Here is a 144,179-nt window from a genome sequence, read left to right as displayed (position 1 = left end):
CGGCGGAGGGCGCGGTTGGCGTTTTCAATCCGGAGGGAGTTGCAGACTCGGAGCTCCAGATACGGACAAGTCTTTAGGGACCCAGACTCAAACAGGAGAAGCGGAACTGTCTGGCTTCGGTCAGAGCGAGTGCAGCTTTCTCTCCGAGCTTTGCAGCGGGTGCTGGGACTCAGAGAGACAGAGCCCCTGGGGACAGGACTGAGAGCCGCCATAACTGCTCGCTCAGCCCGCCCTGTTGATCCTGTTCGACCCGCCCCGACCAAGCCCTGCACAGAGCCATTTGCCAGATAGCCTCAGGCAAAGGCTAGATTAGCACCTCCCTAGAGGACAGAAGTTCTCTCATTGCTGACACAGCTGATTCTCATAGCCACTTGGCCTGGAGGTCAAACCCTCCCTGGTATTAGCTACAACAATCAAGGTTTAACTATAAGACTGCGAACAAAGACCACTAGGGGGTGCACCAAGGAAGCATAACAAAATGCGGAGACAAAGAAACAGGACAAAATTGTCAATGGAAGATATAGAGTTCAGAACCACACTTTTAAGGTCTCTCAAGAACTGTTTAGAAGCCGCCGATAAACTTAATGAGATCTACAAGAAAACTAATGAGACCCTCAATGTTATATTGGGGAACCAACTAGAAATTAAGCATACACGGAATGAAATAACGAATATTATACAGACTCCCGACAGCAGACCAGAGGAGCGCAAGAATCAAGTCAATGATTTGAAATGCGAGGAAGCAAAAAACACCCAACCGGAAAAGCAAAATGAAAAAAGAATCCAAAAATGCGAGGATAGTGTAAGGAGCCTCTGGGACAGCTTCAAGCGTACCACCATCAGAGTTATAGGGGTGCCAGAAGATGAGAGAGACCAAGATATTGAAAACCTATTTGAAGAAATAATGACAGAAAACTTCCCCCACCTGGTGAAAGAAATGGACTTACAGGTCCAAGAAGCGCGGAGAACCCCAAACAAAAGGAATCCAAAGAGGACCACACCAAGACACATCATAATTAAAATGCCAAGAGCAAAAGATAAAGAGAGAATCTTAAAAACAGCAAGAGAAAGAAACTCAGTTACCTACAAGGGAATACCCATACGACTGTCAGCGGATTTCTCAACAGAAACTTTGCAGGCCAGAAGGGAGTGGCAAGAAATATTCAAAGTGATGAATGCAAAGAACCTACAACCAAGATTACTTTATCCAGCAAAGCTATCATTCAGAATTGAAGGTCAGATAAAGAGCTTCACAGATAAGGAAAAGCTAAGAGTTCATCACCACCAAACCAGGATTATATGAAATGCTGAAAGGTATCCTTTAAGAAGACGAAGAGGAAGAAAAAGGTAAAGATACAAATTATGAACAACAAATATGCATCTATCAACAAGTGAATCTAAGAATCAAGTGAATAAATAATCTGATGAACAGAATGAACTGGTGATTATAATAGAATCAGAGACATAGAAAGGGAATGGACTGACTATTCTTGGGGGGGAAAGGGGTGTGGGAGATGCAGGAAGAGACTGGACAAAAATCGTGCACCTATGGATGAGGACAGTGGGTGGGGAGTGAGGGCGGAGGGTGGGGCGGGAACTGGGAGGAGGGGAGTTATGGAGGGGAAAAAAGAGGAACAAATGTAATAATCTGAACAATAAAGATTTAGTTAAAAAAAATAATAATTAAAAAAAAATAATAATTTATTAAACTAAATTAAATAATGCAATGATGAAGATGATTTTGTTCTTTTAGGAAACAATGAAACTCAAACTGATCACAAAACATAAAGTAATTGTTAAAGTACCATTTAAATATTACTACATATGAAATAAATAGCATATAAATAAAAAATATTTGCTGTATGCATTTGCCATTTATAGCTCATGAATTTTAATTACTAAAGGAGATAATCTATCTCTAAAAGCTTGGTATATAAGTAATAGCCCAATATTCTCAGGGCAAACTTTTCCAGCTATATTATTAATAGGATTTCACTTTGCTTTGGATTCAGATTGCCCTTGGCCAATGTCATTATTCAGTCTTTCATCTTGAATTCTCTATACAAAAGAATTTTCTTTGGAATCAAAACTCTTAGCAATAATGGAAACTTCCATGGCAGGTGAAATAGTAAGTTCTAAGAAGGGATCTCCCAGGAGGACTCCACTTTTGATGAGCTCCTTGGCTCTGTATTGATCTGTCGTAATTAGTTCTAAAAGCCACATTTTCAGGATAAAATTTCTAAGAGTAAAGAAAACTAAATAAGAAAGTGTCTTCATAGGAACTGAGTCATCTGAGAAAAGGATGGAGAAATTGGTGGTCTATAGCCTGGTGATAAGATTTAGGAGAAATATTTGCAAATATTTCTGCATTTGGCTACTTGTATGGTGTCTGTAGAATACATAGAATTACCTATCCTGTGCTGTCTTCCTAGAAATTGGCCCTCTTCCTCCCCTTTTTCCACATGGTTGCAGCAGGAATGGCAATATCCCTACATGACGCAACCAGCAAACAGATATTTGTTCAGGGATGGGACTTGATCCAACTAGAGCAGTCACTGTACTCTCCAGGAATTATGGAGCAGAGAAAGAGAGAAGCACAGGTTAGAGCACATGTGAGAGACATGGAGCATGATGTTCTTGAGTCTCTTGCTCCAGATCATTGCTGAAGCCTGAAGCATTTGTGCATTTCTGTCCGTGGGTCCCCTAGGAAAACTCTGCATCCTTCTTATTACATTGTTTTCTTAGGCTAGTTAAGTTGTGGTTGGGGTTATTTACAAATAAAAAATCCACAGTAATACATGGAAAAGAAATTGGACATTCTCCCTGTTTCCATAGGGAGATAAAACAAGGACCAATGTGTTGAGGTTATAAAAAAAAAAAAAAGAAAGAAAGAAAAACACACACACACAAAAAACAGATATCAGTAAGAATACCTGGGAGAACTTGATCATAGTTAGAGGAACCCATAAGTGTGTTGTTGAATGACTTTCTGTCTCTGCAAACATTAAAAAGGAGGCTGGATCTTGATCTGATACAGATGTAGTAGAGAAGATTTCTGACTCCCTGGAAACTGGATGAGATGACCTGTTAGGCTCTTTCCAACTGGTGATATCCCATGAGATCTTATGAGGATACATCATCAGTCATCTTCAGGACTCCTAGTACCCATCTCCAATATGAAACTATGTTCTGTCACCTGCTACTTTCCCAATGTCCCCACACCTATCTCCACTAGTGAGCTCTATCCTGTCACCACTCTAAAAAACTGGCGCTTGGTGGATTGGGATGTAGCAATTATAAATGTCAAGGTGATTGTGGGAACTAGAAAGGAATTGTTAACCTGATACTAGACAACAAGTCTTACAGGGAACAGTACAGAAGTAAGACAAGAAAGGGGTGAGTACATGAAAGAAAAGGATAGAGGAAGCACAAACTGGAGATGGCTGCAAGAATCTTCCAGCTCCATGTCAGCACACCCAATATACCCAGCACTTAGGCAATGCCTGCTTCAAAACAGGAGCTCAATAAAGTCACTAAGTAACTAGAGGGATGGATGGATGGATGGATGGATGGATGATGGATGGATGGATGGATGGATGGATGATGGATGGATGATGGATGATGGATGGATGATGGATGGATGGGTGGATGGATGATGGATGGATGGATGGATGGATGGATGATGGATGGATGGATGATGGATGGGTTGATGGATAATGGATGGATGGATGGATGATGGATGGATGGATGATGAATGGATGGATGGATGATGGATGGATGATGGATGGATGGATGGATGGATGATGGATGGATGGATGGATAGATGATGGGTGGATGGATGGATGGATGGATGGATGATGGATGGATGGATGGATGGATGGATGATGGATGGATGGATAGATGATGGGTGGATGGATGGATGGATGGATGGATGATGGATGGATGGATGGATGGATGGATGGATGGATGATGGATGGATGGATGGATGATGGATGGATGATGGATGGATGGATGGATGGATGGATGGATGAGTAGATGATGGATGGATGGATGATGGATGGATGGATGGATGGATGGATGGATGGGTGATGGATGGATGGATGATGGATAGATGGATGATGAATGGATGGATGGATGATGGATGGATGGATGGATGGATGGATGGATGGATGGATGGATGATGAATGGATGGATGGATGATGGATGATGGATGGATGGATGGATGATGGATGGATGGATGGATGGATGGATGGATGATGGATTGATGGATGGATGGATGATGGATGATGGATGGATGGATGGATGATGGATTGATGGATGGATGGATGATGGATGATGGATGGATGGATGGATGATGGATGGATGGATGGATGGATGGATGATGGATGGATGGATGGATGGATGATGGATGGAAGGATGGATGGATGGATGATGGATGGATGGATGATGGATGGATGGATGGATGGATGATGGATGGAAGGATGGATGGATGGATGATGGATGGATGGATGATGGATGGATGGATGGATGGATGGATGATGGATGGATGGATGGATGGATGATGGATGGATGATGGATGATGGATGGATGATGGATGGATGGATGGATGGATGATGGATGGATGGATGGATGGATGATGGATGGATGGATGGATGGATGATGGGTGGATGGATGGATGATGGATGGATGGATGGATGGATGGATGGATGATGGATGGATGGATGGATGATGGATGGATGGATGATGGATGGATGATGGATGGATGGATGGATGGATGGATGGATGGATGAATGGATGGATGGATGATGGATGGATGGATGGATGGATGGATGATGGATGGATGGGTGGATGGATGGATGATGGGCGGATGGATGAGTGAGTGAATAAAGAGATGAAGCAGTCAAGAAATGTAGGCCAAAAAAATATGAGAGAAACCTGAGTAGCGTTAACTTACAGACCTCAGCAGAATCAGCTGAAAAAATCACCCCCATTAAAGCTGAACTGTGTGCATGGAGTCTAATTTGCAAGTACAAGGCTCCATTTACTGGGTTTCAGAAGTAATTGCTGAGTTTGACCACAAACTTTTGTTTGAGCCCTCTCTGCCTTTCCAAATTCCAGACATATAAACCGAAGTATTCCCATCACAGCCGCAAACAGATGCTTCATAACCACATCACAGACTCACTCCCTCAGAGCATCAGACTCAAGTCAACCCATGTTACTTCTCTGTCCTTCAGTCTGAAGCAAATTTGAAGTGGGGGAGTAATCTCTGAACAAAACAAGAGGTTTGAAAACAATTTTGATGGTTGGAAATAAATTAAGGTGCTTAAAATGCCCATTAAAGTCAGTGAAGAGCTTGAGTCATGCTGGCAACAATATAGAAATCAGGCTCTTTGGAATCTGAAAACTCTCAAGTTACATAAGTGACCTGAGAGTGCTGGAGAGAGAAGCCTCCAAGTGCCTGTTCAGACCCCCAGCCAGTGCTCAGCCTCTCTGGAGGTGGAAAGCGACAAGCTGCTCTTTTCCCCAGCACCCCTTGTCCTCTTCACATGTTCAAGCTCTGCTGAAGGGATTCGATTTCTTCTCTCTTTCTACTTTCAAACCCTTGTCTGCCCCATTTCTCGCCAGGAAATGCTGGTGTTCTGCCTTGCATTTTACCACGCGCACCAAGCCCTGAAGGCCAAGGAGACGTGGCCTTAATACTAATTGCTTTAGCCATGGACAGCAGCATGTTAATCAAAGGCTCCCAGAGGCCAAGATGCTAATTTAGCTTCTTCTTTATTTCTTCCTTGATACTTTTTCTGATAATCCATTCATATGGTTTTAAAATATTATGCCTGGTATTGGGCTAATCAGGCAAAATATTAGCTCCACGGCTGTAAAGATGTTGTGGGGGAAGGGGAGAGGAACTTGCTTTTGTTTTGTTGGACCTAGTTCACAAGAGAAATTAAATCGAGAATCATTTTAAAAAGGGCTGATATCTTTCACTTTTGCCCTTGATGTTAGTAGAAGACTGACTCACCCTCCAGGAGGAGGAATGGCCCCTTAGAGCGTTAGCTGCGTAACACACACTTATCCCACCAACACGAACCAGCGTGACTCACGGAAGGACCAATCTCTTTTAAAGCTCCTAATGTGGCTTATGTAAGTGTCTCTGTCCTAGTCCTCAATTAATCCTGGTTCTGATGATTTCCATCTGATATTACATCATTTTTCTTCCATCCACGTTACCATGTGGTGATTGATTTATTCATTCATAACCAGCTTTGTCTCAAAATTAAAGTAAGAACTTTCTCATACACGGGTTTCCAGATTATACCATGTTTCCAGGACCTTACACATGAGGTCCTGTGTGTGTGGTATTAATTCGAACTGCGATGAATTGTCATAAGGTGACACTCACTAGTCACTGAACATATTAACTCAGAAATCTCAGTTGTTTCACACAGTCAAATTTCTTTCTTTTTTCTTTTTTTTTTCATTCAGAGAAAAAGGGAGAGGGAGAGAGAGCTAGATACATCAATAATGAGAAAGAATCATTGATCAGTTGCCTCCTGCAGGCCCCACAATGGGGATCGAGCCCACAACCCGGCATGTATCCTGACTGGGAATCAAACCGTGACCTCCTGGTTCATGGGTCAATGCCGGGAGCCGGTCCATGCTTGCTGTTTCAAGGGACCTGGCATATATGGCATACTGTTCTTAATATGTTTGCTCACCTTCTTGGCACTATGTGTTTTAACCAAGGTCTCTGAGAAAGGTTGTTTCCCCAGGTAGGGATTTTCCCCTGAAGTTAGGGAGGGAATAAAACCTCTTAACTAGTGCCAGGTGGGTAATTAATCACTTTAACTACGAACAATCATGCTTAAGCTACATAATCTTTACTCCCTGGAATGGAGATAAGAAACGCCCTAACCTTTGTAATAGAGATTGATAGGATTGAATCAACTGGTATAAATACAGTTGTAACAAGACAGCAAGACTCAGAACTTAGAACACAGACAGAACTTGGAACACAGAACTTAGAACACAGAACTTAGAATACGGAACCAAGAGAGACGGAACCTAGGCACAGAACCTACACAGAACGTTCTCTAGAGACAGAAGAACTTCGCTGGAGAGAACATGGCAAAAGATACTGGACAGAAACTGGCCTCAGAACCTAGAGACAGAACCTAGCGAGAGAACATGGCAAAAGATCCTGGACTGAACCTGACTACAGAAATTGGCAAGAGAACCTGACTAGAACCTGGTGACAGAACCTGGCTGGAGAACCTAGCGAGACAACATGGACACAGAACCTGGCTGGAGATCCTAAGCAGAACTTCGCTGGAGATCCAGACCAGAACTTGGCTGGAGATCCTGGCTGGAGATCCTGGCTAGGCTGCTGATCAACTGAACACTGTCTCTGTGTCCTTCCTTCTTCGCCGACGCCGTCCACACCTTTGGGGACCCCTGGACCCGCTGGGGCTGGACCCTGGCAGGTCAACGCTCAACCACCGAGCCACGATGCCCGGGCCAGTCAAATTTACTTCTAACTTAGGTCCTGCTGGTGGAAGAGGGAGAAAGGAAGGGATGCTTATCCCCAGGCAGTCATCAGGAACTCAGGCTCCTTCCCACATGCTGCTCCACTCCCCCTTGATGCTTGGGGGCTCACTGCAGTGTCTTGGCATCTAGCAGATAAAGGCAGATGGAGGGAGAGAGAGAACATGCAGGTGGCACATGAGGCATTCTTGGGCCAGATCTGGAAGGAGTGTACTTGCTTCTGCCCACAAGCCACTTCCTATAGCCCAGTAAGGGGCCTCACCTAACACAATGGGGGCTGGAACATGCAGTAGCTGGGTGCCCAGGAGGAAAGTCTCTAGCACACCTGGTTGCTGAGGAGTAATAATAATCGAAACTTTATTCAGCATTTATTGATTACGCTAGGGGCTGGTGCATGAAATTCGTGCACTGGGGGGGGGGGTGATCCCTCAGCCCAGCCTGCACCCTCTTGCAATCCAGGAACCCTCAGGAAGTGGGCCTAAGCCATCAGTCGTACATCCTTAGCACTACCGTGGACACGGGAGAGGGTTCCCACCACTGCCAATGCACTCACTAGCCATGAGCCCAGCTTCTGGCGGAGCACACTGACCACCAGGGGGCAGCTCCTGCGTTGAACATCTGCCCCCTGGTGGTCAGTGCACGTCATAGTAGCGATGGTTCGTTCTGCCATTTGGTCAATTTGCATATTGGCCTTTTATTATATAGGATACTCTACCAGACACTGTGCCAAGTACTAATCCTTGGTAAAAGCCTAAGAGCTGTCTTATTATTATTACTACTACTATCTAATAAATGAGGATTCTGAGGCTGAGGAGTTAAGTAATCAAAGTCACCCCTTTATCCGCAGCATGGAATTGGGATTAGAGCCCAGACTGTTTCCTGGATAATGTTATGCATCCACAGTCAGGACAGCCAGCTCTCCGGCCACCTGCCCTTGGACCTGCTCCCAGAGTCCCATACTTCAGCCCGTGGCTAGTGTCAGTGACTTCCTAGGCCACCTCCCTCGATCTGCTCTTGCTCCTGGTGACTAATTTAGCTGAACTGTTTTACATACAAAGACAATAACAGGGGTCAGTGTGAGTAGCCCCTCTCTAAACCCACTCAGAGTAGAGCTAAGCTCATGTGGTCCTGCTCTGCTTCACAGGGCAGGCATAGATAAATGGCTGTGATTTCATTTGGGGGGAAACGTACTTTCAGAGCAGGTAGGAAACCAGACATCATCCTTCCACGATGCATCCTGTTTAATACCTCCTGAACCCCCTTCTGCAGAGAATGCACACATCCTCTCCACGTCTGGCTGTCAGAGATCAAAGTCCTTCCTGCTCTGTTCTCCATATTCTCTCTCCCTCTCTCCTCCTCCCACCCCAACACACACACACACACACACACACACACACACACACACACAAGCAAATAAAACAAATTACATCTGGGACTGGAAAGCCGGTCTATAGTATTTTTTCACCCCCAAATTTCCACGGCCCAAACCACATACATATGGATTACATAGGTACAAGCATGAAAAATAACAGAAAAGGTGATAGAGTGATATTAATTCTACCTGCGATGACCTGGGTCCTCTGGAATGGTTCTTAAATTATTGCCAGTGGTGTGGAACCAACGCTGAACAACAGAAATTAGAGAGGAGAGGGGGAAAGTGGTTGCAGCTTTTGAACGAATTCCCCCGACTCCCATCCTCCTCCAAATAAAGACGGTAGAGCCTGAGGCCATGCGATTTCAAATCAGTTAAGTGAGCCTGGAGCGTCCTCCTAGGAGCACTGAAATTCACGGTGGGCTCAAGAGAGAGCTTTAATGAATTCAGTTCTGGACTCAAATGCAAAAGGTGAACTCTATAGGCTTCCTTAAACCTGAAGCTGTTAACCAAGGGAGAACAAAAGCTCACCAAAAGTCTCTTTCCAACTGCTTTCAGCTGCAAAACATTTTCCCCCCAGACAAACCCGCTTTTGGAGTAAATAGCTAAGGTTTCTCTGTGTAAACTCAAGGCATGATTTTTAGAAGATGTGTGTTGTGAAAAATCACTAGTCTCCTACGGATTTTTTGTCGTATTTAAAGGGAGAGGCACTGGGTTGCTAAAGCAGAACTTCTGCTGGCTGGATTTCAGGAGGAAGCCATCATAACTGCTGTAAGTAGGCAACACCCTAGTGAGGGCATCAGAGTTCACTAGTCACTGAAGGGAAGAAAGAGAAAAAGAAAGCACATTTGGGGCAGACTAGTTCGTTAGTAGAGATACACAGCCTGTGAGCCTAAAGAACTGCCTGGAAAGACTGAAGGGGTTTTTTCATAAGAAAGGTGGAAATGGAAGGTAATCCATCCCTACCAGACCTCTGATGTAGATAGACCTCAGAGGGTCTACAGCTGCTGGTTGACTTCTGCTATCCGCAAACCAAAGCAACCTTATCATTAGACTCCCAGGGGACAGGATGCGCAGTGGTTAGGGACTCTGGCGGGAATCCACAGACCTGAGTTGGAATTTCACCAGCCAAATGGCCTCTGGCAGTTCTCCTTACCTTGTCCCCATTTGCAAAAAGAGGATAATACTAGTACCTTAATCCCAGTCCGGTTTAGCAAGAGGTGTGTGTCTTGTGTGTGCTCCACTCCTCCACAAGTGGAATTCAGCAGCCGAAACGATGGAGAGCGGCATGGAACAGCACTGGCCGGGCTACAACACACACTGCCCTGGAGCCGGCCCGGGGCCCTGGGGAGCAGAGGGAGGGAAGAGAGATTGTGGGGACTTGTAGTCGCCCAGAGAACTGCAATTTGGTGAGGACTGAGAAGCAACTGTGCCAGTGGGCAATTTGGGTCTTTATCTGCATTCCCAGTGTCTAGAACAATGGTGGCGAACCTTTTGAGCTCGGCGTGTCAGCATTTTGAAAAACCCTCACTTAACTCTGGTGCCGTGTCACATATAGGAATTTTTTGATATTTGCAACCAGAGTAAAACAAAGACTTATATTTTTGATATTTATTTTATATATTTAAATGCCATTTAACAAAGAAAAATCAACCCAAAAAATGAGTTCACATGTCACCTCTGACACGCATGTCATAGGTTCGCCATCACTGGTCTAGAATATGGTAGGGATAGCCAGTAAGCGCATGGAGAATGCGTGCGTAAACATCATTGTCTCATAAATGTTTCACCAAGTTTTGCTTGCCTTGCAGTGAGCCTCTCTCCGGCCAGTCTGCTCATGGCCAAGACATGAATGTCCATCTGCTGTGGTTACGCAGAGCCTGTGGGAATGGCATCTTGGATCTGTTTCATAAATTCTCCAGAAAACCAAAACATGTCTGACTATCTGAGGAAAATGTATTGCCTGGGAAGCATGCAGTAATATTTATATGAGCAAATGAGGATAAGCACACCTGATCTAATTAGTGCCTGTGTGCCTAGCCTTCTCCACGCCCCCCCCCCCCAACCCCATCTCTCTGCCCCCCAGCTGAGGACGCTTTCCTCATTATATTCTGGAGCTCCGGGAGCTGCTGAGTTGAACTGAAAACAGGCTACCTTTGCGCGCTCCTCCTCCTCCTCCTTCTTCCTCCTCCTCCTCTGCCTGCCACAGGCCAGCAGAGTGTCTGCAAAACCCGGATTGCTGCAATGCGGCATTTTCCTCTGGAACGCTGAAGCCGCCTTAAAGAGTTGAGACATACGATGAAAGTACATTTGTTTTCAATGCTCAAATGCAATTTAAATGGTAGCTGTTAAAGGAGGCAGATGAATTATTGCCAGCTCAGCAGCCCTTTTTGAGCCGGCAGATCATAATGGTATTTTGCTGAACTAAATTATTTCAGGTCCTCTTGGAAATTCTGTAGCTCTTCCCCAGAAAGAGTGTGCTGCTAATAACTGTAACCGTTTAGTACCACTGCGGGGAGGAGAGATGTCCGCCCAAAAACCACCATCCCTGAACCCAGACCCACGAAAACAACTGATCAAGGGCCAGCAGGGAACTCATAGCAAAACAATGGGAAATTGCAAGCAACCTCTCTTTTTAAAGGCCATTTTTCTTACTCCTACCGATGCTAATTTGGGTTTGGATTTCTCACCGGAGGATTGTGTTATTCTGTCCCATCTTGCTCCTGGACCCCTTGCTCCTGCACATTGTGCATTCCAGGGAAGCCTCTACTGTCTTAGACTCCAGACTCCGGCACATTCTTCCTGCTCTTTCTGGCCTGCACTCTCCCAGGCTTGCTGCTGAAGTCTCTGGTCTCAATAGAAATGACGATCTGTCAACACCAACTAGTGGAATATGCCTCAGTCCCAGTCCAAAGTCCAATTTAGTGCTTAGAAATCAGAAGAGAGTTCAGGCTAAGGGGAGGAACCGCAGGATCAGACCTGCATGTCATGGGTGAAGTGTGAGTGCCAGAGAAAGAAAATGCAGTGTGTTTTGCCCAGTCTTCACTGAGCAGTTTTTCGTGGTCTGATGTGGAAAATGGAGTTTGGTTCTGCACTTTGGAAGGTGAATGCTCAGGACCAATGTAAGAATGCATTAACTCCCCTAGCCCCTTGGTTCATAAACAGCCAGCAATATGAACTTGGCTTTGTAGATATGGAAATGGAACACTATCAGGTTCAGAGACAGGGCCAAAACTACTTGCAAAATTAACGCAGGAAACCACGCCATGTGTGCATGTGCGTGCATGCCTGTGTGTGAATGAGTGTGTGTGTGAGTGAGTGTGTGTGTGTGTGTGTGTGTGTGGTGGTTGGATTTAGACCTACTGTTATTTTTCTTTGGTCTTTGATCATATTTTCTCTTTTTTCCCTCTTTCCCTCTTCCTACCCTTTAAAATTATTTGAACATGTGTTTTTAGTTATATTTCTTTGTATCATACATGTTTACATGTATATTTATATAAACTTTTCATAAGACCTTCGACTCTCACCAGCATTTGCCCATTCCAGAAATTCACATCATTTTATAGGAGAGTCAGAATGAGTTAAAATGTCTTCCATTTGTTTTCTTCCTTTCCAACTAACTTTATTTCCCCTCTTCTGTCATCTCATAGCTGGTAAAACTCTAAGGTAGCTCATCATCAAATCATGAAACCCAGTCTATGAAACTGCCCCTGGTTAGCTAACATTATCCTGCACTCAGGGGTGACAATGTTGAATATTTAATTACCCTGTGCCTTTTCTGCAAGCGACTAGACTCTTTCATTCCTGAATGTTAGATTCTAACTCCTCTTCCCATAACTAATATCTAAAGAGAGGATTTCCGCAAAAACCAGAGAGCTCCCTAAATAAGCTCTCTGTCCTCTTTCAGTGAAATTGCTTCTGCCGTGGAATACTTTGTCTTTCTCACACCTGAATTCAGTCATCCATGCTCTCTGTGAGAGCAGCCGTGCAAGGGCATGAAAGAGAGGACATAGAGCCCTTCACCCCAGGCACCCCTGAAATACAGCAATGGTTTCAACTACTAGCCTGCAATAATATTGGCAAGTTTATAGGGTTCTTTTATGAGCTTGATAATGACCATCTGAGGTCACCTTGACTTCTCCCCTGCCCCTCAATTCTTTAAGATTATATTATGAAGCAAAAGACATGAAATATCTTCTTCAAGAGGCATCTAATCATTTGTACAGAGTTCTGACTGGATCAGCATCGGCCGAGTCTGCTAGCCACACGGGTGACAGGCCTGTGCCCTTTGCTCTGCCGTGCACCTGTTACTTTACCCGCCACCTGACCTTGGCGAGGCCACTCTTCCCTTGCCCTTGGGTAAGCCCTGACACTGCAGGGTCGCACATAAGATTGCTCCACACACCAGATTTCTGGCCCCGCAGGTTCTTTTTCCACTGCAGCTTCTGTCTTTCTCACAAAGAATGAGAACCACACCAATGCATCTTCCGATTTTCCATCAGAAGCCAGGTTTAACTCCCTGTGCTGCTTGCTGTCAGCAGTACCGCATGCTTGTTAAAAGGTGTGTTCTGGCATTTGGGTAGCGGAAGCAATGTCGTGACTACCTCCTTTACTATGTATGGTGCCAGGTGGACACTGGAAATGTCAGAGGGAACACTTTGTAAAGTATATGATTGTCTAACCACTATACTGTACATCTCAAAGTAATACAAAATAATGTTAAATGTAAATTGTAATTGAAAACATTTTAAAAATTAAAAATATAATAAATAATAAATACATTTTGAAATGGCGTGGGGGTTGGAATGTGGTGATTTGAAGACCAGTAAAAGCCATCAGGACCACAATGGTCTGTAGTGAATGGCAGGCCAGACAGCAGGCCTGGCAGTCAGAAAGGTTCGTTAGGAAAGTGAAGAGCCTGCTCCCCCTCACCTCCCTTTACTGACACAAGATCATTAAGCCCCACCCATCTTATAAACCCAGAGACCATCTCACCAAGGAACAGAGGAAGGGGCATAAAACATAAAAATTTAGCATCTACCCTAAGATATGCCATCCAGAATAGACCATTTAAACCAAAGGGACTGGGTCATCCTTAATCAGAAAGCTGACGTTTCTCTACTGTAGAGAGAGATTAATGTGTTTCTTGGGAAGGGTGGGAATTAGAAGGCTGAATTGTGAATAAATTTATTCAACTAATTAATAGGGGGGGGAAATTTAAGACCCAGACATTCTATTGTTGTATATAAACCTTAAAGAAAATTTTACTCCTGAGTATAAGGAGATACGTACAAAAATATTCATAGAAAGTGAGAATGACTCAAATGTCCTTCAACAGAAGAAGAGATCAATTGGGATAAAATCACATCATGATATACCATAAAAGAAAGTTATGTATACCAACATAGATGAATATTAGGTCACAAACATAATATTAAGCGGATAATGAAAGTTGTAAAAAGATACATATACATATGACACAGTATATCATTTATGTAAAGTTTAAAAACATGGAAGATCATTGTTTTAAGATCATAATAATCATAAAACTTTAATATGGAGCTTCCTATGCACCAGGTATTGTTCTAAGATTTTACATATACTAAATGAGTTATTCTTCACAGCCTTAAGAGATGGGTACTATTACTACCCCATTTTATAGCTAGGAAAGCTGAGGTGTATATATAATCAAGTTAAGTAACTTTACAGGCTGCTTAGCTAGTAAATGTGGGCCCCAGGATTCAAACCCAAGCAGTTAGATTTCTAGAGTCTATGCTGTTAACTCCTATGCTTGACAGCCTCTCACATTCTACGTATATGAATTAAAAGCATTGTGAATTACATGGAATGATAAAGTGAAAGTAAGTGTTTACCTATGAGGGCAGTGAGAGCAATGCAATGGGGCCAAGTACATGGGCCAGGGAGCTTTAATTTCTTAGGTTTGCTAATGTCTATCATATTATCAATTGATACCTTTATTCCAATATATCTGCAATATTTTGCTAAAAATTGTTAGGTAGCTATATTTTCTTAGCACATGTAAGTATAATGTGAGTTAACTTAATATGCTATTATACCCTTATGTAAACTATGAACTCTGAGTGATAATGATGTATCAATGTAGGTTCATCAATTTGTACTAAATGTACCACTCTGGTGGGGGAACACTGATAATGGGAGAATCTATGCTTGTGTGGGGCTAGGAAACATATGGGAAATCTCTATAACTTCCACTCAATTTTGCTGTGAACCTAGAAATACTCTAAAAATGAAGTCTATTTTTTAAAATATTACATGTAGCGACATCATCTGGTACTCGGAGATAGAAGTCAAACTGTCCTTCAGGGTGGCAAGGTTAGAGACTTCAATTAAACCAGATTCAAATATTGGGAAACCTACAGATCAGAGCAGATGTCACAGTAGGGTAAAAATACCTAGGACTCTTCTGTGACGTGTGCCAGGTTACTACCTAAGAGGGATTCAAAGAACTGAACAAGCCGAAACCGGTTTGGCTCAGTGGATGGAGCGTCGGCCTGCGGACTGAAGGGTCCCAGGTTCGATTCCGGTCAAGGGCATGTACCTGGGTTGCGGGCACATCCCCAGTGGGGGGTGTGCAGGAGGCGGCTGATCGATGTTTCTCTCTCATCGATGTTTCTAACTCTCTATCTCTCTCCCTTCCTCTCTGTAAAAAATCAATAAAATATATTTTTAAAAAAAAAGAACTGAACAAAAAGCAAGAACTATGGAAGATGAGCTATGAAGCATCTCACCCCAAGGCCGACCACTGAAAATGGCTGGACATTTGCCAGATTAGAGAGTACAGCCTGGCTCAGAACCAAAGCCCTTTTCACGCAGCCTGGAGAACTGATCCCATCCCCAGGGCATGCTCTTGGGGAAATTGGTCCTGAACCATCCGCACTTACAGCAAACAGGAGCCCCTCGGTGACTATGGAGAGGAGAGGGTAGTCAGAAGGCAGGTCTGTGTAGCCTCACCAACACCTTCCCCAGGCCTAGGCAAGGGGGTGCAGGAGTTGGAGGCCAGCACAGAAAGAGTGGCCTGGAAGAAAGCTAGAGTTGGGAAATGTCTGAGAAGATGGTCACTATATTACTCAGGGACGAAAAAAGCTCCTGACCTTTTGTGGATAAGGAAAAGGAAAATTACTGACTTTTCAGCTTGGAAACTCAGCCAGGAATTTTTCCATCCCAATTTATGAATGAATCTCAATCCTGCCCCAGCCTTCACTTTGATTGAAAATGTTTTGTGGGGTTTTTTTTTTAATGTTCTAAGAAATGATAGTAGCCAACCCTCCACTGCAAAATATTTCCACTAAGGTATGTGTGGCTCTTCCCAACCTGCTCCCTCCCTCTGGCGATAAGCCAAAGCTTCTCACTTCAAGGTTCCAGCAAACAAAGTTTGCTACAAGCTAAAGAATAGAAACAAAATAAATATGAGAGTGGGGAAAGGAAAAAGCAGACCATTGTATTGGCATTGTAATTCTTGTCATTATATATTGTACTTTACAATAAGTGAGGTTTATTTTTGTCCAATACAAACACATACAACTTCTTTCCTCCTGGGGAAAAAGGACATAACTCCTAACCTCTGCCGCCTCTGAATCAACAGAGGTGCAGTATAGCTAAGGTTCCCTTTCCTTCTCACAGATCTAGGTCTGCTGAGCCTATCATTGCTTTCTTTGGAGAAGAGACAGGAAAGGAAGACAGAAGAATAAAATGAATTGAAAAGAAAACGAAAGAGAATACAGGCAGGTAGAGGTACTAGGGAATAGGAAAATCAATAAAGCATAAGCAAGAAAGGGAGGTGGGTGAATGACATTTTCTCTGTGCTGGGTATTGACAAGAAAAGCAGGGCTTTTTGTGCCCTGGAAGTGTGGTTCTAATTTGCCCTGACAATTAAGAACTGTCCTCAAAACTAACTTAATGATAGCCTTGAACACAATTTTCTAAGAAGAGAAAGACCGATAAAATGAAGGGAAGAGAAAAGATCTGAACTCAGAGACAACTGAATCCCCAAACAGTGGAGGACAGTGTCACCCAAGGACTCTGCCGTGTGCACACAGCACCTCCGGGGCTTACAACAAACTCTCAGCAGACTCACTGCCTGTGAACCGAAAGCAGGGGTCCTCAAACTACGGCCCGCGGGCCACATGCAAATACAAATATTGTATTTGTTCCCGTTTTGTTTTTTTACTTCAAAATAAGATATGTACTGTATGCATAGGAATTTGTTCATAGTTTTTTTTTTAAACTATAGTCCAGCCCTCCAACGGTCTGAGGGACAGTGAATTGGCCCCCTGTTTAAAAGGTTTGAGGACCCCTGACCTAAAGAGTCAGCCAGTAAGTGCTGCAGCTTGAATTCTTGGCCAAGATCCTCAGGACTCAGGGAAAGGGAAGCAGCGGCACAAGCCTTCAGACAATGACAGGCAGGCATTGTCAGAGACAAAGGCAAGCAGCAGCTATGGAAAATCTAGGAGTGAAGCTAGGCCCCTTCCCAACTGCTCTAGACCCTGATTCTCAGCCAAGGTGATTAGCCCTCAGCAGGACACTTGGTGAGGCCTGGAGACATTTTTGGTTGTCCCAGTGGAAGGGGGTAGGAGAGGGGAGAGGGGAGAGGAGGAATGGTCCTACTTCTCCCAGAGAAGCACCCAGATGGTGCTTCTGGCATCTGGTGGGTAGAGACTGAGGGTGCTGCTATATGCTCTACATTACACAGGGCAGTCCCTCACAACAAAGCATGGTCTGATACAACATGTCAATAGGTCAAGATTGAGAACTCATGGTCTAGAGCAGTGATGGCGAACCTATGACACGCGAACTCATTTTTTTGGTTGATTTTTCTTTGTTAAATGGCATTTAAATATATAAAATAAATATCAAAAATATAAATCTTTGTTTTAGTATGGTTGCAAATATCAAAAAATTTCTATATGTGACATGGCACCAGAGTTAAGTTAGGGTTTTTCAAAATGCTGACACGCCGAGCTCAAAAGGTTCGCCATCACTGCTGTAGACTAAGTACATTCTGTGGACCCTGTATCATCCTGAGGGAGTAGGGAAAAGTGAACACCAAATGACTGACACTGAAGTTGATGACAACCCTGATGAGTCAGCATTAAGCCAGATTTGTTTGGGTTTTACTTTTTAAATAAAGGTGTAACGTGTTTGGAGTGCAGACGAGAAAGGGGCCACCTACGAAACCTGATAAGCTCAGGGGAAGCCTGCATGGTGGGCATTTCACACTCAGAGACCAACAGCAACCACACAGTGTGGTCTGACTATAACAACTCCTAGTGACGCAGGTCATGGTGGGTAATCGCATCTGACAAAGGTCAGTCTTTCCCTTGGAAATTGTCTCTTGTTTTTGTGCATCTAAGAGAACATACTTTTGAAATGTCAGAGTCATTTTCTTTTCCAGACGTCTTGAAGGGCAAGCCCTGGCACCAGCGCACAGACAACATGGTCACCTTCTTGCCCACATACCATCTCTATGTGCTGTAAGTATTGACTATCCTGTACCCACCAATGTAAAAGAAGGATGTGTCTCTCCATTTTATTTTTTATTCAATCTCAGAGATTTCTCCACTTTGCTTTCTCTGGCCACCCTAATCTATCACCAATGAATTTCATGTAACCCTCCAATGTCTCCTCCTTTTATTCTAATATATAAAATAAGCTGCAAAACTGCTATTCCCTAGAGCATTTTCTCAGTCAATTGAGATTTTGTTTCCTGGCAACCGTTGTCAGCTTGGCTCAAGTAAACTCTTATAAGACGTTGTCTTAGGGTGGACATTATTTCGCCGACAGGAGCAAATGCATGATATTGCACAACGGGAATCTCTTTCCAGATTGCTAAGAATCTTTCTAAGCATAATGCTCCCCAACATGTATTATAGCTTCTAAAGTTGGAGTGAAATGATTTTGAGAAAACTATCACATGCACTCTGCACCTTTGGAGAATACTCAGAACTGGCTGCTGAGTGGAAGGACTGGACCACTTGGGTTTGCTCCTTGGCTGGCCAGCAGCGTGCAGAAACCATGACCAGCCAGCATGGATTTAAATCTGTAGCTTTGCTCGGTACAGCAGGAGTGTATTTCAGACATCAGCCAGCCTCTAAGGAAGAAGGGCTCCTTTTTGCTTTGCTTGTGAAAAAAGATGGACGTCTTGGCAGACAGTTCACGGTACCTAAAGGGGTTCTAGACCAAATTTCAAAGTATAGGGAATGTGGTTTCCCCATATACTACCAAGCAATTCTCCAGGATGCTGGCTGGGTATCCTAAAATTTAACTCAATTCTGACACTTATCCACCCAGAGATAGTATCAGGTTCCACAAGTAATGGGCTCAGTCCCACAGACCACCATCCACTGTAGATGTCAATCAAGGTCCCACCTTAGGAATTGTGCTTTTGACCAAGCAGCTACAAATTGGAGGTTCCAAAGGCCCCCTCCAACTCAGGATGCCAACTGCAGGTTTAGGCTATTACCTCCACTTCTGACCTGCGTGGCTGTAAATCAGAGGTTCCCCAAAACCTCTCCTTGGATTCAATTAACTTGCTAGAGTGGATCACAGAACTCAGGAAACCCGTTTACTCCTCAGGTTACCCGTCTATTATAAAAGGATTCAACTCAGAAAGAGCAATATTGAAGGGACCCATAGGGCAAGGTCTGAAGAAAGGGCAAGGAGGATCCCCGTGCTCTCCAGGATCACCCCTCTCCCCAAACCTCCACTTGTTCCCCAGCCTGGAAACTCTCCAAGCCCATCCTTTGGGGGTTTTATAACGGTTTTATTATGTAGGCATGATTGATTGAATCATTGGCCATTGGTACGGAACTCAATGTCCAGCCCTCCACGGAGTTTGGTGGGGTGCCACTGAAGGTTCCAACCCTCTAATCACATGGTTAGTTCTCCCAGCACCCAGCCCCATCCTTAGCTGCAGTCCAAAACTCACCTTGTTAACATAACAAAAGATCTTTGATGCTCTCAGCACTTAGGAAATTCCAAGGATTTTAGGAGCTCTGTTCCAGAAATGGGAACCAAATATATATTTCTTATTATAAATCACAATATCATAGTACCCATGAAAATAATCTACCAGGGGTGATGTGAAATCTAAAGTATAGTTTAGGACAGTGGTCGGCAAACCGCGGCTTGCGAGCCACATGCGGCTCTTTGGCCCCTTGAGTGTGGCTCTTCCACAAAATACCACGTGCTGGCTCGCACGTACAGTGCGAAGTTGACTTAAAACTTTAAGTAAAGTTTATTAAGTTAATTTTAGGGAACGTTGTGGAATGAAAGATGTAGTGTCGAGGATTGAGAAAGGTATGTTGAGATGGTTTGGACATATAGAGAGGATGAAGGAAAGGAAATAGATGAAACAAGTGTACAAGACGAGTGTGGATGGGAGAGTTGGAAGGGGTCGACCTCAGCGAACGTACCTCAATCAGATTGAGGATGTTTTTAGCAAAGGCCAGCTTAGGAGTACCCTAATTAAGTTAATAACAATGTACCTACCTATACAGTTTAAGTTTAAAAAATTTGGCTCTCAAAAGAAATTTCAATCGTTGTACTGTTGATATTTGGCTCTGTTGACTAATGAGTTTGCCGACCACTGATTTAGGGATCTTGAAAATACAATAAGACTCTGGAAAGGGGGCCTTCCTGATCCAACAAAAAGAGGTTTCCTGCTACCCATCTCCACTGTTATCGCTGACAGCCAGGATTCCCAGGTGTAGGAAACAAGCCTAACTGCCCATGTGGTGATGGACAGCAGGTCATGGTGGAACTGGCCATTGACCTAAAAGCCATGGCTCTGCCTTGCATCCTAATAATCCACTGCAGGTAGCCAGGAAAGTATTAAAGTGGGACTCTCAGATTGAAGCTGAGATTTGCCTCTTCTAATATGGGGAATGCAGAGGCTGGGGAGAAGAACATAATTCTTAGGGTTAAAAACATCATAATAAATGGAGCCTGAACCTAATTTTATTTGAAAATAAAAAAATTAAATAAGTGAAGCTTTTTTTAAAAAAAATGTTTAAAATGCTATGGAGCAAATTTATTTCATATATATGAAAATATAGGCATACAAATACATGCAATATACATATAGAAAACAACATAAATTCTCTGATCTGGCAAAATAAAGGACTACTCATGTATGAACAAAATGAATATTCAATATTCAATTGAATTAAACACTACCTGATTTTAAAAGACAATCCTTTCATTTCTCTGTGATTTAATTTTCACTTCCCTTGGGGAAAAATAATAGTTGTTATTAAAAGAAAGCAGAATTATGAAAAGTTTATGTTTATATGGCTCTTTTACTCAGAAAGCATTACATAAAAATTTTCTTTCATGTAAGTTCTCTAAAATACCCACAACACTATTACACCAGGAAACTGGGCAGAAAAAGTAAACTGTAATTTTAAAACCAAACAAAGTCTGCTGAAAGAGCCATCCACTACTTAAAAACAAGCATCCACTTATACAATATATATTATCTGAATGATTTAAATTCAAATTTATGTGGTACCATTAATCAAGTTTTAATTCTTCTTCTCTACTAACATGTCAAGTATCTGACATAAAAAAAGAACAATAGCTCAGTAAGAAATAGAAAAAGTATATCTAAATATTAAAGGTAATAATTCTTAAAGGATGCAAGTTAATTGATTCTTACATTTTATTCTCCATTCAGATTTTAGTCCATCTTTATTCTTTTATGTTTTTATAACTATAGATCATGAATTAATCTATTTAAATAGGATAGTATTTCACAGAAAATGGACATCCTCCTGAATCCCAGAACTCCTTCCCGAGATGAAGGACCGTGTTAATAAAACAGTATTAAATTACTCTGCAATAGTAATTGCTCTGCTTCCTTCCACCATAGTGAATGGTAATAAAGGAAGATTTCCCCATACAAATGTCCACTGCTATTTCAAAAAATGAGACCGTTGGCTTGATTTAAAATTTGGCTGTAGGGTCTACCAGTTCTAATTAACATGACTAAATCTTGATTTAGGAAAGAGAGAAAAAGAGGTTAAAAAAATACAGCATGTCCTAATCAAATAAGAAGATAATTCAAAGGTCGTTATTTTGCCCATGGAAATGACTGCCAGTTGTGATACATAAAAGAAAATTTAATCAGGTTGATATAATCTAATATATAAGAACTGACTTGAGCTGCATAATATAAAAAAAGATGTTTTCTGTGATTCAAGAATTGAATACAATGAATAGGTCAACAGAATCAACATCAGTAACTCTAGTCTTGAATTTTTTTACTGTAGCTATTCATTCTATTCAAATAAAAAATAAATTGTAAATTATCAGCATGACAATGACTACTTTTTTAGAAGCCAGAGACTTACAAAATGTAACTACAGAAGAGGTAGATATATAGATAGCCAAGGATACTTGGCAGTGTATGGATATACACCTTAAATAACTGATTGAGAAAATTTATTTCAATTTAGATGTGTGCAGGAGGCAATTAATCAATGATTCTCTCTCACATTGATGTTTCTATCTCTCTCTCCCTCTCCTTTCCTCTCTGAAATCAATTAAAAAATATATTTTTAAACTAATATAAAAAGATATGGAAAAGAGCTAACCAAAAAACTAAAATGAAATACTAAAAATAAGTGATTACCACAAAAGAAAACAGAAAAGAGATAACGGAGAATAAAATAAAAGTAAGACCAATATAAAACAAATAGTAAAAATGACAGACATAAAGCCACCAAATCAATAATTATATTAAATGTAAATAGACCAGGTACTCTAATCAAAAGGCAGAGATTGCCACTCTCATCAGTGTTTCTCAGTGGGCCCCATGCACAGAAGGGTCACAGGTTTGAGTCCCGGTCAAAGCATGTACCAGTTGCAAGTTTGATCCCAGGCACCAGTGAGTGTAAATTAATGAAATGGAATACATTAAAAACAATAAACATAATGAAGCCAAAACTGGTTCTTTTCAAAGATCAATAAACTTGATAAATGTCTAGCTGAACTAATCAATAAAAAAGAGAAGATACAAATTACCAATAAAGAGGGGAACTATCACTTCAGATCCTACAGACATTAAAAGAACAACTTTACGCCAATATATTAAAAAATAGATTAAATAGATATATTTCTTGAAAATAAATTATCAAGGCTCTCTCAAGAAAAAGTATATAACTTGAAAGTTTATATCTATTAAAGAAATTAAATTCTTTGTTCACAGATTACATAATTATCTATATTAAAAAAGTCCTAAGTAATCTACCAATAGAACTGATAAGTGCATTTAGTGATATTGGAACATTTACTATACAAGTATTAATTGTGCTCCTGCATCCTATGAAAAATTGGAAATTGAAGTAAAAATAGTATGATTTACACTGCATAAAAAATTATGGAATAATTAAAGATAAATTTAGCAAATATGTGCTATACCTATCCACTGAACATTACAAAACATTGCCGAGGAGATTAAGGAAGCCCTAAATAAATGCAGATAAATACTCTGTTCATAAATAATCTCAAGACTAAATATTGTTAAAATGTCAAATCTATCCAAATTGATCAAAACAATACCAATCAAAATTCCATGTAGCTTTTTTTGTAGAAATCGACAAGCTAAATCTAAAACTTAATATGGAAATGCAGAGGACTTAGATTACCCAAGTGATTCTTTTAAGAGGACGAACAACATGGAGGACGACCTTATTTTAAGACTTCCTATAGGACTACAGTGATCATAACAGTTGTAGTATTGGCATGAAGGCTAGTCATAGAGGTCGATGAGACACAATAGAGCCCATAATAGTCACACATATAGATAGTGAATTGATTCTGACAAAGATACCGAAATAATTTTATGGGGAAAATGATAGTTTTTTCAACAAATATTGCTACAACAATTTGATAATTATATGCAAATTTGAAAATATTTTAGAACTTCACCTAATATCATATACATAACTTAACATGAAATGGAAACATCTTACAGAACCCATAGGTGAAAAATCTTGCTGATCTTGGCTTAGCCACAATTTCTTTACTACCAGAAAGCACCAGACTTTAATAAAAATAAATTGATAATTTGGAATCCATTATAATTTAAAACTTCTGCTCTACAAAATCCATAGTGAAGGAACTGAAAATATAAGCCACAGACTGGGAGAAAATATGAGTGAGGATGTGGAGTGACTAGTATTCTCACTTACAACTCTTGAGAAAGCAAAATGATACAATCAATTTGGTATAGTTTTGCTATTTTCTATAAAATTAATTAAATACTTAACTTATGGCCCAAAATCACACTTCTAAGTAATTAGCCAAGAGAAATGAAAAAAAAAAAGTCCACACAAAGACATGTATCCACATTTTCATAACATCTTCATGCAGAATAGCCAAAAATCTGGACACAACCAAAATGTCAGTCAGCTACAGAATGGAAAAGTTTAGCATATCTGTACAATGAAATAGTAATCAGAAATAAAAAGGAAAAATACTGGTATGTTCAACAACCTTGTTGAATCTCAAAAGCGCTGTGCAAGTTGAAAGAAGCCAGACACACAACACTACCTACCTTTATGATTCCATTTATAAGAAATTCTAGAGAAGACAAAACTACAGAGAAGAAAGGAACTCAGTGGTTACTTGGGCAGCAATTTTCAACTGCATTTTCAAGCCGCAAGAATTTTTAAAACATGCAATACTGCTGGGGTCCAACCCCAGCAAGTCCAGGGGTCCCCAAAGGTGTGGACGGAGTCAGCGAAGAAGGAATGACACGGAGACAGCATTCAGTTGATCAGCAGCCTAGCCAGGATCTCCAGCCAAGTTCTGGTCAGGATCTCCAGTGAAGTTCTGGTTAGGATCTCCATCCAGGTTCTGTAGCCATCTTCCCTCGCTAGGTTCTCCAGCTAGGTTCTGTCCAGGTTCTCCAGCCAGGTTCAGTCACCAGGTTCTAGTCAGGTTCTCTTGCCATGTTCTATCCAGGTTCTGTAGCCAGGTTCTGTCTCTAGGTTCTTCAGCCATGTTCTCTCGCTAGGTTCTGTCTCTAGGTTCTGTCTCCAGTTTCTGTCCAGGATCTTTTGCCATGTTCTCTCCAGCAAAGTTCTTCTGTCTCTAGGTTCTGTGTAGGTTCTGTGTCTAGGTTCTGTGTCTAGGTTCTGTATCTAGGTTCTGTTCTCCAGGTTCTGTGTCTCCTGTTGTCTTGTTACATCTGTATTTATACCAGTTGATTCCAATCCTATCAATCTCTATTCCAAAGGTGAGGGCGTTTCTAATCTCCATTCCAGGGAGTAAAGATTATGTAGCTTAAGTGTGATTGTTTGTAGTTAAAGTGATTAACTACCCGCCTGGCACTTAGTTAAGGGGTTTTATTCCCTCCCTAACTTCAGGGGAAAATCCCTACCTGGGGAAACAACCTTTCTCAGAGAGGTGACCTTGGTTAAAACACATAGCGCCAAGAAGGTGAGCAAACATATTAAGAACAGTATGCCATATACGCCAGGTCCCTTGAAACAGCAAGGATGGACCGGCTCACGGCACAATACCTGCCTATTAAATCAGGGACACTGACCTCTTTTCCCTTCGATTGTCAAATTTTACAAAATGACAACAGCCAACACAACAATAGCTGTGCAGTGTAAATGATCAAAATTATACCTATACTAGAGGCCCGATGCACGAAATTCATGCAAGAGTAGGCCTTCCTTCCCCTGGCTGCCGGCACTGGCTTCCCTCTGGCACCCCGGACCTGGGCTTCCCTCCCAGCCCCAGCTTCATCCAGAAGGACGTCTGGCCTAATTAGCATATTATGCTTTTATTATTATAGATTTTTTTGTCAGATCAGCAAAAAATACAGTATATTTTTTTGGTATGCCGCAGAATTTTATTAGTTTACTAGTGGCCCAGTGCACGAAATTCGTGCACTGGGTGTGTGTGTGTGGGGGGGAGTGTCCCTCAGCCCAGCCTGCCCCCTCTCACATACTGGGAGCCCTCAGGCGTTGACCCCCATCACCCTCCGATCACCTGATCGGCCCCTTGCCCAGGCCTGACGCCTCCACCAGAGGTGTCAGGCTTGGACAGGGGACCCCCATCTCCCCCCGATCACTGGCTCTGGCCCCCGCCCAGGCCTGAGGCCTCTGGCCCAGGAATCATGACTGGGCAGGGGACCCCCATCTCCCTCTGATTGCTTGCTCCACCCCCCGCCCAAGCCTGACGCCTCTGACCCAGGTTTCAGGCCTGGGAAGGGGACCATCATATCCCCCCAATCCCCGGCTCCGCCCCCCACCCAGGCCTGATGCCTCGGCCAGAGGAGTTGACCCTCATCACCCTCCGATCACCAATCACCGGATCGGCCCCTTGACCAGGCCTGAGGCCTCCGGCAGAGGTGTCAGGCCTGGGCAGGGGACCCCCAGCTCCCCGCGGTTGCAGGCTCTGCCCCTGCCCAGGCCTAACACCTCTGGCCTAGGCGTCCGGCCCGGGCAGCGGGGACCTGCAGTGGCAGCGGGGGGCGCCGCGATCGTGGGCTCCGCTTTAGGCCCAGGCAAGGGACCCCTAGCTCCTGGGACTGCCAGCTTCGACCGTGCCCAGCTCCCATCGCTGGCTCCACCCCTACTTCCTGCTATCACTGGCCAGGGTGGCAAAGGCGCCTGATTCTCCGATCATGGCTGGGGGGCAGGGCAAAGGCGGCCCCAGAGCCGCCTTTGCCCTGCCCCCCAGCTCTTAGCTCCCCCCTGGGTTTTCGATCACTGTCAGTGGCAGGGGGCTTCTTCCTGCTTTCCCTTTCGCCTCCCTGCATTGTGCCTACATATGCAAATTAGCCGCCATCTTGTTGGCAGTTAACTGCCAATCCTAGTTGGCAGTTAACTGCCAATCTTAGTTGGCAGTTAATTTGCATATAGCCCTGATTAGCCAATGAAAACGGTATCGCCGTACGCCAATTACCATTTTTCTCTTTTATTAGTGTAGATGTGTGTCATGAGAAGAAAAAGGTTGAAAATCACTATGGTGGAGAAAAGGAATTGACTGCAAATGGACATAATAAACTTTTAGGGTGGTGAATGCTCTATATCATGATTCTGGTGGTTGTCACATGATTGTACACATTTGTCAAATCTCATACAATTATTCACATAACAGGACGAATTTTACTGTATGTAAATTATACCTCAATGAAAAATGAAAATGAAAATCTTAAAACCTAGGAATAATAAAGTTATATAAATATAAAACATAGAATAAATATAGTAAAATAGTCATAAGTATTAATAAACTATAAATCTGAATTATATATGAAGGATTCATTATACTCTTCTTTCTATTTCTCTGTATTTTGATATGTATATATGGAGAGAGAGAGTTCTTTACCATCGGTTATGGCCACCATTACAAATAGTGGCTCTTTGGATTGAATTTGTGACCCCAGCTAAAACTGAACTGCCATATCTCTTCCAGCTATTTCTACTGCCATTAAAAACAGGCTCTGGAACAAAGAAAAAGCCTGGTAGTGAGCTCAGTGATGCTGTTTCAACAGAGTGAATGATTTCATACCGGCTAAGAGTCCTTTACCCTTCTTTATTAATTTTCTTTCTTTTTTTCTCTCTTTCTTTCTTTCTTTCTTTCTTTCTTTCTTTCTTTCTTTCTTTCTTTTTCTTGGTGCAAAACTTGTTAAAAGGTTTGTTTTCTTGGGGTCTGTGTGTGTGTTTTATTTGTTTTGGTGGGTTTCTTTTTAGCATGAGTATTCACAGATTATTTCCCATTTTGATTCCCTTTTTACTTGATCAGTTGGTCATCTTATTTTTAGAAAATTTAAAAAAAAAAAGTTTCATTTCTCTCCCCCTCTGAAACATTTCAAGAAACTGAGTAATGCAGAGAAAATAACAAGGCTGACATTTAACAGTTATTCAGAGTCTTTGTTTAAAAAAAACTCCCTGAAACTATGATATATTTAATACTCATTAAAAATAATGAGAATGCTTTTATTCTTACCTGTAGAAAGAAATTTTAATGCATGGTGTAGATAGAAAAAAAATGTTAGTCTTGCAAGTGTTCTGTGTTAAGAAGTCTGGAGGGACCACATGAGAGAAAGTGAGAATCGGTAGAGCTGTGTGAAAAAATAAAATTGTTAAGAGTATGATGGGTAAGAAGAAAAAAAAATACCACCATTTTTCTGCTTCTGCCATTCTACCAGTCTTTCACTCATGTTCCCAAGTGAAACACTTCTGAGTGTTGTCAACAAGATCATCTCACCTGGGTCTCCATGTCCAGGGATTTCACTAGGAGTCAGTCACATAGGTATGCGGCACCTGTGTGGCTGACCTTAGCTGCTCAGTCTCCAGCCCCCTCCTCCAAGAGCTCAAGCTCATAATGTGGCTCAAAGCCTCGGGCATACAGAAACAGATGTTCCCTATAAATCATATTGCTAGCATGAACTATCTCCCAGGGCCTGAGACCTCCGGTATACACAGAAAATTATCAAGTAGGATACTCCAAAGACTCAGAGTTCATCTCTCAATGGCCAAGCCAAGGACTATGGAAGACCTTGGGAATGGCAGAATTTGAGCAACTTGGGCCTGCTGAGTTAACCCTTTCTTGAAGAGATGAATGATGTCCCCCCAACCCACCCACCCAACCCTCCTTCCCCCCCCCCTCAAAAATATATCCAGGTTCTAATCCCTGCAACCTGTGGAGGTTACCCCACGTGGCAAAAGGGATGTTGAAGATATAGTTAAGTTAATCTTGAGATGGAGAGAATATCCCTGATTATCCTAAATTATCCATGATGATCCTAAATGCAGCCACAGGGTCCTTAGAAGGCAGGGGCAGAGGCAGAGGCAGGTTTAACTATAGTGAGACAGAGGGTAATGATACCGAATTTTTTGGACTGGAACCCAAATTCTTTGTCCGCCGGAATCGAAGAATGAATCCACGGACAGAAAGTGGTATAGCAAAGATGGAGATTTATTGAAGAACAAGTACGGACAACCAAGTAGGGAGGGGGAAAGGGTACCACTGGGTTCCTTTTCCCTGGGCTGATAAAGGCTGCAGTTCCTGTGTCCTGATATCCCCTCTGATTGACCAATATTCCCCTTCGAATTGGTTACTATGAAAGGACAGAACAGGACTGATAGCTGTGTCCCTAACCCCTCTTCCAAGAAAAAGCCGCAGAATGTATCAGTTACTCAGCCTGCCCTTATCTCAGCCAATGGGAAAGTGGGGGAAACTAGCCTAAGGCCAAAAGTATGCTAGCCACCTCCCCCCCCCCCCCCCCCGCCTTTGTGTAACCAGACCCTAGCTGCACCCTGCCCTTGCGTCACTAGCCCCCCGGCCCTCACTCAACCAACCGGAATCGGCCAAATCAGTGGTCAGAGTGTGCCCCCATCCCCCCCCCACCCCCCCACCCCAAGCCCTATAAATTCTTTGTTCTCTTGGAACTCCAGGCTCTCTCTCGCACCCTATCGCTGAGTTGGTAGAGGAGGCAGAGGGACCAAGCCCCAGGCTTGAATAAAAGACTCTATGCTTTTGCATTGGACTCGGCTCCCTAGTGGTCTGTCTTGGGGGATTTTGAAATCTGGGCATAACAACTATAGTGATTCCTAAGGCCCTCCTCCCTCATAGTCCTTCCATTCCTCTGGACTTTCTTCTTTTCCATCTGCATGAAGGGCTCCTTCTCTTTATTTTGTAAATATAGACCTTTCTTGGTTACTTCCAGTTCCCTTGTCTTATGTAAATGCCACTGTTGCTGCTCCCTTGTCTTAGGGAGATGTAACTGCACCAGGCTTCCTTGTGTGATGAACCTGTACCTTCTCTCAGTCTGCAACCCCGAGTTTTCCCATGGACCCCAATTCTAAAAAAAATCCCTAAGCCTGCCTATGTTCCCCCAAAATTCCTGCTTCAGTAATATGAAGACTGAGGCCAGATGCTAAGGTGCTGGCTTTGGAGAGAAAGGAAGGGGCCACCAGCCAAGTAATGCAAAGAGGACAACTAGAAAGGGCAAGGAAAACATATCTCTAGAGCCTCCTGCAGAGGGAGCATGGCCCTGCCAACACCCTGAGTTAAGTCCCATGAAACCGATTTCAAACTTCTGACCTCCAAAAGCGTAAGCAATCAAGTTTCTGGCAATTTGCTACAGCAGCCCTAAGAAACGGATACATTTGGGACAAAACTTTGTAATGAGATCCCTTTGGCATTTCAATTACTAACTCTTCTTGGAAGTCATTCTTTCATTTCATTCAGTTCTAAAAGAGTGAAATATTATAGCAGGATGTCAGTATATACATGAACATGCATGCACACATTTAAAATGCAAATGATCATAAGTACAAAACATTTCAAGAATTTGAAAGCCTAAAGAAATAGCAGGCAAGCTACCCTCAACCAGATGGCTAACTAATGGATTCAGCAGTTGTCCTATAAGGATATTAAATTCAAATATCAAAAGCTGTAATATCCTCAGTGCTGTGACTTGAATATAAAAAATAATTGCTAACACGGGAATGAAAAAAAGCAAACTGGCATCACATGAAGGGTAAGATAGTCAAACAGCATGGGAAATATCAATGAACTTGACTCTGTTCCTCATCTGAATTTTTATATCCTATAATAAACCTTAAATCTACTCAAAATATCGTATTTCCTGTTTTTAAAGATGCCAATGTGACCATATTCTGCCCTTAGTGATTTCCCCAGTTTTAATTAACATACTTGTTTACTCCTTTGTGAATGTAGACTACATATTTTCCAGTTCTCATTCATATACACACATACTATTTTATTTGTTTATTTTTTAGACCTCTATTGTTGAAAGTATTACATATGTCCCCTAACCACCCCCACCCTTCCATTGACCCACTCTAGCCTGCCCCGCCCCCCCCAAACAGGCCTTCACCACCCTATTGTCTGTGCGAATGGGTTATGCATATATGCAAACAAGTTCTTTGTTGATCTCTTCCCACCCACCCACGCACCCCTGCCTTCAACTTTTAACCATTAAATCAAAGCAGGTGTTTTTTCCTCCAAGCACACTGTCTTTAGCAGCGGTTCTCAACCTATGGGTCGCGACCCCTTTGAGGGTCGAGCGACCCTTTCACAGGGGTCGCCTAAGACCATCGGAAAACACATATATAATTACATATTGTTTTTGTGATTAATCACTATCCTTTAATTATGTTCAATGTGTAACAATGAAATTGGGGGTCACCACAACATGAGGAACTGTATTAAAGGGTCGCGGCATTAGGAAGGTTGAGAACCACTGCTTTAGAGTCTTTTTCTCACTAGTCAGATTTAGCTATATATAATCATATTCATTTTTTATATTTCATTAATTTCTTTTTAAATCTAAAACAGTAGAACAGTAAAATAACTAGAATAATTTTTCTGAACTCTATTTTGTGGTAAGATAAAATTGTCAAATAATAATTTTTAAAATTAAATTAAAATAATAATTTTAAAGAGTTAGGAGAGATGACCATCCAATCTATCCCATTTTTAAAATATATATTGATTGATTTCAGAGACGGAGAGAGATAGAAACATCAATGATGAGAGAGAATCATTGACCAGCTGCCTCCTGTATGCTCCCTACTGGGGATCAAGCCCACAACCCAGGTATGTGCCTGACTGGGAATCGAACCATGACCTTCTTGTTCATAGGTCAACACTCAACCATTGAGCCACATCAACTGGGTCAATCTCTCCCATTTTTGTAAAAACTTTATAACCATTTCAATAGATCTCAGTCTTCATTACCACCATTTCATTAAAAGTTTGTATAACAAAATAGCAAACAAAAGCAACCAGAGATGGGTAGCTTGGCACATTCTTCCTGCAAGTTGTTAACAGAATGTAGACATGGTTACAAAATTTAATAAAAACACTTACGCATATCCCTAATTTATCATGAAATACTCGAGAACCTATTTCCCATTGCATACTCTTAAGATACACAATATTCAGGTTTTCTTTTTTCCCTAAATAAAAGAGTGAAGAATCTTTTAAAGCCTCTCAAATTCCTATTTATAAAAGGCATGCATCAACTACTATAACAGCTATATGGGTCTAAATTAAAGTATTAATAGTTGATCTAATTAACTGGAATCCAAAGATATCCAATTTAAGTAAATTAGTTTCTGCAAAAGTTTTTCAATTAATTATCATATCTGCTAGCCAAAATATCAGATTTCCTCAGTCATCTGAATGACTGTAGCTTTGGGGTTGTGGCACCCTGCAACTCTTCCCATGCTAATCACTGGCTCTGGGGATCAAGGGGCAATGCATCTCTTCTCAGAGCTTAGCTGGCAACTCTAACATAGCATCATTTCTATTGTTATTTCCATGGAAACCACTAGAAACATAGCTTAGTGAACTAAGAATCAGGTGTGAAACACCTCAGCTTACTGTACTGCAAGTTCAATCTTGGATGGACAAAATGAGGGTCATGCAGTTTCTTAAAAACCAAAATCCTACGTAGTGGCCAAGCCCCAGCTGGAGATTTTACAAAATTAAATTACTGTGAAGGTGGCCCAATGCTTCCCTTTCCCACTGAAGAATGGTTCTTTGCTTATTCCTGTCCATCCCCGAACATGGACTTTCCAACGGTTAAAGAAGTGGGTACAGTTTGTGTGTGTGTGTGTGTGTGTGTGTGTGTGTGTGTGTGTGTATGTGTGTGTTTGTGTGTGATGTATCTTGCCATTACATACTACTTTATTCCAAGGAGACCCAGTAATAGCATGGATTCATAGTTCAGTTCTGTGTGCTATTATTTGTAAAATCATTTAACATTAAAAAATAGCTCCCATTTACATTAATATTTCTCCCTTTGAGTCAACAAAGGTAGAATTCCCAGCTTGTCATAATAAAGTCTTTAAAACAGTTCTTAGTCCCTGAGTATATACAACTGGACACAGATACAAAGTGGACCAGGGAAACTCACACCTACTCATGGTCACTGGACATTTCACTTCGTCCGTAAAACATGTATTGCTCAGCACAAATAGTGATAGCTGTCATAACAAATAAATACACCCCGAAATCTCAGTTCCCACTTTACGTCACCGTGGGGAGAAGGGGTGCTCCGTCCCATGATGCTCCTGGGATCCAGGCTGTTTCCATCTTGTACTCCAGGCTACTTCCATCCAGGCTCCACCCTCCTCCAGCTCCTCCGAGTTTTTATCCATTCCGTGAGTAAAGAGAGTGGGAGGATTTGATAGACCAGGCCTGGAATTTGGGCCGTGACTTCTTTTCGCATTCCAGTGTCCAGAACTCTAGGAAACACAGCCCAGCTGTGTGCTCAAGGGTAGGAGAGGGGCCTCCACCTCTCCCCACCCACGCCAGTCCACAAAGTTCTCTCCTCTCCACCAGAACACAGGGAATGGGGGCAAAGAAGAGACGAGAACTTTCTCAGCGAGGCTGTCAGGGAGACACATGACCCACTCGCATCCCATTGGCCAGAACTCGGTTTCGTGGCCACATTTCACTGGAAGGGAGCCTGGAAGTTTTAATGTAGGTGTGAGCCCAGAAGTAGGTCGTGGGTTTGGGGGATTACTCATCCAATCCAACACAAGCTTCCTTTGAACCATTACTAAGACACCCTTATTTGTTCACATACTTTCCCTGGGCTGCCTGTATGTGATTCTTCTTTTCAGAGAGTCCTTGATATTCTTTTTTTTTTTTTATTCCAATTTTTAGTAAGAAATTAGAGAGGACTCAAAAAGGCGAAGTCTTGAATAGACCAAAGTCAGATACTAACAAAAAAAACAAAACCTTGCAACCAAACTAGGTCTCCTAATTTGTAGTTCATGTAGCTCACTTTTATTAAATACATACTATGCATGTGGTATTCTGCTAAGTATTTTGTAAATAAGAAAGAAATAAAGGCCTACTACTTCCCATCAATGAGCTTTCATTTATTCTTAAGAAACAAAATATTTACATAAAAGAAACACATATATGTCATTATTATTTAGAGAAATGTGTGCCATTGCACGTAATATCATGCCAGAGTCAGAACATACCCCAGGAAGGTTTGTAGACAAGAAAGCATTGTGCAGAGTGTAGCACTTGGGAAGAATTTTACTGAGATTAAACTTGAAAACTGAAGAGAGAAAGAAGGAGGACTTTATAGAGATGACATTTGAGGTGGGAGAAAAGCATGAGCAAAATTCTGTTCCGAACACAGTGAGGAGGCCGGTGTGACTGAGGAGGAGACTGGGCAGTGGGAATAGTGGAAGTGGGCAGACAGATCATGCGACCCCTTTGGAGGTGATTCTGGAAAGTATTGTCAGTTAGAGAACCACAGTAGGGACCTGAACAGGCCATAGCATTCCTGTCCAGTGCTTAAGCAGATTGCACTGGTGGCAATGTGTAGAGCACCTACAGAAGGTAGAGCTGAGGGACAGAGGCCAATTCAGTGGGCCTTACAGGCACGAAGGATCAAGAGGAGAAGGGACCAGACTCGGGCAATGTTAGAGAAGCCTTAGGAAGAAAGAATGACCACAGAATCTTGTATTTCTGAAACAACATATAAAACCACTTTAAATTGTTACAGAATGAACGCCAAAACCAGTAATGCAGGCTGACATCCCCTCCACGGTATCCCACTTCTCCAGAGCCCATGTATTCGTGTCCTGTTTACATTTTTGTTGTGAGGAGAAATTATACAAGCACCTAAATAACACCCTGTGCTCTCCCCTCAAAACAATAATTTTTTGGCAAAAGAGATTAAGTAAAGCCACAAGCCTACTAAGAAATGCGAGATTATACACATTATCTCTTCCAGGCAGGCAGTAATGTTTGTAATACACCAAGGAGATATCTTCTCAAGAGAAACAGATGTTCTTGGTTGACAATAGAAATGCAAGCAGAACCTTACAGAATTTTCTCCTCATTTGGCCTATTTATTTATTTCTATACCGCTTTTGTTTAAAAAATAAATTAGACACGTTTACAGAAATAAAATAAAATGATAAAATAAAGTAAAAATAGGTGATGAAATCTGAGCAAAAGAATAATAAAAGTAGAAAAAATAAGGTAGGGCCTTGAATAATGTTGGTGCACTTAAGAGAATGTGATAAAGCCCTACCCACTGGCTGGAACTGAACCCAACATCTTGTTCTGACCTTTCTGCCCAAAGCAGAATTGCTTACATGATGCACAGTGTTCATCAAACAACACATATACTCAGAAGGAAAAAAGCCATTCCTGGATCCAAGTCCCCCAAAAAATTTATCTTGAAAACTCTCAAAAAAGAGGCAATAATTATTAATATTTTTAATTGATCAGAATTCTTTCCATCACAAGTGATTGAAAGCCCAACTCAAACTGGCTAAAGCAGAAAAGGGAATTTACTGACGAGTATAACTAAAATCCAAAGGGTTAATCCATGGTTCCAGGCATTGCCAGAATCAGGTACTCAAGTAACTCTCTGAGGACTCACTTCCTAGGTCTCAGAACTACCCTCCTTGGTGTGGGTTTTATTTTCGAGAAGACTCTCCCCACTTAAAAGCAACAATGGCCACCATATTTCTATTCCACCAGATTAGCAACTCCAAGGGGAGTAGAGCTCCCTTGCCCAATTGATACCTAGGACTGATTTGTTTGTCCCCACTTTGGTCACATGCCTATCTCTGAACAAATCATGTGATCAAGGTGAGGTGCCTGTGTCTACTGGGGTTGGGATGGAATCCGTGCCATCCAAACCACAGGGACTTAGAGTCAGTGATAGGTGGCTCCTTGAAAGAATTCTGACCAGGCAAAAGCATGTTCCCCACACATCCCAACAACATCCTTCTAGAAAAACTGCTAAGTATGTATTTAATAAGGTTGTTTCTTACCAGTATACATTTCCCTTAATGGGGTTAATGTTCTCACACTAAATTCTACAATTCTATCAAGGTCAACGGAGGGTCAGCCAGGCATATCCTCCCTTTTGGTATGGCTTATTTGGGTTGTCTAAGTCAGGTTTCTGGAATACACTGGAATTCATGCAGGTGGTTTAAATAAGCAGACTTCAATTATATGTGGAATCTAAAGAACAAAATAAATGAAGAAACAAAACAGAAACAGACTCATAGATACAGAGAAAAACTGATGGTTGCCAGGGGGGATAGGTGGGGAGGGACTGGGTGAAAAGGTGAAGGGATTGAGAAGTACAAATTAGTAGCTGCAAAATAGTCATGGGGGATGTAAAGTATAGCTCAGAGAATATAGTCAATAATAGTGCCAGGTGGGTAGTAGACTTATCAGGGGAATCATTTCATAAATTATATCAATGTCTAACCATCATGCTATACACCTGAAACTAAAATAAAATAATATGGACTGTCAACTATAATTTAAAAATTACAAATTCTAATTTAAAAAAATCAGTTACTTATAAAGATATGAGCATGGGTATAGATATGTACAAGAGATGTTGAGTCACCCAGAATATAGCAGCATCAGGAAGCAATCAAAACTCCTAGATCTGAAGGGCCATGATTTTGCCAGTAGAGCTGTGGAGTTGGAGCACCACCCCCCCCAACCCCCAGCAAAAGCTATAGTTTGAGGAAAGCACCTGTTCCTAGGAAGCAGCCCTAAAAGAAGGAGAAGGTGTGTGTGTGGAGGCAGGGGGTGGGGGGCGGGGAGCAGGGAGTGGAGGGGATATCCTGATGGCTCTCTCTCCCAGCCTCCTATTTTCCTGCTTGTGCTAGAAGAGTCGGGGAAGATGAGTAGGTGATACAGCCTGTGCTGGCGGGTTCCCTGTGACACAGAGCGAGAAGGAAAGGGTGAAAAATTGATCGAGAGGAGCAGAGAGAGAATAACCAGCTCATTGGTGTCAGTGTATCAGGCACCAGGTAGGTAGTGGCCCACATTCTGCCACTGACATGCCCATCTACACACACCTCGCCTTGTTCACTGGCCATGGTGGACTGACCCAGGATAGAGATGCTTGACTCAGCACACCAAAAAAGGACCCTCCCTGAGTTTCAATCTTGAACAGAATCATAGAGTCTTCAGGGTACAGGAACTGAATCATATGTAGAAGCACCCAGAGAGAAATCCCTACAGTTTCTGCTGCTGAAGTCCCATGAGCCTCCCTGGTCCTGACCTTCCTGAAACTTGGTTTTTAAGTTGCATCTCTAATTGTATGAGTCCCCCCAATATTATTCAAATAAGTTCCGCTTTTCATTGTCAGCCGAAGTGGTTTGCTCTTGCTTGCAACTAAAAAAAAGGTTAATTAAACATTTAGGATAGACTTTTTAGTCTATACATGGAGGAGGACTAGATGGCTCATAGCCTTCAGATAGTCTCTAGAAATACTAATTTCCTCTAATGAGGTTTTGACCCTCATGGTGCTGCCATAAGTTCGAATGCAGAAATTCTGTGTTGCTGATAAATGCCCAGACCTCACTCTTTCTCAGTCACTGTAGTGACATCCTGGTGTCAAATTTGAGGAACAAAAGGAGACAAGTTCCTAAATAAAAGATCATTACTTTCAAAATGATGTCATGCAAAAAAAGGACCATAGCCAAAGGTTAAATTCATCTCAAAAGCAATTTGGGGTCAGTCCTCACAAAGGTGAATAAGAAGCCATGGGCCACAATGATTTCAAAACTATTACATTCAACCTTTCCATTCATCTGCAAACAGTTCTTAGTTTATTGCTTGTTTCCTTGTCTTGTCCTTCATGAACTGGCCCAAACTGATCATTAGCTCTTTCCCATCTACATCCTTTCTGCACCTGCCTTCTCATCCACTAGACACGATGTAGGCACTGAGCTAAATGGCAGTAGGACAAACAGCAATCCCCTGGCTTCATGGAGATTATAATCTAACATGTATTAAAGCTGACTCATAAGGGAGTATGAAAGTGCATTTTAATGGGAGGATTATCTTGTGACCCTATTAGAACACAGGGAGAGGGGGATGGGTAAGTGTGAGGGAGGGAGAGCAGAAGTCTCCAGGAATAACTGGAGATCAAATTTGATCCCCACATTGCAATCCAGGAGCTTTCCAACTCAAGAGAACTGACTTGAGACAGAGCTTCCGAAGGACACCCTCCCAGCGTTACATCCATCCACCACTAGGCATCTTTGCCTTCTATTCCCACAACCCCCAGCTACAATAATGGTTAACCAACTGAAAGAGACCCTCTGGGAACATCTGAAGGAGAATCCCTAATGGTGACCTTACTGAATCTTCTAGAGTTGACCATGGCTTTCTTCCGTGCTTTTTAAAAAAAAAAAACAGCTCTAAGCAAATTCCACCCTCTTAATTTACACTGTTATCCTCTGTATCATTTGTAATATCCACAGCCTCACACTTCAAATTAATCTTGTCAGTGCCTTAAAGTCAGACATGGACCAACAATCCTCCTATGACTCATGCCACAGGGATAAACACCTGACACACTCCTCTAGGCAGGCTGTGTACAGTGAAATCTTAACTGGAGACCAGATGGCCTTGGACACTGACTCAGCTCCCACAAAGCTCCCAGATGCCTGCAGTGGACAGCATTCCCCAGTGGACCCTGAGTGCCTATAGGTATGAACCCCACCCCTAGGACATGACCCAGCATCCTCTTTCCTTCCTGATGCTCCTCAATCCCTTTCCCTCCCAAACCAGCCAGAAAAATCTGTTCCAGTCCCAGAGCTAAAAGCTTCACTTTTGCTCATTATGAGTTATGATCTAGCTCAGAGCTATCTACTTGTAGCCATGGTAGAAATGATACATAATTCTGAGCTAGCCAGAGTGTGCAAATGAGGAACTGGCTTTTTCATTGTATTTAATTTTAATTTTAACTTTAATAGGTACATGTCTATAGACTAGGGGCTAACATTGGACAGGACAGGTTTAGCTCTCTTTTTTTTTAGTTAATCTTCATTAGAGAATATTTTTTCCATTGATGTTTAGAGAGAGTGAAAGGAAGAAAAGGAGGGGAAGAGAGAGAGAGTGAAACATCGATGTGAGAGAGACACATTGGCTGGCTGCCTCCTGCATGCATCTCCGACCAGGGCCAGGGACCAAACCTGCAAAGCAGGTAAATGCCCTTGACCAGAAATCCAATCCGAGGCCCTCTGGTGAACAGGCAGATGCTCTAAACACTGAGACACACTGGCCAGGGCAAGGACAGATTTAGCTCTTGATGCTCAAAAACTAACTGATTTCCTCTTACTTTTCCTTCTGATTCCTCCTGACTTTCTTTTGATATCCCTAAGACAACAAGCTAAGAAATGATCTAGCTTTATAGTGGGAGAAGTGGGGACATTAGTATTTCAAAAATATAATCTCATCACATTTATTCTTTTTTTAAATTTTTTTTAAAATGTATTTTAGTGATTTTTTACAGAGAGGAAGGGAGAGAGATAGAGAGTTAGAAACATCGATCAGCTGCCTCCTGCACATCTCCCACTGAGGATGTGCCCACAACCCAGGTACATGCCCTTGACCGGAATCGAACCTGGGACCTTTCAGTCCGCAGGCTGACGCTCTATTCACCGAGCCAAACCGGTTTCGGCCACATTTATTCTTTTGTATCCTGGCCAACAAAATAAAACAAAAAAGAAACAATTTACTGTAATCCAAGGCATGGAGTTCTTTGCCCCTGGCTGTCTATGGTTTAATTGAGAGGCCTCAGTGGCAACATTCTGGCCTCTCATTGTCATTTCCTCACTCTCCCAGGAAGGTCTCTCCTGGTAGAAAAGAAGGACTCAGCAGAGTCTAAGACAGTGATGGCGAACCTTTTGAGCTCGGCATGTCAGCATTTTGAAAAACCCTCACTTAACTCTGGTGCCATGTCACATATAGGAATTTTTTGATATTTGCAACCAGAGTAAAACAAAGACTTATATTTTTGATATTTATTTTATATATTTAAATGCCATTGAACAAAGAAAAATCAACCAAAAAAAATGAGTTTGCGTGTCACCTCTGATATGCGTGTCATAGGTTCACCATCACTGGTCTAAGAAGACAGAGAAAAGTGAACATAAAAACACAGGGGTGGGCAAAAGTAAGTTTACAGTTGTCAATACTCAAAACACAGAATTTATTCTTGTACTATTATTTTTTTAAATATGTTTTTATTTATTTTAGAGAGAGAGGAAGGGAGAGGGATAGAGTGATAGAAATATCAATGAGAGAGAATCGTCCGTTGGCTGCCTCCTGCATGCCCCTTACTGGGGATTGAGCCTGCAACCCAGGCATGTGCCCTGACCAGGAATCAAACCAGTGACCTCTTGGTTCCTGGGTGTATGCTCAACCACTGAGCCACACTGGCCTGGCTACTCTTATATTATTATTTATTTGTGAATTATATATTTTCCCATACAAACAAGTGTAAACTATTTTGCCAACCCCCATATATCACCATCAAAGGAGGAGGACAAAGAGACCTAAACGAATGAGATCCTTTCTGTTTTCTTTTTCATAAAATGCCCTAAAAATATTAAGTGACTATTTTGCTTTCAAAATATCAGGCAGCAATTGTCAGGCAGAACCCACCATTGCCGTTTTTTTACTGTACTATAATTCACATTGAACTGCTACGACTGCTATTTCATGTGACATTCCCAAGGATATTTTAAATGATGATAAAAAAAGACAGTTATGTCAACTTCTTGAATTTTACTATTATTAACAATAATAACAACCAGATGTGCAAAAAGAGGTAATGTGTCCTTTTCCCCCATTTATCTTATTTTAGTCCTCTATTATGATTTCTTTAGCTGCCACTGTAGCTTTCAAAAAGCTAGTTCAATTACTGAAGTACTACCCATTAAATGAGAAATGATGGCTTTGCCAAAGAAATCAGCTATTATTTCGAAATAAAAAGCCTAGGCAAAGATACTGCTAACCCTCAATGAATTTCCAGAAGTCTTAACACCTTTTCAAAGCCATTGTGAACAACAGAACTAAGTTGATGCTTTTGAAATCGAACAAATTGTTAAAGGCACGAAAGTGACAACACCTATAAACAGCTAGATTTTCTCAATTATCTAATAAAAGTGTTCATGTGCAAACAAGGTAATGTTTAAGCATCTATATGCCAATTGTTCAAGCATTGGAGTCCTGGTTATTTCCCATAGTATTCATATGAAGAGGGAAGTCGAGGCCCCCTGTTTAAGGAGGGCCATGCCTACTCCCTAAAGGCGGCCTCTTGGGGTGGCCCAAAACAGTGAGAGGTCATTCAAGGTCAAGAACATTTTCGCAAAAGTTTATTTCTGTAAATAAAAGAAATGAAGGAAAACATTTATTGGCAGGGCGCCCAGACTTCCCTTTAACAAACACATGATCTCATTTAACCCAAGCTTAAATGTCACTTTCCTCAAAGAAAACCTGCCTGGTCACCCTCTGAAGGATCTCAACACCCTTCCCCAGGGTCCTCTGCCTCACGCCCTATTTGTGTCCCTCGGAGCATTTATTTTCATTTGAATTATTCGCTTCTTCGTTTCCTTGCACGTGTGCAGCACTGAATTGTAAGCTCCATGATGATCGACTCTCCACTCCCCAGAATCAGGCTGCCTGGGTTCCCGTCCCAGATGTGTCTGTCACCAGCTGTGTGACCTGTGCAAGTTTCTTCACATCTTTGGGCCTCGCTCTTCTTGCCTTATGTAAAATGGGAGGAGTCAGTGAGCTAATGTCATTAACACTTTGATGACTATGTGTCACTAAGCAAAAACTGCTTAAATACTAGTTATCACTGAAGACCTAGCTTGAGGCTCAATAAACGCACGCTAAATGAACAAATTTAATTCTCACAATAGTTCTACCAAATAGACATCATTGTTTCTAAGTCTACAGATGAGTAGCCCAACCCTCAGAAGCCAGCCAAGATCACACACTAGTTAACTGTCCTGGACCATGTCCACGTAACTTCAAGCAATCCGTATTTCTCAGCCCAAGTGTCCTAGTTTCGTGTTACTCTTCATGTTGATTTTATTTTCATTGTTTCCCAGCCGTTAGTGAAGTGTTGCAGCCTAACTGTGTTATGGGGTATTAAAGGGAAAATCAGTAGTTGATGCTTGAGCCTTAGGCGTAAAACCTGGAGAGTGGTACGCCCTGCTGGAGGCCTGCAAGGGGCTCCCAAGGTGATCCTGGGATCCTGGGAACAGGAGTTGGATTATAGGAGAGGAATCTAGGATCCTACATCTAGGCACCTCTCCCCAGTTTAAGGCTTGGAGAGCTGGGCTTTATTTATTAAGGACTTGGCAGTTTCTTTTCCATATTTTTGCTATTTTCCACAAGAATACTGCTAACAGGGATCATCCTCTTTATGGAAGAGGTGAAGTGCCCTCCCTTCCCCATCACAAATGTGGAGCAGGACTGCGGTGGATCCGTTTGATCCAAAAGATAGCAGTTCCCTGACTGAGGCCTGGGCTCAGGTTCCTGCTGCTTGGAGGCCTGGTCCACCCACTTACCGGCTCAGGCAACCTAGTCACTATCTCTGAGTTGGGAAAAGAGAAGTAATAAGAACCACCTCATTGCGTTGTTGTATGGAACAGTCTGTACACTCCCTGGGGCCTACAGACTGAGGTCCTACTTCCTTGCTGGCTGTCAGCTGGGAACCACCCTTAGCTTCGAGAGGTGCCTCTCTGGTCCTCGCAGGTAGTCCCCCGCAACTCAGAATCAGCAAGTGTGCAGCATGTCATTCCCACTGTCCACGTCTTCTGTCTCTTTCTCTGCTGCATCTCTCCGACTGATGCTTCTACCGGCCTCTTCCACTTTTAAGGTTTCATGTGATTGCATTGGCTCCAGCACATAATCCAGAATAACTTCCCCTGCTTTAAGGCCAACTGATTAGTCGTTTTAATTCTGCAAAGTCCTTTCACAGCAGTACCTAGATTAGCGCTTGATTAATTAACCAAGGTCAGGAATCTTGGGGGCACATCTTAAGAATTCTGCCTACAACAGTATCTTCTCATTAGAAAAATATCTACTGAGATTCATGAAGCTGGTTTTTTTAGTTAGTCCCTGTGCTTGTGGATGACTATCCAGTAGACTGAGATATGTTCAACAAAAAACGATTTATTTTTTCATTTTCAAATATGCAAGTGCTGAGAAACTCTACCCATATAAATAAGTGAATGATAATGGGAGGAGTTTTGTTATAGCAATGTGAACAAATTCTTTAAACTCCTTCTAAAAAAAATAAACTCCTAAATTATTCTCCAAAAATATCATGAAGTGATATATTATTTAAAGTTTTTTTTCTTAATGATCCATCAACTGAAAAACTACTGAGCATCTCTAATTCTGTAGAAAGCAAAGAATTAAAAACCATCTGTCTTGCAATAGGCTTTTAAAAATATATATATTTTATTGATTTTTTTTACAGAGAGGAAGGGAGAGGGATAGAGAGTTAGAAACACCGATGAGAGAGAAACATCGATCAGCTGCCTCCTGCACACCCCTTACTGGGGATGTGCCCACAACCAAGGTACATGCCCTTGACCAGAATCAAACCTGGACCCATCAGTCCGAAGGCCGGTGCTCTATCTACTGAGCCAAACCGGTTAGGGCTTGCAATAAGTTTTTTACCCAGTCATCCTTATTCGCCATTTCTGGGATTTACACCAAAAAGTATTGGCAAGACTTCTTGAGTGACTCTACAATGTCTATTACTCTTTTACTTATGAAGATAACGAAAATAACTTTTTGGCACAAATAAGTTCAGGGAGAAAAAAATGTTTTATTCCCCAGCTGTGGCTTACTATGTAAACAGTATTTTTAAATGCAGGTGCCCAAGCCCTAAAGGTGCCCCCCCACCCCCCCCTCCACCCCCGCCGCAAACAACCAAAGACTTCTTTTCCTAGACATTAGCTACCAAGGAAAGATCCAGAAGTGGTTTAATCACAAAAATCTAAGTTAACCTACAGCAAGAAGTATTTTTTCTCAGATTGGCAGCAATAAGAATAATAAAAAGACTTCTTCAACACTACTCAAAACTAAAAAAATAAAATCTAGTCCCAAGAGGCTAATAAGCCATTGCAAAGACAACATAAGCTCCATAGACAACCGCCGACGGAACAGAGACAGACTGTTAGGAACTGGATGGGGTCTGGAGTAAATAGCCCAACCTCCTGAGAGTCCACACAGCTACAACCAAAGCCAGAATTGTTTCCTAAGCCCACCAGACAACTTGCCTGTCACGGTCTCAAAAACAACCCCAGTTACAAATGTATTGCCTGCCTCATCTGCAAAAATCGCTCTTCATTGCCTGCTCAGCAAAAATTGATCCTGTCGTTTTGCTTTGCCAGTAGAGGGCACTAGAGAGACATTACCGGAGGAAGGGGTTTGCTTCTCTAGTTCCCACGTGCTTTCTGGGCCGGCTCCTGGAGCTCAGGTGACTTCTCCAGGACCCCACAGTGCCTGTTCCAGCTCATGCCGCACCCACAGCTTTTCCAGGGCCCCGCACCCCGGCAGCCAGCAGCTCCCCTTGGCACCCCTTCCCAGGAGGTTTTGTAGCACAGTGCCTCCAGTGAGGTACCTCCCTGTCAACAGAGTTCCCTGGTATCCTAAAGGGAGAATGTCCAAGGTCCAGAGGGTCCGTTTCCAGCACCTTCTACCAGAGCGACACAAGGTGACTTCTCTGCCAATCACTGAACCTCAGTCCCGTCTTCTCCACCCGGGGGTCAGGGAGAGGCCTCTTCGTTGGGTACCCTACCTCTGCCCTAGAAGTAATGGCTGATCTCTACACCTGCTACTCCTGCATTCTCTGTTCTCTTACTTTTTACTAGCCAATCCTTTGTAACTCCAATTCCCTGTTCTAATTGATAATTCTTTTTTACATATATTTTTAATGATTTCAGAGAGGAAGGGAGGCGGGGAGAGAGGTAGAAACATCAATGATGAGAGAGAATCCTTGATTGGCTGCCTCCTGCACAACCTCTACTGGGGACCAAGCCCAAGACCCGGGCATTGTGCCATGACCAGGAATCAAACGGTGACCTCCTGGTTCATAGGTCGATGCTCAAACACTGAGCCACACCGGCTGGGCATAATTGATCATTCTTTACACTAAACTCCCCCTGTTCAAACTTCTGTATAGTGTCCCTCTCCTGGTTGGACCCTGAGATAGCCTACAATCAACACCTCCAAGAGAACGACCCTCCACTCAGCTTAGGTATGTCTCTTTAAGATTCACAGAGAAGGTTTTTTTTTTTTAAAAGATGTTACAGTTTCTCTATTTAACAGATCACATTGTCTGAGACAAATTAATATTATTTTTAGCAAATTCTCTTATTACACAGAATGAATAATCCCAATCCATTTAGCTTTTTGGCATAAATTCTCATTTGATTCATTCAGCACTTTTCACTGGTCTTTGGGGATTTCTTCAATATGAAGAGGGTTTCTGTGATCCGAGACAGACTTCCCGGCATGCTGCTGTGCACTTCTGTTATAATAATTACATTTTCACAAACTATGAAAAGTAAGGAACATGCTGATGCAGAGGTAAAATTCTTTAAATGGGTAGAAAAGGCGCTCTTTCTTTTTTCTTCCTTTATTAAAAATGGAAGTGTGTAAAGCAGAGGAGGAAAGAAGAGAGACCACAAAATGTTAAGCAACCTAATCAAAAATAGGAAAGAAGCTGGCAATGCTTAAACATAAAATGACAACATGGAAGTGAGAATCAGGGATCTGTACAACTTTTAGATCTACATTCGGACTTTAAAAAAAGATTTCCAGTAGCCCTTGGGATTATCTGAAGGAACTTAAAATATAGAACCATCATTTGAATCAATCCCGTGTTTGCACTGTCTTCTGAAATAAGCCCAAAGAATTCTTCAGTACTTCAAGGTCATGTTCTGTGGCAAGGGCAGTAGAATTCTGCAGCCAATGTAAGTTGATTCAGCAGCTGTAATAACATGAAGCCATCTGCAGTCCTACATGAAGTATGCAAATGAAAGAAAGCAAAGGTCTAGCATTGGATGCAAGATCTTAAATTCTATACTTCTCTTAGCTTTCTATCTGTGTACCTCTGGTGAGATCTGAGTCATTCATTCCCTTTTAAAATAGTACTTGAGTATCTGGAGATACAGACTTGAACTTGAATGATAGGAGCAACCTGCTCTGGCTACTTGACTCTTTCTTAATCCTTTGATCTACCAGTTCCTTTGGGGATTTACTCTCCTCCCTAAAAAAACAAGACTACCCAATAATTTACTCCCTCAGTTCCCACTTACAGGCTCCTAAACATTGTGACTATCTCAATGATTTGGATGGTCCTCTAGCCCCAAACCCATTCCTGTGCCACCAGCTCACAGCAAATGACTTCACCTAGTTATGTAGAAACCTGAAGCCATACAGCATTAAGCCCTTTAATTTCCTTTCCTTCCTCCTCAACATTTATTCTGACTTGTACCCCTCATTCTCTGAACCTCCTCCCTCATATCTAATCAATGACATTGATATGAATTTTTCTAGTATCTTTCAAATCAGCGCCCTGAATCCCGATCTTTATTTATGATTTGCATTGTTGAACAGTCTAAGCCCTTAGGGCTAAGGTCAGCAATCCATGGGGTGTATATAGCCTAACAGTGGTCGGCAAACTCATTAGTCAACAGAGCCAAATATCAACAGTACTTCTTCAAAATAGACTCGCCCAGGCCGAAAACCGACTTCTGCGCATGGGCCATGAAGTTTCAATCGCACTGTACGTGTGAGCCCGCACATGGTATTTTGTGTAAGAGCCACACTTAAGGGGCCAAAGAGCCACCTGTGGCTCGCGAGCCGCAGTTTTCCAACCACTGGCCTAACAGACACAATTTGTTTGGGTAAACAATATTTCTATTCATTAGTTGCCAACATTAAAAATTGGCAGTTTCATATAAGACTGTAAGTTTCCAGCTTCTCTTGAAAGTTTGGAACTTCTGCAAACTTTAGGTCCATATAATTCATGATATCAGGGAGCTGGAGTGAGTAGTGGCTGCCCCCTTTAAATGGGCCCAATTCCTGCCACTCCTTATTATCTCTTACACACACCTGCTTCGTTCTCTTACATTACTTACCTTACCCAATAAGCATTTGAGTTTTCAACCCATGCCTTAGAATGTCTGAGAGGATTTCTGAAGGAGGTAAATAGGAAAAGAAGATTCGAGAGTGAAGATGAACATGAGCAAGACTAGGACTTCTCACTCTGTCTGCGCCCCACCTAGAAAGAGGTGTCACCTACTGAGAATAGAAGAGCAGAACAATCTGCAGACCTGGGACAGCGGGAATGCACTCACCGGCATGGCCATGCTGCTAAAGAGATGCCAGGAGCCCCCAGAGAGGAATGATTGGTTATGAGAACCCAACAAAACCTCTAGCCCCACAGATGGCAGAGAAGTGCCCGCCAGCTGCTGGAGATGCTGGGCTCTGAGGAAAGGAAGACAGGTGCTTGTCAGCCACCGGTGATCATTAGGTCAGATCCCGAATGGTGAATTAACTGTAGAGGAGGAAGGGAACTCCAAGGATTGTGATTAAATTTTTCCTAGTAGCATAAAATAGGAGCATGGAGATAGAAATTGGCTTATGGGGTAGAAGAAAAAGTAAGTGACAAGACTTGTTCCTCTGAGCTTGTGAAGAGCATCTACAGAGAGCTAGGTATTCACCTTGAGGCCAGGAGGGGAAGGGCTCTGGGAACAGAGCATGGGAGCATGAGCTTTATGTATTCTGAGCAGCACAATCAGTTCATTTTGACTCTAGTCCAGAGGTCAAGATGGGACTAGATAAGAGAGGATACTAAGAGCTCAGAGGCAGCCAACAGCCTGGTCATGGAAGATATAAAATAAAATGGAGTTTTGCTTCAGGCAAGAGAAATAATTAAACAGAACCCTAAATGTTGAGGAAGTTGGAGTAGATGGAAAAAAAAATAAGTTCAATGTTAGCCATGCTGACTTTGAGATAAATCTGGGACATACAAGTGGCAATGTGGATACATTAAATTGGTTCTCAGGAGAGAAATCTGGGTTGTCAATATGTATGTGTGTGTCATCAGCCTGTAAATGGTCATCGAAGCCAGGGGTAGACGGAATCATTCAAGGAGTGTGTCAAGTGGAAGAAAGTGGGAAAGAATCTTGAAGAAAAAGCCTACACTTAAGTGATGATCAGAGAAAGATGGCCCACAGAGGAGATTGAAAAGGAGCTTTTAGGAAAGAAGAAGGAAAGACGAGAAGGCATCCTCATGGAAAACAAGGGGAAAGAAAGAGTCAAGAAGTGGCCCAACATAATCACAAGTACATGAATAGTTTAAATAGGATTCATATATATGAGGGGTGGGTGGGCAATTAGGAAGCGGAGACTGTGTATAGACACCACCAAGAAAATTTAGCGATGGATGGGGGAAAGAAATGGAGATATAGCTGGAAGGAATCTGGGAGTCAAAAAAGAGTCATATTTAAGTTGTGGGAGAACTGAGTATGTTCAAAGAAATCAAGCAGAGAAAAGTTTGAAAAGGAGATGACATTTTTCTTTGGTTTTTATTAAATGAAACATTTCCACAGCTCCTAATGTGTGCTAACACTCTTCTAATCACTTTACCACTATTAACTTATTTAATCTTTATAACAACAAAGTTAAATAAGTATTCGTATTATCCTAATTTCCAGACAGGGAAACTGAGGCATGGGAAGTTAAGAGATTCGTCCAAGGTGACACAAGTGCTAAGTGACAAAGCTGGGATCCAGTCCCAGTTCTGGGAAGGCAGGAAGGGGTGGAAGCCAGGGTGCAGGTGAGGGATAAACATGAGGGAAGAAAGAGCACCTTTGTCTCGTGTACCAAGAGGTAAAGAAACAGGTTAGAATCATGAAGAGATTTTCATGCGGTGACTTCTATCTCTTTTGCTCAGAAGTAAGAGATGGTGCTGTTGGCTGAGATGAAGGTGGAGGCGGAAGGAACATACATTTGGGAAGAGTAGAGCATGTGTAGCCATTTTGAACACTGGGGAGACAGCTGGCTAGAGAAATGTCAAGGGCTGGCTGGCTGGCTGGCTGGCTGGCTGTATTGAAAAGCAGCTGATGTTGGTAACCATGAACTTACCTGGTTGCCATCAAAGCCAGCTATGGAGCGTGCAGAGCCAAGCCCACAATGAAAACAGGGGCCCTATTCACAAAGCAGGAAGAGGATTACCAAAGATAGTGCAATGCACGACTTGTCTTTTCCCATCCTGGTGTTTTGTTTTGTTTTTAAATACATTTTATTGATTTTTTTTACAGAGAGGAAGGGAGAAGTATAGAGAGTTAGAAACATCGATCAGCTGCCTCCTGCACACCACCTACTGGGGATGTGCCCGCAACCAAGGTACATGCCCTTGACCGGAATCGAACCTGCAAGCCTTCGGTCCGCAGGCCGATGCTCTATCCACTGAGCCAAACCGGTTAGGGCTCGTGGTGTTTTTCATTTGCTCTTTCACCTTGCGCTCACTAGGGCATGGGGCACTCTGTGGAGGAGGGGAGACCCTCACAGGGCCCAAGGACCCGGCCCATGACTCAGTGTGTCGTCTGTGTGTGTGTGTGGCCTCCCACCAGCCTCTGGAGCTAGACCCCTTCCCACAATCGCATCCTGACCAATGGCAAACTGATGACCTCCAAGGGATTCAGCCTCCACACAGATGCACCTGGCACCTGGATGGAGGGTCAGGGAGAGGCTCACCCCCACCTCGTCACTTGTCAAATATGCTGCAGTGCAGCCAGCCCATAAGGACCCCATGGCGAGGCCACTGAAAACACAGCCCACACAGAACATGTGCCCAGCCTCTGGCTGCTCATCAAAGCAGCTGTCGGCTTCCAGGCTCAGACCAAACACCTCTGCTATCCCCAGCTCCAGCCACCCAGGTCCCCCAGGCTGGGCTCCCCAGAAAGAACCCCAGGCCCCACAATCAAATATGTGAATATTTAACAATACAGATAAGCCAACACTCGAACACAAGATAGTTTCAAGACTAATTTAGAAGAGTGGGGATTATGAAACTGGACAAAGAGAGGGCGTAGGCTGAGGACCGAGACAGCTGCAGCATTTCAGAGACACATATGCTTAGGGAGCATTTCAGCTCACCTCTGGCTGCTCATTCACACACCCAAATAACTCTGTGTCTTATTAATCAGGTATCGCACCTGGTCTTCATCTTGTCATGAGCAGACCAAACATCTTGCCTCCAGAAACGAAGGTGGAAAATAAGCCTGTGGATTTCCTTCCGGAAACAGATGGTAACTAATCTGGTTATGTCTCAAGTATCCACTTTGTCAAGTTCCCACCTGACTCCAGCAGTGATTACTTCAAATTTACACCATTTTAACCGTAAAATCAGCTTTGATTCTACGATAATTTTGATACACTTAATCCATTACTAGATTCAACGAAGAAGAAATTCCTTTAATGGGGCAAGTTTCCAGGACATTCCCCCTCCCCCCTCCCCCCCAAAAAGGTGGCCGTTTACAATACACTAATATCAAAGAAGTCATTGTTGAGGAAGAAATTTCTGAGCTAAAATTCTCAGAGATTCTGCCCAATTTTAAAATTTCTTTGAAACATTAGACAACAATTGAGAAGCAAAAAGATCTCTCTGGCATCCTGTCACCTCAGCTTTTCCCTATGGAATCTTTAAACAGATATGAAAAGATTGGATAATATTATCTCTCTTTGAAATTGGCAATGAAAAATTAGCAGTTATGCAATTTAAACAAAAAATAGCTTTAGAAATTATAGGCCCTTCCAAAATTGATTGAATTTGAAGAAAAATGTGTACCTTTTTATTACCTCTGAACTCAAGGAAACTGAAGTGAATGGATGCCTATATTGAACCAAGAATAGCAGTCTATTTAAATGATATAAAATAGTGCTGATTTTCATGGCTCTTAACTAAAAATTCATTTCCCTCACTCTTAAGCCTAAATCACATTCAATTCTATCACTCTATGGAATGATTGTGACTTGAAGACTTTTATAATCTAACTTTTACTGATGACCTATATGCTCTAAAAAGCTGAGCTGCCTTTTCCCAAAGAGAGATGGGAGTGGGGTTAATCCAGCTTATTTGAAGGGCTGCTAACTCCCAACTCCCATCCAACTTGGCTTAATACAGACCACTGGTAAAAGCATTATTCTTAGAATCTTTGAACTGGGTGAGACTCTAGCGATCATCTTATACAATGTTCCATTTGCTTCATGAGTTTCACACGCTTGCAAATGAGTAATTCTTTTTCCAAATGTAAAGCAAGGCACACAAAAAATAACCTTGGAGAACCAAAAGTGCTTGATTGGATATGGAAAAACAGCAGCATCCTCTACTCCTAGCATGTAGTTGGAAAAAAACACTTGTATTTTCATCAAATATATATATATATATATGCTCTCAGTCAATTATTTAACTTTAAATACTGCATTGTCACCCAAGTAAAAAAAAAAAAGTATCAGTTTTTATTATTACATAAGCACTGTTTTCCCCAAATTGTTTCAAGCTACACCATATAGTCCATCACGTTAAAGACAGAAACTAATGTAAGTTTACTCTGCTATTTCTCCCAAAGAATAATAAAGAAAAAGAGATACCATCTCATTCCCTTCTTAAAGGAAAAATGCTTGATTTTGTTGGGGAGGAAATATTTCTCCTCTGCTCTTCTAAGTTATTCTGCCTGGTTTAAGAATTAAATCAACATGATATGGACTGACAGGAAAAATCAAATTTAATTTCATACATATGGGGGCTCCATAAGAATCTGGGGGTCCACAGGTGGTCAGGCAATTGTGGCTGAAGGGAAAGGGGTGGGGGTCTGGGTCTTCAAAGGGGAGAAAGGCAATTCACATGGAGATAGAAACACAAATGCTTGGTAAACAAATGTTTGCCCACCGATGCAGAGACAATGGGACACAGAGAAGACTTTGGTCTCCAGTCCCTGCCCCATGGCGCCCACCAAACCCAGCCCCATATTTTGTGTAGATATCTCTGGTGATAGCGCTCTTCCTGGACCAGGCCCTGTATCTAAATGGTATCAATTGTGTGGGGTCTATTTTTCTCATGAAGTCTTCTCACTGTCCTTAACATGGTTCACATTTAATAACTCCCTTCTGCAATCATTACACTGAACCAGATGATTTACCAAAAACATGTGCAGTGTCGGATTTTGGTACCCAAAGTTGTTTTTTTAAAAATTATGCTGTGTTGCTGATGGAGTACAGTGTACATAATACACTCATTGTTTTTTATAAAGTTCTCCCAGGTACCTTAAGGAGCACAGTAAACACACACAGCCTTTGTCCTCCAGGAAATTACAGTTTAAAAGGGGCAACAAACTGAGAAATCAGCAAAGTGATTATTCTACTCTGACCCCTTGGAATTGACAGGTGTCATTAAAAGGAAGGGTTAGACTACAGAAGGATGTGCTGTCCGTGAATAATGGAGACCTCAATGCTGGCTCTGCCATCAGCTATGTGTTGGACCCCAGCACGCCACTTCCTTTTTCTGGATCTCAGTGTTATCTTCTGTGAAATAAACAAAATGTGGATTACCTGGTAGACCTGTCCCTTCAAGGTCTAAGTTCATGGAGGAAATGCACGCAATACATAGAAGAGAATTAGCATCCACGATGCGGACATTATGGAACGTGTCATTAAGTCCCAGGAACTAGGTGCAGCCCCACGTGCATTTCATTTGGAAAATCTGACTGAATCACTGCATGGAGAAGGGGTCAGAAGTGTCTCGGCTCTCGAGCTTCTATCAAAATAATATGATTGTGGTTCATGTTTTGGGCCCCAGTTATTTGAATGCCATGAACCTGGCCTTGGCCTTGTTTTCCAAAGGCTCTTTAGGTAAAACATCCTAATAAGCTGAATGCCTTTAGTTAAGATGTATATAAAAATGGCTTAATGGTAGGACAAGCCAACATCATTTCAAACTCTTAAAAGGAGCATTCAAAAATCTGAGAGACCACATACAACCATGGCTCCTGGTCAACGTCCCCCACAAGAAGCTGAAGTACTTTTGTGAACTTCTGAAGGTTCACCGTTAGTGTCTCCCACACAGCATGGCATGCTGAAGGCCAGGGGTCTGCATGCTCTCATCACAGGGGCCTTGGCCCCAACCCTGACCGGACAGAAAGAGGTCACTGTGCTAAGTGAAAGGAGCCTGACACCACAAGACAAATGCTATGTGACCTCACTTACATGTGGAATCTAAAAAAGTCAAACTCATAGAACCAGACGGTAGAAGGGTAGCTGCCAGGGGTTAGGAGTGAGGGAAATGGGAGATCTTGCTCAAAGGGCACAAACCTGCAGTTATGAGATGAATAAGATCCAGAGATTTCATGTATGGCATGGTGACTATAATTAATAATACTGAACTGTATACTTGAAATTTTTTAATTAAATGTTTATTGTTGAAAGTATTACATATATCCCCCTTTTCCCCCTATTAACCCCTTCTAGCCCCCCCCCCTACCCCGGGCCTTCATTACTCTACTGTCTGTGTCCATGGGTTATGCATGTACGTCTGCATACAAGTTCTTTCGTTGATTATCTCCCACTCACCCACCCTCCCCCACCTTCCCTCAGAGACTCTGCAGTCTGTTCTATGCTTCTCTGTCTCTGGATCTATTTTGTTCATCAGTTTATGTTGTTCATTAGATTCCACATATGAGTGAGATCATGTGATACTTGTCTTTCTCTGGCTGCTTTATTTCGCTTAGCATAATACTCTCCAGATGTATACTTGAAATTTGCTAAGAGTAGATCTTAAGAGTTCTCACCACACACACACACACACACACACACACACACACACACACACACGACTATGTTAGGTTATGGATGGATGTATTAATTAACTTGATGGTAATGATTTCATGCTGGATACATATAGCAAGCCATCACACTGTACACCTTAAATATATGCAATTTTTATTTATCAATTACACTTCAATAATAGCAAGATAAAAGGGGGGGCGATTATTACTGAGGAGCTAAACCTTGAGCCTGGCAAAGCCTAAGCTGACTGCAGAACTTATATAATTTATTTCCTGCGTCTTCCATAACTCTAAAAATAAAGAGAAGGGGAAAATCCAGTTTGAGTCATATTTTAAACACCTCATAACGGCAGACATTTGAATTTCTTAACTGGAGCACAAGAGAGAAGAAGAAAATGAGATGGGTAGAGATTTAAATTCAATTCTTTTCTTCTATTGTGTGAGACTACAGCATCAACAACTGGCAATTGAGAGAAGAGATACATCATTATACTTATTTATAGCATTAACTACTTTACATTCATCCACACTGTGAAACTGTAAAAAAAAAAATTATAAAGGGAGTGTGTGGTTCTTTCATTAGCTTGTCTGTAACACTGGATTGGTCCATAAATTAATGTGTATAAGAGGATGGGGGGAAAAAAGAACTCAGAGCTCTGCCATTGTAATTACAGCTCTTTAAATATCAAAAGACACAAAGAAAGATTCCTTTTGAAAAGCCTACAGACTCCCTTGGCAAGACACTATTAATTACTCGCATAAATCTGCAGTTTGTACACCCAGAGCTATGGGTGTGACATTACTGCATTATCCAGGCTCTGAACAGTCCCCATTGGTCTCCTCGTGGGTTTGTTTAAATTCTTGTTTACCAAGCGATTCCTCTGTAAACTTCGCCTTGCTGTTCAGAGGGAATGAGCAGAGCTCTGGGACAACAGGTAGCTTTGAGTCCCTCAGCACCGCCTATAACTCACACGATTCAATTAGAGAAACTGCATCAGGCGAATTATTAAATTAGGCTGGAGATTGCCACGAGCAGTAATAATATCACAATCTTATTTAAAAACAAGACATTTAGCTGCCATAAACAAACTGTTTATAAACAAACCACCTGGGCCCATGGAGAGTACAAGTGGGCCTCAGATCTAAATGAATCGTTGGAGCCCTGGAGAAAGGGCAGTAGAGCAGCAGTTATGTCTCAGGAAATATTTGCCTCTAAATTTCTAGCTTTTATATATAAACTTCATCAACATTTCTCTTCTGAGCGTCCAGGGCATAGGAAAGCTAATCGAATTGAAACCTGGCCCATGGCTCTATAGTTTTGCAATAAATACAAACTCTGGGGAACATCCTCCACACTGCTTTGGAGGAGAGGGGGGGAGTGTGTTCCTTGATAAAATGAAAACCTAAATCCAAAGAAGCAAATGTGTCCCCTGCTGTGCCCACGTGCCAATTTTCAGCTTTAACTCTGCATAAGAACCTGTTGCAAAAAAAAAAAAAAAAAAAAAAACAATTGTAAAGGGAAATGGATGTATGACCAAGCTGAATTGGACCACATCATGTATTTGGGGGAGAAAAGCAGAACAAGCAGGCAGCATGTCAGAACTCGAATTACCTGAAGGGCCTCATGCTGAGGAGAAATCATAGATGCTCTTCCCCGTGCACAGCCGTGCAAAGCCAGGGTGGCAGAGGCAGGCTTCCCTCAAGTCAGGCCCCTGTAACGACTGGGAGTGTTAAGGATTCAAGGATTGATGTTAGAGGTAACCCCACCCCCACAGCCATTAAGCCCAAGGTGACACCACTTAATAACACAAGTTGTTATATTCGTCCTAATTACCAGCAAGCCAATTCGTTATGAGGCCTGGCCAACAGCCAGTTCTATTGATACCATGAAGCTTCATCGTATAGTAGAATGGAACAGCTCCATTACATCTTCTCAATCGTGTATGCTTCTAGTGGCATAGATGGGTGCAGGAATACTTGGTAGTTTGAAGGTATGAGGAAAAGTCAAGAGTACACAGTTGCGTCGATAGATAAATTCATGTGAGGAGACTGACCCAATAGTACAGACTACAAGGTAAAAATGGGTGTCATCTTAAGCAGACATCTATGTATTTGTTAAGAACGTGCTTAGTGTATGCTAATACCTCCTGGAGAAAGGCAAACCTGCAAACGGAAAGATATGTTGTAGATGTTTAGGGTTTTTTTAGCTTATAGACGAAGAAACAGAGAGAGAGAAGGTACTTTTTTTCAAATGTTCACAAACAGTGGTAAAGTATGCATTCAAACTCAGACCTATCTCTTACTCAAGCATTCTTTTGCTAATTATGCTTGAGAGTAGAATGAGTAAATGGGTGGATGTTTATATTCTTAAATGTAACAACTGCTCTTCTCTGTGGCCGCTAATACCTAGCTAAATAAATATAACATGAAAAGAAGAAATAAAATCCAAACCTGAAAAAAAACATGTTTTTTAAATTTTTAATATATTTTTATTGATTTCAGAGAGGAAGGGAGAGGAATAGAGAGATAGAAACATCAAGGATGAGAGGGAATCATTGACTGGCTGCCTCCTGCACGCCCCCCACTGGGGACAGAGCCCACAACCTAGGCATGTGCCCTTGACTAGAATCGAACCCGGGACCCTTCAGTCCGCAGGCTGACGCTCTATCCACTAAGCCAAACCGGCTAGGGCTATTTTTATTGACTTCAGAGATGAAGGGAAAGGGAGAGAGATAGAAACATCAATGATGAGAGAGAACACTGATTGATTGGGCTTGCACCCTTGACTGGAATCAAACCTGGGTCCCTTTAGTCCACAGGTCTATGCTCTATCCACTGAGCCAAACCAGCTAGGGCTCAAACATATTTTATGAGAGATGTAAAGAATATTCATCTGAAAGAATGGAAAGTTATACATTGAATTCTGTCACTTTCCTACTTCCCACATTTCAATGACTTTTCCTTTCATGGGTCTCATGCTGAGATTCAAGCTCTACTACAGCCCGCAAGGCTCTGTCCTGGGCTCTCTCCAACCTCGCACAAGACCTTCTCCACCTCAGCCACTGCACTGCAGGGTCACCAGACCCCTTTCTGCTGGTGGTATCCTATTAGCTTGTGAGCCTCACCCTTGGCTTTCTTGTTCATTGTACCCAGCACAGAGCTAGCATGTAGTTGATGTTCAATAAATATATCTCAAATAAATGAGTGAAGTCACACATGGAAGAATGCTTGGAAGTTTTCCAGGATGCAACGCACTTTTAAAATGGTAAGTGTTTCTTCTCTTTATTTCTTAATGTATTTGGTAACTGCATCTTACACACAATTTCCAAGGGACAGATTTATGGCCTAAAGCTGTACATTGTATTGTAAAATGGCATTTGGATGAGCCAGAGTAACTCAAAACACACTAGTTTATTATCGTTTACCCAACAACTTGTACTAGCCAAACAGAACATTCTTAACTCCGCCTTTTATTTAAATTTTTTTTAAAGACTATTTCATGCCCAGTAAACACAAAAGAAAAGGCATGACCTTTCACCTCCTCTGTTCTCTGACCTCTCACTGCAGGGCAGGGTACTCTCAGGTCACACACAGTCATCCTCTGGGGACAGATGTGTATGACAACATGTATGACCCATACCTTTCTTGCAGGCACCAGTCCCATAACTTTCTTGCAGGCACCTTCCCAGTCTGTACCTGCACCCCCAACCTCTCCCACACCCACCCCAGCGATAACCATTATTCTAACTTCCATTACCATAGATTGGCTTTGCCTATTTCAAAATTTCATTGAAGCAGAATCATTTTTCTGCCACCTTAAACATGTTGCTCAAAGCTTATGCCAACACCCAGAACTCAGATATCCTTAAATATCTTTAAAGGTTCTGTTATAGGGTCAGATTTTACAGGTTTCTTAACTTTTCCTTTTCTGCACTAGTGAGAAAAGAAGCTTAGTGTCCACAATACAACTTTTACTTTCTTAAGGTGTTTACAAATTTTAAACAAACACATGGTTCTAAAATAAAAAACACTTCTGCCAATCTAAAAATTTGTTTTAAAAAATAAAGGAGGGACAATATAGTAACTATGCTTTGTTTATATTTTGTTCTCAAAAAAGACAAGTAAATTTAATTTGATTTAAATATTTTATATACTTTGTACTACTTAATTAATAATAATTCTACCAATGGTTATGCACTTTGCTTTTATTATTAGTAAATATCTCAACATTTGCACATAGAATATAGCAAAGGGGGATTTAGATATTAAGCAACAGGAAAAAAGAAAACTAGTCAGGAAGGGGCAGCAGGAGGTAAGAAAAACTTTGCTAATATTTTATGAAAAATTTAGAAAAACCACGATTTTGTAACACCAAGGAGACAACCAATAAAGATCTTGTTTCTTCTATCTGACTAATCTGGGAGCAGCAGGGAATGTCATTCATTTTAACCAGCTTGAAAAAATGATCTTATAATATTGCCATCTGTTGGCATATGACAGATACAGCATTCCAACGACACAGATAATGAAGCAAAAATACAGAAAATTAAAGGGACAGATGTGAAAAACTCACACACTCATTTGGCTTAGCATTTCACATCTGTTCTCTCAGAGCCTTCCCCGTAGCACAAACCTAATTCCTGGATTCAGTGTCTTGAAATGTTATGCCATGCAGCAAGCAACAGTCCTCTGACTTCCTGACGATCCATTCAATCCAACACAGTGTGTGTTTGCTCATCAATATTGGGAAGTCTTCTATCCAAAACTCAGTTTCTGCTATCAAGGGAGAAGCCAGGTAGGTATACATAGGTGTATATTACACTGAGTTATCTAACCATGCTTCTAAAAATTTGCCTCCCTGGCATTTGAAGTCAACTGTGACCAGAAACACACACACACACACACACACACACACACACACACACACACATACACACACAAATGTCATCTGTGTGCTTTACATACCTTGTTAAGATCATTCACATTTTTGATTGGCAGAGAGTTGAAAACCGTTAAGATTAGTAACCAATTCCTTGCATGGTATATACATGCATTCATTTAAACATCGAATCTCCTTGTTATAGTTTTAAAATTTTGGACCATATATTGTCCATTCAAAACTTTTAGTTAAAAATGTAATGGGACAAATACTTAATTATTTCACAACACTTGCCCTACACTTGCTGGAGCCAACCACCTGCTGTGCACCTTCACTGTGTGAGGCAATGTTACTAAGATCAGCGGTTCCCTAAATGGAGCCCACAAACGCCTAGGTGCCCTCAGCTGTATTCTTTCTCTCCCTTCCACCTTTACTGACATATAATTGACATATAGCATGTGTAAGTTTAGGAGGGGCCATGTGATGAGTTGATGTATGTACATATTGTGAGACGGTTACCACAATACGTTTAGTTAATTCCCCTCCCACCTCAAGGTTATCATTTACTTTGTGTGTTGAGAATATTTCAAATCTACTTCCCTAGCAACTTGCAAACACATGACATAGTATGGTTAACTATCATCACTAATTCCCGTATGTTAGGCCCCCAGTTTATTCGTCTTATAACTGGATGCTTGTGCCCTTTGCTCAACATCTCCCAACCCCTGGCCACCACCATTCTACTCTGTTCTATGAGTTTGAGGTTTTTTTATATTCCACATATAGGTGAGCGCATACAGTATTTGTCATTTGTCTAACATTATTTTTATAATAATATCTTTCTAATTTCAAAACATTTTAATTATTTTTATAATTTATATTTTATATGTAATTTACATATGATTTATAATTATAATTATAATTTGTATAGTAATTACTATTATTTCAGTTAGCATAAGTCCACCAAGTTGTATCCATGTTGTCACAAATGCCAGAATTTCACTCTTTTTCATAGCTGAATATTATTATATTATATATATCTACCATTCTGTATGTATGTATATATATATATATATATATTTCATATTCTTAATCCATTCATTCATTGACTGACACTTAGGTTAACTATTCCTTGGCTGTGTGAATACTGCCACAATCCACATATGGATGCAGCAGATACCTCTTCAAGACAGTGATTTCATATATATATATATATATATATATATATATATATATATATATCCAGAAATGAGATAATGAGATTGCTGGATAATACAGTAGTTCTACTTTTAACTTTTTGAGGAACTTCCTGTTTTCCATAGTAGCTGACCCAGTTCATATTCCCACAACAGTGCACAAGGGTTCCCTTCTCCACATCCTTGCTCAGCCATACTTTTGTTAGCATGGCGATTCCCAACAGAATATCTAAATTGTGTCTGCATTTAACTAATAATCTTTTTAAAGTAATAAAAGCATATTTTCAATCATCTGAATAGTAACCTTATTCATATCATTCTTTCCTTTTTATGAAACACTGTTTTTCTTTTAAAAGGGTCTGTCCATCATTACTAACATTTGAGAGCACTGGTAAACTGCCTGCCAGAGCATTTGTTTTTATAAATGTGTTGGCACCAAGTTGTTCTGCCTCAAAGATGAATGTAAAATCAACAGAAGTGAACTTAAGATGGAAATCCTGTCTTTCAGCCAAATGACATCAGAGCTGCAAGACAAAAGCTTGACTGCAGTTCCTATAGAAAGTGGCAGGAGAATTGAACTATCACAGGGCACAGGCAAAGAGTGATGCTGATCTCAAAAACTCTTATTCCTTTAGCAGTCAGCACCATGGTCCCATGGTCATGAGTAAAGCAACAACATCTCTCGTATATTATCAAACATACACTTAATTTTCAGCTTATGCAAATTTAGCAACATTTAACAAAAATAATACATCCAAGAATCCTCTCTCCTCACCCTACCCCCATTAAAGGGATTAGTACATCCCTTAAGCTTGAGAAAAACTTATGTCAATATTACAGTTGCAACTTTGGGACATACCAGCCTGGCTCTTACTAGCAGTTTGATGTAAACTAAGTTACTCAATGCCTCTAAACCTGTTTCTTCACTTGTAACATCGAAATAGCAGCAAACAACTTCCCAGCTTGTCAGGAGGATGACATTTGTTTATATCACATGTTTATAAAAGACACAGCACAGAGCCTGGCCCAAGCAAAATCCATTTTTTTATTACTTACTCCTCACAATAAAGCTTCAAGGTAGAAATTATCGAGCCCATTTTACAGGTGAGGAAACTGAATCTCAGGAATTTCTAGTAACAGCAAGCATGAGAGCTGCAATGTAAGGCCAGGTCTGGCAGGCTCTAACACCTGTGGTCTTTCCACTACACCACACTGTCCCTCAGGAGGTAGCTCACGGTACACCTGCCTGGCCACTGGCCACATTCCCAGCTAGAGCTGCTTCTGCTTTGTTATGAAAATCTGGGCCAGCACTTGTGACTGATACCAGGACAGAAAAGTGCCAGAGATAACCTTAGCAAGTACGTCTCCCTGGACAAGACAAAAGCTACTATTTTCTTTAAAAAAAAATTTAAAAATATATATATATATATAGCCTTTTTAACATATTTTTTTATTGATTTCAAAGAGGAAGGGAGAGGGAGAGAGAGAGAAACATCAATGATGGGAGAGAATCATTGATTGGCTGCCTCCTGCATGTCCCTCATTGAGGATGGAGCTCGCAACCCAGGGATATGCCCTGACCAGGAATCAAACAGTGACCTCCTTCCTGGCTCATAGGCTGACGCTCAACCACTGGGCCACATGGGCTGAGCAGCGGCTGTTTTCCAGTGAGATAAAAGCTCCGACCCCTCCTCAGCCTCCTTGGGCTGCAGGAAGCCATAAGCAGAAAAGTGACAGCGTGCTATCTCCTTTCAATTATACAGAAGGGGATGCAATAAACAGGCACGAGCTTTCAATATCTGTTCCCTAGTTTTCTGTTACAAATAGAGGATTTGTTGTTCCCATGACCAGAGTAAAAATAAATAGTTGTGGGTTGTTTTTGTTTCTGGAGATACTTCTTCTATACCTTGATGTGGCCTCAAAAATCAATGCGGGAAGCAAATGAAGGGAAGAATTGGATAGGTAATGAATGTGGGCTCACATTTCAGACATCGCACTGTCTTCTCCACACAACAGGGAAATAAAATTGAGACTATCAAACGTGACAAGCCTGCAGCAGCAGTCAATCGTTTTTATTTCTTGTCATTAGATGTGCTCTGCATCGGCATCATAATAATAATTGTCCATGAAATGGATGCCTTTACAGGGACTTACTTTCAGTGAAAAGGAAATGATACAGATTTGCAATGTGGAGTTATTAGTGGTGATGATGAGGAGGAGGAGGCAGTATTTTTGGAAAACTAAAGGCAGCCTATAAAAAGGCCTTGACCATCATCAGTGACAACGACTCTATAGCCATTTTAAAAAAATAAACCTTTGCAACAATTATCATTTATCTTTATCTAGTTTCCGTAGGATTCCTATTAGTGGAATCAGTCACAATATGGATTGGGAGATCTGCACCATAAACACTCATCTGTGTTGCCACTGACACATCGGGACCCTGAGGCACACCAGGGTGATAAGGCCTGTGCATGAGCCCTTACTCGGATGGTACCCTACTCTCACCCACAGCGTCAGGTTCAGCTTCCCAGAAGCTAAGTCTACGACACATTCAATCAGATTTACATGAGTCTATGTCATGCAAGGAACTTATAGTCCACGGAACTGGTAGTAGGTGTAACAGTAGGATTAAGTATGAAGCTCTGTGGGAGCCCATAAGAGGGGTTCTCGACTGAATTATAGAGGGCCAAGGGAAGACTTCCCAACAGAAGTACCATCGACACTGAGACCTGAAGGTTGGATAGGAGATGTCCAGGTGAAGAGGGGGGTCAACAGGAAGTGCATCTCTGCCAAAGGGGACATTATGTACAAGAGCACCAAGGACAGCAGGACAGCCTGGGGCACCTGACAAACAGCAGCTTCAAAAGTGGAATCTGGGATAGAGATGTCAGCGCGGGAGTCCATAGCCTGAAAGGTAACTACTTCATGAGAGTAAATAAGATCATCTGGAGAGAAGACAAAGATAAGATGGCATAAAATTAAATATCAGGGAACAGAAATACTTAATGGATGGACAGAGAAAAATGATCCAGAAAAGGAGAAAACCAGGAGTGTAGTTTCACAGAAGCAAAGAAATAAAGTACTTTGAACGGAAGTGGTCAATGGTTAAATACTGCAGAGAAATCAAGTAGGAACAGGACTGAAAACTGTCCTGTGGATTTGCCAAAATAAGGCTCTATCAGTTTCTTTTTTTAAAAAAATATGTTTTTTATTTCAGAGAGAGGAAGGGAGAGGGAGAGAGATAGAAACGTCAATGATGAGAGAGAATCATGGATCACCTGCCTGCTACACGTTCCCTACTTAGGGTTGAGCCTGCATCCTGGGCATGTGCCCTGACTGGGAATCAAATTGTGATCTTCTGGTTCGTGAACATAAAAACATAAAAACATAAGAGAGAGGATATCATTGAAGCTACAAGCACTCCACACCCTTCACAGGGGTCTATGTAAGTATTAAGGTGACTAACAGGAATAGTAAACCCAACCAAACACCCTCAGGAAGTCCCCTGAGACTTCCTAAATCCCCTTTGCAGAAGTCATGTAGACTGCCTTTAAACAAAGAATGGTGACAAGGACTTTGGGATCTGTGGTCAATTCTGAGAACTTAAGTAATCCTGCACTGCAAATCCAAGCCTCTGAAAGGAAGGATGAGGTAGGTTCCTGCTGTGTGGGTACTGTGGTGTGTGCCCCCACCCAGATGCCCTCCTCAGCCCTGAAACTCGGACAACCCGCTGCTGAGAACTTTGGGGCAGGTGGCACTCAGCTCCTTCCCACTCAGGAATTGCCCTCAGTCAGAGAGAATCATGTGGCCAAGGCCACACCCTTCCTGGGGCTGGCTGCATCCCAGGACTGGCCTGTATGATTGATTATAAAGACCAAAGGGCCATCCCTGTGCCCGGGAGCCCTCATATTAGGGGGAGCCTGGGCTCAGCACCGCATGCCCAAGTCTGCTGCCCTCACTCTCCCCAGGAACTGATCCTGCGGGTTTGTCCCCAGGAAATTTTCTGCACCCAAATCTCCATCTCAGAATCTATCTCTTAGGAAACCCCAACTAGGTTACCAATACTGAGAAGTTTATCTCGAATGAAAAGGAAATGTGGGCAAATAGAAGTTATGGATGAGTTAGCTTCTACTCTGTCCCCAAACATTTAGAAGATATAGTTTCTGGGCGGGGGCGGGGGGGGGGGGGACACTATAACTTTTGAAGGTCCTCTTTCCCTATCTCTCATTCTTCTCTCCCACAGCTTCACTCCTCAAGATTCCTCCTCTTGCCCTGGCGGGTCTGAGCATTGTCCCATGCACTGAAAGGTCGAGCTTGATTCTGGGTCAGAGAACATGCCCAGGTTGCGGGCTCAGTCCCCAGAAGTGGGTGTACAGGAGGCAGCCTATCATTTCGTGCTCTCGCTCTCACATGGATGCTTCTCTCTCTCTCTCTCTCTCTCTCTCTCTCTCTCTCTCTCTCTCTCTCTCCCCTCTCCCTTCCTATCTCTCTAAAAATCAATAAACTATTTTTTTTAAAGATTCCTCCTCTTAAGCTCAACCTGCTCCCTAATCTATTTTGCTCCTTCACCCTTTCTGTATTTCTTTCTTTCTTGCCAGTGGCTCGCTAGCCTCTCAAATATACCTACCCATAGCCTCTTGACCTTCTCCAGTCTGGGGTGTGTGTGTGTGTGTGTGTGTGTGTGTGTGTGTGTGTGTGTGTGTGTGTGTTGGGAAAGGGACACTCTACCTGTCACCGTGACACAGACTCCTTCCTCACTGAAGTGGGCAGCACCTGTGGTTTTATTCCTGTCACACTACATAGATTACATTTAAAGACTGTCCTTTATTTCAAAATCACATCCTCCCTGCCTTTTAGGTGTTAAAATACCATATCCTCTATGAAATAATGATGACAAATGGTAGATGTTTCTAATGTACTTGGCTAAATAAAATGTCTGCAACGGTGTATCAGCCCTCAAAACTTTCTTTAAATTTTACAAGTTCACTAAATCCAAAAATCTGGGAATCATATTAAGACCATATGCACATCTGAAACTAATATAATGATATATACCTCAATAATATTTTGTATATGCAGAGAAAACACAAAGCAAGAAGATGATGATTTTGGGGACTAGAGCCCTGCAAACTGTTGACTGCTGTCACTCTTGGAAAAATTTGAGGAGAGTTAAAAAGAACAGAAAGAGGGGATAAATGGTGAAGGAAGGAGACTTGACTTAGGATGGTAAACACAAGACAATATACACTCTCTGTATATTGTAGAATTGTACACCTGAAACCTACCTAATTTTACGAACCGATGTCACCCCAATAATTTCAATTAAAAAAAAAAAACAGAAAAGAGCAAGGGGTTTAGAAACATCCCAGGCACTACGTGAGGGCTCCCTGCATACATTTGCATAATTATCATAGGTAGCTATTAACACCTCCATGTTATTGATGATGAAACTACGGTTCAGAGAGCCTGGCTGCAGGTGGTGTGGAGCCCCCACAGCAGTGGAGAAAAAACAGACAATCCTGATGAGTGGCTGGTTTTTAGTGCAATTGATGGTTAGGTCCTAAGACACCGTGCATAGGACCCCCAAACAAAGAGGAAGGGGAAAGTGTACCCTATCTATGCTCTGAGGACAGACAAGGACTTTCCTTCTGAGGTAGAAATTGGTTAAACAGCCTTTGAGATGGAGCCAAACAAAAAAGGGATCATTATCCTTCCCTCACTAAGTCATCATCCATCATGTGTCAGCACACATCCATACAGAGGGTCATAGGGACATTTAAGTCCCTGTCCACCAGGTGTTTCTGTCTTCTCAACCTCAGAACTCTGCTTCCAGTTATCAGGAGCTTTTCTCTCTCTTTCTTTCTTTTTAACTGAGCTAACTCTACCACTGCATGCTGACAGTATAATTAATACTAGCCCGGGGAGAGGAATTGTTCTGCATTTAAAAAGTAAGTATTGTAGGCAGACACTTTTAGATCTCCTTGCCTGGCTGGGGGAGAATCAGCACACCCAGGAGAAGTCAGAGAAGTCAAAGAACAAAGGAAAAGGAACGTTAATGAATTTTCAGATGTGTTGGAAACCTGTTAAGTCCTGGGTTTGACATTAGATGTGGAGTTAAGTGATTTTTAATATTTTTTAAATTGTAATTTTAAATTGAATATAATGCAAGAATGCTGTCTGTCATTTTACAAAACCTCACTAATGGTTGCACATGAGGGACATACTAACGCCTATCAAAGGGATTCCCTCTGGAATCAATCATCAGAGTTTGGGACAAAGGTGACCTTCCAGGGCATGATGCATCTGTGTTCCTGCATGTATTTCAAACTGAGCTGTTTATGTTTGTCTTCGAGGTCATATTGCAAGGTCATAAGGCTTGGGGAGGTAGAAAGGAAGTTCATCTAGTAGATGCCGTGGTCGGCAAGCTGCGGCTCACGAGCCACATGCGGCTCTTTGGCCCCTTGAGTGTGGCTCTTCCTAAGCCTTGGGCGTACCCTAATTAAGTTAATAACAATGTACCTACCTATATAGTTTAAGTTTAAAAAATTTGGCTCTCAAAAGAAATTTCAATCATTGTACTGTTGATATTTGGCTCTGTTGACTAATGAGTTTGCCGGCCACTGAATTTAGAGATCAACCAAAGGACGTGTATGCATGTATATAAGCCAAACCAATGGACACGGACAACAGGGGGATGAGAGCATGAGTGGGGGGCGGGAGGGGGGGTAGGAGTTAATGGGGGGGGTGAGGACACATTTGTAATACCTTAACCAATAAATAAATTAAAGATTAAAAAAGTCCAATACTTTTGTTTAAAGGGCAAAGAAATAAGTGAGTCACGGTCCAACAGTTAGTCAAGTAACAAATCCAGGATGAAAATTCAGGCCAGGTGGATCTTGGTGTAGGACCCATTCTCTATCATCACTGGACAGTTTTTGTATTTAAGGGCCCCCTTGAGACAATTATCGAAATCTATCATCTTATAGGTTGTCCTGTCAAAAGAAGTAGTAATAAAATGCTGTCCTGCCCTAGCCGGTTTGGCTCAATGGATAGAGCGTCAACCTGTGGACTGAATGGTCCCAGGTTTGATTCTGGTCAAGGGCACATGCCTGGGTTGCAGGCTTGATCCCCAGTGGGGGGCGTGCAGGAGGCAGCCAATCAATGGTTCCCTATCATCAAAGATGTTTCTATCTCTCTCTCCCTCTCCCTTCCTCTTTGAAATCAATAAAAATATATTTTTAGAAATAAAATAAAAGCTGTCCTTCATAAATCAGAAACTTTTTAATTGAATGCAATGACATTTCACCTCAAATAATTATCTAGGAAAGTAAGAAAAAGTTAGGGAAGTATTTCCTAAACTAATATTCTACTATCTTACTGAATTTATGTATAAATCAGTCTACCAGCTGTCAGTCACAAAATGAAATAGAATATGCTGGTCAACTCTTCAAAATTCCTTTAATAGTATATGTTATTTTTATTATTATTATTACTACTACTCCTACCATCACTGTAGCTGAACTTGGTGTTGAAATATGTAATAAAATAAACACTGATTCAGACTAACGGGAGAGAACAGTCTAAAACATACACTGTATTATTAAAAGGTAGTGTTATCACCCTGGCTGAGTGGCTCAGTTGGTTGGAGCATCGTCCTGTACACCAAAAGATTGCAGGTTTGATTCCCGGTCAGGGCACATACGTAGATTGTGGGTTTGAATCCCTGTAGGGGCTCGTATGGAGGCAACTGATGGATGTTTCTCTCTCACATAGATGTTTCTCTCTCTCCCTTTCTTTCTGTCTAAAAATCAATAAAATGCCATCAGGTGAGGATCAAAATAATTTTTAAAATAAGAAAAGTAGTGTTATCATAGAGAAGTCCAAAGTCTAATTTAAACCTACAGCTAACAGAATGCAACTAAGTACGGATTTTTTTCTGTTCTACTTCAAGATAAGAAATATTTTTACGTAAAATTATATATCGATATGCTATAATTAATGTGCTAGATTCCTTACAAAGGACTTTATTCTGTTGATTATTTAACCATGTCTGTATATTAAAACCTCATTAGCTTAGGTTTCCTATAATTGGGCATTTAAGCTCATTTTCCCTATGCCAAAATGAAATAAACCTTTCTTCCCAGATAATGTAAAGGCATATTTCAATAGGACACAAGGTGAATTCATGAAATTTACGTCTCTGGAAAGAAATTTTATTTGAGAGGCTTTCAAAATCCTACATTGCTGCCATCTGGTGGCCAAGTGTGGCTCTCCAATTCTAAAATTAAAACTATAAAGATGCATAATAATATGAAACAATATGTGCATGCTGTTGCAAATTTAAATGTATTACACTAAAATAAATGCAAGTAGAGAATTATATAATAACCTGTAAAATTCACATCTATATTAGTAATTTACTTAAAGAAAATCTTTACTCAACATGTTCTATAGTAGATTATTAATTACTGTGTAAGGTAAGGTCCCTGCCTAATGACTACAACCCCAGAACAATAAGGAATAGTCTTTGCTAAGCCAATTTCGTGTCACTGTGTTAGTATAATAGAGAGATAATCAGTTCATGGGTTTGGAGGTCTTATTGCCATAACCAACGTAAGTGCTACTACTTGCTGGCTAAGTGACTTGGTAAATAACCCAACTGCTCTATGTGTTTTATACCTCATTCCTCATCTTCAAACTGGGGATAATTACACTTACCCCTTGGATTTGTTGTGGGGATTAACTATGAATATATATAAAACTAGAGGCCCGATGCATGAAATTCGTGCAAGAGTAGGCCTTCGAAGCCACAGCTAAGATCCCTCCCTCACAGCCCCGGCAGCTGCCTTGAACCCACAGCTCCAGCCCCTGCTTCATCGGGAAGGAGGTCCGATCTACTTAGCATATTACACTTTTATTATTATAGATGTCTGGTACATAGTAAGCATATAATTAATGTAGCAATTACTAATATTTCTGTCCTGAACCATAACATTGACTGACTCAAGGAGAACACACAGCTCTTGTTTGGACTCTAAGCTTGAACTTTCAGTCTCTCTGAACCTAAAGTACAAATCAATCACCCACTTTCCACCCTTCTCACATAAACACTTAGGAGGTGCTTCTTTGTAACTACTCTTCCTATAGGAGTTTTGCCTCTTGAAAGGCAAAATATTTCTTGGTATTTTCCAAAGAGCCAAGAATATAAGGGATGCACACTCAAACATGGGGACAATGGGAAACATCCACTGAGTTCAACCTACATCTTTCAACTACGAACTTAAAGGGCAAGGTTCTCGGCCCAAAGGTGTTCCTCCCAGTGACCCAGGGAAGCGAGCATTCTGATTCTGCGAATTTGCCACCTGTCTGAGCACTCCTAAGCAGAAGGGGGTGTCATCTGGACCGCCAGCTGCTACCCCTGCTGTGCCCTAACAGAGGTAATTTGCTACCCAGGAGCTAACATTGACTCATCAGAAGTTGTTTCATATACTCTGGTTTCCCCGAGGACTCGAGCCAGGTGTTGAGCCTTAACACTCTTTATCTCTGTATAAAGATGTGGCAGTCGAAGGAAAACAGCAGGAGAGGTTTTATCTTATTGATGTGGCACCAGTGACTACATCACCCCGCCCAGGACAGCCAGGCCAGACTTAACCCTCCAAACCTGCAAACCAATAATACTCACTGAGTGTCTTATTTATGCTGATGTGGAATACTATGCTAGGTGATAAGTAATGGCCAAAAATGAATAAATAAAAACATTATCCCTACTTTCAAGGAACGTAATGTCTATCTGGGAGAACTGAATAGTAGCAAGGGAAACGCTAAGAAATTGCATTAATAATGCATTGTCCTTTGCAATGTGGAGAAGGAAGAGATCAGAGTACCCTGGCATGATTCTAATCTTCGAGTATCTCTCACCCACAATCAGCATGATCACCAGCCACTCAGAATACATCTGTCTGTCATGAAGCTCATCCACAGTCTATATTTGGCCCACCCCAAAAGTTTAATAGCTACATCACTTAGGGAATATTTTATTAATCACCAATTACTATGTATGTGGAGCCTCTGAAAAAAAATCCATCAGAATATTCTTGTTCTAGGGTCATATAAACAGAAATTGGTTTATAAATTTCAGTTAATAAGGTTGAAAACAAACTAGAGAGAGATTAATGTACAATTCAGGTTTGTCATAATCAACCCCTAGATGCAAGAGTCTAGACAGGCAATAATAAAGATTAACAGTCTTATCAGGATTATGAGGCAGCAAATTATTGGAAAAGATATCTTTGATTTATTATAGTCATCAAATAAATGATTCCAGAGCTATACAAAATGATATGAGTCAACGTCCAGAAGAGACAGAGTCTATGGTTAATCACAAAAATGATGTGTATCCTGGTATCTCAAAAATTATTTGAAAACACAACAAAGAAATTTATTTTGTCTATCTGGGAAAGAAGGTGATGTAGGCAAGTTATCAGTACACATTTATAAGAGCCTGAACTACATCCGACCACACCATGTCTTCTGGCATAATTGAAGGAATACATAGGAGTTCCAAGGTAATGATAATCTATTTATATCTGAATATAGCACTCGACACTGTTTTGCTATGAAAATTCATGAAAGTCTATAGATGTGTGAATCAAGGAGCTGAAAGTGACACAGCAATTAACTAATTGGTTTCTAGAAAGGGTTAGAGAAGTAACAGTACTGGTGCTTATTGTCTTTCTTCCAGAGTTCCAAATGGCAACACAGGGATTCTTGATGCATACCACCTTTACAAACTAAAAGATGTGTCTCATAAACCAAAAAACATATATTTACTAGAGGCCCAATGCACGAAGATTCATGCAAGAATGGGCCTTCCTTCCCCTGGCTGCCGGCACCACCTTCACTCTAGCCAGAGCTGCCTTTCTGCTTTTGTTCCATCCCGGAGCCGCCTTTCCGCCTTCCCAAGCTGCCCAGAGGCCCAGGGCGGCTGGTGTAGTGCAGAATGCCTGCATCGTCGCCATGGCGATGACACAAGCATTCTGCCTCACCCCTGGCCACTCAGAGCCTGCATATGCAAATTAACCCGCCATCTTTGTTGGGTTGATTTGCATACTCACTCCTGATTGGCTGGTGTGCATAGTGAAAGTACAGTCAATTTGCATCTTTCTCTTTTATTAGTGTAGATATGCATAGCCCATGGACACGGGCAATAGGGTAGTGAGTCTGGGTGGGGGGGCAGGGTAGGTAGGGTCTGGGAGGAAGGGAGGTAAGGGGAGAGGGGAAATGGGAGTTATCTGTAATACTATCAACAATAAAAAAAATATATAGAAAAGCCCTAGCCGCTTTGGCTCAGTGGATAGAATATTGGCCTTCGGACCAAAGGGCCCAGGTTTAATTCCTGTCAAGGGCATGTACTTTGGTTGCAGGCTCCTCCCCGGCCCAGGCCCTAATTGGGTTCATGCAGGAGGCAACCAATCTATGTGTTTCTGTCACATTGATGTTTCTCTCTGTCTTTCCCTCTCTCCCTAAAAATCAATGGAAAAATATCCTTGGGTGAGGATTAAAATATATATATAAATTGACAATACTTTTTAAAAAAAATAATAAATAAATATCTGTCTCAGAGCATCTACACTCTGAAAACCTGTGATACAGAAAACAGATAGGTTTATGATTGTTGAATGAATGATAAATGTGACCAATATACTTACTGGAATAATATATCTGCTGGGTACGAGATGAATACTTCCAAATCAATAGCTTTTTTCTGTAGTAATAATAGCACTTACAAATGCAAATGGAAAATATTCCATTCTCAGAAGTGACAAAAACTATAGAGCAGTAACAAGACAGCATATATGTGAAGAATACAAATATTACTAAAAATCATAAAGCAAAATTGGGATAAATGCAAAGATACAATATTGTTGGATGGGGAGGCAATAATAAAAATGTCAAATCTCCCTAAAGTAATATGTAGATCAATGTATTTATAATTAGTATCCCACAAAAATCTTTTATCGCAATTGGATTATCTTGAATTTTACAAGAAAGAATAAATATCCAGAATATCCAGGAAAACTATTTAAAAATCTAATGACAATGGAAGATGTACAATAAAGCCACTGTAATAAAAATCAGCATGGCATTGACATGAAAATAAATTAAAATGAATAAATCAATGAAATAAAATAGACAATCCAGGTGTAGATCCCAGTGCATATGGGAGAGTGGAATACATTAATTTCATGAGCAATGAATTTGATTATTTTAAAAAGCATAATGTCATAGCCAGTGCTCCATAAGGAGAAAATAAAGTTTGGTGGGTCTCTATACTATATACAAAACCATCTCCAGGTGATTACAAGAGCTAACTGTATAAATAAATAAAATGAAATAAAATAAATAAAAATGTTAGAAGAAAATGTGAGAGGTTGCATATACTATAATCTAGATACAGAAAAAAAGTGTACTAACCAATTAAGAAAAACCAAAAGCTGAAAGAAAGAAACAAAATTAGAAAGGAAGAGAGGGAAGGAGTGAGGGAAAGAGGATAGATTTGACAATATGATTTTTTAATTAGGGTTAACGTATCATAAATGAGCACAGTGGATATCGGTTAATTTGGACAGTGGTTGACTGTATTGAGATTAATTTACATCATAAAATATTTTGCATCACTTAAAACAAAGATGGGGAACCATTTTTCTGCCAAGGACCATTTGGATATTTGTAACATCATTCGAGGGCCATACAAAATTATCAACTTAAAAATTAGCCTGCTATATTGGGTCAAACATTTAATTAACTCACTCCTAATGCTTTGGCAGGGCCAGACCAAATGATTTCTCGGGCCGTATACGGCCCTTGGGCCGGACGTTCCCCACCCCTGACTTAAAAGAATGAATTAGAATTATAGGCAAACTTGGAGATAGTTCCTTGAAGGTTTCTTCAGTGAGATAAAGAAAATGCCAAAAAGTACAAATAATATAATGCCATTTTAAGAAAAACTGCCTTTTCTTTGTACTGATGCATATATGAACGTCTGTATATAGTTTGTCTATAATTACAGAGCATGAAGCCAAACACATTCATAAAGGGTAAGTTCTCCTGACTTAGGGAGAAGGACGGGGGAGGGACAAAAGGAAGCAAACAAGAGAAATGATAGCCCTAAACAAATTACAACATTATCCTACATATATAAACTATATATATGCGCATATATGTATGATGGCATATATGTAAAGATAATTTTTATTTTTAAAATTAAAAAGTGAGAAAGAAAAGGAGGGAGAGGGGAGAAAAACAGAGGGACAGAGAAGAGAGCGAGAGGGAGAGACATGGAGATAGAGACAGAATCATTGGCAATCCTGAGGCCATTACATCACACCAGCTAACTACTTCATTTGCTAGTGACTTAAGACTTAACCTTGACAGCTTTCAACAATATCAGATCCTTGAACGAGGTTAGTCCTAAATTTAAGGATATTTTTAGTTTTTGTAATTTTTCTTTTCTTTTTACCTATCCTCCCACCTCCTCTTCCTTTAGAAACAGGAAGAACATATTGCCTGTGTTGAATGTCACCTCTGTGGCTCAGAATTTTAGCTGACTGCATGGAAATCTATTAAACTGTTATGTCTACAGACTGATTTTCTAAGCATTTCATAGCATGTATGAAGTCTCAGATAATCTATTCAGTGAGAGGCTTCTCCTAAAAGCAAACCTGTCCAAATCCAAGAAAAGTTGGCCTTTGCAAAACAACAACAAATGCATCCATGTCTTGTAAGTAGTGAAGGACTGGAGGCTATGTTTCCAACCCAGAAGCAACAATATCTGAAACACCTTAATAAATCTCAGTAATTGTTAGAACACCATGAAGTCAAGCAGAAAACAAAGAAGGATATCAATTTCTCAAAAGATCAAGGTTATAGAATTGGTTTCAGCAGCCATTCAACAATTTATAATGTGATCAAACTTGTCAGCAAATATCTTGGAAAAGTAATTACAGTGGACATACTTTGAGGCTATGTGTTAGCATAAGATGTCACCAAGGAATTAAGAATAATGACGATATTATCGATTGAGAGAACAATGGATGAGGAATACTAATACCAGGAAAGAGGTTTTAATACCCACATCAAGTCTGCAGAGTAAAATTAATATAAAACTTGACGCCAGGTTAGTGTCATTCAAATAATCTATGTCCTTTAAAATGTTATATTAACCCTCATCTAGTCATTCATGCAACCTGCCTCCCTCACCTTCTCCCTGCTTTAGCAAGAATAGCACACTGACCCCGAAGTACCTCAATTAATAATAATCTCATCTTTTGTTGTTGCTATTGTTGAGCCCCTGCTCCGTAAGAAGCACTCTTTATATCCTATCGCATTTGAGCATAATTGCAATTTTGTAGAATAGGTATTTATTTCACCATTTTAAGATGAGGAGACTGAGGCTTGGAGAATTACAATGAATATGACCAAGGTCAAACCACTGGTAAATGTTGGAGGAGGACTCAAAGGGGCTCAGAGCTGTGGCTAACTTCAAAATCTGTGCTTTTTCTGCTTCATTGCTTTGGGTCTCTTGGTAAGTCAAACCTGTCCTAGAGACAGCCTAACACAGAGAACCTGCCATGTCCACAGCCATTCTAGCTTAGTCACTGACATGGTATTTTTCATACTAGGCCACTGTGGTTGTTCATTCAATATCTGTGGGATGGATCAGAAGGCACAGCTGCCCACTCTCATCAGCTCATCTTCCTCAGACATTCATCTAGTGGGAGGCCCATCGGCCACCTGCCCCAATCAATGCGTGCCCCACTCCCACCGACCACCACCCCAGACTCCCAGGACTCTTAGGCAAGTGGCCTTAGAAAATTAGTCATGACTCAAACCCATATCTTCTTTTCTTGGGAAATATATACATTTTGTCCTTCTAAACTTAGAAAATCTCATGGGAAGAATATTAAAGGCTAATGGGTCATTAAAAATAAGGTTCCAGAATTTTATCTCTGAGACGTGGGTGGGCTGATGCACTCAGAGATTCTGTGATCGAGAGGCCTCTAGGCCAGCACTTTCCCTTTGCAGTTGGAAACTGGCCTCAAAGAGGTGACATTACCTAAGATCCTTCATCATGTGGCCCTGCCTTCCTTTCCAACCTCCTCTTGTGCCCCTCCTGCCATCGTCCTTGTCCCAGTTATAGCACACAGCCCAGAGCAGAGCAGCTAAATGCGATGGACAAATTGCTTAATGTTTCTGCAGTCATGTCCTCATTTTCAAAATAATGATAATTCAACTTTTGGTCCTTTAACACATTTGTATTGAGATTCCATGATATAAGCCACTTTCTAGCCAACCTCATAAGGTTTATGTAAAAATTAATTCATTAGAATTAGTTAATGAGGTTTAAATTCCATGTAAAACTTTTAGCCTAGTGAATGCTAAATAGTAAATTCTCTATAAGTTTATTAGCTATTATGAGTATTTTTTATTTCCTTATCTCACCTTTTCTCCTTTGTACATGCTACCCTGTCTACTTGAAATGCCTTCTCCCAGCTTATTCATCCTTCAGGACTAAAATAGCTCCTCCTCTGTAAAGCCTTCCCTTCTTTTCCTAGGAATGGCTACTGGCTTCCTTCCCCTCCTTTGGGCTCCTTTTGTACTTATAGCAGGTCCTCAATGTCTATTTTGTTCAACCTAGTTTCATTGTAACATCGATGCCATAACTGTGGTTAATTGGTTTCGTTATATGTGGTTTTGCCACAGTTCCAAGAATCTATCAATGATGTTAAGGGAGGACTCATTGCATATCAGTTGTAGAAACATCCACATGATATTATAATACTCTGTTCTATATCTGTTTTCCCCCTCCCCCTGTGCACTGAGTTCCTTGAAGGTGAACGAGGATGCTGTCTTATTCACAGAAATTCCTGCAGTGAGTACCATGGCAAGAACAATAGATTCTCCTGAAGAAGTGAAGGGCCTGCATGAGCTGTTACAGTCCATTGGTTCCCTGACTCCCTGCCCTGTGCTTTCTCTCTATCATGCTGCTTCTCTGAATCCCTGGGGGGAGAGGGTCACATTACGCTGATGTCAAGATACTACAGAGCAGCCCGTGCTTCTCAAGAGACCCAGGTCTACCTGGGTGCAATCAGGAGTCAAAATCTACACAGTGACTTAAACAGAAAAAGTATAACAGCAAGAATCACTACACAATGATTCAAGAGTAAATCTAATACATAAAAAACTCAACATGGTACCCTCAATCTAAGGCAAGACAGAAACAGAAGACTGTTCTCTCCCCGTGGCTGGGGTTCTGATCTCGATGGAGAAGGTGTAGTTGCCACTGAATGGCAGAGTTTGCTGGTCCACAGTCAGGAGGCAAGCAGGAAGCAACCCTCTGTGGTGCAGGTGAGCTGTGACCAATGTGCAGGGACACAGGTGTGCAGAGAAAGAGGGGGCACCATTGTTGGCAAGAGTTCTGGGGCACCCGATGTCTGCATTGGGAGCACTTCAGGGCATGGCCTAGGGTGGAGGACACAGGCAAGCAGTGGGAACCGGGTGCCAGTGTGGGCAGGGTGCCTAGAGTGCAGTGTCTGTGATCATCAGTCCAGACCAGGCTGCAAGGTCACCAAAGCACCATGCATTCTTGACTCCTGGCCAGTGTAAGGCACCCACATAGCTGACAGTACAGCCACCAGCCAGCAACAGCCCTAAAACTCCTTCCTCCTGCAATGTCCTTCCCACACCCTCTATAAGACAGCTGGATGCCATGCTCACTGTAAAGAAGAAATGTTAAACATTAGCCAGTCCATTATGGCAGAATAGGTATTGCAAGATGAATTTGAAGCTGACAGGCAATACATTGATTACTGGCACAAAGCACAAAATAGCAGTTTCAGGGTACAATAACTGTTTATGCTAATTGTGTTAAAGTCCATGAAATTGGCAGTCAAAAGTGAACAACAGGGTTGATCTAAAGAATAGTGAGATAATACAGGTAAAGGTGTAGCAAAAAATACACTGTCAATATTTTATTCAGTTCCCTTACTGTTATAAAAGTTTGCTATATTCGTTATCTATTGCTGTGTATCAAATTATGCCCAAACCTAGTGGCTTAGAACAGCATACGTTTACTGTCTTACAGTTTCTGTGCTTCAGGAACCCAGGCACAGTCTAATTGGGTCCTGTGTGTCCGTGTCTCACGAGGAGGCTTCAATCAAGGTGCCATCTCGGGCTACGGTCTCATCTGAAGGCCCAGTTTGAGTCAGGCCTTCTTCCAAGCTCACTGAGATGGTTGTTGGCAGGGCTTAGCTCCTCAAGAACTGTTGGATGGCGGGCCTCAGCTCTTTCACGGTCATTGGCAGGAGGCTGCTGTCAGTTCCTTCCTACATAGGCCTCCACAGCTGTTTCATCAGAGCAAGTCCATGAGAGGAGCCGAAGAGACTGCAAACAAGACAGGAGTCGCGGTCTTCTGTATCCTAATTTTGGAGGAGACTCCACAAGAATACCAGGAGGTGGGGTCATTACAGGTCCTCTCGGAAGTTATCTGCTGCATTGCCTTTGCCTCTCAGTTTTCACTATTTTTCCTTAAGAATATAAAATTAATATATGAAATTATCATTGTTTTTAAATCCCTACTAGAAATCTAAATATGTTGTTCTGGTTAGATAACCTATTTTAAACAGCTTTTATTATGAGGAGAGTGAACACAAAACCAATTGCAAAAAAACAAGCAACAGCAAAAACTGCTTTACAGTTGACCCATTGTCTGTCTACCAATCACAAAATCTCCTTCAAGTTAGACAAGTTCAACCATTTGAAAGATTATGAAATGTGTCAAGTAAATCTAGCCAAATACCTAAATTAATAATATGTATTGCCCAGTCATGCACACTTATCAATTCTTTCTCAAAAGATTGATTACCATTCGGTATTTATAGCTACCCAGTATAATTGATTACAAAGCACTATTTACATAATGAATGAGCACTTGTTAAGCATTCAGTGATGCTCACTGTACATATACACATGTGGTCTTACATTTCAGCAGTTCACATATGATTTAACCCTGATACGACCAAACACAGATGTGGTAATCTTATAAAACACTTTTTTATCTACTCACAGCACCCTTCCAGGACCAATATTCCTGAAATGATATATTAAACAAATGTGAATTCAATAAATATTTGTTAAGTGCCTATCATATGCCAGAAACTCCACAAAGCATGGGGAATATAGTGGTGAATAAGACAAAATCCTCCTGCCCTGATAGGACCTATTCTGCAGGGAGAGAGCCAGAGAATAAGTATGTACATGAATAAATAATATTATTACAGATTGTGATGAGTGCTAAGAAGGAAATCAACATGATTATGATAGAACAGAGAAAGGTTAGTTTATATAGGAGATATAGAGTTCGGAATAATGATTATAAGGATGCTCAACAACATGAGAAAGGACTTTTTGAGAAGGTGATATTTGACCCAAATGAGAATGAATTAGACTTCCAAAGAGCCAGGGCAACATATTCCTCTGTGGCTAAGGGTTACAGTCACTAAGAAACAGAAGAAGAGACTGTGCCTGGTGCATGATAGTGAAGGGGGAGAGAATATAAGCTCGAAGAGGTAGGCAGAGGCTCCATCATACAGGGCCCTATGGGCCAGAGAAAGGATTTTAGATTTAAGTATAGACGTGAAATAGACTTATTTATATTATTTAAATCACCCTGGCTGCCTTGTAGCAAATGGACAGGGTTTGAAGTGGCAGGGCCAGAGAGGAAGCTGTCGCAGGGAGACCGGTGCCATATGATAGTGGTTCAGACAAGACTTGTGGCAATGGAACTGGGAGGAAGTGAGTGGTTTCAAAAATATATTTGAGGGGTTAGAGGTGAATGGTGAGGGAAAAGGAGGAGTCGGGGCTGATTCCAGGTTGGAGCCTGAGCATTTACTGAGGCTGAGCAGAGTGGAGTCCTGGCAGAACAGTGGCTTGTGGGGGTGGGGCGCTCTATTTACAATGTTCAATGTTTACTCATCAAGTGGAGATATTAGCAGTGAGATTTATAGGGTTGTAGCTCAAGGGGAAAAAATGTGGCTGGAAATATCAGTTCTAATGTAATCAGCAAATAGGTGGCATTCCAAACTGTGAGAGCAGATGGGATACCTGAGGACAGATTGTAGATAGAGAAGGCAAGAGTGCCCAGCAGCAAGCCCTGAGGCATGGAGTCACTGAAAGACATTGATAGTGGAAGAGGAGGAGGAATTATCAAAGGAAATTAAGCAAGAGGAAAACCAGTGGGTGGAAAACTGGGAGGGCAGAGTCAGGAAATGTAGGATCGGGGAGCATTTTAAGTAAAAGGTAATGATATCAAACGCTGCTGACCGGAACCCCGAGAACTGTCCTTCCCAGTCCGCAGGCAGGAGGTTGTCAATGACCTTGCATAGGAGGTTTTCCTGCTGTGGTATAGACTGAAGTCAGAGCTGAGTAGACTGAAGAGTAAATGGAGGCTAAGAAAGTGAAGGCAGTTGGAGACATCTGGTACGAGAAGTATCGGAGAAGTGAACGGAAGCCTTGAATTGATGGCAATGTCTTAAATCTTTGAACAATTCAGAGCATCCAATAGAGCTTTTGAAAATAGTAAATGGAGATTGTATGAGCCAGGGTTCCTCAGAGAAGCAGAATCGATAGGTAGAAAGATATATGAGGGAGTGGCCACAGGATTACAGAGGGGAGTTCCACAGTCTGCTGTCTGCAAGCTGGAGGCCCAGAAAAGCCAGTGGTGGAGCCCCAGTTCATCCTAAAAGCTTGGGAACCAGTGGGGGATTGAGGGTGTAAATACCAGCCTGGGTGTGAAGGCCTGAGAACCAGGAGCACTGATGTCCCAGTGCAGGAGATGTTGATGTGTCTCTGTCTTCATCTCGTCTCCCTCCCATTCTCTCTGTCTCTCTGACTTGTACAACTCGAGTCCATAAGGCTTCCATTTCCCATGTTCTCCATCACCTCTTCTCTTGCCCTCCCCCTCATTGAGGTTACAAGTCAGCTGTCACAGCTGATTTGCCTGATAAAGATTTAGACCACAGGTGACCTACCTCATTTTTCTGGTTATACAGCTGACTCTTGAACAGTGTGGGAGTGAGGTGAGCCAACCCCTGGGCAGTGAAAAATCTGCATATAACCGTTGACTCTAGAGCAGTGATAGCAAACCTATGACACGTGTGTCAGAGGTGACACGCGAACTCATTTTTTTGGTTGATTTTTCTTTGTTAAATGGCATTTAAATATATAAAATAAATATCAAAAATATAAGTCTTTGTTTTACTATGGTTGCAAATACCAAAAAAATTTCTATATGTGACACGGCACCAGAGTTAAGTTAGGGTTTTTCAAAATGCTGACACGCCGAGCTCAAAAGGTTCGTTATCACTGCTCTAGAGTCTGCTTTTGGCAGATTCAACAAACAATGGTTGGGAAACAGTATTTTCCATCCTTAGTTGGGAATCTGTGGTTGGGAATGCAGAAATAGTTTTCAATCCCTGGCTGATTGAATCCAGCAGATGCAAAACCCAAGGATAGGAAGGGTCATTTTTAATTTTTAAAATCCACATATGAGTGCCCCAGTGCAGTTTAAATCCTGCTGTTCAAGGTCAACTGTATATGTTTAAACTTCTCTACTTGCAACTTTGCAGATAAACTTAAACTCATTTAGTGTAAATTTGGAAGATATGAAAGAGCATCTTTAGAATTATTTGTTTGGAAGGTTACACACGTGGATGCCCCCTGCACGCCCCCCACTGGGGATTGAGTCCACAGTCCTGGCATGTGCCCTTGACCGAAATCTAACCAGGGACTCTTCAGTCCCCAGGCTGACGCTCTATCCACTGAGCCAAACCGTCTAGGGCTAATAACATTTCTCATTAGAGCAATCACAAATGTTTCTTCATGCTTCTTCGAGAAATCGTTCCTAAACACCCTAGCCAGGAAAACAAAAAAATGCTTCAAAGGCTAATTTACTATCTAAGTTATTCTACTTTACCTTTTCCCCTCAAATATGGGAACTTAAGCCTTCTCCAGTAACACATATTAGTGCCACATTTTCTGATGAAAACAATTACTTGTTACATATAAGCAAAAGTAAACATTCATTTCTTCTCCTGCTGTTTATAAGATTTACATTTCTTTCTTTGGATTTAGGGCAGAATTAAAGCTTAGGTTTAGGATTTCTGTTTTGGTCACATCACCTTCCAGTAACAGGTCAGGGCTTCTTTGTTAAAAATAATTTAACTGTCCAGAAATATTTATACATGGTATGATATAGTATATATATATTTATGTGTGTGGAAATAGATGATAGAAAGATAGATGTTAAAAGTCCCTGATAACTCCAAATATATACTTTTAAATACTTTCTCTACATAATATTTCATAGTTAACAGAGATCCAGGACACCAAAGAGAATCTTGTCATTGGGATTAGTAGAATTTATTTTCGTGTTGTGAAGAGTTATCAGAAAGTGATTCCTTTGCTAAGTAGGCAGGTAATGGGTAATTGTGAGGGGGAAAAAGTGCCATTTTTACACTTTATGAGTATAGAAGAAGCACCAAGAACCAGCCACGCCTCAGCTTAGCGGCTTGATCCTCTGGGATTTCACCTGCCTTATTTCAAATAGAAGATGCTCCCGACTGCCCCTTCTTTCCCTGCACTTTTTAATGCTTCTAGACACAGAGGACCTCTGTTAACTTGCTTTTGTTTTCCGTTGCACAAACTGAAACTCATTCTTTTTGAGATGTACCCTTTATTTCCATTGACCCCCTCTCCACAGCTGTACCCTCCTCAGGCCTTTACTCCACTATTATCTGTGTCTGGGTTGTGCCTATATGCAACTTACTCTATTTTACTATCTTACTTTTTTACATTTCTATCATCAGTCAACACTCTAAGATGGTGAAAATTTTATCAAATGATGAGGAACAATGGGAATTTTTCCCCCAGTTTTATTAAGATATAACTGACATATATTATTGCATTCATTTTATATGTACAACATGATTTGGATATATGTATACACTGAGTGGCCAGATTATTATGACCACCTGATGTTTGTAGGCAAATTAGCCGTACACTGCATCGTATGGAATATGGAAGCCTAAAGCCTGTTCGAACACCTTTGCTGTCTGCAGTTACCAAGATAAAACGTCTCCAATTTGCACAGGAACACAAGGATTGGACAGTCGAGCATTGGACAAAAGTCATGTGGTCCCATGAATCACATTTCCAGTTGCATCATGCAGATGGCAGAGTGAGAATTTGGCGGAAACAGCATGAAAGCATGCACCTCACATGCATGAGTACAACCCTTCAAGCTGGTGGGGGCAGTGTTATGGGTTGGGGCATGTTTTCCTGGCATGATTTTGGCCCTTTAATTCGTGTGGAACAACATCTGAATAGCACAACATACCTAAGTATCGTTGCTGATCAGGTTCATCCTATCATGTTGATGGCGTATCCCAATGGAGATGGCTTCTTCCAACAAGACAATGTGCCATGCCACGGTGCTCGTATTGTGCAGGAGTGGTTTCAAGAACATGAGGGAGACTTTACCTTGCTTAGGTGGCCCCCACAATCACCAGATCTCAATCCAACTGAGCATTTGTGGGATGAAGTTAAAAGAGCCATCAGGCAGCTGGTTCCACAACCATCAAATCTCACAGAACTGGGCAGTGCTATTCATCAGGCATGGTGTCAGATTCCTCGCATCACCTTTCAACATCTCGTGGAGTCAATGCCAAGAAAAATCGCTGCAGTATTGGAGGCAAAAGGTGGCCCAATGAAGTACTGATGGGGTGGTCATAATAATCTGGCCTCTCAGTGTATATTGCAATATCATTACCACAATAAGTTTAGTTAATATTCATCACCTCACAAAATTACAATTTTTTCCCCTGTGGTGAGAACTTTTAAGATCTACTCTCTCAGCACCTTTCAAATATACAATACAATATTGTTGACTATAGTCACCATTACATCCCCAGAAGCTATAACAGGAAGTTTGTACCTTCACCCAGTTCCTCCACCCCCAACTCCCTGCCACTGGCAACTACCAACTTGTTCTCTGTGTCTATCATTTCATTTTTTAAAATTCCACATATAAGTGAGATTCTACAGTATTTTTCTTTCTCTGTCTGACTTATTGCACTTACCATAATGCCCTCAAAGTCCATCCATGTTGTCACAATGGCAGGCTTTCCCTATTTTCTATGGCTGAATAAAATTACACCGGGTGTGTGTGTGTGTGTGTGTGTGTGTGTGCCTCTTCTTTATTAACTTATCCATCAGTGGACAACTAGGTTGTTTCCATGTCTTGGCTATTTAAAATAATGATGCAATAACATAGGAGTACAGATATCTCTTCAAGAAAGTGGTCTCATTTTCTTCAGATATATCACCAGAATAGAATTGCTGCATCATATGCTCTTTTTATTTTTAATTTTTTGAGGAACTTCTGTCCTGTTTTCCATAGTGGCTGCACCAATTTACCATCCCACCGACATTACCCAAGAGTTCCCTTTTCTTCACATCTGTCGCCAGCAGTTGTTATCGGCTGTCTATTTGATGACAGCCATTCTAAGAGGTGTGAGGCGATATTGCAGTTGTGGTTTTGATTTGCATTTCCCTGATGATTAGAGCTGCTGAGCACCTTTTCCTGTACCTGTTGGCAATGTGTATGTCTTTTAGGGAAAATGTTTAATCGATTTCTCCACCCATTATTCAATAACAACATGACTTTTTAAACACTGCTGGTATGAATATAAACAATGACAACAAACTCTAAAAACAATTTGACAAAATCCAATGAGGCTGAAAAAGTTCATACCCTAAAACCAATAATCCATTCCTAAATCTGTGCCCTAGAGAAAACTCTTCTATATCTATAAGGAGACATGCATAAGAATGTTCAAAACAATCTTATCTCTAACAGCAAAATAAAATAAACAACCTAAATATCCGTTAAGAAGATAATGGATTTTAAAAATTGCAATGTAAGCTAATGCCAGGATATTATGTAAAAGTAAAAATCAGTGGATACAGCTATCTGTATCAAGATGGATGAAACTCATAAATATAATGTTGAACCATACAAAAAGCAAGCTACAGGAGAAAAATGCAGTATAATGACATTTCTGTAAAGTTTACCAATATGCAAAACAATACTAATAATGAGATTGGTAACTATTAAATTTAGGATGGTGATACCTATTGGAAACAGATGGAAGGATGTGATCAGGGAAGAGTATAGAGGGGACTGGAGATATTGATGTCAACATAAGAAACGTCCAAACCGATAGAGAATTGTGATGAGTTTATTTAAGCCAAACTGATGAAAATTGGCAAGGAAGCAAAATCTCAATGGATTGAGGAAATGCTCCAGAGAATGGCATTTTTACAGCTTATTTTGTACATTAGAATAAAAGGAGGCGGCATAAGGAAGGTTACATGAAATCCACTGGTGGTAGATTAAAGGGGCGGGAGAAAGCAAAACAGGGAAATCTCTGAGATCAAATAAAAAGAAAATTGGAGAGACACACGTCCTTTCCGTGTGTGGTACAGGATTGCTAACACTTACAGCACATAGAGATGGTATGCAGGGAACAAGAGAACAGTGAAGTGTCCTGTGGTCTCCTATTCTGGCGCCTTGCAGACTCTGAAAAAGAAGATTACTGTGACATTTCAAAGGTATGTAATCTTAGATGCCAAAAGATAATAAACAGGCTCATTGATGGTAAAGAATGACCTTTGTCAAGGAAGCCACAGGCCTAGGACATGACTACCTGCCATGACTCACTTTTATGTTCAGATCATCCTATGCGGTTACTTTTGTAAGGCCCACCATGTGGGCCTCCCCTGAGCTTGTCAGGTTTAGTATATGGTCCCTTTTTCACCCACACTGGTTTTTTAAGCCAAGTTATTAAATACATAAGTGTCTTGTATTACAACAAAAAAGCAAATTTCACACCACCGATGAAGCTATTACAATCTTGAAGATTTCATTCATCTGGGTGAATCAGGTATAAACTTCTATCATCAACAAGAAAAAAGATAGCTAGTGGATATGGGAGGGGGAAAAAGGATGAAAATCACTGTACAAAAAATTATAGTCCCAAATCCAAAATCTGCATGATTCTAAACTGATTTTTGTGTAGGAAAAAGTAAATGTATTTGACCTTGTCCCTTGCGATAGAATGTGTGTCACAAACCTTGACTATGTGGAAATCCTGGGGCCCTGGCTGAAGCTGGGAAGCTGACAGAACCAGGAGGCCCAGGGAAGTGTGGACATGCTGACTGCCTCACCTTCCCCAGTGGAGTCAGGAAACAGTCCAAAGACAGCAGCCCTGGTGTCCTTCCTGGCCTCACTTACAATCACCTGAGTCCCTTCCATCTTCTACCCACCCCAAACCCAAACCCACATGTGACATGTTTTTGTGGCAGATCTCTTACCAAGCTGTAATGAGGAGGGAGTGAGACTGAAGCCCTTCAGAGGCTTTCCTGGGATGGATTGGTCTTTCTCTCCACATGGTGGCAGGTGGTCTCGCCAACAGAGTAGCCAGATTTCTGTAGGACTATTCAGGGCTCCCAAATGTAAAACCAGAAGCTTCCAGATGTTCTTAGGCTGAGACCCATTTAGGCAAATGTCACTTGCACGACCTTCTGTTGTTAAGCAGTCACAGGGCAGGGCAGATTCTAGAGCAGTGGTTCTCAACCTGTGGGTCGCGACCCCTTTGGCGGTCGAACGACCCTTTCACAGGGGTCGCCTAAGACCATCCTGCATATCCGATATTTACATTACGATTCATAACAGTAGCAACATTACAGTGATGAAGTAGCAATGAAAATAATTTTATGGTTAGGTCACAACATGAGAAACTGTATTTAAAGGGCCAGAAGGTTGAGAATCACTGTTCTAGAGGAAAATAAACTCTACCTCGAAATTCTAGGGGAAGATAAACTCTACCTCTCAATTCTAAGGGAAGGTAAACGCTACCTCCCAGTCGACCATGTTTTATCCACCACTCCAAATAGACATACTGGAGATGTACTTAAGGGAGCATTTCCTCCCAGGGATATAACTTGGCACATGGACTTGACCGGCAAAGATTTGGGCAGTGGTGATCTGGGAGAATCATCTGAGCTGTTTGCTAGTGCTGGGCTCTTGCTAGAACAATGCATTTCATTAAAAACAGATTCTACTGCTGCTATTTTTATGCAGGCACAATTTCACTGACTCGTTTCCTGGGATAACAATCTTAGTTCTCAAGATTAGCTTCCTGGCACAGGGGCGGAAAAGGAGGAGGGCAAGGTTTAACACAGAGATCAAAAATGGAAGATGAAACAACGCATTTGTTGTTACTGAATAAAAAGTGAAGTATCAAAAGAAACAGAAAGCTAAAACCAAGCACACTTCTAGCCTGTTGCTGAGGAGAACTGAAGGAGACAGGCAGCACTGACTTCTTACAGGATCTATTTCTGGCATGTATTTCACTCACCTGGATGCATCCCCTTACCATATTAATGCAGTCCCAGCTTCCAGAAGCATTTTCTAAACAAGTGAACTCTGCCACTAGCATTTATATCTTTATGGAACAATCAAGTTGATCAGTGGTTCTTCCATCTAAATGCTTCTCAAAAAGGAGAAGAAAATGTGTGGTTATACCTCATTAAACAAAATGACATAAAATTAGATGCTTGGGAATATTATCTGACTTGGGCAAAACTTAGAGATTCATTCATTCATTCAAAATTTTGCATTGACAAGACTCTGCTATAGGACAAATGCTGCTTACAATTTCAAAAAAAAAAAAAAAAGCTTATTAAAAAGGGGTCATTCCTAAGAGGGGATGGCATTGTCAAAATTACAAGACCACAGTCTCTCTGATGTGGACTGGTGATGCCCTCAGGAGCAGCACAACTTGGCTGTTCTTCTCTGCTCCACGCTGAGCAGACAAAACTCACACCATCAATGGGAGAAACTGCCCAGATAGCTGATTTGAGAATCCAAATCTTCATTCAGAATGTTCCATAACTGTGCTCTTCCTAAGGAGGCAGCTGGGTGTCACCATCAGGTTCCCCCTTGAGCTAAGCCAGTAGAGGCCTGTTAGAAACATGTCAGCAGGCTTTGGTATTCAGCCACAATCAAGATTGTTCGTCCAAAGAGCTAGCTGAGCCCACAGCTTGAAAAGAATGAAACATAGTACAGGTGCAATTTGACACAGAAGTCTAGAGAAGGGTGTCATGCCACAAAGGAAACATCTGATGTAAGAGCATTACTGCCCTTATTCTACAAATTGTCAAAGTTAGAAGACTGGAGAAAGCAAGTTCCGTTCTCAAAGAAATACCTGATACCTCTCACTGGGCACCCCACCTGCTGGTCAGCAGACTAGGCACCTTTGCATAAATTCGCTCTGTCCCTCACAATAGTCCTGCAAGAATGGCATCAACATTCCCACTGTCATGGTGGAGAAACTCAGGCTAAAGGAGGCTAAATTTCTTGCCCAGTATCACCCAGCAGGTAAAGGCTGAGCTGGGGACTTTTACCCAGTGATGCCTGACCTCAAAGCTCCTACTGGTTCTATGCATGAAGCTGCCTCCCAGAGAGAGAGGAGTCTAATTTAGTGACCACAAAGGATCACTCTCTAAATCAGACCAAAGGGTAAGAAAGGCTTTAGGAAGACACTGATGCTGGGATTCAATTCTGGAAGATGAGTACATTTATTTGTTTAAATTTCAATTAGCGCAATTCTAAGTATAAGCTCTTTGTAGATAGTTCAAATCAAAGAAAGATATAAGGCAAAGAGTAAAATCTCTCCTCTTTCCTCCTCCTATACCCAGCAAGTCTAACACCTTTTGTTCAGACATAGCCATTTTTATGAATGTCTTGTGTATATTTCCAGAAACTTTATACATGAAATCTTTTTTTAAAAAATGCTTTAAATTATGTATTAGAATTATGTGTAAATCTTGCATTTCAATTATTTGTTAAATTTTAAAACTCATAATACAGATCATATAGATCATATATGCCGAATTATTTTTTAATTTAGGAAAAGATGTAAACATCTTCCCACAATCAGCATTAATGCTATATAGTATTTGTTAAACATTTCACAATTTATTTTTCTATAAACAGATTCAGCCTTGTGTTTGTTTATTTGTTTGTTTGTGAATCCTCACTTAAGAATATTTTTTTCCATTGCTTTTTAGAAAGTGGAAAGGGAAGGAGGGAGGGAGGAAGAGTGAGAGAGAAATATCAATGTGAGAGAGACCCATTGATTAATTGCCTCCCGCACATGCCCCGACCAGGTCTGGGGATCGAACCTGAAACCCAAATATGTGCCTTGACTGGGAATCAAAGCAGCAACCCTTTGGTGCATGGGCTGACACTCTACCACTGAGAAACACTGGGCAGGGCCATTCCTGTTTTTAATTTGCTATTACAAATAATACTTCAAGGATTATCCCCACACGCCCACACTGAACTTATGCACAAAAGGAGAAATTCCTAGAAGAGGAATTCAGAGTATGTAGTGGTGAAGAAATAAAGATCACGGCTGAAGTGTGGAGGATGAGCTTGGAGAGGGGAGCACTCCAAGGCTGAGGGTCCAGTTAGGAGACACAAGGCCAACAGGTAGGGTCGGGAGAGACAAAGACGTCAGAGCAGAAGTCAATCACACCCATGGAAGGGACCTGATGACGACGGTGGAGGAAGCCCTAAACAAACTTCTTCCACTTCCCTTCCCTCACAACCAGCCACCCACATGCTATACTCACACATGCAGGTATGCATGCACACACGATCTAGTCCAAGCCCTCCCCCCAGAAGGGTTTTTCATTAAATGCTATGAATTTTAACCCTTTCGGGTCTCTTATTCTGCCACATGTAACTGAGTGATAGTGATCACACAGGACAGTAAGCCCTGTAGGCGTTTTGAAGCCCTGCAGGGGTCTCCAGGACGCCTGACAAATACACAATTGAAGGCGATGTCCTCCAGAGGAGCTGACCCTGATGACCCAGGTTTGCTCTAATGGAGTCTTCTTGTTTCTTAAATTACAACTGTAATGTTGTCCTTACTTTTCTTATACCAACAACTGTTATAGGAATGTTGGGGATGATAAGAGAATTGAAGGGAGGCAGACATTAAAAATGCCTCATTTTTTGCATCTGATAAAACTTTTCTGGAGTGTCAATGAGATGAGAAAGTCTAAGTCAAAATATTATAGTTTAAAAGAAAAGCAAAGGTAAAAACCTCAGCCAGGACAATGGAAAATACGTATACTCACACTTCAATAGCTCCCTCTGCTGACATTTTGTGTAATTAAAAAAAAAAAATTTTTTTATTTGTTTGTTTTATTTTGTAAGTATTCAATTAGGAACCACATGAAGCTGGATAGTATAAAAGTCAGTAGTTTAAATCCTTCTCACTTTATCTAAAATTGGAAACATCACTCCTGTATCAAAAATAATGACCATTTTTCTATATGGTAGAGGTATTGCTATAATTTAAAGAAATGATTACATTTCTAAAGTGAAAAGTGACATACATGCTTCAATGACAAGGAAACATCAGTCTTTAAAAATTAGAGTAATTTTTTACAAGAAAGCTTTTAATTTTCCCCTTTCTAGTCAATTTTGGTTATGGTAGAGCTAAAAGCCAATAGCTTTGAAAAGCATCCACAGTTGAATGCAGGGAAGGAAATAAACATGAGCCAAACCAGGGGAACGAGTTTTTCACCGTGAGGGTACATTGCCAGGAGAGAAGGGGGCGGGAACGCAAAGCTCTCACACACTGAAGACTTCCATATGTCAAACAGCATTTTCACTTAATTCTCCAAATATTTGAGTGAAGATTTTTGTCATGTAATTTGTTTGGTCAGTCAACACCTAAGTAGTGGTTTGGGCACCGATTTAGGCGCATGTGGCTTTGGAGTGGGAACTAGAAAATATGGGCTTGAAGTCCTCATCCTGTCACTAACTGAGACCTTGGGGAAATCATAGCCCCTCAGCCTGTGTCTTCATCTGACACTGGAAGACTTAATTAAAGGACCTCCCTCCCATTTCCTTTCCAGCGCTCTCAACAATCTCAGGGTAAATCACACTCTATTGCCCCACCTTATCCAACTCGGAAAAAAATCTAGTTTAAAGGAAAATGAACAGCAAGTTTGGGAGAAAAAAATGGAAGAGAAGAATGGAGGGAGGGAAGGAGGCAGGTAGATCTGAAGGTTACAAGGGAGAAATAGAATATGTAGCCAAATAGAATATGAAAGATGACATAGACCTATTACCAGGCAGTCAGCTTGCCCCTTGGTAAAGAAAATGGAAGTCACGTAGCTTTTGTTTTTTCAAGTAACAATTAGCAGGACCAACTTTTTTCTCCTCTAGGCATCACCAGTTCATAGACTGGTTTCTGGTTTCTAAGCAAGGAGGTCACCATTGCAACACCAATAGCAATGACTCCATTCATCACAACCTAAGAAGGGGTTTCCAGGAGCCCATGACTCATCCCACCAGGAGTCACTGAGAACTTTATATGCCAGGCAATGTTTATGTCAATCAAGAAGACAAAGTCCCTTAACCTCACACTTTACAAAGACAAGGCCACACACAAATAATTTTAGCTAAGTTCTATGAAGAAAATAGGAGGTAAGAGAAAGAGTGGTCATATTTAGATATGGTGATCAGGGACATACTCTTTGAGAAAGCTACTTTAGCAGTGATGCAGACGAGAGCAAATATCTGATACGGGCAGATAGGACAGAAAAACCCGGAGGGAATGAATCTGAAGTGTGGGAAGACAGGAAGGCCAGTGTAGCTGAAGTGCAGCAAGGCAGAAAGAAGGTGGTGCTGATACCGTTGCAATAATCTGGTTATTATTTAACCGGAAAGGAATAAAGGGAAGACTAGATAATACAGGCCTGCCATTTATACAGCTTTGCTAGAAGCTAATTTAACACTTTCCACGTCTGCTCCCCATGATCAATGGGGTAAGGGATTGGACAGAGGCAGCTTGGATGCATGCCCAGAAAGGTCTGAGTGATGTGGGAAGATGCTTACCTGTCAGTCACACCTGGGAGGGAGTCAATGGCCAGAATGGGCGTGGCCACTGCAAGGGCTCAAAACCTAAATATTTAAACTCCTAGACAAAGGAGTTTGCATTTCCCTGTATTGGCCCACGTGGGCCACAGCCAGGTGGGTTCCGCACAATGGACTAATGAATTTTAACTACTAGCTTGATGCTCTGCCAGACCCAGTGCCAGCATGGATGGGAACTCTGGACACTGGCCCTCCATGTGAATCTCAGAAAATTCTTTTCCTGAAGATATCACAAAAGCCACCCCACGCCCACTCGTGCCGGGGAAATTGGACCCCCTAGTTTCACCAGTCACAATGTGAGCTGAGACCTGAGCGGGAATAGGGCTGGCTAAAGTGGGAATGAAGAGTGCTGCCCTGGACAAGAGAAGCAGCCAGGGAAAGTGGAGGAGTTACCGATTACTTGGCAATTTCCCCCTGCTTCCCTCACCACTGCCTTTGCTTGGAGCTTGCTAAGGTACAGTGGTGGTTCTAAAAGAAGAGCGTGTTACCAGACTAAAGGGGCCCATTTGCCTGTGCGCATCAAAGCCCAATAAGACATGAACAGGAGCTTGAAGCAAAGAAAGTAAGGGGTTATTTCTAGGAGATGGCCCACGCCCAGAGACACAGGTGAGCTAATGCTTAACGACCTGGCTCTCCTATGGCTTCGAGGCGATGGGTTAGGTAGCGGGGAAATCATTAATCATAGTGACTACTATTCTTAGAGTCATGGTCTCTCCTGATGGGTCAGTGCTAGGGTAGAAGGTAGATGATCGGTGCATCTGGTCCTGATGCCAACCATGGCATGGCGTCACTTTGTCTGGTTTTGCTGCTTTTCTGGGCCCGGAGTTGAAACACAACTGAGGCCCAGGAGTTATCTCTAGTTAGACCGAAACTGTCTCTGTGGTCAACAGACCTGAGGCTTTGTCCCTAAGATTATTTGATTGCAGACCATTGTCTTGAGGGCTTGATAATTAAGGGAGTGGACATGCAAGAGAGGAGGAGGCAGGAGGCAGGGTGCTGGACGAGGCAAGTTTGAATCAAAAGGAGAAAAGGTCATATTAAAGAAAGTTTCAATGAGGCTATAAGTAGAGAAAAAGGAAGTGAGAGAAAGCTGACTGGGAGGGTGCGGATTAGGACAGGTAAGGAAGACCAAGGATAAAAGCAAACATTTCCCTTCAGAAGCAAAGTTTCTGCACAAAAAGCTCTCACAAATACAAATCAAAACGAATTTTGAGTGTTTAGCCATTCATGCTGTTATTTTTATAAGCAATAAAGCACCAGGTGAAGTAAGGAAATGATATAAAGTTTTTTTAAAAGTTCAGCGATAACTAAAAGCTCTGAATCAATAAATCCCTTGTAATGAGTATGTTGCTTGAGACGTGCATTTGCCTTTATGTTAATAGACCAAGAATGAAAGGACTGCTGTGGCCGAAGCCGGTTTGGCTCAGTGGATAGAGCGTCGGCCTGCGGACTGAGACGTCCCGGGTTCGATTCCGGTCAGGGGCATGTACCTGGGTTGCGGCTGATTGATGATTCTCTCTTATCGATGTTTCTAACTCTCTATCTCTCTCCCTTCCTCTCTGTAAAAAATCAATAAAATATATTTAAAAAAAAAAAAAAGAAAGGACTGCTGTGGTCTGCAGGAAGGTGAAGGGGTTGCATGTGTATAGCGGAGAGTTGCCGAACAGGACTGACTGCTCAAAAAGTGACTCAAAGATCTTCTCCTTTTTCTTTTTTAAAAAATATTTTTATTGGTTTTTTGCAGAGAGGAAGGGAGAGGGATAGAGTTAGAAACATCGATGAGAGAGAAACATTGATCAGCTGCCTCCTGCACACCCCCTACTGGGGATGTGCCCGCAACCAAGGTACATGCCCTTGACTGGAATCAAACCTGGGACCCTTCAGTCCGCAGACCGATGCTCTATCCACTGAGTCAAACCAGGCAAAGATCTTCTTAAGGATATCCATTTACACAGAGGACTGAACACTCAAAAGTCCATCAACAACGTATGTCCCGGAGGAGAGGTTCCCCAAGGCAGTCTGCAAAGCCAAGTTTATATTCAAAGGCACACTAAGACTGCACTCGCATTCTCTTGAGGGTACAGTCCAGTTTTCCAGAGGATTACTGTCAAGGGACAGTGCAACCATTTGAATGAGAAACATGAAAAGCCAAGTGCTATTTCATGAAACAATAAGAGCTTTAAAAATGCTCAGTTTTAGTTTCCAAGATGGTAAATATCAATAGACATAACCCACATGAAAAAAAGCTTTTTGGGTTCTGTCATAATTTCTGTGGAACTGGGTCCTGAGACTTAAAAGCTCAAGAACCACAGCCCAACATAATAAATTTGGGATGATTGCTACTACACGTCGTATTATATGTATATATTACAAATATGGCATTTATGGGTGTTAATTTCATTAACAAATCAGGAGAGTATGACAACTAGAGGGAAACGCCCTCGCAAATGGAAGTTTCCCTTAGCCTTGTTCACTGTACTTTTCTTGGTAACCTCCCATCACTGACTTTCCACCCCATCTTTAGCTGAAGGATGTATTTCAAGGTCATGGCTTCCCCCATTTTGGTGAACTACTCTTTTCCCGAGTCTCTTCCATAGCTACAGGAGGTGTGTGAGAGACCAGTCGGGAGCCGAAAACCAGGATTACAGGATTTATTAGGGGAAAAAGACCTGCCGGGCTGTCTCCCAAGGGGAGGATAGCAACTCATGCAGAGGCGAGCACACCTTCTGAGGGGAGGAATGGGAACTTCGTGTACTCGGCATGCGCTGATTGGTGCCTTAATGTATGGTCCATATACGGTGCATAGCTAGGCACTCCGGTACTAGGGACAAGGGCTTAGGGCAGGGGTGGGCAACCTTTTTGTGAGTGTGTGCCAAAACCAGCAAAATCTGACTCAAAATTCTTCTGGGTGCCAACTCTAATTTTTTGAGAACATGTTACGCCAACTTGGTATCTCTTAAGGTGTACGTATGTGAAGAACCTTGAAGAAATAAAATTCATTCGAGCAACAAAAACACAGTATATGATGATGAAAAATACATTTTTTAATGTATACATGTTACGTAAAATTATTTATCTAAGATGCACCTACACTGAATTTATCTGAAAAATTATAAAAAAGTCGATATTAAGAAAAAAATTGTAAATGGAAGATTATGAGAGGGTTTCGAGAGCCAGCAAAAGTTACTGGCGTGCCATGTTTGGCAAGCGTGCCAGGGGTTGCCCACCCCTGGCTTAGAGCATTTGGCAGGCATTGATTGGTGATTCAATGTATCGTCCGTATAAGGTACATGGTTAGTCACTCAGGTATTTCTGGCCTGAGGTTACATCATACTCCGCCCACCAGTTGGGAGAAGGGAGGATCTATCAGTATGCATGTTATCAAAATTCAATTTTTCTCTTGATAATCTGTCTTGTGTTACTTTATTAATGAAGCCAGAGAACTTGAGGATAATTTTTCCTTTCTGACAGTGGCATAAATACTTTTGTTACACATGTACACACACAGCCACATGCAAAAAAACAAAAAAATGGTTAGCTTCTTAAATGCAGAGGGAAGAAAGTTTTTGGATTTGGAAAAGAATAATTTAGGTTAAAATGTTTAAAATGAACAATGTTACATGATGGAACAGTTGGTAGTGAAGAAGTGGATTCATAAAACGTGATCCAAACAAACTTTAAACATTTTAATTGAAAAAAGGAATATACCTTAATTCACCAGTCATTTGAAAGGCCCAAGACTTCTTCTTTGATGAGGAATCTGTTGGTTTTGTTGCCAGTGAAAATGGGTTCTTGTAGTGTCAGGAGAAGGGAATTTCAAAGGGCACAGGCATGGGAGAAGTGTAAGAATAGTGGCAAGATTCATTGGGGTGAAGAGAAATAGTACACCTTTGGGCATGTAGAGGGCAGGCAGGCTCTAATAGCACCTGTGCCAAGATCCCTGATAATCCTTCACATATTTTCTTGGTTTTCAGGAACAAGCAGGCTTTCTTTCAAACTATCTAACCCACTTCCTGCGTTTTCCCAGCCCTCCCCCTATTCCAATCTCTTTCCTGGATCTTCTGGGGTTTCAACACCCTCATCCAATCCATCCTTTTCCCAGGCTAGACTCCACACCCTCATGTCACCATTTTGGTTCCTACTGAGCATGCCCCAAAGCTCTGCTGCGTCATCTGGTTTCCACTGGTGCTTGTGCTTCCCTCCCAGTGCGCCACCCTGGCTTCTACTGCGTATGTGCCTAGCAAATGAATTACCCTGTCCCTCCCTTGGTAAGCCTGACTAATGGCTGGTTGTCATGTCCGATTCCATCTGCTCCCTTTCTTTATTAATAACTAGCTAGCTATTCTAATAATTCGAGTTCACTGATGTTTTTCTTCTAAGAACCACTCCTCACTTCTTTTCTTTAAATATATTTTATTGATTTTTTACAGAGAGGAAGGGAGAGAGACAGAGAGTTAGAAACATCGATGAGAGAGAAACATCGATCAGCTGCCTCCTGCACATCTTCTACTGGGGATATGCCCGCAACCCAGGTACATGCCCTTGACCGGAATCGAACCTGGGACCTTTCAGTCCGCAGGCCGATGCTCTATCCACTGAGCCAAACCGGTTTCGGCCACTCCTCACTTCTAATACATCATCTGATTTCCCCGAGAACTGAAATACACTTGTAAACTATGTGCAAATTTCTACATTTTTGTGGTTTTCCTGGTATATTTTTAGTTTTATGATCTATACATAATTAGAAAACTCACCTTTATCAGGTATTTCCAAAGCAGTCAATTTAGTCTTCATAGAAACAACTCTGTCACATTTTATCAGTTTAAGTATTTAAATATACTAACAGAAACAAGTACAACTGGAATAAATAAGTTTAGAATGCACAGACAAATGTTGGTAAGCATACAAACATGAGGAAACTAGAAAATAGCTATGAAATGCAAGACTAATTGTGCTTTACAGAGGAACCTGTTAATACAGCAAGCCCAAGCAGAAATAATAAGCTTAATATACTAGGTGGAGAGAAGTTTTAATGTTAGCATGCAACAATATTATGTTGAAGCTTTATTTGTAAACTTTTAACCTCAAGATACATTCCTTTTGTATACTAGAGGAGTTAGAACTGCCATCTTTTTAAAAAAATTTTACTTATTGATGGGAGAGAGAGAACAATTTTTTTGCTCCATATATTTATGCATTCATTGGTTGATTTTTGTATGTGCCCCACAATGTTGGCATTTCGGGACAGTGCTCTAACCAACTGAGCTACCCAGCCAGGGCCGCCATCTTCTTTTATGGCAAATACCTCTTCCATCTAAAGTTGAACAGTATCACCTAGGTAACACATCAGTGTTTCCATTTTGAATTGTATTTCTTACAATTTGAATTGTTAGTAAATTCTTACAATTTACTAACATACGTACAAGAAATCCCTATCAATGGGCATTTATAACAAGCAAAACAAAAACACTTCTGATCTAATTTTCATCTTTCACCTGTCTTCTATTGTTCATAGGTTTTCGTGTTATTATTCCACTTTTGCTTTCCTTTGCGTCTAACTGGTCTTTAGTTCTGCCATCTGCTCTTCTCTAGCAGGATAAACTAACTCTACGTTGTCACATTTTACTAACAAAAGCATGGCTTGCAATCACTGAAAACTCTAGAAACCAAAAGTTGCAAAAATAAAGATAAACAGTAATTTAAGTTTTATTCAGGCAGTGGCTGGTCTCAGGATCTCAATGATGTAGTATGAACTGAAAGAAATAAACTTTCTACAACCTTCAAAGCAGTGAAGAGTATCCTAAGAAATCTTCAATGGCAATCAATAAATTCTAAATTCTCCGTAAGAAAAAAGAGGATAGTTAACATGTGAGAAGTTAACATTAAGGGCTTGCTTGCCATAGGCCCAAGATTGTGCTAAGCACTTTATACTAGTTCACTTAATCTTTCTGAAATAAGCTCTATTATATATATACTAGAGGCCCGGATCACGAAATTTGTGCACTCGGGGGAGGGGGCCCCTCAGCCCTGATTGCGAGAGGGTGCAGGCCAGGCTGAGGGACCCCACCTGTGCACGATTGGGGCCAAGGAGCCACGCGGGAGGTTGGCCAGCTGGGGAGGGACTGTGGGAGGGCTCCAGGGCGTGTCCAGCTGGTCTCACTCAATCCCGATCGGTCGGACCCCAGCAGCAAGCTAACCTACAGATTGGAGCGTCTGCCCCCTGGTGGTCAGTGCACATCATAGCAAGTGGTTGAGCAGCCTTAGCATATCATTAACATATTATACTTTGATTGGTTGAATGGCTGACCAGCCGACCAGACACTTAGCATATTAGGCTTTTATTATATAGGATTTTTTAGTCCATGAGGAAATCTAGCTCAAAGCTAGTTTAGTGGACCCAGGATTCCAAGACCGATTTATCTGACACCAAAGTCTACGTTCTTGGCCAGAGCCTAAGAAGAGCTTCAAAAGCATTCCATTAAAAAATCTATACATGCCAATATGTGGTGATAGCCAGAGGGAAATGGGGGTGGGAGGTTGGCAAAGGGGCAGGGGATGGGGACAAAGACTTTGCTTGGGGTGGTGAGCACATGATGCAGTGTGCAGATGTTTCCTTGAGTTGTACACTTATAAAACCTGTATGATTTTGTGAACCAATGTCACCCCAATAAATTCAATTAAAAATGACTTTCCTGGATCATAAAAATACAAAATAATAGATATTTTGACATAATCTAAACCTTCTCTTTAACACACCTTCAATCCTTTATTAAAATCATCGCTCTGGAAAAAAGGCAACCATGTTTGACACATTTGTTGCTTAGTGTAAAAAGAAAGACAAAAATTCTTTTTAGTTGAAATTCTCTGGAAGTTATTCTGGAAGTAAACAAAGAGAAGTTTCCTTCAAACATCTGAAGGACTGTAATTAAAAATTAATTATATTAGGCCTCATATAAAAGGTAAATAATTTGTGCTTTTTCCTCTTTGACAAAACTAGTGTAAAGTTACTCAAAGGCTAATTGCAGAAATTTAATTAACATCATTTGTTGTCTATAACCTAGTACTAAAGTTAAAAATAATAATAAAAATAAACCTTATTTCAGACTAATTTAAATTGGCTAATTGAAATAAATATTTGAAAACTTAATTGTACCAGGCAGTAGGGCAGTAAACGGTAAAAAAATAAAATAAAAAAATAAAATAAAATCATCGCTCTGCTTTGCACACAATTAGCATTCAGGGAGTAGGTGTGAGTATTCATTAGAATTCTTCCAATATATAATTGTTCTATTGAAAAATGGGTAAGAGGAAAGAGGGTGGGAATTCTAAAAATATACAAAAAGAAAACATATTCACTCACAAGTCTGTTGACGTGAGGCTAAGAAGTAATAAAATAGATTCCCATTTCCTCTTTCAAAACACAAGGGTAAATGGGAGCATAATTAGCCACTCAAAGGTGGGCTGTGACCTCCTTCCAAAGAGTAGAGTATGAAGAGGAGGAAGGGGGGAGGGGGGGAAAGTAGCTTTAGAATGGAGAAAATGACACTATCTCAGCCAGGTGATCAAGGTCAGTATCAACAGGCCATGGCCTTCATAATGATGCGATGGAAATGGCACTCACTTATGTGGTCTTCCTCCCCAAAACTCATTAATCACAGTCTAATCATAAAACGCAACGGCCCCGCCATGTGGCTCAGTTGTCTCGATACCCCAAGGTTGTAGATTCGGTCCTCAGTCAGGGCATATATAAGAATCAACCAAAAATGTATAAATAATTGGAACAACAAATCAATGTTTCTCTCTCAAATCAATCAAAATTTTTTTTAAGTCATTATAAAAACACAAGATAAATTCCAAAGGAGGAACATTCTGTAAAATATGTAAACTAAACTCCTCAATATTGTCATCAAAAACAAGTCTGAGAAACCATCATAGCCAAGAGGAACCCAAGGAGACCTAACAACAAATAGTAATGTGGCATCCTGGACCAGAAAAAAACATTAGGTAAAAACTTTAAAATCTTTATTGAAAAAGTGGGTCAATATTGGCTCCTTAACTGTAACAAATGTACCATACTAATGTAAGATGTTAACAGGGGAAGCTGGGTGCAAGGTATATGGGAACTTCTGTACTGTCTTCCCAATTTTTTCTGCAGCTCTGTTCTAAAAAACAAAATCCATTAAAAAAAAAAAATCAAGTATAATGTGAAGTGGCAGAAGAGAAAAAAGCTTGGAGTTCTCTGGGACACACATACTCTTGCTTCTTTTACCCAGCACAGTGGAAAAGATGGAAATTTTGTACCACTAGACTTCAAAATTCACTTAAGGGAAGTAGTGGTCACATTTGATCAGATTGAATAAAATACAATCTGAGGTATTCATTACCTACACTCTGAGAATAAAGGATGAATATTACAAATTATATTGCCTTCCAAACATACTTTCAAAAGAACCATTTGCCATTGCTAGAGTAGGTCATAGCCTCTGAAAATGGCAAAGAATCTTAGATGCATTCTACACCAATGTCCTGGAATTTACTAAGTGCACTAACTACAAAGGAAATGGTCTGTCGGTATCATTCTACCAGTTAGATGGAAGCCTGGTCTTTCTACTGCTGAATTTAAGCTCTTCCCCGACACAGTATAATTCCACTCTGGTTATGATGTGTCAGAAATATCCTTTTTAAAAAATATATGTTTTTTAATCCTCACCTGAGGATGAGAGAGAAACATCAATGTGAAAGAGAAATAGCAATTGGCTGCCTCCCTTACTGGCCCTGACAGGGATTGAACCTGCAACTCTTTGGTGCAGGAGATGATGCTCCAACTAACTGAGCCACCCAGCTAGGGCTCCCATATTTTAAAATGGCACTTGAATATCTAAATATCTAAGTGTATTATGTGTATTCTTTGGAAGTGGGATAGCAGGAAGGAATGCGGAACCCACCAGTGTTACAAACTCTCTGCATCCATTTTCCTTGCATACTAAGTTTTACAGAAACAATTTATATTTAGTACCAATGTTGTACAGGTTAACAAATTATAGAGCAGACAAACTGAATTTAGTTCACTATTTATAAACTATTTAAACTGTCACTACTAGGTGATATATAGGCGAGTTCTGCTTCTCTCCATTGCACGAAGAGAACTGGGGAAAGACTACATGTACATCAAGATCATGCAATGGTAAGTACGGTGATTTGAAAGCAAACAAGCTTGAATTCGTCAGTTAAGTACTATATCTAGTACCCCTAATCAAGATAAAGCCAAGTCAGTAAGTATGATCTCAAATACAAGTGTACTGATGACATACAAACCCACCCATTCGCTGACCAGTAAAAAGGAGGCTTCTGATGATACTGCAATATAGGACACCTGGGGTGGTTCCAGAAAACTCTGCCTTGGTCACAGGCCAACAGTGTTGTATGCTTTCAGCAGGTACTGACATCACAAACCTAAACTCTGGTTTTCCCCCATCAGAACAAGTACTTTAGATAACCCTGAAATGATAAATGTATCATCCAGAGTCACCATAATCCTACCGACATAAGCTCTATCTACCCAAAGGATAATGTACAGATCATCAGAAAAGCATTCCTTGGTACCAAGACTGGAGGATCAAGGTTCTTAGCTGGTGACACTACTTCCTCCTCTAACATGAACATAAACAGGCCTCTTTCTCTTTTCCTCTAGGTTTCGTCATGGTATTCAATAAAATCACTTAAATGGGCAATGATTAGGATAAGTGGTTAATCTCCCTTTCTCTAATTCTCCCACTTTAATTTTAAGTGCCCAGCTAAAATGAGTGCTATAATCTCTCTGTGCTTGAAAGATCTGTCAATCAGGAAACCCAGAACAGTGTTGACAACAATGTTGTGTTTTCCAGCAGACAGTACATATTTATAAAGATAAAAGGAAAGAACACAGATACGAGTGAACAATTTTTATTGAAACCCTCAAAGATTAAAGAGGACCAAATGGTGAGTTTGGGTACCATAACAGAAAAGCTCACCTAACTGTACCATCATTCACGGGAATGAACAAACCCAAACATGACAAAATTCAAATTCTCATGTAATTGCTACAAGTGAATATAAATGAACTAATAATCATTTTATCATAACCTTTCTGTAATCATACGAAAAAGGGAATTTACATGGCATAACAAAAGATATGCAAAACTTAATGAAAACACAATTCTCTTAAATGTCTCAAACTTATTTTTATAGGATGCAGAAAGCACTTGAAATGATTAAATGACTTAAGCTGACTCCTTTTATTGCAAACCATTTTATCATCAGCTTAACCTCCATGCATGGTATTCAAAAAGAAAACAGCTTTTGAATTAGAAAGATCACAAGTTAAAATGAGGAATTAAGTATTGAAATTAGGAAAAGGCTGGGGTTTCTTTTGAAAGGAATCTTCAAGTACCAGTAAGTATAGAGACAGAATACTAATTTTGGTTACATTTTCTCCCTTTCTGTTAAATATACAAACTATTATACCTTCCAAAATAAAATACTTAAGATAACTTTAATAAGAAACATTCAAACCAAATCTTGGAAAAATATTAAGCAAGAAATTTCCTGGGCATGTCTTAATTTGTGATTATTCAAACATTTGATTATGTGTTTCCTGCTGTGGAGCCCAGGTTCTCTCCTTTTTGGTCGCTACAGTTAAACATTCAGTTAGTTTTGCTATTTAGACAGCCTGTGATCATTTCATTTAGAGGGAAAACATTTTGCAATATGTTGATAGACCAAGGAGGAAGAGAAAGTAGGTGCTCTGAAGAAATCGTAAAATGGAAAAAATAATTACCGATTGAAAAAGATAAAGTTTTTATTTCCAAAGGAATGCTGCACCCATTTCACTTGGTATTAGAAATCCAGGTTAAAGGCACTGGGATGTACACCTCACGATGAGCAGGCTACTCAATTACACTAGACGTTTCCGAGTCTGCTGTTGCAATCAGCCCGCTTGCTGCGTGTTTCTGTGACACTTCTTACATAAAAACCAAATGTAAATCAAACACTCAATCCATTTATAATGTAACTAGTTTTATAAAAATATTCAGAGTTGCTAATAAAGCACCAGAAAAAGTGAACCTCAGAGTGGGAATCATATCCTTTCTATGAGGTCTCCCTTTACAGTTTTCTCTAATAGGACCTCCAGAGTGACTGCAGTCATCTTTGACATGTCCTACCTATATAATCTTAGGGATGTAGAACATTGCTGTGGTTACTATACCCAAATGCCAATTTTTATTATAAATAGTTAAGAGACATGTCACAAGGTAAGATTTCATGGCTTACTCTTAAAAAGGTAAAATAGGTGCAACTTTCCTTTAAGAAAGTCTTTATTTTGTAATATACCATTAATATTTTAATGTTCCCTTCAGTAAACACTGATATAACTACAATGGGACTACCAAAGACATGTGAAATAGCTACGATTATCTACAAATACTGTATTTTATTTCACTTGAATACAGCATTTGCACATTTTAAGAAAACATTGTACAAAAAAATTATATAAATGAAAACCTCAAAGAAGTATCTGCCACTAAATTTTGAACTGAAGTGATCAAATATGTAAATGTAAATAAAAAGGTTTCTAAACATGATGTAAACATAAATGCAGTAATGCAAAACACCAAGGTATTCAAATCTACTGTATTGCTATTTTCACCCTTATATCTTTCTACATAGTTTTCTCCTTTTGGAACAGTAATATAAGGGGCAGTACATTATCTTCATAACCATATGCCATCAGATCAATTAATACAGATGACACGTTTAATTATACAAAATCAATTTGCTTCAAGACACAAAATTAATGTTGATATGTAATTAATGAAAAAAATAAGATGTTAAAAAGATAACTATAAGAATACCCAGATATATGCTGTATCCCATTTATATAGATCTGATCAATAAAACATCAACACATTCACTTAGATACTGATTTAATCCATGGATCAAGGCCATATTTTCAAAGTATTTTAAGGATGCCAGGACACTGCAAAAGCTGGAGAAAAGAGTTGAACAGTATATGCTTGCTAAACAAGAACTATGTCTATTTAGCTAGTGAATACCTAGAGTAATAAATGTTTACTTCATGATAGCAATCAGGCTCGCAAACACCCAGAAATAGGAATTAAGGATTTTAAATGTAGTTATAAAGGTCATAAAAAGTCTGATTAGACTGAGGTACATTTACTCAAAATTTTGAGATTCATTAAGTGGTAGCAAACAAAATAATTCCTCAGACAAATGCACATTTTTCAGTTTACATATTATTGGGGGAAGGAGGAAAGAAGAATGTGCATTAACTGGTGAAATCCACCAAGCTGCATATCAATATTCTGTTACACCAAACAATTTAAAGACAAGGAAAATGTTCTAATATAATCTCAGATTATGTTTCATTTGGCTAAAATAGAGCTTAAGGTTGCTTTGCCATATTAAAAGTTTACTACAGTAATTCTTCACATAAACATTTAGACTTGAACTCCAGGACTAAATATGGCATGATTATTTTGCTTTTAATCTGTCAAATAGCTAAAAATCGACAATTTAAAAACTACAACAAAGAAATGTTGAAGCAATGTGACTCTTACATCATTGAACCACTTCTAATAGTTAACTGTTAGTATTTAACAAATTCAAAGAGTTAATGAATCTTTGCATTCATTCAGTCTTCTGTGCCTTAGCTAGGATGCATAATTACAAAAGACAGCAGATACTGGTAAAAGCTTCAGGACAGAAAGTGCTTGACGAAGTTACAGTTCTCAAGTGTGTTTGGTGAGAATATAAGGGCAGATGCGCTGATGAAAATCATTACAAGAGTCAATTCTGTGTTAAAAAGTTCAAAGATGTCACCTTATGCAGAAAAAAAAAAGCTTTAATAATGTCTTCTTTGACTTATTAGGCATTTCCAGAGTCTACATCATTAGTGTTGTAATTCTAAGAGGACATCTTCATATGGTTATTGTTTGTTTCTATTTCTCTCCTGGAAAAAAACACACACACACACAAAAAAAAATGTAACAAAATGCCATCATTTATATAAGATTTAAATTAATATAATGTAAACCATCTCCATAAAAAGTTCTTCAAATACTAATTCAAGTAATTAGTTAAAACTGATTTACTATTATCTCTACACACCATAGTGGGATGATCACCACATATCATTTTTAAGTAAAAACTACAAACATTTATTTCAGGAGAGTAAAGGCCCTCTCCACATCCCTATTTCCCCACAGTATTTTGGTTAAGGTGAAGACATTACAATAATATCTTTCTAGCCCTTTCAAAGAGTTTTTGATAATGAGGTATCAAAGAGACTAAAAGGAGACTGTAGCAATTTCAAAACTATTTGCTCAGGTAGGGTTAGTAGAAAAGGAAATTGGAAAAGAGTCCTATTAAATTTTCAGTGTTAATAAAAATACTTTCAATCACAGACTTCCTCGTTATCATATTCTCATGTTCAGTATAACTTTCCACATCAAGAAACATTAACACTGATTAATTTCCTCTTATAAAGCAGAATCCCCTTGAACAAAAGTTAAAAACTACGTGATGTTTTCATGTTTATTAACTAAATATATTTACCTATAAGACTTCTTTCAATTGAATGCATCAGTGTGTTTGTACCATCTTTGTGTAACTCAGAGGTTCTCAAACTTCAGCAACACCAGAATTATCTGGACGGCTTGTGGAAACACTACTGAGTCCCCAAACTCAGAAGCTGAACAAACCTGTGAGCTTGCAGTTCTAACAAGTTCACAGGAGATCCTAATACTGCTGGTCCAAGAACCACACTCTAAAAACCACTTGTGTTTAACACATTATAAGACTCTGCTTTCACTACTTTCATTTTATTTTTCATGTTCCACAAAAAGAACATACTTTACAAATGGTCAAATTAGTTTACTGTCCTCCGTGACAACATCAGAAAATTAGAGAACTTTAAGTTGTTACCAAATTCATTTTAACATAATCCTAGAACTTGAGTAACAGTATTTAATACAGAAAGCTATTAATTATATGTCCTACTACATAACTACAAATAAACTTATTTCATAGATACATAAGTATCAGCAAGATATTCTGAAATTAAAAAATAAAACAAACATGAAAAAGATAGAGCTAATTGATCACATCTCAAAAGGATAAGCAAAAACAAAAACAAAACAACATAAAGGAAAACACACACACACACACACACACACACGCGCGCGCGCGCACACTAAATTGGTATCATGAAACTTAACCTAATTTTGCAAAGGCCCTAAACATAAATTCAGCCTAAACATAAATGCAGCCTAAACATAAAGTTTGGTTCTCAGAAGATGAAACAGATTTGTATGAGAAATCTGAAGTCTGCTTTAAATAGCTAGATATAAAACACGGTATTATAGATAAAGCAAGAGGATGTTAACAGCACACTGCTCATTCTTCCCATAAAATATGATTGATCAAAACTAGAGAAATTCATCAACTCCATGAAGAGCCCCAAACTATAAAAACAAAGGCCACATTACTTAAGGAAAAGTTAGACAGAGAGAGGTTTAATTCCAGGGAGATCAGTTATATCAATGAGGATCATGTGTTATTTAAATAAAAGTTAAAGATGCTGTTTCAGTTTGAACTATAATCAACTACACATTCAAACAAATCAATAAAAAATACATATTATAAAGTAGATGATAATCAATGTACATAACACATAACCGCTAACTCACTGAACAGGATAAAAAACTTCAAATAAGACAGAAAAGTGGGAGAGCGTTAGTTAGATCTAGATTAATTAAAGCACAAAATAAGATGGCAGAAATATACATTTCTATCAAGCAATAAAAAAATGTAGATTCATCAATGACAACACAAAATAGCAGCTCAGATTTAAAAAATTTATATCCAGTCACACATGATTTATAAGAAATAACTTTAAAACATAGGAGCACAGGAAAGTTCAAAGTAATAAAAGCAAACTAAATGAAAACTGGTATCACTATATTACCATAAGACAAATGGGCTTTAAAGCAAAAACCATTGTTGGAGATAAAATGATCACTACATACTGAGTAAGAATTTTTTTCCTTAAAGCTGTAACAATATTAAACTAAAATCACAACTTTATATATTGAACGTTGTCAGAATTACAAAGACAGGTTCCTAATTAAAATGAGAATTTAACACATTTCTCTTAGTAATTGTTAGAGCAGACAAGTTAGTAAAAATAGAGATTAAATATACAGAATACAGAAAACAGCCAAATAATGACAGAGCACACATTGAACAAAGACAAAAAGTAACAACATGCCGAAGAGTCAGTATCATGCAGCTCGCATTTTCTGACATAAATTTTAGAAGCAAAACAGATAATCCCAACCAAAAAAAACCCACAACTTACCCACATTTGGAAATTCCAATATGTTAAAAATGTGTAACAGTAAGTCCCCGAAAGTAGAAGAAATAAAATAAGATTGCAGCAGAAAAAATGAAACCAAAGCAAAAATAAAGGAGAACCATAGAACTACAATTTAAAGCTGGGTAGGGGGAGGAAGAAATCCAACAATAGGAAAAAAAATCTCTGAAAAGAATGATATTTAAAAAATTAAACATAAATAATATAATGAAGACAGATACAGATAAAAATACCATTAATGTCAATATGCCAGTTTACAGGAAAAGCTAAAGAATGGACAAGCTCCTAAAAATACAATTTACCACAATAAACTCAAGAATAGAAAACCTGAAGAGACTTATAACTAAAGAAGTTTAATCAGCCGAACCGGTTTGGCTCAGTGGATAGAGCATCGGCCTGCGGATTCAAGGGTCCCGGGTTCGATTCCGGTCAAGGGCATGTACCTTGGTTGCAGGCACGTCCCCACTGTGGGGCGTGCAGGAGGCAGCTGATCGATCTCTCTCATCGATGTTTCTGACTTTCTATCCCTCTCCCTTCTTCTCTGTAAAAAAATCAATAAAATATATTTAAGAAAAAAAAAAAAAAAAAGTTTAATCAACAAAAATCTACCACCCAAAAAAGCCACCAGGCTCATACGGTTTTACAGATGCATCTATCTGATTGTCCCAGACTTGAAAATTAATTCTAAACTTACACCAACTGTTCCAGAAACCAGAAAAGGCCTATTTTCTGATGTATTTTGACATTAAAAATACTTTGATACTAACATTGTCATGAAGAGCATGAGAAAACTAACAGTCCAGTCTCACTTGTCACCAAGGAGCTCTTAAGGGCTATTTTGCTGATTAGAGTGAAGAAGAGTAAAGGTGGCAGCAGGAAGGCCAGTAAGAAGGCTAGCAAAATAATTAGCACTTAGACCAGGGTAAAAGATGCAGTTAGTGAAAAGTGCTTGGATTTGGAATACATTTTTAAATCAGGGACAACAAAACTTACTGAAAGACTGATTAGAAATGGGGTGAGAAAGAGAAGTATCAAGAATGAGTCCAGTAGTCTTGGCCTAAACAACTGGAAGAACAGTAGTGTCCTGTATATGATGGAGGAGGTTTAGGGCAGGCAAAGAATTAGTTCTATTACATTTAAGATGGCTTATAAGACAACTAAGTGAAGATATCAAGTAGGCAAATGGACACATGAGTCTGAAGGTAAGAGAAAAGGTCCAGGATGTACATACAAATTTGATAGTCCTAAGTATGGTAAATGTCCATCAATAAAACTCAAGTCCTCCTGAAGTCTCAATACCTATGCTTTAAGGTTCATATTACACAGCCAACTTCATAATTACTCCTACTGGTGGAGTTGGGAGGTAACAATGGGAGAAAGGGAACCTGAACTACACAAAAAAAGCCATGGTCCAGTACACCTGGAGAAGGACTAAGCCTCTAGAGATGGTTCAGAAGATGGCACTTCAAACACGTACAACAGTTAGCATACAAACTTTCCAAAGTGATTCATAGAACTCAATTTGTACCTTTAATAATGATTGACAACTCAAAAAACAATTTGTGGAGGGATCATTTTTCACTAACAGAGCTAGGCCTCAACCAGGCAGATTGAGATTTGACTGCTTTTGAGTCCCGGGCACAGGGCTTCTTCTTCATTCAAAACTGAGCAAAGCCAAACCAGTTTGGCTCAGTGGATAGAGCATCGGCCTGAGGACTGAAAGGTCCCAGGTTCGATTCCGGTCAAGGGCATGTACCTTGGTTGCGGGCACATCCCCAGTAGGAGGTGTGCAGGAGGCAGCTGGTGGATGTTTCTCTCTCATCGATGTTTCTAACTCTCTATCCCTCTCCTTTACTCTCTGTAAAAAAAAATCAATAAAAATATATTTAAAGAAAAAAGAAAAAAAAAAAAACCTGAGCAAAGGCACTGGAGACAACACATGATCTGAGATCCAGAAATTGGCCTGTGGAGGTCAACTCCAGAAGAAAGTTTACTTGCCAATCCATGTTTTTTGACAGCTTATTAACAGATGAGCAAACAAGAGAAGAGCCAGAAAACAAAATTTTCTTCAGTGCCCTCAGAGGGGCCAACAGCTTGCCTTTAACATTACAGGTAAATAATTTATTTCCTTTAATCAGAGATAGGTTTATCACCATTAGCAATTTCTGTTTTCATTAACCAGACCTGAGCACAAATGAACCACCATGGAAAAGTAACTGTTTCTAAGAAGCCAAACTACCCAGAAAGAAAATGAGAATAAGTATTCAGAACACAAATACAATAAAATAGAACTGCTGAAAGAGGCAGTGAACACCAAGGAGGTTGGGGGAGGTGTACAAAAAGCTTGCAAGCAGGCAAAATTTCAAATGCCACAAAAAACAAACACCCTGGCTTATTAGAAATCTGATTTTCATATTAAACATTTCAGTAGATGAATTAAATGGGGAAATGGTCACTGACTCATTTGGGAAGTAGAATACAGAGTGCAAGAATTATCTCAGATTACAGAGCAGGAATAAAAAGGAGGAAATCACAAAGAAAAAATAACTAAAGACTAGATCCAAGACAAAATGAATATTCTAGAAGTAGGAAAAAGAACAAATGGAAAAGCTAAATAAAAACAAAAAAAAATCACACGAATTCTTTGATGCATGAGGTGGGGCTTAATTTTCCTCCTTTAGAGTGTGAGCTGGACATAATGACTTGATTCAAAGAATAGAGTATGCAATGGAGAAAAAAGCCATTTACTTAGGAGAATCCTAGCAGACACAACCTGAACCAAGTAATCAAAGTTACTATCACTAGCAATAAGTTATATATGACCAGATAAGGACACACCGCTTATGTGGTATTCTTCCCCAAATCCTATAACCTCAGTCTAATAAGGGAAGACAAGAGAACCTGTCATAGCATGAAGGAGATGAAGGAGACATGACAAATGCAAAGCTTCTTGAACATTTACGTAAGTTATACAAATGTATGTCAACTATAATTTAAAAAATTTTTAAAATTAAGTCTGTAGTTTAGCATTGTGGTACCAATGTTAATTTCTTAGTTTGGATAAATGTACTATGATTATGTAATATAATCTAAAACTAAATAAAGAACATACAAAAACTCGCTACATTATTTTTGCAACAAAATAATTTAATAAAGTTTTTAAAAACAATTAATAAAAAGTTAGAAAAATACAACTCCCACATTATCATATTAAAATTTAAAAGAAAAAGGTGTGCATATTTCAAGAAAAGACAGAGTTTATAGATGAACAAATGATTGGACTTAAAATATATAATAAATTCAATTCTTCAGGATGCCTTACCAGAAATGAAATCTGCATAGGTTGGCTGACAGGAGTGGAAAAATTCATGCTACAGAGCAGAACAAGGACAGTAACAGATGGATAAAACTCCCAGCTGTTCAAAAGCCTGTACATTTGTCCAGAGCCATTAAAGTGCTATAATACTGAGACAAGCTTGACATGCATTGTCCCAACAACATGATGGGTCCTTTAGCATTAAGAGAGCAAAAGACAAAAAATGTAAAGCAAACAGACCAATTCTGCACTGTAAAATTCAAAATAAAAATTCATCAAGGGAAAGGACAATCAAAGACTATGCTTTGGAGGTTCTGTTTTTGGAAGTCAACTCTTCAAACTTTAAACTTATGCTTCCATTTAATTGAGATTGTCACATTCTTGATCCTCCGCATGAGCACACAATAATAAAGAACTGCTTTAAGAGACTCTAGTGCCCAAGTGTGCATTTATAAAATAAAGTAGTATTTCAGGTTTGAGAAAACAGATTCAGTCTAATATACAGTATCAACCAAAGATCAAATAACCTCAAAGAGTACTACAAAATGAGAGAGTTAGAAAAGTTCAAGTGGTAAAAAATGGTGAACAGTAATGGTCCAGAATGGCCCAAATGAGAGTAAGAATGTGGTTCTAACTAAGACTTAGGACTAATTCATGTTTTGAGTTGTGATTTAGTTTCCACAAAATAGTATCACCCAACACACTAAATTATTATTTTTATGTGTAGTCTTATTTTAGTTTGAGTTTTCACTTCATTTCATATTTAAGTAATACTATCTTAAAAATAATATTGCAAGAAAAAAGCAAAAAGTACAAAGATCAAAAAGAAGTAAAATGCTCTCCATTCGCAGGTGACATGATTGTTGGGCAGAAAATCTTAAGGATGTTCTATAGGACTACTAGAACTAATAGGTGAACTGAGTGAAGTCACAGGATAAAGGACATTTCTATAAACAAACTGGGAAGTAAAACTGAAAAGGCAAGTACAATAACAATAAAATCATAAAATACTTAGTAATAAATTCAGCATGAGACACAATGGCCCTCAACACTGAAAATTATAAAACAGAGAAATTGTATTTGCCTTTCCAGGCAGCCTGAGCTTAAAAAAAAAAAAAAAAAGAAAGAAAGAAAAAACACTGGGCTATAGTGGCTTACTGGTAACCTTTTGTATTTATCTGCTGAATGAATAAGGAAATGATTTAAAAAATCTATATATATATATACACACACATATATGATATAAACATATGGCAATAAAGGTTGACTGTACGTGTGCTGGAATTCTCAGGGGAAAAAATTAAACTGGGACACGGTGAAAAAGGCACTTAGAGCCAAAGCAAAGGATCCATATGCAATTCTATTTTAAAGTCAGATTTTGGACTCTTTACAGCAGTGGTTCTCAATGTGGGGCACACGTCCCCCGGGGGGCAATTTGATTTTTAAGGGGGGCAATTTGAGAAAGAGTTATTAACAGTGAATTTTTTGCATTTCTTATGGTTCTAGGGGCCTCATATACATTATATAAATACTAGAGGCCTGATGCACGAAATTTGTGCAAGGGCCTTGGCCCCAGCCCCCAACCCCCGCCCACCACTGCCGCGGCCGGGGGCCTCTGCCTCAGCCCACGCCCACGCCCACACCCACGCCCACTGCAGCTTTGTCCAGAAGAAAGGATGGAAGGAAGGACGTCCAGGAGGATGTCAGTCTAATTAGCATATTATGCTTTTATTGTTATAGATATATTGTGACATATTTATGCATATCAGTTCTCTATTATGTTTTAAAACTTTATTTACTATTTTTTCATATCACTTCATATTATTTTTTTAACAATTTCTTAATGATTTCCTCAGTACTTCAACTGTCCTTTGTTTTTTTATGTTTCTCTTTCATGGATGCCATGTTCTTTGGAAGCTTATTTAGACCAAGTTAGTGGCCTTTTAGGTTTCCCTACGTGAAAAGGAGTTCACTTTTTGAATAATAAGAATTATATGTCACGGGGGGAGAGGAGGACATCTGGATTTTAGAGATGCTTAGGTGGGGCGTGGCAAAAAAAGGTTGGAAACCACTGCTTTACAGTAAACATGATAAAATGATTACATTCCAGATTATCGTTCAGTAGTGAAATTGCCCACAAACAGCCTTTTATAGCCTAGTTCTGTTATTACACTCTGTAATGTTATTTCACATGCAAAAGAGAGCACCATCAATATCGATAATCAAATGTGTAAGATACTAGAGTTAAAACACCTTTCAAGTTTTCTGCCAAGAGACAAAGTCCGTTTCACTCAGAAATTAAGAGTGTAATATATAATCACACATCACTTAATGATGGAAATGTTTTTTTGAGAAATGTGCCATTAGATGATTTTGTCATTGTGAGTGCATTAACACAAACCTAAATGGTATAGCCTACTACACACATAGGCTATGTGGTGCAGCCTACTACTGTTCCTACACTACAAACCCGTCCAGAATGTTACTGTACTAAATACTGCAGGCAATTATCACACAACTAGAGGCCCGGTGCACAAAAATTTGTGCACTGGGGGGGGGGGGGGGTCCCTCAGCCTAGCCTGTGCCCTCTTGCAGTCTGGGACCCCTCGGGGGTTGACCACCTGCTGGCTTAGGCCTGCTCCCCAGAGGATTGGGCCTAAGCTGGCAGTCAGGCATCCCTCTGGCAGCCCAGGAGCCCTCAGGGGATGCCCACTTGCCAGCGGGGAGCAGGCCTAAGCTGCAGTCGGACATCCTCAGCACTGCTGAGGAGGTGGGAGAGGTTCCCACCACCACTGCTGTACTGGCAGCCATCAGCCTGGCTTGTGGCTAAGCAGAGCTCCCCCTGTGGGAGCACAGTGACCACCCAGGGGCAGCTCCCGCATAGAGTGTCTGCCCCTTGGTGGTCAGTGTGTGTCATAGTAACCAGTCATTCCCAGTTGTTCTGCTGTTAGGGTCAATTTGCATATTACCCTTTTGTTATATAGGAGGATAGAGGCCTGGTGCATGGGTGTGGGCCGGCTGGTTTGCCCTGAAGGGTGTCCCGGATCAGGGTGGGGGTCCCGCTGGGGTGCCTGGCCAGCCTGGGTGAGGGGCTGAGGGCTGTTTTCAGGCTGGCCACAGCCCCTTCAGGTTGGGGGTCCCCGCTGGAGGGGCTGATGCCTGTTTGCAGGCTGGCCACAGACCCTTCAAGGTTGGGGGGGGGCTCCGCTGGGGTGCCTGGTCAGCCTGGGTGAGGGGCTGATGGCTGTGTGCAGGAGGCCACAGCCCCTTCAGTGTGGAGGTCCCCAATGGGGTGCCTGGCCAGCTTGGGTGAGGGGCTGAGGGCCGTTTTCAGGCTGGCCACACCCCCTTCAGGGTGGAGGAGGTCCTGCTGGGGTGCCTGGCCAGTCTGGGTGAGGGTCGATGGCTGTTTGCAAGCTGGCCAAGCCCCCCAGTGGGGACCCTCACCCAATGATGGTGTGGCCTTCCTAGGTGAGGGGTTGATAGCTGTTTGCAGGATGGCCACGGCCCCCAGCCACCCAAGCTCCCAGTGGGGGCTGGCTGGAAGCAGGTATCTGGGATTTATTTATTTTTTATAATTGAAACTTTGTTGCCTTGAGCGGAGGCCACGGCAGGCGGGAAGCGTGGCTTCCTCCATCGCTAGGGTAACTAAGCCTCCTGCTTGCTCCAGCTCCGTGGCTGCCGGCCGCCATCTTGGTTGGGTTAATTTGCATATAGTCGCTCTGATTGGCTGGTGAGCGACTTGGGCATAGTGGAGGTGCAGTCAATTTGCATGTTTCTTTTTTATTAGATTAGATGGTATGCATTTATCTAAACATAACTAAACAAAAAAATACAGTAAATATATGGTATAAAAGATAAAAAATGGTATAGGGCAGGAGCATGCAGGACAGAAAATTGCTCTGGGAGTGGTGACTGAATGTGAAGGCCTACCACATTACTATACACTACTGTAGACACTATAAACACAGTCCCATAAGCCTTGCCTCTGCTTTCTTCTGACCGGGTCAGAAATAAAACAGTGAAGCTGCCAAAGCTGCTCCACGAACAGGGATATGAACTGGACTGATGTGCAATATTGAGGAGTCAGCTAAAGCATACATCACCAAACAGAGACCATCATGAGGGAGTGAAAGCTTGCCTGAGAATTAATAGGAAATCAAAATGGAAAGCTAAAAGAACACAAGGGATTGCCATGGCAATGTGGTTTTGAGTATTGCATGTTGGAGCAGTGGTCATATTAAGGAACTTTGTGTTATTCATTTAAAAAAAAAGGGGGGGGATTTCTAACATGGAGAAGGTGTAGAACTGAGACTTCAATATTCTGACTTTGGAAATTTGTTTTTGGTTCCATTGACCCTTTCTGGCACAAAGGATTTCTCTAGAACTGAATGGATGGGGAAAAACAACTTATCTATGCTTTATATCATTACAACTTGAAAATATTTACAAAGTACAGGGACAGGCTGGCTCCACACTACCTGTAGGGGCCTCACATACATTATATAAATGTAGGAAAGTCAGCTCTATTAATATTACTAGAGGCCCAGTGCACAAATTTGTGCATGGGTGGGGTCCGGCCAGCCCGGCCCCCATCTGCGCGGATCAGGGCCAGTCCTGCTGGGAAGAGGAGACAGTGGGAAGCTAGCCGGCTGACTGGCTGGCTGGCTTGCCCTGATAGGGGCCTATCAGGGCTGAGCTGGCTGTGGGGAGGAGCCGTGGCGATTGGCCGGTGGGCCCCGCCCCCGACTGGGGGTGGGGCTGGCCGTGGGGAGGGTGTGTGTTGGGCCAGCTGGCCCCACCCCCAAATGGGGTGGGGGAGGGGGCGATTGGGGATCAGTGGCCAGGGGAGGAATGGGCCATGGGAGGTTGGCCAGCCAGCCCCACCCTCGATTGGTGTGTGTGTGAGGGGGAAGGGGACCGATTGGGGGCGGAGCTGGCTGTGGGGAGGGGCAGCAGGCCAATCAGGGTGGTGGGGGCTGACCGGGTTGAGGCTGGCAGCGGTGGGCCAGCCCTGAACCCGAATGGGGTAGGCAGGGCTGATCAAGGGCCAGCGGGTGGGGGAGGGGCCATGGGTGGTTGGCTGGCCAGCCCCGCCCCCAATTGATGTAAGGGGGCTGATCAGGGGCGGGGCCATCCAGGGGGAGGGACCACAGGCGGTTGGCCGGCCCTGCCCCTGATCAGGGTGGGGTGGCCAATCTGGGGTGGGGCTGGGCAGAGGGAGGGGCTGCAAACCGATCAGGGTGGTGGGGGCCCATAGGGGGTGGGGGGGCGATCATGGGCCCCACCCCCCACAATTGGGCTGGTTTGCTGGCCACAGTGGGCATCATAGCAACCAGTCATCCGGCATTCCGGTCACTGGCTTTTTATATATAGAGATTATACATTTCTACAAATGGAAAAACCAATAGGCAACATTATATAACTTGAATGATTAAGTACTTAGTTCCCAAATAAAGTACAATAATTAAACCAATAAAAAAAAAAATTCCATGACATTCAAACTTTCAAAAAAAATTTTTTTAAGCATTTGCTCATTTAACAAATGTTTATTAAACACTATGTGCCAACTATTAGGTGCTAGGGCCTGAGCAGAGAACAAAGAAGTTTTGCTCTCATGGAGCCAGCTTATGGTCCAATGAGAACAAACATTAGCTAGATTTTTTTTTTAATTTCCTTCACACCCATCTCCAAGGTCAGTGGCTTCCAAGTGAGGGCTCATTTCATTTGTCGGGCTTCGAAGACCATCATGCCATTTAACAGAAAGTGGAGAAATGCATACAGCCCTGATACACATTATATACAATGAAGACCAGTCTTATTCAGAATGCCTACAGGGTCGCTTTTGAGAGAAAGGTGTTGTTCTAGTATAACCAGCTACCAGGTCTTATTATCTTTCTTGAATTCTTTTTTCACTCTGCTGAAATAGCTCTTCAAGTAACTTTCTCATAAAGAGAATTTGGCTAAGCTCTTTTATACCTGAAATCTTTACTTTGCACTCCCCCTCACTGACAGAATTCAACACTCATCTTTAAAAACAATAAACCCCATTCCTCTCTACTCCCAAATAGATTTTGCATGTGAGAATCCAGAGCTGTAGATTAGAATTCCCATGATAATCTCCTTTCTTAGTAATTTGTTCTTGCTTGGAAAGCTTTTAAAATATCTTTATCCGGTCTTTTTTTTTTTTTTTCTTTTTCTTTTAAATTATCCTGTTGGTCACTCAGTGAGTCCATACTTCTGAAAACACATATCTTTGAGTATGGATACTTTTCTTTAATCATTCTTCCCATTGTTTTTTCCTGTACTCTTTTAAACACTGAGAGATAGTGAACCCCTTTTTCCACCACATCGTTCACACTTTATATTTTCACCTCTATTGCTCCACATTTGGAAATTTCTTTGATTGAAAATTCCAGATCATCAACTGGACCTAATACATGAACATTTTATTAATCTGCTTGCTCACTGCTTTTTTATTATGAGAATCACATTTCTTATTCCAGTAACATTTTCTGGCTTTCTTTTCTTTTTATACATAACTCCTCCCTAACAACCAATCAAATGTTGTTTATATTTTAAATTACCTTTTGCTCCCTGTATTAAATATTTCTCTTAATGGGTTTGTTCTGGTTGTTCTTTCAACAAGCTTGATATCTTCTTTTATCAAACATAACAAAGTTCTGTGTTCAAATTTAAGAATGAAGAACTATACAAATACTACAATAACTGGTATGGAGTTCTCCTGTTGTTTTAAGTTTCACCAATACCCCTCATTCTAAAATAGCCTGACTTGCAAGTTTTCTATAACAAGACAGGATGTCTGGTCGGCTCCTCCATAGGGTGCTTTCCTGGCAAGGCAAGCTGGGGAATTCCTCCATTGCCAAAATAACCAGAATAAAAATTTTTAGAAACCATAAAAAAGATCCAGCAATGACAAAATAGAATTAGCTTTTGGAAGTCCTTGTCTATCACAAGTAGACTCAAGAATTTAAAGAAAAACGTAAGCACAATAAGAAGAGAAATGTGAGAAAGCTACAGTCACTATAGACATATATGTGTAATTTTAAAGCACAAAACTTCTATGAAAAAGCAAAGAAAAAATAATCACGAATTTGGGGAAGGCAAAGATCTGAAGTCAGATTAATATAAGCCTTCCAAAATCGTTCTTTGTCAAAACTGTTTTGGCTAAAAGACCTTTGCCTGATCTTACACTAAAGAAAAAAAAAAAAAAGGCTTAAAAAATACTATGGATCAACTAACAGAATACTGCAATTATATTAGAGAATATCCTTATTCTTAGGAAATATACACTATACTTTTTTGGGGAAAGAAACACGATATATGGAAATTACTCTGAAATTGTTAAAAACAACAACAAAGCAAACAGGAAAGAATGTTAGCAGGTCAATCTCAATGTTCTACATACTATTCTTATATTTCCAAATCAATTACAAATTATTTTTAAATAAAAAGATGAAGAAAAAAAGAGAGTCCCTCATATTGTTGCAAGTAGATAGATAGATATATATATAGTTCAATCATTCCACCATATTACTGTTGCACCAATGTGTTTTGGCCATATTCCTGCTGATGGACATTTGGGTTAGTCCTTGGTTTTTTTGTTTTGTTTTTACTATTATCACTTGTTTCCACTAAGAACATTGTTGTATGTCTTCTGGGGTATGTGGGAAGTTTCTCTTATGTATCTATCCTGAAGGAAAACTGCTGAACTATAAGGTATATGCAATATATACCTTACAAAACTGCTTCTCCACATGGCTTTATCAATTTAAGGTTCTCATCTGCAATTTTATGAGATTTTGTTGATCTGCAGTCTTCCAATACTTGATACTATTAAGTTTCTTAATTTTGCCAAATAAATGGATATAAAATATTTTCTCATTATCATTTCCCTAATTATTATTAAGACTGAATATCTTTTTATGTACTTATTAACCATTATTGTTTCCTCCCATGAAAGGACTATCCATACATCTTTTGCCCACTTTTCTACTAGATTATTTATCTTTTTCTTAAATTGACTCATAGATATTTTTTATTCTTGATACTAATCTTTGGTCAGTTATGTTCAAATTACTCCCAGCTCCTAACATGTCTTTTTACTTTCTTTAAATCATCTTTTCATGAGCAGATTTTAATATAGTCAAATTTCATCAGTTTTTCTTTTATAATTAGTGTTTTGTGTCTTAAGAAATCCTTCTTTACCGGTGGTCTGAAGGACATGCACGTGGGAAAATGTAATCTTCACATTACCATACGCTTTGAGGAATTTCAGCTAAATACAAGAAAGAGGGGGTCACATTAAAGGAGAAGTTTAACTAATGACTTGCAACTACTTTTATTTAAAAATTTAAAAAGTGTAACAAGTAAAGAGAATCCTACCAAAACACTACTAATTTGTCGTTTTGGATAGAGCACAGAAGGACCTAGAATATATATACAACCTTCCTTCATCACTAGGATATCAAGAATATTTTGAAAGCAGTTTTGCTGGAGAGCCAAAGTGCAAGTACAAGTACAGCTAAGAGAAAATCTACAAATTCTGCCTCGACAAGAGGTAATAGCACCAGGAAGAAAACTGGGCAAGGACACATGATACCCCAAGTGTTAAACGGTTAATATGCAGGAAAAACTTTCCTGACATGGTGGTTTCAAAAATTTCACCTGCATATCCACTGTACTGGCTCTACCTTCTTACTCTTCACAGGCTGATGAATTGCTTAATTGGTAAAGTCAACTTCACCATGCCTTTCCCATTTCCACATCTGCAATGGGAAGAAAATATGCAACTAACACCAAGCATTAAAGTACAAAACAAAGAAACACCGAGACCACCAACAACAAAAAGCATACTATTTAGGGACAAATACCTGACGTGGATGATCAGGGAAAAAAAGCCAAAAAGAGTCAAACTATATTGCAAAAAAAGATACTTGCAAAACTATAATGAATCCAGACAATGGCTGCCAGAGGTTAGATGTGGGTGAAGAATATAAATACAAAGGAATAGTACAAGATAGTTTTGGAGAGATAATAAAATTATTCTGTATCCTGATTGTAGTGGTTACACAAATCTACAAATGTGTTAAAATTTTTAGAACTGTCCACACCAAAAAGGTGAATTTTACTGTATGATTTAAAAATGTTTTTAAAGGATTTGTATACAAATATTTATAGAAGTTTTATTTACATTCTTCAAATACTGGAAATAATCAGATGTCCTTCAAAGAAAAAACAGATGGATAAACTGTTAAATCCATACAATGAAATAGTACTTAGTAATAATTAAAAAGAACAAAGAATTGGTATACAAAACAACAAACTGCAAAGATAGCATGCTGAGTGAAAGAAGCCAGTCTTAAAAGATTACACTCTGTAATTTCTGACATTATGGAAAATGCTTCTAGAGACAGAACAGATCAGTGAATTAGGGTTAAAAAGGAGAGGGCTTAACCAGAGAGCAGCAGCAAAGGGGAATTTACAATTTTACTGTATGTATATCTAATAAAAGAAACAAGTTAAAAAGGATATGGAAGAGGAAGAAGTTCCTAAAAATAATTATTACAGGAAGCAAAGATAGGCTATGAACAGTCATCTTTGTGACCCCAAAAATTAAATCAACTAGGCATCAAAAAATTCAGGTAAGCAATCAATCAACTGAAATAAATGGGAGCTAGATGTGATAACATAAGCAAACATGTCACTGAAGAATGCAGAACCTCACAAGTCACAAGATCAACACAAAACAAATCAAATCAATTTCATGAAAATTCAAATTTGAGAAATTCTCCAAATGCAGGGGGGAAAAAAAATGGTAAGAACCAATGGCACTGAAAGAATGTTCAAAGATTCAACATTCTTTGACATTATTAGAAAAAAGAAAATGAAAACCTGGCCTTTGGACAAAGAATTAAGAAAAATTATAATAAGAGACCCATACTGGACACATTCTACATAGAGGTCCATATTGCAAGAATAAAAAAAAAAATCTTTTATGCACACAGAAATAGTTATTTCCAAAGAAAGGAAATTTAGGCTGGCTTCAGACATCTTTTATATGTAATAGAAATATAAAGCTATAAAATGAAGCCTGAAAGAAAAGACTGTGACTCAAATATTCTATATCCAGGTAAACTGTTGTTCACCTATTATGGTCAAAGGCATTTTCTTGCATTTAGAAGGGCTTAATAAAAATATTATCAGCTACTCTTCCTAAAAAATAATACAATAAGCTAAATAAAATCCAAAGCAAATATGTCAAAGGTGAGTGAGACATAAAAAAACTGGCTATAAACAATAAAACAATTTAAATGTAAAATTTTAAAGTTCAAATAACTGTTGAATGTATTACTACAAAACAGTATGTAATGGTCATAATTCCTGAGATAGTTATATAATAATTAAAAAACACCCTAGAATTAAAATTTCAGACTGGGTAGAGAATAATTGTGTAAAGACAGAAAAGGGTGGCCTCTCCTTAGCAGTAGAAAGAACAGTTGATAACTATTTCCCTGCCTTGCATCTTTCTCCCGGAGTAATCTCATCCCACTTCCGTGGAATTATCTGTTTAAGAACAAGAAAGTCCCCATTTGTGACTCCCACATCTAACTGTCTAATCAAAGAGATTTCACTATATTTCTCAAAAGCACCTTAAAATCAGCACATCCTAAAACAAAATCTTCACTTGCATCCCGCCTTTCATACCCCAAATCATTTCTCCTGATCCATTATTTGTAAGGGCAGTTACAAACGGTTAAACAGGGCCTTAAATATTAAATAGCCATTTGTACTATTCCGAAGCAAAGTTTCTAACAATTCAGTTCAAGAATCACTAGCAGCAAAATTATCGAGGTGCTTGATTAAAAATATACTCTACCAGGTCCCTTATCAAATATATCAGATTGCCTGGGGTGGTCTCAATAGTCTGCATTTTCAAGAAGCACCCTAATTGATAAGTATGTGTCCTAAAATGTATGGGAACTACTGCTCTAGGATCATTTCACACGCTTCACCAGTAAGAAATGTTAACTGAAATAGTTCCCTCTTTTGCAAATATCAAGTAACCACAAGATGCTTATGTTTACACACAGATAGGAATCAACTTTAGTTCCTGTTTTATCTCAATTTCTACATGCAAGCTTTCCATAGCAATCATCATAATTTATTGGAGAAGCTTCTAACTTTATCCCTTATTTGAAAATAACTTTAAATGTACTGTCTATGGAAAAATCTGTTAGTTTCTTACTCCAACCATCCCTTTTCTCCTAAAATTAGCACCCTCCCCCCCACCAATTTTCTTTTGTAGTCTAAAACAGAAAACATTCCCCAGCCTATCTTGCTATGTGCCCGCTGATCAAACCTGGACAATATGATGCAACATGAACAATGAGTAACTTCTTGAGAAATCTCCTTTAGAGTCTTAACAAAGGTAAATAACTGAAGAAATAAAATTCTGCAATCTACATCTAAAGCCCCATGTCTTCCCAACTCTTAGCTACCTTCCTAAAGTCCAATTCGTCTACATTTTGTACAAGTGCTCTAATTGCATAATTATAAAAAAGCTTCAGGAGTTTTAGGGAAAAATATTTTATTTCTCATAAATACAAAATAAATAATGTTCAAACATTTATTTAAAAACTGTTTGGTTCAAACTCCAGACGTGTTATTCCCATAAAAATAATGTTTAAGATTAGAGTCCCTTGCTAGTTCTCAAGCCTGATTAATTATAAACGCAGAATTCACTGAGCTTTGATAAACATGACTCAATAACCTTTATTACCTGAGGAGTATGAAGAATAGGCAAAAAGCAAATTCAGAGAGTAAGGATTACCCTTGGAAAGGAGAAATGTTTCAAATATGGCATCACAGGTCTTCAAGGATCTTTATAAAGTTGTTTCTTAAACTAAGTGATTGTTTTCCTTCAGAGTAAAGTTCTTAAACTCAAAATGTAATATTAAAAGGCATTAAATACCCATCCATGCACAGTACCCCAATAAAAAGACCCTACACACAAAAATTACTGTATTCTTACCCTACGCATGGCTTCCTCCTCTTCTTGACGCTTTTCATAATGTGCAAAGTCATCAAAGATTGAGGTGGTATGCTTGAAGGTAGCAATTATTTTAAGCACTTGCTTAGCTTTTTCTAGGGGTACCTCTTGAGTGTCCCTTGAATTGGTAACTGGTTTGTTGTCATTATTTTCTAAGCGAATATGCCGTAATTGGTTATTGGGAACATCTTTGACAAAGATCCACTTAACTTCAAATTTGCCCTTCCACTTATCCTGAGACCAGACACCAGCATATGCATTATAGTCCACAACAGACTTCATTTCAGCCACTCCACAAAAATGTCCACTGCCATTCACACTGAAGAGTAAATAGAGTGGGCCTTTCCCATTCAGGGAACGGTAAGCTGCATCCAAACGCTTATTACCATGCTCAGTACTACACCAGATAGAGTACTTAATGGAACGGTGAATGTCATCCTCAGAATAGCTTTTAATTATAAACACACGTCCATTTTTCAGGTTCCAGTCAAAGTCTTTGGGATTATAGTTGTTTATGGCCTTTAGCTTTTCCAGCACTGGATGCACTTCTACACTAGAAGGTGAAGCACTGACAGGAACAACACCTAAACCAAAGTTTTCACCACCCACTCCATTGTTCTGGTTGAAGCCACCTCCCCTATTCCGAGGAGCTACCCAACGGTTCTGCAGTTGTTGCTGTTGGGGCTGCACTTGGTGAGGCTGAGCCTGTGGCTGAGGTCCTTGTTGCTGCTGTGGTTGTGGTGGCTGAGGCTGCTGTTGAGGCAGTTGGCTTTGCACCAATGGTGGTGGTTGAATTAATGGCTGAGGCTGCTGAATTATAGTTTGAGGAGGCAGAACTGGTTGGGTTGGTGGTGCCTTTACCACGGACCCCTTTTCATCCCAAGTTCCAATATTCATGTTGTGTTTTATAGGAGGTGGTGGCACAGCAGAACCTCCAATTCCTACATTGCCCTTGGGTTTAAGTTTCGGTTGAGGTTTGGCAGGCTTTCTGGCAATGGCGGCCCAGGAGGTTGGTTTAGGTGCTGCACTGCTAACTGGGGGCATACTATTGGTTGCAATGCTAGTCATACCACTGCTGCTCAAGGCTGTACCTACAGTTTTTGTCACTGCAGCTGTCAGGTCACCACCAATTTTCAGTCCCGTCATGCCTTGCTCAATACTGCTAATGCCAGGCACCTTACTCAAAGTATCATTGCCAAATCCAGCCTGTCCATCAGTAATAGCTCTCCCAAGAGAACTAGGTGGATAGCCATAACTGCTACTATAAGCAGAACTTTGCGTTGATTGTCCCTGAGATCCACTTGTCCCCCACGTAGAGAAATCAGCATTACCAGGAAAAAAGTTAAATCCATGCTGACCAAGAAATGGAGGGGTATTTCCTAATGCCCCAGGTTGACTAAACACACCATCTGGTATGTAATGATGTTCTCCATTACTCATTTGTCCATAAGTTGTCAGATATGGCATAGGTTGGTCTCCAGCTGTGGACCATGCTGCTTCCCCAAGAGAATATGGAAATCCAATGGATGGAGCATAGTAACTAGGCATGTATGGATCTGACATTGGTGGATAGCTGTTACTCTGGAAAACAAAAGATCATAATCAAGAGCAAAGTTCCTCTGAAGGGGGGTGGATCTGAAAGATGAAAATCAAATAAATTTAAGTAAATGAAAACAAATCCACCTGTTCCAAATAAGCAAAATTAAAGTTTCAAACCTAATTTTATCAACAGAAAAATTTGCTAGTGAGTATTTTTACTTTAAAATGTTTATAAAATTCCACGTTTTTTGTTACAGAGCTAGGGGTGGAAGATAATTATTTTTGTTTAAAGAATCTGGTCCTCTACCACCACTTAAAAATACTGTACTTTCTACAAAAGATTGATTTCTAAATTTTGCCCACACAAATTCATCATTTATAGTCAGATTTATTTTAAGCAACTGATGTATACAAACATGTATAACCAAGAATTTAAAAAGCCTGAAAACTATGCCAATAATAGAGAAATTATAGCTTATCTATATTACAGAATCCAGTTCAGCAGTTAAATTTCGAAATTTTATTAAGAAAAAAATTAGAGAAATACACTCTGAGAAGCAAAGATTCATGATTATACATATAGCATGATCCAAATTTGTTTTTGTTTTTCCTCACTCATTTTAAAAAGAAACCAAACCAAATCCTTTCTACGGTTTCTTTTTTTTTTTTTAATATATTTTTTGTTGATTAAGATATTACATATGTGTCCTTGTCCCCACGTTACCCTCTACCCCCACCCCCCACCCCCCCGCTCTTTCTACGGTTTCTTAATGATAGGATAACAGGTGCCTCTTTTCTTTTTATTAGATTTTCCAAATTTTACACAATAAACATCACCTTCCTGATCAGAATTTTCATTTACAAATTGAGTTCCTGCAATTTCCCCCCAAAATTACTGCAATTACATCAACTTTTATTTTGAATATTAACTAATCATTCAGTGATTTGCCAAAAACCAAGGTAGCACATTCTATTTTTAAAAACTCAAATTTGTTATTACACAATGTGAAAAATAAAATATTTAAGGATTTTTTTTTTTGAATATGTGTTTCTTATGCCCCAAACAGGCCTGACAACAGATTTTCACAATTTGATGTAGGTGTGATTTTTAAAGCCTCGAACAGACCTTTAAAATTTGTAGAATAAGCAAAGTGAAAAAAATTAAGCTAATATCCAGTCAGAAGAACTAGTATTCCCTTTGCAAGGGTCAAATTTTGAAGGCTGATTATTCACTTCATTTTTATAGATATTCTAAGTTTCTCAGAGCAAAGTATGTAAACCCCTCCCCCCCCCCTTTTTTGCCATTAGTCTCTTGGGACTATTCTAAAACACTGCTTTTTCACTCAAGAAAGTACATCAATATAAATGGGAAGCAAACATCATACTGCCTGGAATTCACTTTAAATTATTTTTTGTAAAGGCCAATCATTAAAAACTGAGATGCTTTATTGTTACTATTAAGTTTCAAATAAAGGTTGTATTTAAATTAATAATTATGACATAATATTACTACTTCCAGTAAAGGTTGTACTTAAAAAAACAACTCTCAATTCATACTATTTAAAGAAAACAAAAATGACTTCATTCACTTGATATAAAGTACATTTTACTGTATTCAAAACTGGAAATACACGTTACTATTTACTAATTTAGTTGAACATATTCATTAACTATACATAGATTATAACTGTATTTGAAAATATATTCCAACAATATTCACAGAATTAGTGTAAAAGAAATGAAGAGCATCTTTGGAACCACCACAGCAGTGCCATCTTTATAGAAATTAACAGTGGAAATACTGACTGTTATATTTAAAGATAAAAATAAGAGCTTCTTGAGGAAAAGCTCAAAATCACCAACAATGGTTTTCAATGAAAAAATTCTTCAATGAATTAAGTAAACTTTACCAGTCAATGAAGTTGATACAAACACACACACACACAGTATAACCAAAAATCACTATATTATTTGCTGAAAATAAAATTACTCAGTGATTCATATTGACAAGGAATCAAGTGATATAAAACTCTAAAAAGCTTAATAAAAATGATCATAAGTTCAGCCAGAATAATCTATATAATTGATTAAACGATTTTTTAAAATATTTTTAAATTTAGAGTTATTAGAGTATCTATTTATTAGTAATTTTAACCAAACACTTACTAAATGCCTAAACTGTGATATAAGATACTCATTGTAGCTCTAGCTGGTTTGGCTCAGTGGATAGGACGTCGGCCTGCGAACTGAAGGGTCCTGGGTTTGATTCCAGTCAAGGGCATGTGCCTTGGTTGCAGGCACATCCCCAGTGGGGAGTGTGCAGGAGGCAGCTGATCGATGTTTGTCTCTCATTGATGTTTCTAGCTCTCTATCCCTCTCCCTTCCTCTCTCTGTAAAAAATCAATAAAATAAAAAAATTTAAAAAAGATACTCATTGTAAAAGAAAACCTACAGCTAAGGACACATAATACATGGAAGTGAATAAATTCCCCATGAGGGAAGAGTACGAGAGCTGGGCTAAATATGGAGGTAATCAGTTTCAAGGTTTTAATTTAGAATGTTGGCACTGAAACCTAGACTCAGTAAGTTATGTGGATGTGGGAATGAAAAGCAGACCAGGTAGAAACTTTTTAAGTTCATTTTTCATAATAAAGTGTTTGCAAAATTATACTCATAATTTATTTTGAATATTCTTATTTCTCCTTCACAAATGCTGAATTTTGCACAACAGTTACATATCAAGTTCCTAATTTATCTACACGTAAAGTATAATTCAGGGGTCAGCTAACAAAAGGTCAAAGAACAAATATATTTTTTAAGCTTTGCAGGTTAAATAGACTCTGGTTGGTGCCACATATTTACTTTTGAAAAAGGCTGCTAACTCAAGGAATTTCTCAAAGAAATAGAATGGACTGAATTGGGTCCCTGGGCCACACAGTTCTTCGTCAATTCAGTTTTAAATTCTGTAACCTGTACAGATTCCTAATAAAAAGGAAGTCACCAACCTCTATTACTAAATTAATGTGGAACAAATGTCTGCCAATTGTTACCTCTCGGGCCGGAACAGACCCAAACCCATTGGGGCGTGAAGGCTTTGATTAGATATCTTGTCAATTATTTTTTAAAATCATGATTTTATTCTACTCCCTAAATTAGCGCTTGGCCAAAATAACAAGTTTAAATTACTTTAAAATGTGTTCCATTAGTCATATCTGCCTATTATTTAGCTCAGGCTAAATAAGCAGAGAAAGCTGTCTGTAGTGCTATTACTATCACCCACAGATGTTGAGAATCCTATATAATAAAACCCTAATATGCAAATCAACCGAACGACAGAATGACCAGTTGCTATGACACGCACTGACCACCAGGGGGCAGAGGCTGAATGCAGAAGCTGCCCCGTGGTGGTCAGTGCGCTCCTACAGGGGGGGAGCGCTGCTCAGCCAGAAGCCAGGCTCATGGCTGGCAAGCCTAGAGGCAGTGGCGGTAGCCTCTCCCACCTCCGCTGTAGGTTGGTGGTAAGAAGCAAAGGAAGCGAGAGGGATGTCCTAAGCTGGCAGTCGGACATCTCCTGAGGGGTTCCGGACTGCAAGAGGGCACAGGCCGGGCTGAGGAAACACAGCCCCCCCTCAGTGCACAAAATTTCGTGCACCGGGCCACTAATATTGGATAAATGGCCTGTTTTCTCCAGTTTATCAAATACTAACCATTTATTTACCAGTTCTCTCAGTAGTTTTAGTTGAATGAGATGTTTCTTCCTAGCTCTATGAAAGTAACTTAAGCAATCTCCTTTCAAAAGGCAAGGCTTCAGTTTGGATTCTAGTAAAAACAAAGTTGTAGGAAACTAAAGTCTTAAAAAAAAGATATGGCCAACACATTTTGAATAACTAGAGCTTTGATAATAATTGGAAATGTTTTCTAATGTTTTGCTAAATTTAAAATTAATTTCTAATTGCTAGCTAAGTGGAATATCAATTAGAGGAATGTACCTTGGTAGTGGAGAAAACAAAATTTCTACTTCCTGATAATGGAAAATAACTCAACAGTTACTTTTTTTTTCCTACCTTTTACTTAAAACGTGATTATAATGAGACATAATTTCAGTTTATGTAAACTAATAGCTTTAAAATAGTTTATTCATAATTTAGAAAGTGATCAATAACAGTGAAATTTTACTATTTTTTAAATGTTTTTATTGATTTTAGAGAGAGGTTAAGAGAGGAGAGAAACATCAATCAGCTGCCTCCTGCAGGCCCCCCACTGGGAGTTAAGTCCACAACCCTGGGCATATGCTCTGAACAGAGACCTTTGGGTGCATGGGACAACATTCAACTAACTGAGCCACACTGGCCTGAGCTACCAAATTCTTTAAAATCTATCACCTTTAAATAAAGTGATGTAAAACTTTTGAGATTTCCCTTATATTTAAAAAACGAACTGAAAGGGAAATGTGTACATATAAAAAGTAATATAATTACCATTGGATAATTGATAACAGATGCATAATTCCTTTATCCACAGCATAAACTTAGAAACACTACCTGAGAAGCCATATATATACATATATATATATATATATATATATATATATGCCTAAGCTATGATGCGCACTGACCACCAGGGCACAGACACTCAACGCAGGAGCTGCCCCCTGGTGGCCAGTGCGCTCCCACAGCAGCAGCACCACTCAGCTGACCAATGGGCGCCAGATACCAGGCTCATGGATGGCAAGCTAACTGAGCGGTGGTACGGCACCCGGCCCGGGCCCGGGCTCCTCCCCAGCTGTCTGCCGTGGCCTGATCCCAGCAGTACACACCAATGGACCCCACCAGTGTACGAATAAGTGCACTGGGCCTCTAGTTTAATATAAGGTTGAAGTGAACCCATAAGGCAACCAAATTCTAATCCCAGCCTAGGCACTTATCAGCTAAGTGAAAGTAGCCAAAATACAACTCTGAATTTTTTTCTCTGCTATTCAAAGGAAATAAAGATACAGTGCCTACGACACAGTAAGTAGTCAACAGTTATATTAATACAACTTAACCTGCCTCTTTAAAATGTAACTTAACCATCAAGCACATTTGTATAGTTTCAAAGCTAGTCCAGATCTTAAGAGTATAAAGTCCTGGCCCTGGCCAGGTGGCTAACTTGGTTGGAGTATGGTCAATTACAGCAAAAGGTTGGGGGTTAGATTCCCAGTCAAGGCATACATCCAGGGTTGCAGTTTCAATCCCTGGTTGGGTGTGCTTGGGAAACACAACCGATTGATGTTTCTCTCTCACTCTGATGTTTCTCTTTCTCAAAATAATAAAAACATATACCCGGGTGAGAATTTTAAAAAGTCAAAAACAAAAACAAAAAACAAAAGAAGATATAAAGTCAAGATGTGATGTAGTAGGCAAGGATTGGGCTCAATTCTGTACTCTTCCACTTTCTATGTCAGTGATCTCACTGATCATTAATTTCTCTAACCTTGTTACTTCATTAGTAAAATGGGGATGATACCTGCTACTCTAATCAACTGTAAAGATTTTTCTAAATCTTTAATTGCAAAGTGCTATATTAAAATATAGATTAAGCCTTTACCTTTAGATTTTTTAATTTGAAAACTAAAATATGGAAGATTAAAAATTCTTCGTTAGAATTTTGAAATCATTTATAATTATTATCCTTTAATCCGCAGGTCAGTTGTTTTTCTATTATCTCAAAGAAAACCTGACCAATAAGAAAAAGTTTATGATCACTGTTCTAACCTAAAGACATTTTAATACAGCTCAATTATAACTGAGTTTTATTTTGTGTGTGTGTGTGTTTTGTTTTAGTTAAGGTAACTTAATATTCATTTTTGCTTCATAAACACCCAAATTTCCAAGGGAGAACACTGTACAATGTTTCAGAAGTTCAATAAAAAAGACTTGAGGCATTATCCACCAATGTCAGCACGTAAGCACAGAGATAAACAAAATTGCTATCCCTTAAGAACCTGAGGTACTTCAATCTCCTGAACTCACTTCTGAATTAATAAAAAGTGAAGGTTAGTCTACTTTTAATGTTTACCTGTATTTTCCTCAAATATTTAAAAAATATTATTGTACTTTTAAAAAAGTATAATTTATGCAGAATAAAAATGTCCTAAGAAAATGTACTCTGTCATATTAACTTGACATTTCAACCATAATATTTCATTCCTTAATTCTAGAAGATAACCTAATTCACATTCAGTAAGTATTTAATAAATGCCTACTATGTAACTGATTAAAGTGCCAGTCACTGGAAACAAGATGAAAAACATGGTTTCTCACCAATCAGGATATATGCACCCCTATGTTCATAGCAGCACAATTCACCATAGCTAAGATCTGGAAACAGCCTAAGTGCCCATCTGTAGATGAATGGATTAGAAAACTGTGGTACATCTACACGATGGAATACTATGCTGCTATAAAAAAGAAGGAACTCTTACCATTTGCAACAGCATGGATGGAACTGGAGAGCATTATGCTAAGTGAAATAAGCCAGTCAATGAAGGACAAATACCACATGATGTCACTCATTTCTGGATAATAAAGACCATTATAAACTTATGAACAAAAATAGATACAGAGGCAGAGCTGCCTCGAACAGACTGTCAAACTACAGCAGGAAGGCCGGGGAGGGTGGGAGGGCAGGAGGGGGGTGGGTAAGAGATCAAGCAAAGGACTTGTATGCATGCATATAAGCATAACCAATGGACATAAGACACTGGGGGGTAGGGGAGGCCAGGGGATTGTCAAGGGCGGGGGGGAAAAAAAGGAGACATATGTAATACTTGTTGTAATACTTTAAGCAAGCAATAAATAAATAAATAAATAGGTAGAAAGAAAGAAAGAAAGAAAGAAAGAAAGAAAGAAAGAAAGAAAGAAAGAGAGAAAGAAAGAAAGAAGAAAGAAAGAAGAAGAAAGAAAGAAAGAAAGAAAGAAAGAAAGAAAGAAAGAAGAAAACATGGTTTCTGACCTAAAGGACTCCACAGGTCTAGGGGGAAGACATATTTACCCTACAATTTGATAAGTACTATAATGGAAGTACAAAAAAAAAAAAGAAAACAAACACTCTAGCACAAAGAGAAGGAAGGGTGCAAGTAATTGGGGGAATCAGAAAAGACTTCAGAAGCAATAGACACAGGATTCTGTGTGTGGGTGTATGCAAATCGTACACATTGAGATTATCAAAGAAAATATTTACATTTTCAGAAAATAATAATAAGCCCTATTTCCTTGAGTAAGTAAGATGGAGAAAGCTGACCAAAGATGAGGCAGGAGGGATGTGTTGTGAAGTTGAGGTAAATTCTTTAATATGTCAATGGCACAAACTTCAACTTTAAGACTCCTGAGTGGCAATACAGAATTACCAGTTAGGAAATCATTCAAACAGGCAAAGATAATTATATTATTCTCTTAGTTCTCTCTATCTCTTTCCTGATAAACATGACTAGGAATTTATTTCCCCATATATACAAACAGACAAATTCAAACTTCATTTTTCCAACTTACTCTTCCAATTTATATGGCACGTTTAATAGTACCAATTAAACATGAATTTTCTGACCAACATAATTGTCCAATTATTCTGAGGAATTATAGAGAACTATTTTTTGGCTGATCTTCATTTTTACTTAAATATAGCGATCTTTAAAGAGAATAAACAAAACCAAAAAAAACTCTACACAGCTAATATTTTACATAAATGTTACATGCACATCTACTTTATAATTAAGCAAAATAAACTTTTAAGCATAAGAATTTTTTTAAATCATTAAAAAATAAGACAATAAACACAAAATAGAATTAACAGAAGCAACAAAAATACACATTTCATAAAGCTTCAGTTGGTCTTGTCTCCCAATCTACTGGTTAAAGCCTACATTTTGAAAACCCCTACCTTCCTTGCCAAACAGAAACCTCCAATTTGGCTAAGCGTAATATATATCCATATAACAGAGAACAAATTTTAAAACCAGAAGGACAGACATTTACTTGTAAATTAATATAAAAATTATTCCCTAATAAAATGAACACTAGAAAATAGAAGAAATATGCTGCCACAGAAGACCAATAGACTGGTGTAATGTATTCCTGCGTTTGATGTGAATTAGATCTAAATATATACAACAATTTAAAATAACCAAAAATATTAAACACCTTTCCAGACAAATGATTCATTTTTCTTATTTATAATATTAAATTCAAATGATGGGATTTAATTTTAAAGTCATATTGCATATTTATAATTGAAAATTTAAAAATTAAATAATTACTTCAGGTAGGTCAGTACAAGGACCTACAAATACTTGCAGAACTTTAAATCTGCAAATAATTATTTGATATATTTCACCAATAAATCCAGTATTCACTCATCTGTTCTAAAAGGTCAATTTTTGTAAGTTTTTAAAATTTCAATTAAGTAATTATAAGTTAAATTCTTACAACTTACTTGCATATTTCAGATAATTTTCCATGTTTCTCTTCAGTAGACCCAGTATTCAATATTCAATAATTATAGTGCTCTTTAAAAGGTAAATATGGCCTTAGACAGTGTGGCTCTATTGGTTGAGCGTCATCCCATGTATCAAAAGGTCACTGGTTTGATTCCTGGTCAGGGCACATGCCCAGGTTTGGGGCTCAATCCCCAGTAGGGAGCATGCAGGAGGCAGCTGATTGATGTTTCGCTCACATTGATATTTTTATCTCCCTCTCTCTCTCTCCCTCTAAAATCAATAAAACATATTAAAAGAAAAAAAGTAAATATGTACCTTGACTACACATAATTATTTAGTATTACCCAAAGATAACTGCTGAAAACCTATTCACTAATATTGGCAAGAGGGAAGTAAAATACAGCCTTACTGGTATTAAACTTTAAAACCTCTCTTGAAATAGCACATGACTATATTGATTCAAATAACATGAATTAAAATGATCTAATTAATATAAAGCATAAGACCTTCCATGTAAACATCACATTAAAAAACAAGACTTTTATAGATGTTTTGCCAATATTAACAAGGAAGCTTTTATGATACAATTTAAAAATTGGATTATGGTAAATGCATTTATAGTCTTGAAAATTAATTTTCCAACACTTTAAGATTTTTTTACAAGTGAAATTTTATGAAAAATTCCAATATAAAAGAACAGATAAAAAGCAAAGCAGAGCTCTGGTTGCCACAAAGGTGGGATCAAGGGTACCCTCCCCCAATCTCCCCTAGGCAGACCTGAAGCACCTCTGTGGAATGCCAAATAACCAATCTTCTAAGCCCCTGTGACAAATGAATTATAAAATATCTGTTACCAAGTAAAGCGAGGATTCTTATGGTAGCAATTTTCAAACATTTAAAATCCATTAAAATTTCTTGAAAACAGACTAGACTCTGAACAATGAAGACAGTGGATCTGCATAATATATCCTTACATTAGAAATTAATTTTATATTTTAATCAAGTATAAAATTAAGTAGCAAAAAACCCACAATTCAATTATTTAGACCGAATAAACTTCTCAAACTTATCTGACCATAAAAACATTGTGGGGATAATATCTACTATACCTCATTATCAGAATTTCTCGAAAAGGTTGGAAAACACTGTCATAAGGGATATTAACTGAGGTCACTGTATGGCCCCAAATAGAATATTATATGTTTCTTTTAAAACTCGCACTACAATTGTACAACAAATGATCTTCCCCTACTTTCCAATTATATATTCTTTCACAACGTTTAGGTGGAAAGTAAAATTTATTGAGATTATAAAATAGATTACATAAATATGAAATGAAATTTTTCATTCTTAAGAGTAGCCAAACTTTCATTGATTTTTATCACCCATTTTTCTTCTTTCTCATTTATTTATTCTCTCCCAACATATGCTAGGACTGCAGATCAACAGACAGAAGAGAGTGGTTAAAGAAATTACTAAGAAATTAAATATAACCATGGCTCTCCACAGTCCTAAAAATAATTCTACATCCACAAAATGAGAACTACTTTTTGTTCAAATTTGCTTTCAAACTATAAGGTTGTGTAATAAACATTTGGTTCCTTGTTCTTTCATAGTTTTAAAAAACTAGAGGTTAAGATTTCAAGATACATTTTTTCCATGCATCTTTCTTTTTAAGCAAAACAAAAGCAACTTCATTCCAGAATGTTCTCCCTAAAGAAAATGATTAGTAATTAAAGTTTATTTTTAAAATTTATTTCTAGTAGCAATATTTTTAATAACAAATGGGTGCAGACAGAAATGGTATAGAGACCAAATACCAGATTTTTAATGTTTACATCTAAATGATTCCTATATATAAATTCACATTTGTGAATAATTCAAACACACAAGAATCTCAAAAGCTAACAATTATTTGATTTGTTGAAATTTTCCATGCCTATAATACAGAAGCAAGTGTTTATAAAGTCTTAATTATTTTATTTATCTTTACTTATCTACTTCCTCCATTATCAGGTTAAGTTAAAACTTTAACTATCAGTAAAATTCAAATAGGAATGTCTTATAAAGAAGAAAATACTACATTAAACCAAAAATTTCAGGCACAAAGTAGTCCTCTCCCACAAATTTCTAGCTAATTAAACCTTGTAATTTGCTTTGGCTACAAAGATATGACAGTGACATTAAAAGATTAGATTCTTTCAACATTTCAAAAAAACACACTACAACATATACTAGTAATGTTCCATGTTCAAATCTTCATATTTCGTAATCTAGTTTCAGCTGTCTATAATTTTTAAAGAACTCTTCTGTGTCATAAACATGCAACTGCTATTCAGGTACACTAGATTAATTCATGTTATTGTTAGTCTCATTCAACTAAATATCTATTTCAAAAATCAATTTATACTAATATAAGTTTAATTCCCTAAATATGGAACTGTCAGACTTACCTGATTTGTCTGGCTACTTAAGTATGGCTCAAAATCATCATCATTTACAGCATCTTTTTGATGAATGGAACCGTTTTGTACTGAAACTAAAAAATATATTTGTATTAGAAGTGTTGTAATCATCATGAGAATCACAGAACAACCTAACATTTTCAGTATTTTTCAAATCAAGTCACAAAAAGTTACCCTGAGCTTTCTTTTTTTCACCTAAACACTCTCTTAAGATTAATTTAATTTTGGATACAAATATTCACGTGCTACCAAAAAGTTACAAATCTTATATTGATATGCCTAAGATTAGAGAAATACAAATTATATATATACTTTCCATTACCAAAACCATAAAGTAAATATCCCAATTTTAACACTGTAGTAAGCAAACGTTAGAATTAAAATGTTGGAAGGGTTTGCTAATGCTATATTTGAATCTAAAATACCACTTCAAATAGTGTTGCAGATTTCTGAATGTTCTCTAACTTTGTTAAATCTATTACTTAGTCCAATAAAGGTAAATAAAGAACTTTTTTGATAACTAAAGTTACATAAAATGTCTCCAGTTTAAAAAAAAAGTGACTAAAATTAACTTGAGGCAATATCACAATGAATAAATTATGAAAAATTCTAAATAAAAATTACGAAGACTTCCACCTGAAAATACAAATAAAATTCAGACACTAAAGATAGCAATGATCACTCTTGCAACACACAAGAAAACCAATCAGAACAATTTATAATGCCATATTTGTCCAGAGATCATTTCCATAAAGGCTCTATAGTTATTCTCTTGACACTGTCTCAGAGTACTTTTGAGTAAACTTGAGATAAGAAGATCCTGGGTTTGAATCCTAAGTCCAACACTGAGAAGTTGGGTGATCGATCTCTAGTTAGTGACTTAGTTTTTTTAAACTCTACTTCTCTGTTCAAGGAGGATATTAATAGTACCTATCTACCTCACCTCATCAGAGTATTCAATAACAGTATGCAATCATCTTGAATATTACATAAAATATTACAAGATCCAGTTAGGATGACAATTTACTTTAGAACCACAGAAGTTTACCAGGCTAAAACTTGATGTGCTGGCTCTGTCTATGAAAATATACTATTCTATACTACTTTCGAAACACAAGTGAGATATAAACAGTTGAACCTTTCTGGTGGATACTGACTAATCTGTTGGAAACAACAAAAACACCCTCAATATCTGGGTATTTATTACTTAAAAATAGTGTCACAAAATACTATAAATTAATGTCAGGGGCAATGGATTTAAGGGGTGTTCCTTTATAACAGCATACCATTTTAATTTTTCCTAATTTGAGTTTAGATCATCTATAATATAATAGCGAGTTGACAATGACATGGGAACAAAAATAGGCGATATCCTTGGATCTTTGCCTCCCACTAAGTAGCAATAACAACTCAAAGAAACAATGCTATATTGTGAAGCCTTCAAAGTAAACATACATTGCCCCTTAAAGACTATAAGAGAAACCTGAAGGTTGACTTGATCCACTGAGGTGGTTTAACGCTATGTAATAAAGATAGCACAATAGCCAAGGTTGAGCTAAAGGTGCTCCCCAGATTTTAAACAGGTTAATAGCCACTAGAAATTAAAATAAAGAGGTGGGTAACCTTAGGCTATTTCTGGTGGGCTAATCATGTCAGCCCAAGAGATTCTAACATACCTGTTTTTCTTTACCACTCCTTTATCAAAGGTAGCTATGCATAATGTATTACCTCTTGAAAAATAATTCTTCACTACACTTTTGGAATATTACACCAGTACTATTAGTATGTATTTGAAACAGCTACCCATTTCAAATCACATCTATTTCTTGTATTTGTTAGATTCTCACAAATTTAATCCACACTGCTAATATGGTAAAAAGTACCTGCTTAAACTTTATCTAAATACATATTACACTGCTATTCTTATTTCCTCTGTTCTATCCTTTCTCGCAAGAGGCTGAGCCTAAGAACAAAACATTCGCACACAATAAGTAAATAGTCTACAATCATTTATAAGTGATGCGTAAATGTCTAAGAAATTTCAAAAGACTACTCAAGGAGTATGTCAAAGGAAATGTTTAATTAAAAGCATTTTATGCATACTGACAAGTAATTTGCATTCAATTAAAGTCTGAATAAGAAGCCAGCCTTTGAGTTTCATAAGCATACATTTAAAAAATTCAACTGTCTTAAAGACTTTGGTTTTTGAACATCACTTAATCACAATTTAATGTCTTGGAGACTGAGAGCCATTAAATAGTAATGAAATCTAAGATAGTTCCATAGTCTGTACAAGTTCTTCAGGGAAAAAAGAACAGATGACTTACATGATTCTTCGCCTGTTTCCTCTGCTCTATGAAGCAGAGTCAAATCAAGATAGAACATGGGCCTTAGGAGCCAGGAGATTCTTTGCTCTGGTCTGACTACATCAAGTTAGGAAAGTCAACAGATCTGTGCATCATGTTTTCCCACCTACAAAAACAGTGACAATACCATATACCCTCTATCTCCTTATAGGAATGTTTTGAGGATTAATAATAAAGCCTAAAATGACAGTTAAGTGCTTTGCAATCATTTCCAGAGGGGAGATGGGAGAGGTTACAAAAGAATATTGCCAAAATACAAGGCATTTTCAACTACTTTTCTGAATCGCTAGAAAATAGCCAAATTTAACCTAAGTCTTTGACATTACAGTTGTACCAAACAATGTTGGGAGGGGAAGAGAGAGAAGTGAAAAGATAAATTACCTTCTATATATCTACCTATTTATAAACTTAAGGAATAGGAAGAAGCAAGAAGTAAGGCCTGAGGGCTACTAGGAGCATGGGATTGGACACTTTCTCTGTGATGCCTGCAGGAAAAGGAGTAATACACTTTGATTCCAGCAAGCAAAAATCCTTCTTGTTAATAAATAAAAGCGATATAAACTAAGTTTTAAATTATGGGCCAATAGGTAAATAATCATCTTTAAGTTTCTACTACGCTTCACCATGGCCAATAATAAAAACAATTCAAATATTTAACAGAGTACACAATAGATGAATTTAAAAGGATTCAAACTTATAAATAAATAAACCTAGAATTTATACCACAAAAGCATGTTTTGCCTTACAGACATTGCTATAAAATTCCCTTTAAATTTTAATTTTAGTTCCTTTAGTGCATTTATGTCATTAAAGATATATAGAAAAACAATTAGCAGAAAATCAAAGACATTAAGGCCAGGTGTAAAGCCAACGCTGTCAACTACCAATAGTTCAGAGGAGAAACACAGCATCTCTGAAATCATATGAACTGAAAAGGATCCTGCTTTCAAAACTCTGACATCTCCTCAGGGACATGTATTTTTCATAAGTTCTAAATTCAAGTTTAATACTCATGTTCTTCGAATACAGAGGCTCTACGTTCAGGAAAAATAACTTTGCTTTCTGCTTCATAAAAATAAACAGAATAACTGTGAAACAATTTCACTAGCTTGAAAATCCAGTAAGCTAAGGCAGAGTAGTTTTTCTCACACATATACTACTTGTATAAGTTCACTTGGGGGTGCCTTCTCCTTGTAATTCTCCCTGCAGAGGCATAAAAGTACAGGTAATGTATATGTGTATTTTTGCCCTTGTAGTATCTACCATTTTAAGGCATCTTAAGTGATTGCCAATACTTTTAGGAGAGTAGCATTTTTCCCTCCTGCCATATTTTAGGCAATAGTCTTCCAGCATCTTAAAAATAAGATGAGTTGAGGCCCTGGCCAGTGTGGCTCAAGTGATTGACTGTTGTCCTGTGCATATGCCCCCGGTTGCCGGCTGGATCCCAGGTACCGGTGTGTACTGGAGGAGAAATCACAGGAGGTGATATCTATCTCTATCTCTCTATCTCTCTCTCCCTCCCTCCCTCCCTCCCTTCCTCTCTAAAATTAATTAAAAAGACATATATAAAAAATAGGTGACGAAGGTGAAAAGAAACTCAGCAGATAGAACTGCTAGAGCAGTGGACTACTGTAATTACAACAATCCTCACAACATATGATAGGGTTTATGACTGGAATTATTATTTTTTATAGAGGGAAAATTCTGGTTAAAAGATACACTGTGTTCAAGCTCACTTGGCAAGTCAGTGGCCACAAGCAGTATTAGAACACAGATCTCCTTGGTAACCCAGTCAATCCTTCTATCCATGAATGAGATTATGAACTGAACAATAAAGGATAAAGAAAATTTCTTGGCATAAAGAACTATCCAAATAAATACTTTGTACATGTATCTAAACACACCTAACAAAAGTGATACTAATAGATTAAAACAATGTTAATAACAAAAATATTTATGATCAATATACAATATTATTTATATATAATTTATATCTATAATATAAAAAATGTCACTAGGACATACTTAAGTGAAATGACTATATTATAAATCAAATTTATAGTAATGGCTTATTCAATAGATGTCCTATTTTGTTTTGTCAAACAAGTACTTCACAGAACTTCCATACTTACTTTACAGCAGATTAACACAAAACTCTTAACATTTCAAATAGCCTTGCAAACTGCCACCTCCCCAAAGATCTAGGATAAAATAACTTACGCTAGGCAATAATGGGAACAAATTTCACCTATCTCCAAGTCTCATACCTCCTAATGGGAAGACTAGCAAAAACAAGTAATCATTCTTTTTAAGTTTACAAATAAGTTTTTTAAAACTCACTTAAAATAAATCAACTACATCAAATCCTGAGGTTTATACTCACAACATAAAAAAATTCTAAAATTAAAAATTGTACTCTAAAAATTAAATTCTAAAATTTAAAATTTCTAAATGTGTATATACTCCAAGAAAATCTATCTTAATCAAAACAAAACAATAAATTTGTTACTTAATACAGTGCCATATATCTGGAATGCATAAGTTCTCAAATAAATTGTACAAATCAAAGAAAATTAACTAAGCTGTGTATACAGTACCTATGCCTTTCAAATTTGCTATCGCAAATAACCTGAATCTAAAGAGCACCATAAAGAGATTAAATTGCATCTAAAAAACTATTGTAGATCTTATTTTCTAGGTAATACTTTGCTCCCTAAAATAAAAAACAGGAAGCATAATCATGTTGAGTCTCATTTCAAGTCCTATTACAAACCGTCAATAAATATACCATTCACTGTAATGCTACTTAATTGGCACTGTCCCAAGAAAGCAGTTATTGTTCCATACTCACGCACGTCACATGATCAATGCCATGGTTCAGTCAGCTGACGGAGCTATTCCGTATTAGTAAACACAAAATACACTTTTTAAAAACGCTTTACTTTCCGGAGTGCTTCCTTTCTTAAAAACTAAATAGCAAATCACAGAATCAAGCATTTCCTTCGCCGTCAGTCCTTTCTAACGCATCAAATTGAGTCCCACCTTGCAAGCAGGACCACAGAGAGAGAGAACATGCCTGCTCAGCTTTGCTCTCTCACATCACTGCCTTCAATAGAATCAATGATTAACAGTACAATTTGCACTGATGTGACATGGAATGCTATGGGGTTGCATGTTCCAAAGTAACCTAGACATGACAAACAAAATCTCCACTTATCTACCCATGGGAAGAAGTGACACAACACAGGCAGATTGAAACTTTTTTTTTAAATGTCACTATATCCATAACACCATCTCCTGAACTGAAACACCCAACTAAGCAGAACACTGTTCCTGATACCACTTCGCTTCCTATAAAGCTGGCCTCCAGGCAAGGAACTACCGAAGTTTTGGAGAGCACTGGGCTGCCTGAGCCACGATGAATGTCCCTCCAATCCTACATTTCAAAAAAAAAAGGGGGGGGGGGCAAAAACAAACAGAAAGACCCTCACACCGTTTAAAAAGTAACATCGAACCAACAGCGATGAGTAAGATAACAACTAGCCAAACTCACCTTTATTTCCTTGCCCTTTAGGTCTCTGTGTAGTAAGACGAAAGGTGTCGTAACGTGAAGGGGGGGGGGGGGAAGAAAAGAAAGAAAAGAGGGAAAGTGTCTTAACCAAAGGCGTTATCAAAGGCAAGTTTATTTTCAACAATCCGCGTAGGAGCGCAGCCACCGTCTCCTCCACGGCCCCCGATTCCCGCCCCCAACCCCCCGCCTTCACACCTACGCCCGCCCCTCGGGGTCCGCCTCCCGAGCTCGCCGGGCTGAGCCGCGCCGGCCGCCCTCGGAAGGCGTCCCGAGGCCCGAAGAGCCGTCCGTCCTCCCCCGCCCCGCGGCCCGCGGCCTCCCGCCCGCCTCCCCCGCCCGCAGACTCGGGGCGAGGGCGCACGCCCGGCCCGGGCGGCAGCACCGCAGCAACTTGCGCCCGGGGCACCGTTACGGGGCCGGCAGCGGCGGCGACGGGGAGGAGCCGAAGCCCCACGCGAGGGTGGAGCTCCGAGCTCGGGCCTTCGCCGAGCCTGCGGCCTCGGCTCCCTCACCTGGTCCACGCTAGTGGCTGACATTCTTCACCGCACCCGCGAGCCGCCGCCGCCGCCTGGGCCTCTCCCCGTGCACTCACAGCAGTTGGAAGCCGCCCTCCGCCGAGTGGACCGTGCCAGCCGCCGCCGCTGCCGCCGCCGCCGCTCGCAGAGAAGCCGGAACGAGGGCCTGGCGCTCGGGAGTCGGTGGCAGGGGCCCGTCTCTTCCGCTTGCACGCCCGTCTTCCCCTCTCGCTCTCCGCTTCTCGGGGCCACAATGGCGGACAGACTCCCTGGTCTCACTTCCGCTCCGAGCCTCCCTGACCTTCCGCTCTCCACTCTGACGTCCGCGCTCACCTCGCGCTTCCTCCCCCGCCTCCCGCCACCGGCCTGGGCTCCACCTCCGCACGCCACGTCACCGGAGACCGGAGCCGCGCGCCGGCCCCTGCGCGCATGCGCCACGGGGCGAGCGCGCTTGCGCGGCTGCGCGTGTCCACTCCCAGAGGCCCTTCCACCGCTTCCTTCTGCGCTGCCCCGAGAGTACGGGGCGCGTGTGGGGCGGTGGCGGCGGGATACCGGGCCCACAGCCGGAGTCCGGGTCTTTCTGGCCGGAAGTGGGCCCGGGCGGGAGGCGCGGCTGCCGGGACCTGTAGTAGAGGCGGTCCGGCGGCGGCGTGAGCTTTGGCCGGTTGGAGCGCCGCAGCTGCGCCCATCGGGCTGACCCAACAGCGGTAGCCGGGCCTCCCCAGGAGCCTCCGGAGACTCCAAAGCCGCGTGCGTGGCCGGTGAGTCAGCCGCCCTCAGGACGGACTTGCGGGGCCGTCGGCACGAGCCAGCACGTGCAGCGAAGTGGCTGGGTGGGAGCTCTGGGCGCTTGACACCCAAAAGCAGCTGGGAGGTGCGCCGGCACGTGTTCGTTCTCGCCAAACCCCGGCGACATGATAGGCGTAGCTCCCAGTTCTCCCGGCATCGGCGGAGCAGACTTTGCCACCCGATTCTTGGACTTGTGTTCCCCTCCTGAGATGTTGATTTTGATGAATAAAGGTAACTTTGGTAAAGATGGAGTATCGTTGCCGGACGTTGTTTTCCGTCCTGAAAAGGAGATACATTTAAAGTTATTGGTAAAGTTACTTTTCTGGAAATTGGCAAAAACCAAAGCACCGGCATGCAACATTTTGAAATTTGTTGAAATGACATCTTTGCAAGCAAGGCAAAGGTTCCTTGCCTAACAGGCGTGAAGTGGACTCTGTAAAAAAACAATTTAAATGCCTAAATTCTCCCAAAGCTTGCATCAAGTAGGTGATAATTTAGAAAGTATAAAGTTGCTGAATTGTAGGATTAATTTTGTGGTTTACAACGCAACAAGATTTTGGAAGCACTGAATCATAGTCCTGGATCATTGGGAATCGGCTATTTCATATCAATCACCAAGAGGCACTTTCCGGTCCCATTTTGCCACGTGTCCCAGGGACTCACCCGTTTTCAGGTCAGGCTGCCGCTCTGGCCATTTCCCAAGACGTCCCCACCCTGCCAGTAGTTGATCTCAATCTCTCCCGTCTACCCTGTTCCTCTCCCACACAGACCTTGGATTGATGGATTGGTTTCCCTCACCTGAGGACATGCTTAGAGAGAGGAAGCCACCGACGGAGCCAGTCTGGCTGGGCCCATACAAGGCCTGTTTAGTTTGAGAGAATTTGCTACTACAGGACAGGTTATGAGTGGGGGGAATTGAAATCATATAAAAGGAAGTTTGTGAGATTTTTCAGGCCGTGTCTTTGATCCTTACTTACCGAAGTTAAAAAGCATGGCTTTGGAACCCAACCAGTCTGAATTCTGGCTGGGCTAGAATTCATTGTGAAGCCTTGGGAAAGTCATTGAAATGTTCTAAGCCTTCGTTTGCCCATGAGTAAAACAAAGGGCAGCTATGTATAATTCCCGGCATAGAGTAAGCTTTCAGCCAGCAGAGGTTATACAGGACGAGTTTCTGGCTCCATTGCTAACATATGTCCCAGAATGGTGGTATAGTTTGCATTCATTCAATGTTCATTATGTTAGGCACTATAATAATCACTGAAGTCCTCATCGCATCCTTGTGTGTTAAGTGCTGTTACAAAAACTGACACACATTGAGGTTAAGGAACGTGCTCAAAATAGCACAGCTCCTCACCTGAGAGCCAGGATTTGCACACAGGCAATCTGGCTTCAGAGCTTGTACTCCAGCCACTACATAATGCTGGTGAGTTTCTGTTCACTTTCATTCTTGCCCCTCAAACTCCTTTCTTGTCCTGGCTTCTTGTGAGTTCTGAACTTGCACAATGGAGCGCCAATTGCCATGAGATAGAAACCCATTTAATTTAATATTAAATACTTTTTCAAAGTACATCTGGGAACTACCTAACACCATCTCCACCACATTGTGTTAATATTCGGTCTAATATGCAGGTGGTATTTTGGAAACTGCTGATCTGGAGATTAGACAAAATTTCAGTCTTTCGCAGGGCCGCTAGTATATCAGCCCCATGATGAACACAGCACTGTTCCCAGCTTGGAAAGGAGAGAGCAGACTGAGTTTACCCTTCAATCGCTTTGTGCCCTTATCCAGTGACTTCATTCTGTACCACGCTACACATTGGCCCTGTGCTTCTCCATGACTCCATGTATCAGATCGAATTAGGTTCAGCTGCAGGTAGTCAGTCCAAGGCTTGGGCTGCTGTCACAGTATTAGGGATTGGGCTTCTAGCCTCTTGCTCCACCATCCTCATAACATTTCCCCCAGTACAAGATGGTTGCCCAATCTCCAGCCCTCATAGTCACATTCCTACCTGGAAAAAGAAAGGCACATGTCTTCCCTTTAAGGACATTTTATAGAAATTGCATTTCCTATTTCTGCCTACCTCCTGCTAACTAGAATACAGCCTTAAGAAAATACCTTGTTAAAGGAAACCTGAAGGTTATATTCTGGTATGTTCTAGGTTGCCATGTGCTCAGCTAAAAATCAGAATGTTTACCACTAAGGAAGACTGGAACAAGAGATGATGAGAGGAAATATTACCGTAAACTTTGTTTTCTCACAACTTAGATACAGTTATGGATTTAGGAAAAACTCTCCAGAACCCAAGAAATGTAACTTTATACAAATAAAGCCTTTTTCCACATCCCATTCTCCCGTGGAGGTTTCTGAAAACTCTTAGGTACCCCAAGAACCTCATTCTCACTAGTGATGGGGAAATTTGACTCTCCAGTACCACATTCTCCTATATTTATATTATTATTTAGGTTATATAACCCAGTACTGTCATTATGTTTAAATTGTTCCAAGCTTTGGCTATCAGAAGAAAAGGCTATTTTTTGTCTCCTTTTGACATGCCCCCACTCTTTTTTTTTTCCCCACCCTGCCACTTCGGAGCGCATTTCATTCATTCTCATGTTTAGTCCAAGAAATTTACAAAGACATGGCAACTTCCTAATCCAGCCGCATCATTTCTCATCTTGACTAATGCCTCTGAATTGCTTGCATGCTCTCTCATCAACCGTCCTCCACCCTGCTGCCGATGGTTAGATCTTGTTGCCATACTTCCCTCCTTAAAACCCTTAGTTTC

The 144,179-nt window shown here is 40.1% G+C and overlaps 1 protein-coding gene and 1 long non-coding RNA gene across 18 annotated transcripts; both read right to left on the bottom strand.

The window, feature by feature from the left end:
* Positions 1-84,055: 84,055 nt before the first annotated feature.
* LOC118670887 lies at positions 84,056-85,557 on the bottom strand. The gene is made up of 2 exons (XR_004972495.1): positions 85,207-85,557; positions 84,056-84,412 (listed from the first exon to the last, which is right to left on the bottom strand). It is a non-coding gene; the product is annotated as an uncharacterized LOC118670887 (long non-coding RNA).
* Positions 85,558-85,595: 38 nt separating this feature from the next.
* Positions 85,596-140,821, bottom strand: YTHDF3 (YTH N6-methyladenosine RNA binding protein 3). Of its 17 annotated transcripts, XR_004972493.1 has the most exons (8): positions 140,602-140,713; positions 140,072-140,096; positions 136,480-136,624; positions 134,141-134,226; positions 132,465-132,509; positions 121,658-123,256; positions 118,291-118,391; positions 100,780-103,862 (listed from the first exon to the last, which is right to left on the bottom strand). XR_004972493.1 is itself a non-coding variant. In XM_036338357.1 (7 exons), the coding sequence occupies exons 3-7, from the start codon at positions 136,535-136,537 to the stop codon at positions 86,334-86,336; spliced, it is 1,839 nt and encodes a 612-aa protein (XP_036194250.1). In that variant the 5' UTR covers positions 136,538-136,624; positions 140,072-140,096; positions 140,682-140,821; the 3' UTR covers positions 85,596-86,333. The 17 variants fall into 17 exon arrangements, 16 of the variants coding, with proteins under 16 accessions (XP_036194250.1, XP_036194249.1, XP_036194266.1 ...); XM_036338357.1 differs by lacking the exons at positions 100,780-103,862; positions 118,291-118,391 and adding an exon at positions 85,596-86,384 and having other exon boundaries at positions 140,682-140,821; XM_036338356.1 differs by lacking the exons at positions 100,780-103,862; positions 118,291-118,391 and adding an exon at positions 85,596-86,384.
* Positions 140,822-144,179: the final 3,358 nt, after the last annotated feature.

This window comes from Myotis myotis, unplaced genomic scaffold (assembly GCF_014108235.1).
Source record: "Myotis myotis isolate mMyoMyo1 unplaced genomic scaffold, mMyoMyo1.p scaffold_m19_p_16, whole genome shotgun sequence".
Taxonomy (NCBI): Eukaryota; Metazoa; Chordata; class Mammalia; order Chiroptera; family Vespertilionidae; genus Myotis; species Myotis myotis.
The sequence above is the reverse complement of the archived record's forward strand: the minus strand, read 5'-3'. Positions and strand labels throughout refer to the sequence as shown.

What these genes read in the sequence shown, in the direction of transcription:
- YTHDF3 (XM_036338357.1), bottom strand. Translation starts at nt 136,537, where the DNA reads ATGTTCTATCTTGATTTGACTCTGCTTCATAGAGCAGAGGAAACAGGC. An exon ending in ATTCCACAGAGGTGCTTCAG is followed by an intron (nt 123,257 to 132,464) that starts GTCTGCCTAGGG and finishes TTTGTTTTCCAG; the next exon opens with AGTAACAGCTATCCACCAAT. An exon ending in AGGAGGAAGCCATGCGTAGG is followed by an intron (nt 86,385 to 121,657) that starts GTAAGAATACAG and finishes CTTTTTGAGAAG; the next exon opens with CATTTAGATGGAAGAACCAC.